This window comes from Melitaea cinxia, chromosome 6, assembly GCF_905220565.1.
Source record: "Melitaea cinxia chromosome 6, ilMelCinx1.1, whole genome shotgun sequence".
Classification (NCBI taxonomy): Eukaryota; Metazoa; Arthropoda; class Insecta; order Lepidoptera; family Nymphalidae; genus Melitaea; species Melitaea cinxia.
In genome coordinates this window covers 13,613,244-13,732,189 of record NC_059399.1, presented here as the reverse complement: position 1 = coordinate 13,732,189, position 118,946 = coordinate 13,613,244, and the positions used below count along the sequence as shown (strand labels likewise).

The window sequence follows — 118,946 nt, the reverse complement described above, 5'->3', positions numbered from 1 at the left end:
CAACTGGTTTATCTCCTTAAATACACTGACTCTATATTATCTTTCATAAATCACCAAATATTCACACCAAAAACTATTGTAATTAAGCTTTCACTCTAAATCAATAAATAAATTTTTAAGATGAAATGTCAAAAATATTTGTCGATTCTTATTTTTTATGAATTTTTTATTATTATTATTTATAACAAGAAGTAACAAGGAGTCTCTATATCAATTTTCAGACTTCTACCATCAAAATTTGCGGAAGTCTCATACAAACTTCCATCCCCTATTTTAAGAGGTTAGGGGGTAAAAGTTCCAAGTTTTAGAATTTTTTTGTTGTTTGTGTACTAATACTAGCTTGCATACCAAATTTTAGCTTTCTGGGACTTCAGGAAGTACTCTATGAATTTTGATGATCATCAGTGAGTGACGAAATCGGGGTTTTTTAGATATCAATAAAATCTAAAGTATAAGAGCTATTCAATTGAAACTTTATATGTTTATTAAGTTTACTATTGACACCATATCCCCAGAATTTTGTTTATCTGGTATAATCCAAACCCAAGTTATGAGGGTTCAAAAAAACGACGAAGCACTTCGAGAAAAGATAGGTAGTGCTTTTCGTTTTTTTTTTTTTTTTTTTTTTTTTGTTTCGTCTTGGCGGGGGCACTACCGTGCCCCCAGATATGTTTGAATTACGACTCATGTCATTCTTTAACTAGCAATAAACGTATTTTACGTTATAATACTTACAAGTCAATTTGACTTTTTAATACAGTCTTCTTGCTAACAAGTGATAAATTTTCTCTAATTTTTGTTTCTTTCTTTCTTAATTCGACTTTGTAAGTGGAGACATTTTAATGTGTGTATCCATCAAATATACATTTATTTACAAATGTGTGACTAATTTTTTTGGCACGATGTATAACTCGAGAATTTTGATGGAATTTAGCTTAATATTAAATGAAATGTGGTATTCGTTTCGGGGAAGTGAGATGAGGATAAAATTGATTGTATTTTGTTAGCATTTTCACATTTTTAGTGCTTATCTATATTTTAACCTGTGTACGTTTGGTCAGAAACTTAATTTCTTATAATATACTCTAGTATTAGCCACAATCAAAAAGCAATTAATAGGTTATGCTTTATGTAATGCTTTTTTAAATAAGTTTATTGGCATTAAAGTACGTTATTACGTAGTTAAAGTTTTTGTTAAAAAATAAACAAAGGTCGAAATCAGAAAGTTTTACCTACTTATATATATTTTATATACCCAGTTACAAAGTTGTCAGGTGACACCTGTACGACCGTGAAATAATTAAGAAATAATGTTACTGTCAAGATTGCAGAGTTTCAAGGTATTGATTTATGTAACACCAATTTTATCCACTTACTATATTTACGAGTAAAAGTACGCATTTTTTTGTTGATATATGGAAATACGATTACTGCTCAATCATAGGTAAATGGATAACGTTAAGAAAAAAAAAATTAAAAAAATGTAATATATAAAGTTCGTTAAATTTTATACATAATGCTTTACATTCAATATCTCCTAGTTGGGTGGTATCGAATGTCGTGGGTCAGGTAAACACACAGAACATAAGCACAAGCGTCAAAACAACATCTGTAGGGTCCATACATGAGCAGTTAAACACGCGCTCGCGTAACAGCCATTGCTATGACCCTCGACAATTCATTGTCATCTATTAGCAATAGTGATGATAGTCGCGGAAGTAAGTGATTGTAAAATCCAACCAGTTTTCTGATTTTTATTCCGTTTAGGTAATTAACAGACAACTTTCTGCATTCTTGCCTTTATCAACGGCATAGTCCATTGTGATTGTGCTTGACATGTTGTGTCTAAATAGCTAATGTAATGTTTGTCATTTAATTATTGCGATGGTTCATAATGAAGAGCATTTAAATGTTAAGTTCATATTGTCTCATATTTCGTTGCAAAAAAAAAGTCATTTCTTTATCAAACAAAATAGTCATCATCACCATCATCATCATCACTTCAGCCTTATACAGTCTACTGTTTATAGGCCTCCACAAGATAGTGCCAAAAATGGCGTGAACTCATGTGTTTGGTCCGTTGTCACCACGCTGGGCAGGCGGGTTGGTGACCGCAGGGGTGGCTTTGTCGCACCGAAGACGCTGCTGCCGGTCTTCAGCCTGTGTATTTCAAAGCCAGTAGTTTGATGGTTATCCCGCCATCGGTCGGCTTATTAAGTTCCAAGGTGGTAATAAAACTATGTTAACCCATAGTCGCCTCTTACGACACTCACGGGAAGAGAGGGTGTGGCTATATTCTAACTACCGTAACCACACAGCAAAATAAGTATTAATATAATATCATTTATTTTTAGCCGTTGATATAATTTAACGCCAATATCTAGAGAATAGATAGAATAGATATAAGCAAAATATCTTTTAAAAGCTATAAACGAAAACGAGGTCTAAAATAAAAAAAATTGAAATGGTAAAATAGATTTATTGAAACAAAATTGTAAGATCTTTTATCTTATATTCTTGTTTAAAATGAACTTTGAAACGCTTAGTTTTTTATAGAGACTGTAATAATGTCACAAAAAGTAATAATAAAAATGCAAACGCTTAACGACTATTATTAGCGTCGACACTTTAAAAATTTATAACTCAATAAAGATTTAAATCAGTTTCGATAAGCCCTATCAAGTGATATCTCTTATTTTGCGATTGAGTAAAGAATATATCATTTACTGCAGATGTGGAAACACTTGCTTTATATATATATTTATTTATTAATTATATTTAAACATGTTTCAATCTAAATCAGTAAAAAAGAAATGCTGAATTTCTTGCAATGCGCCAAACTCGAAAACGACTGGACCAAATCTAGCCGAGTTTTTTTTCTGAAGTTTTCTAATACTTTGTAGAAGGTTCCTATGAATTGCAAAATTGTAAAATTTCAGAAATGCTACAACGCAACTGCAAGCGTTTGACAGTTCTCAAGACCGAACAACGTCTATCGTGTCAGCTAGTAGGTACTTCACTTCTTTTTTTTATAAATAAAAATGTATGTTGCTAAGCGCATAACTCGAGAATGGCTCGACCAATTCGGCTATTTTTTTTTTGGATGTTCCTTAAGGCCCACGAAAGGCTTTAATACAAAAAATTTTTTTTTTTATCAGTAGCTTTTCACAGAACGAAGTCTGTCCGGGCAGCTAGTAATACTTAAATATAACATTGTAACCACTAATGTGCCACGAATTAATATTAGTTTACCTATTAAATTTAATTTTTACCAAGTTTGTCGCTAACAACGCTATCGGGATAATAAAGAGACCATGATGCATACATCTGTTCCAAAATATCGAGAGCTCATAGCAATTATGGATAAACGTATTAAATATCCTATTTTAGCTCTGTTTAAAAACTTTATTAAAATATTAAGAAGTTGGAGAGTTTGTTTTTACTCATGTTAAAAACTATTAAATATTTATAGTAATACATTTTTGTTATCGTTTCGTATGCAACGGGTTCCGGCGTTATATTTTTAACTCTGTATAAACTGGTCATATCATAAAATATTTTTTGTATTTAATATTGTATATTCTTAATTTCATATACCATGCAATTGACGCTTTTTCTACATGACCATAGCGGTATCATCTGTGTTAAAAAAAATAAAGTTGACATAGCTGTCAAAAATTAGTTATCTTTAAAAGTTATAATTATCTCTATGCACAGCGTAATAAGCAGCAAATGTTGCCATTTATCACGTAATAACTTTAAAAAAAAAATTACATCAAGAAATTCTGTTCTTTGTCAACTCCATTAACGAAGCTTGTTTAGCCAGTTTTATGATGCATGTTACTTGTCATGTACAATACCGATTATTTTTCCGTAGTTGAATAAATCGAAATAAATTGAACCTTTTATTAATATTTATGTTATATTAAAAGGTTTATTTGTTTCTTCTCTTTTATACTTACACACAGAAAGTAATTGAAATAGGTCCAGGTTATTAAAACTTGAATTTGAATTGTTTGCTTTCGGTTTTCTATAAACAGAGCTCAAATATCGGATATGTTTGCGTTATTTAATGTAATTTATACTTTTGGATACAATACTTCCATTATTTTTTGTGTTTATAAATAACAAATTATAATAAAAGTAATAGATTAAATTATATTTTGGTAGTTTTATCCTCTTATTATTTTTTAATTCCATTGAAATTGATATAAATTTAGTGAAAAGCGTAAAGTCTTAGAAAAACTTCACTAAGATATACTTTAAGCTCATTCCGTAAATCCAATACAAATAATATATAATTTATATATACAGGCCTATCTATAAGTATAAAATAATAAACACCACGTAGGAACGAAGTTCCTTCGGATAATATAGAAGCAACACAATTTGAAAAAAAATGTTGAATTTTATATATATTTTCTAGTTCCTGATCTTTTTTTAATTTTGTTGATTGGTTTTTAATTAAATACATATAAGTATTTAGGAAATTTTGTATTTTAGAAAATAACAAATACCGTAAAATAAAATAAATCAAACAAAATAATAATAATAATAATCCAAACTATTAAATGAAATAAAAAATATATGTCTTTTATTTTTGTCGACAGTATAAAATTACATAAATAATTTTAAAAAAAAGTTTACTAGTAATATTTTAGTTTTACAAACGTCATATTATACAATCGTGTGACTGATATTACGTCACTTCCGTTATATATTTTTCTTATGGTTTTAGTATTACATTTTATTCAGTTCGGTCGCTCAGCCAAATGTCAATCCTGCCGTAAGGAACTTCGTTCCAATAGTAATATAACAATCTAAAACTCATAACCAATAAACATTTCAAAAACATAAATAAATAACAAAGGAAATAAATTCATACAATGCACTTTAAAAATTGGATAACTTCGTGGTTATTTTTAGAGCGTGAAATGCGTTTGTGAAAGCCTCTGCCCACTGCCGCCTTTGTTAGAGCTTCACAAAGCAGCTTAAAGCCAATCTCACGACATGCGTATTATGTACTCACTAGTACAACTGGAATAGTATATCTATCCCCACCCAAACACAGCATTCATAGTAGATATACATTGTGTTTTCAGTGTTTTTATAATGAAATGACTTTATAGCCCGACTTTATTTGGTTGACATTCAAAGTAAGTATTGCATTAAACGTCATCGAATTTAAAATGGGTTGTCATGTTGTTGATATTGTTCTTTTGAGATGTTTTTTATTAGTATATAGTAATTTGTTTTTATACTTAGCTTTTTTATTTAGTTACCGTTATAATAACGGAAACGCGTCAAAGGGAGATGCCCCGGTAAGATAGTCTGATGTCATCAAGAAGGTGTATATCAATGGGAGGCAGCTTGGACCGTGCTACACATGCTGCTTACGATCGCCTTCAATGGAGACCTATCATTTGTGGTCGCAATCCTCATCATTAAGGGAACGAGGAAGAAGGAAAAGGAAGGACCGTTATATTATAAGATATTATTTATTATTTATTTATTTATACTTTATTGTATACCACAACTACATTTAAACAATAAACACATTTAAAAAAAAAAAACATTTACAGACTGTGAAGTACAATGGGCGGACTTATGGCTATTTAGCCATTTCTTCCAGACAACCCAATGTTAACCCAATATTACATAAGTTTCATTGTCTTTCAATACAGCCTGTAAAAAATACAGGCTAAATTGGAGTGAAAAAGGAAGCGAACCAACTTTACAATACATACATAACTATAATAAAAACCGAAAATCGATTATTACATAGGCCATGTACTAGCCAGATGATCAACCAGGCTATCTAAGAAAGGCATTTGGGACAGTCTGAAAAAAGAGGTTAAAAAAACTGTGACAATGTCAATAAAAGCCTATGAGCAGCAGAAGACTACTAGCACAAGGCTGAATGATATATATGTTATTATGATGAAATAATTCAAAAAAGACCAACCTTATTTTATGTAACAATATATTATAATAAAGTAATGAAAAGAAGGTGTCAGGCTGCTCTGCTATATATGACCTGACAAATATCGTACCGCCATATATTTTTTTAAACTTTGCAATAAAAATATCGCAACCATTAATCGAAATAAAATATAGCTTATCAAGTTGGATCAAACTGCACACGGTGTGCAAATTTAATTAAAATCGGTTTAGTAGTTTAAAAGTCCATCGCGAACAAACAACGTGACGCGTAATCTATATATTTTTTTTTTAAATATATAGACTAGCGCTTGACTGCGATCTCACCTGAAGGCAAGTGAAGATGCAGCCTAAGGTGGTGGGCGCTTGCCCAGAAGATGCCTATTCACTCTTGATTTAAAGATACCCAAATTATAGTTCGTTGGAAAAACGGAAGCCGCAAGGGCATTCCAAATTTTTGCGGTGCGTATTAGGAACGAGGAAGCATGTGTATATATAGATATATGTATATATAGATATATTATTAAATCTATACTAATATTATTTTACACTTGAGTTCACACATTTTCGGCGTGAACTTGTGGAGCCCTGTGTCCAGCAGTGGACTGTCATAGGCTGAAATGATGATGATAATGATACTAATATTATAAAGCTGTAGAGTTGTTTGTTTGTTTAAACACGCTCATCAGGATCTACTGGCTCGAATTAAAAACTTCTTTTTATTTATTTATTTATTAATACTTTATTGCACAATACATTAAAGAATTGTACCAAAGGCGGGCTTAATTCTAAAAGCATTCTCTACCAGCCAACCTTAGGACGTACAAGAGCAAAGGTGTGTAGGTGTCCTAAATCGGGTATTAGTAAAATTCAGATAAAGAAGAAAGAAAAAAAAGGGAGGAAATATAAAGTAAAGTTAGTGGATTAGTATATACAATATGAGCAAATAAATTCATATATATATATATATATATATATATATATATATATATATACCATGTTCATTACATTTTATTTTCGATAATCCATTTGGCGAGAAAGGCTTATAGGCTATATAATATTTTAGTAAGTTTTTTCCTCAAATTAACGCGGGTGCCTACAAACGTGTCAATATTTGTCTTCATGTTGTGTGTGATTCCTATTTATATCTCCTATGATATCTAATTTCTTCTTCCCGTCTACTAAAAAACAAATTTATTAAATTTAAAATGAAATATTAAATATCTGGATGAAACTTATCCAGTGTAGTGCCTCTCTGTTATGTACAAATTTTATTCAATTTTGATATTATATTACATATATATTATTGAATTTAATACGGACATTTAATAGAACGTGATATTATATATTTCATTCAGAAGGTTGCCCTATTACACTTTAAATTCTAATTACACAGACGCGTGTAGGACATATGCAGTTTTTTCTCATAAAAATATTCAGCTAGAATCAAGCTCATAACTGAAAACGTGAATATGCAAGTGAATTTCTTCAAATAGAATTAATTTAAGTTGTTCCTTTCCTTACAGGAAAATGCTTCACAGTAAAAGTTTTGACATCAATAAAATGTAATAGGTATATAATATTTAAATGAAATGTTTTATTTGAATATTATATACCTACCCGTTTTATATAATATAGATGGAATATTATACAATATATATGGATAATATAGATGGAACTTAACTTACAGTACTAAAGTTTAATTTATGTCTAGTGCTGTTTAGTATGACACCCAAATTACGCACCGATTAAACCGCAGTCATTTTTTTTTTTTGTTATCGCAGGGGAACCCTTTTATGGGTGATATCCAGGACGCCCGGGTAGGCAGTCCTAGACCGTATGTCGGCTTCAACACTCGGGGGTGCACTACCGACCAAACCCCTGCGGGAGCCTTCAGCCGCTTTAATTGGAGGGTCCCGGATCTGCAGGCAACAGGATCCTTCCAGCGACCGGCTGGCCTTGGCGAAAAGGCCAGACTTCTTCTCCATGTAGACTGTCCGGCTCACCTCTGAACAATCCCGATGACGCCATGTCTAGCAGGACCGGGTTCCCATCCCGGCCCGACACGAGCACAGGGACGTTACTTGAGGTGCATTAAGTAGCGCCTCTTACGCACCCCCGTTCGTCGCCTGTGGACGGAGGCCTCGTCGGTGGCCTTCTCTCTCATCCGCTCGTCGTTCTCCTTCTGGAACATTACTGTCTCGCAGAAGGAGACCATCGCCGTCCAGGACTCGTCGTCGCCGAGCATCGCGGTAAACCGCAGTCATAGTCTAGCTATGACTAACCGAAGCAAAACGCGAACCTTCGCTTCAGCGTGTAATATCCCACTACTGGGCATAGGCCTCTTTCCCCATGTAGGAGAAGGATTAGAGCTTAATCCATCACGCTGCTCCAATGCGGGTTGGCGAATATACCGGGACCGACAGCTTAACGTGCTCTCCGAGACACGGTGGGGGGCCCCACAAGGACTGCACAAACACCCAGACCACAGAAAATACCTGTATGGCCAATACAAATGTTTGTCATGTACGGGAATCGAAACCGCAACCGCCAGCGCAACAGGCACAATCCATGGCTGTGACCGTGGCGCCAACGCGGTGTCCAAAAACGCGAACCTTCAATATCTAATAATCCAAGTCGACCAAAAATGAGTAAAGATGAAACCATAGGTTACGTTTGAACAAAGTAGTTGAGTGTATTTTCAATAATCAATATTTGACATAAATTACACTTGCAGCACTATAAAATGTAATTTCCATAAATCTCAGATAAAGACATTACTCACTTAGAAAATATCGAGTCGTTCGAGTGACTCACTGAAGCAAGGGCTGTTAAGATGATGTTCAAACTACAGGGAATTACAAAATATATTTAAAGTTTACGCTACGGCAACGATACGATACGCTATTTAATAATATTTCTATATTAACTAAGTACGAAAACCATTATAAATAGAAATGATTTGCACTAATGTATCTACGCGCATAATTTTCTGAAGGATCACACGAAATTGGAAAAACTTTCTTTTTGCGTTCACTATTGTCAGGACTACGTAAATACCTACAAAAGAAAATAAAAAGTAGTCACAAAAAAAAATTGACGGTACGAAGATCGCCGAATGGAAATCGAAGGCGATGATATGATGATGAGTAATAATTATCATCACTTTTCATTTTTATACTTATACGATTTTATTACTTTTTATAAAACCTGGATCCACTTATTTAATAACATAAATAAATCACTAAAGCAGTGATATTTATTTTTATATTTATTGTTTTATACTTACATACCTATTATGCTTGAAGTACATTTACGCGTATTTGAATATTATTGAGTTTTTTGCTATAAAGTAACGATTTACTACGTTAAATAATTAATAAACAGTTAGTTGATGAACCGCATAGCTGAAGTCTTTGTGCGTTGCTTACCTGTGAAATTAGGCTTGAAAAAATACCGTGTCAAGATTATCAGATCGCAAACCTAAAATGGTTTTCTCCGGATATATACGTTGAATCAATTACCATTATTGATATTGAAACAGAACAAGCATTTCATTTATAAACTTTAGATCGAAGATCATAATTTTCCGCTCCAGTGTCGGATTTAAAGCTATCGGGGTTGTTGAACCCTGACATCAATAAAACATAAAATTATATCGTTCGCAATCACATAAAATCGTAACGTATTTTCGACGCTATTATAAGTTAGTCATAAATTAAAGTGTCTGGTTAATAGGCAGTTTACGTCGTAGAACGTAATTCACATATTTTTTCTTAAAAACTTTCAACTAGCGAAAAATCGTACGATTCAAAATTACAATAACGTAAGTGATTTTTAAGTTAGTAATATTTTTTTTTATCTTTTACAACCTAATTATGTAATATATAATTTGCAGAAATTATACCTATTAGTTTACCGTAAAGCCTAATAAAAGCAAAACCTTACATGATCGCCCGTAAGCCGATCTATTGGTATATCGAAATTAATTTCATTATATAATGCCTTCTACATATAGTTCTCAAATAGCATATATTTATTTCATATTCTATCTATGATACAATCAAAAATTAATTTGTGTTTGATATATATTTTTAAAGTGCGTATATAACGTATACTTATTTTTAAAACGGAACATAATACGATATTTTATTATTAATTATTTTCTGTGCGGGGTTCCCACAGATTCTTGTACCTAAATGAGTAAATTGCATAAAAAAATTTACATAAAATATTTTTGCCAAATATTTTCTTTCAATTAATCGCCGCCATTTTTTCCCAACTTATTTAGATTGCAAACATTTGGATATTAATGAATATTATCTTAAAATTAGCATAAAAACCTAAATGAAAAACAACGTGCGACTAAAATATATTTTTAAAACAGATATATTCTATAAATAAATTGTAATGTAATAGCTTCCGCTCTCGCACCTTAAAAGATAAATTTAATGTAAAATAATAATAATACTACTTATCGATATAAATAATACTAGCGGTCTTTATTAAAATGTCACCTTAAATCTATAAGATAACGGTTCGTTGCCCACCCTAAGTCAGGGTGTAATAAATAATTTTATAATTATGTTATTATATCAGTCGGTTGTTACCTACATAGGCATTAAATTTCCTCTCTTAAGAACAGACTACGGTGTGTCTCATAGATATCCATAGATTTATAAAATTAGTTTAAATTTAATTATTGTCATAAAATTAGTGTCAAAAATAAAATATATATATAAATAGATAGATAAAGAATAGGTGTATTTGTATATATATAAATAGATAGATAAATAATAGGTGTATTTGTATATATATAGATTTGTGTGGGATGTGTATGCTCTTGATACGAATGTACGCATTTCTATCGTAAAGTCGTATCAATCACAACTACAGATTTTTTCGAATAGTTTAAAGTCCAAACTAGGCATGATCTTTACCCATCTGCTTAGTGGATAAAAAATATTTTATATCTACTTTAGTATGTTAAAGATAAATCGTAAAAGGGTTAGCTAGAAATTTTTGGGCAAGGCTATATATATACGCCAACCGTCATTGAAATTTGATTTTTAGCAGACAATTCTTTGTTATCGTACTCACAAAGAAACAATGATGTAAGATTTAGTTATTAAGCATATTGGTAAAAGTAACTAGTATTAATATACATATATTTTTACATTTTTATACCTGTCTACCCAATAGTTATGAGAGGAAAATAACATACACCTGAGTCTGTGCATCTTCAAATAAAAATAAATTATTCAATTTTGAATTAACTAGAGCTTGGCCAGTAACTTATATATTATATAGGATATATATATATATATAATATAAGTATATATATATTAAATCATTTTCACACCATAAGCAGACGGGTGAAATTCGTCTCTACTTCAGATCTCCTACTAAAATATCGTAAAAGTTTATTTTACGAAATATAAGGGAGCAAAACTTTTTTTTTCACTCTCCAGACGAAATCATCGGCGCAAAAAGTTGGTGACAAAGTTGCCTATTTATTGATAGGTCTTGCTAGGATCTCAATTTGTCACATTAAAATACATTTAAAACTTTCATTAATTTTTTCATTTTTGTCCTCGTCATAACCGGCATAAGACGGTTTTTGGGCGCTGTTATATTTTGTTAACTGAAATTAACTAAGCGACCGTCTTCTATTCATTAATTGTCACGAACTTTTTGTCATTCTAGTCATAAAGTTAAAAAATCTGCTTTATAATAGTAGAATATCTTGGTCTTCTTATGTACTTACTTGTGTAATATTTCCATAACATATATAACCTTCCACATTAAGACAGCATGTTACCGCAATCTAAATCACGGGGCGATATCGTAACTTGTGAATTATTAGATAACTTACTATATAAACGCTGACTGCACGAAAGGCAACAATCCAAGTAAACTTGATAATAATGGATAATGATCTAAAGACTCGATGAATATGACTCCAGAATGGGCCCCTAGTCACAACTACCAGAATTACTCCCTATCGTACAATGCAAACGTCAAAGCTTCAAGGTAATATAAATCAGCTCTAAGGGAGAGGGAGCGAATGGGTTCTTTAAGTTTTAAGGGAGCGGTGACTAGCTGGCATTAATTTTAACTCAATTTTTCCACTAAGTTATTGGTTTTAACGATATGGGTTTGGTTGTCTTGAAGAAATCCACACGTCGGAAGGGATGGTCTTGTGGGTGCCGAAGGCCGGATGTTCTCCAGAAGGTGGTGGTGCATGCTAGCGCAATTTCATCTCGCCCCACTCAGGCGGTAGTCTACTCACACGCGGTGGTCTTGATGAAATAGCTATGTAGTGAATTGGCTATCTAGAAAAGGTTAAGTACTTAATAATGCGTTTGAGACATACAAGAAAGTAAAAAGAAATGACTCCAACTGACTTCTTGCTGAACTTAGGCCTGTCCAAGTTCACTCAAACCTACGGTTCTCCGTCATCGTCAACATAAAAAAAAAGAAAAAAGAAAATATGGTCTAGAGAAACCGAAAAACGGTTAACGGATAGATTGCGACTTTCTTTATTCCTTTAAACAGAAGGACGTCCCAAAATTAAACAATAAAAGTTATGTTATCAATAAAAGCTTTATTACTGGCTTGTTCTCCCCGCTATGTCTCGTTTTCAAAGCGCACATCATCAATAATCATCCATCATATCATATTCTTCGAGGAAAAATTCACATTCTCATATTGAAAGAATTATAACGCTGGCACAACTGTTTCTTTTATAATGTAATTGATATTCAAGGGATACAATAAAAAAAATCGAACCTTTTTATGAAAGATTATATTAAAAGTAAGTCAGATTTATTGTCATAAAATATGAATACTGGTTAAAAGTTTAATAAAAACTGGGTAAAAGTGTGTTAAAAGGTAGGCATTAAACCACATGTTTTGCAAAATAAACGTATGATATTTGTAAGTGTAACAACTTGAACTAATTTTGGATTTTATTCTTTTATTTCTAGTATGTTTTTTTTACATCAGATATATAAGAGTTTACTTTTAACTTGAATTAGAACTGTTATTAATGTGTATTAAAGTATTCGCTATTGTAAATCTTACATAAATTTTAAGGAAAGACTTTACCTGTATGGATTAGTTGGTTTTAATGATTAAGAAATAATGTATTAGTTACTTCATATAAAAAATAAAGTAACTGAAATTCTCTTGAGATGCGACGAAAAATTTGTAATTTGAAACGCTTTACAAGATTCTACATGGGCAGGTGAGTTTTTCGGATGTCATCCAGCGATTAACATTAACGTCCCTTGATCTATTCCTAAACATCCCTACAAGGAGGCGACGCGGCTGGCTGAGGTCGGACTCAACCTCATGATCAGCCGCATAAAGAGTTTAGGGCTTCGTGTCAGAATTGACAAGACCGAAACCCTCCTCTTCCGCGGGACCGGACGCAAGGGACCCCCACCGAGGGCTACCTTGCAGATCGGAGAGGGGAGGGTCAGGATAAGCCCCTAAATGAAATATTTGGGGCTCATCCTTGACGGAGGGTGGACTTTCGGCCCACACTTTCTGACTAGCCCGTTGGCGCAGTTTGTAGTGACCCTGCTTTCTGCTCCGAGGGTTGTGGGTTCGATTCCCACCCCGAGTCTGGGTGTAATATAAATATTTATTTATATATTTATATATGTATTATTTATAAGTATGTTTATCGAAAAAAATATATATATGTAGCTATATACCAGTCCAGGCTGTTACCTATAACACAAGCATTAAGTTGCTTACTTTAGGAACAGACGACCGTGTGTGTATTGTATAGATATAAAAAAAAAAAAAAAAACTTCGCTATGCTCGGCGACGACGAGTCCTGGACGGCGATGGTCTCCTTCTGCGAGATAGTAATGTCCCAGAAGGAGAACGATGAGCGGATGAGAGAGGAGGCCACCGACGAGACTTCCGTCCGCAGGCGACGAACACTAATGTTGTCACACACACACACAATAATGGCGGCTACTTAATGCGCCTCCAGTAACGCCCCTGTGCTCGTGTCGGGCCGGGATGGGAACCCGGTCCTGCTAGACACGGCGTCGTCGGGATTATTCAGAGGTGAGCCGGATAGTCCCTATGGAGGAGAAGTCTGGCCTTTTCGCCAAGGCCAGCCGGTCGCTGGAGGGATCCTGTTGCCTGCAGATCCGGGACACACCAATTAAAGCGGCTGAAGGCTCCCGCAAGGGTTTCGTCGGTACAACCCCTAAGTGCTGAAGCCGACATACGGTCTAGGACTGCCTACCCGGGCATCCTGGATATCACCCGTAAATGGGTTCCCCTGCGATAACAAAAATAAAATAAAATAAAATTCCTAAACATCCCTATATCAAAATTTTCTTCTCCTGTACCAGGTCTAACGTTGGAAAATGTGCTACTCGAACGGTAATGGAACGAAAATGCATCATGTTTGCATGCATAATGTTGAATTTACAAATTATACAGATAATTGCGCTGCTACCTTTTCAATGCATATTATCCTATATCTAAAGGTTGTCTGGAAGAGATCGCTACTAAGCGATAAGACCGCCTTTGTACATTACTATCTCTATGTGTAAATAACTGTTTTATGTAATGTTTTTTTTCCAAGTGGTGTGCAATAAAGTATATTCTATCTATTCTATCTACTCGCAACAGATTAATGGTAACATACAACGAATTATTGTTAAGGGGCAACATTGATATATTTTTAACCGAAATCCAAAAAAGGAGGAGGTTCTCAATTCGACTGAATTTTTTTTTTAATGTATTTAGAACTTTTGACTGGGTGGACCGATTTCAACAAAAAAAAAATTTTATCGAAAGGTGGTGTGTGTCATTTGATCCCATTTAAATTTATTTGAGATCTAACTACTACTTTTCGAGTTATATTTAATAATGCGTTATTACCTGACTATTTTTTCTTCGACCTACGTTGTGCATAACTTTTTACTGGCTGTAATGATTTTGATGATTTTTATTTTAATCAGAAGCTGGTGTTTATTATGTAGTCACATTTAAATTTCATCGAGATCTGATAGCTACTTTTTGAGTAATCTTTGATACCGCGTATGTACTTGACTATTTTTTCGTCGACCTACGATGTATTACTTGTCGATGTAATTGAAGTCGGTTTTTTTTTTCGTTTGCGAACAAATACAATTATTTCTATTGACTGTAAAGAGTTTGTCAAGGATTGTTTGGTTGCTTACAATTCATTAAATTATCAGTATTCTATTTATCTGTTGGAATTTCGTGATTGTTTATTAGACTTAACCGTGCTTTTGTTTTGTATTGATTCATACCTGTCAACTCTATGTGCTCATTAACTGTTGTATAATAAATGCTCTATACACCTTAAAAGACAAATCATACTGTATTGTATGTTTAACTGTGTAATGCTACTTGCAATATTCATATAATATGTCGATGGTGTGTCTGTTTAATAAATAACTAAAAGCTAAATTCAGGCGCGGATGCACCGTTTTGGGCACGGTGGTCCACTGCAACCTTCAGCCGAAACATATATTCCCTTGATTCGAATATTTTCTGAAATTATGGAATGATGGGTAGCCTAAGAAAACGTTAGCTGAAAACTTTCATCGAAAATAATGGATTATTTATTAAAACTTCCCTAATACATACCTACGCTCCTTTTACCTCTTTCCTTTAATTTATGGGGCGGCAAATTAAAATGGCCCAGGGCGCTGATTTTTAAAATATACTTAATAATAATTTCCATACTTAAGTCCACAATTACTCACGTCGTTACCGTAACCTGTTGACGTTTGCAGCACCAGAAGCTTCAAAGCAGAAGCGCGATGCTGACCCTACCCCGGACTCTACCCAGGAGTTCTGGCCAACTTATTCACCACAGGAACACAACACTACGTAAAAGCAGTAAGTATTATTAGGCTGTGATCTTCTGTAAGGTACTTTTCCCTAGACAGGCTGCGCCAGATTTTGAGCAGGATATATTCTACTGCGTCTTACGACAATTAAGCTACCTACTTACCTGTAGCTACTACAGAGAGATAATATTAATATTATCATATTTTTACACCCAATGGGTTTCTTAGTATAAGCTTTAATTATCTTATAATTCGCTTTTTTTCTGAGAAAAAGTGTAATACTATACTTGATATCCTTATTATTATGTTATTTTTACAAATTCCTAATATACGTTCGTAGACACGTTTTTACACTTAGAATCATGTTACATGATATTTTCCTGCTAAGTTACTAATAACAACGAAAGTATGGGTTTTGTTTTATGTTTACTAATATGTTATTTATCAAGAATATCACTGTTAGTGTTTTGTTTTGTAAATTGATATTTTCTCTTTTATACCATCTTTATGACGATTATGCATGCAAGGGTAAAACTATCATGCAAACCTTTACGTAATTTTTTTGTAGTCTAAATGAAGATCAGCTATAGAATACTATAATTTAAAAAAAATGGTTTTCTAAAATTAGTTACCTACCTAAATTAGTACCTACGTCTTTCCTTCGATTTTGTTACGTCTTGTAATATAGTATTGAAGCTAATTCTAATATAGTCTATAAGTTGTTAAATTTGTAGAATTACTAATTTTCTTAACCCTTATTATTATATTCATGAACTCACATATGTCAATATACTAACTTTAAATGCACCGACGTATAAAATATGTGAGTATTATCAGAACTAACTTGAATAGTTATTTGATATAGCGCCTTCCAAGTTCGTGAAACTCTGTCCAAAACCTGTTAAATTGCCATAATTTAATGTAAGTTTTACAAACTTACTCATTCTTGACTTAATTGACTATTTAATTTTATCACCATTAATACTTTTATTTATATTAATATATATTTGCGCACATTGCGCATATTCCATTGTATATAGTAATTTTATAAACTTATATTTGAAACGTTAAGCCGTCGGTCCCGGTTGTTATCATGTACATCTGATAGCGATCGTTACTCATAGTAGGGAATATATATACCAACCCGCATTGGAGCAGCGTGGTGGATTAAACTCTGATCCTTCTCCTACATGGAGAAAGAGGCCTATATCTAAAAATGAGATAATACAGGCCGAAGCGTATTTGAAAGCTTTTAGTGTTCTAGGTAAGGTATTGTGTGATAGGTAAGGTAGAGTTCCTAGGGATGCGCGTAGACAGTGTATGTATAATATATATTGGTGAGCATTTTTGTAACATACTTATGATGCTTTTAGCATTGCAAATGTCAATACCATAACTGCTTACTATTAGTCACTCTGTACATTTATTTGCCACACTTAGTACACCCAGTATGTGTACAATGAAAACTCATAGTGACTTAACCTTAATCAATTTTGACTAAAGACGAAAATGATAGTAATTTGCTTCAAAAAATTAATTCAGTATTCATCGGTTATTGTTTTTTAATGTGTGAATATCTTACCTGTTTTATTGGTTACTTCCTTTTCGCCCACAGCTTCGCCCGCCTAATGTACACGATTTCGTATGTTCCGTTTTCTCACGTTAAAGTTATTCAGTGGAATTCCCATTTGTTATCCTTGACTGTTAATACAGCGTCACAGCTAAAGCTTATTATTCGGTGCAGGATTACAAATGATGATGATTACAAATTATGCAGAAACTTTGTACCCTTTTTTACGAAATTTCACACACTTATAGTTTTTATTAAGAAAAAGTGCAGAATACTACTATTTTTTTAAAATAATGCCTAAAAAAATTCATTAAACCAATAAAATAACATTACACATACTACCATGTATTTAACAAACACACGGAAGTATAGTACTCTTTTGTTTATTGTTAAAGTTTTAAGCTAAATTACAGTCAAATTTCGACCAATGGGCGACAAATAGCAATAGTTTTTATAAAAGGACAGATTATTTTTTATTTTTTAAAACAGTAATCCCAAACTTTCTTTCCGGTTCAGAATGCAGTTCCTGCAGCTCTCTGTTTGCGATAGCTTCAATTAAAAAAAATTAAAGTTTAAATTTGTAAAATGACGATTTGAATGTGCTTTTGAAGTCTATTTGAATAAAGATAATTTTGATTTTGAAAGTATAGCCTATGTCACTCAGTGACAACGTAGCGATCTATTGGTGAGAATATTTTTAAAATCAATTCCGACAAAAATTAGATTTTTCTTCTCATAAGATTAGCATCGATTTAAAAGTTTATTTATAAATCATATATGAATAAACTTAATATTAACTAATTTCATTTTTCATCATCTGAGATTTGTGGAAATTACATTTTATAGTGCTGCAAGTGTAATTTATGTCAAATATTGATTATTGAAAATATACTCAACTACTTTGTTCAAACGAAACCAATAGTTTCATCTTTATTCATTTTTGATCGACTTTGATTATTAGATATTAAAGGTACGCGTTTTTTAACGCCGCGTTTGCGCAACGGTCACAGCCATGGATTATGCCTGTTGCGCTAGCGGTTACGAGTTCGATCCCCGCACATGACAAACATTTGTATTGGCCATACAGGCGTTTGCCGTGGTCTGGGTGTTTGTGCAGTCCTTGTGGGTCGCCCCACCGTGCCTCGGGGAGTACGTTAAGCCGTCGGTCCCGGTTTTTATCATGTACATCTGATAGCGATCGTTACTCATAGTATATATATATATAATTGGGAATATATAGGTATGCCAACCTGCATTGGAGCAGCGTGGTAGATTAAACTCTGATCCTTTTCCTACATGGCGAAAGAGGCATATGCCCAATAGTGGGATATTACAGGCTGAAGCGTAATTTCAATGCCAATAATATACCTACCTATTTTTACCATATTTTATTAACCGACTTCCAAAAAAGGAGGAGGTTCTCAATTCGACTGTATTTTTTTTTTTTTTTTAATGTATGTTACATCAGAACTTTTGACTGGGTGGAGCGATTTCGACAAATTTTCTTTTAATCGAAAGGTGGTGTGTGCCAATTGGTCCCATTTAAATTTATTTGAGATCTAACAACTACTTTTCGAGCTATATTTAATAATGCGTTTTTACTTGACGCTTTTTTCGTCGACCTACGTTGTATTATACCGCATAACTTTCTACTGGATGTATCGATTTTGATAATTCTTTTTTTGTTGGAAAGAAGATATCCCAAGTTTAGTACCATGATAAGGAAACCAGGATCTGATGATGGGATCCTAGAGAAATCGAGGGAAACTCTTGAAAATCCGCAATAACTTTTTACTAGGTGTACCGATTTTGATAATTCTTTTTTTGTTGGAAAGAAGATATCCCTAGTTTAGTACCATGATAAGGAAACCAGGATCTGATGATGGGATCCCAGAGAAATCGAGGGAACTTCTTGAAAATCAGCAATAACTTTTTACTGGGTGTACCGATTTTAATGATTTTTAATTTAATCGAAAGCCGATGTTTATCAAGTGGTCACATTTAAATTTTATCGAGATCTGATAACTACTTTTTGAGTAATCTTTGATAATGCGTTGTTACTTTACTATTTTTTCGTCGATCTACGTTGTATTACTCGTCGATGTAATTGAAGTCGGTTTTTTTTTCGTTTGCGAGCAAACACAATTATTTTCGTCCTTTTAGTATGTACCTACTCTATCATATTTCCCGTATTATTTTCCAGAAACCTTTGTTTTCATCCGACACCAGTATTGTCGGGTGCTATAAGCAAACATTGGGTTCACCTTTTTCCTTAGTCTGTGGAAATATTGAATTTAGAATAATGTCACTGAGTGAGCATTGTCACCTAAACCAACATTTCGCGGTACATACTCACGTAGATATGCGAAGCAAGTCATTTTGGTATTGATTAACTTTGAAAATCATAACAAAAATTGGAAAAATAAAATATCTGTTAAGAATTATGTATGCAATATTTTTTATTGATTCGAAAATTTCTACATACATTTGTGACACCAGAAACTACCCAGAGAATCGTTACAACAGACAGGACAACTCATTTATACCTATTTGTTTACAAGCTAGTCCCGTGGTTTCATCCACGTTAATTTGAGGTGAAAACGTTCTAATATACTATTATTATAACCTATAGCCCTCCTCGGTGCATGGACTATTCGACACCAAATGATTTTTTCAATTTGAACTAGTCATTCCTGAGATGAGCGCGTTCAAACAAACAAATTTTTCAGCTATATTTTAAGATTAAGTATAGATTTCAATTTGACTTTTTTTCATTTCATCATTACAGCCTATACAGTCCACTGCTGGACATAGGCCTCCACAAGTTTACGCCAAAAATAGCGTGAACTCATGTGTTTTGCCCATAGTCACCACGCTGGGCAGGCGGGTTGGTTTTTCATTTAATAACATATATTTATTTATTTACTTAAATTCTTTATTGCACAATATATACACTAATACAAGTGTGTACAAAAGGCGGACTTAAAGCTAATTCAATGTTTATTCGTTCTTAAAAAATTAAAGACAAGAATTCCATAAGTGAAAATAAAGAAATAAGTAATAATTTGTATTCGTTTTTAACATGTTACAAAGACATACCTATGTATTATGAAATCTACTTATAATCCAACACAGTGGATAGAAAAGACGAAACCACAATATCAGCTATTAGTAGGTATAATTATCTTATTAATTCAACTTTAAAAATGATCTCAAAGACTCAAGACTCAGGTAAGCATTCTGAGGAAACGCATGTTTTGTTTTAAATGAACTTCTATGCGATGTGTATCCGCCAATTTTTTGTAACACTGACTAAACATGCACATTTTTAGAATAAAGCTTTTAGAAACATTTGAAATTGGCTGACTTCAAAAATATTGTTTATATTATTAATTCGAATTAAATCAATTGGGGTAATCCACGTGACCAACGGAAACATTTACTTTAATAATTTTTACCTATCCGCTTCACTAATGCCCCAACTGTTATTGTTGAACAACCGTACAATTATTTGTATTATTTTATATCAAACGACTACTTTATATAAACTCAAAAAGTACAGCCATAAAGTAATAACATTATTCAAGTAATATCTATGCAGTACCTACTAGTACTTAAGATTCTTTATAAAGAGCATTATATCCAAATGAAAAGCACTCCAAGAGAACAAAGCTTGCAGACACAAGAAACATTGTCATAGCGGTATGTTTAAAGTAAAAACAAAGCGTCGGTTGAATAAAAATAAATGGTTTCATTTAAGAAATGATGTACCCACGAGAATTTAGTATGGGACTTATTATGTAAAGAACCAGGAGCTTATGCAAACTTTCTAAGAAAAAAGTATGGCTATTTAATGTGATGAAAACGTCTTTTAATAAAGAGCCTAAGATTTAAAATGTTCTTTTATGTTTGCTCACAAACGAAAAAAAAACGACTTCAATTACATCGACAAGTAATAACAACGTAAGTAGACGAATAAAATTAACAAACGCACTAGTCGTCACTACGATTTTAATAATAATAATAATAACTTTATTTGTTAAACACACTGAATCTAACACACAATATATATACATATACATATAACATCCGAGATAGGCATTAAATTCAGTCTTAAATCTACTACATTATTTGAGAATTAAAAAAAAACAATAAAAGAAGATAGTAGCGCGGCAACAGTGTGTTTCACAAAAAGGTGATTTTCCAGGGTTTCCCACGATTTCTCTGGAATTCCATCATCAGATCCAGGTTTCCTTATCATGATACCATACTTAGGATATCTCCTTTCCATCAAAAAAAGAATTATCAAAATTTCTTTTGAAGTTAGTTAAAAAATTAAACGACACAAGACAGATTTTATTTATTTTTATTAAAAAGCTATATTTTTAAATAAATTTTGAATTCTGAACAAAAATAAATAAATATAGAATAGTTTATTTCGCACAACTTGAACCCCACATAAATTGTAAGTAGCAAAAAAGAAAATTATTAAAAACTTATATCTATGTTAGAAGTCGGATTTTAACGCACTTACTTAAAGTTAACATTGTACTGTAAACACTCTACTAAATTTATATTATTACAGGTCTTAGGCTGAATAAATATTTCCTTACACTGAAACATTTACGAAGATTTATACGAGTTTGTTACTACCGATTGTTGTTATCAAGATTAACTTAACCCTAATAAATTATTGTTATTCTTAGAGGAAACATTTAAATTAAAGGATCATTGGCATTACTTCGATATTAGGATAGAGTTACAGGTAGTGCGCGGTCTTGTTTACAGTTTACGTGTAGTAATTACAATTGTATGTCGTTTTCTGAAAACAATTTAAAAATTAAAATACTACCTATTTAAAATTTTATTTTTATTTAATCTTTATTATGCACTACAAATACATTACAAACAATGCTTAAAAGGCTGACTCATGGGTAATTAGCCATCTTTTCCAGACAACCCAAAAAAATAAAACCATAGTTTCTGTTACGTATATTAAATTCATTATTACACATAAAAAATGGACCTGCTACAAGATAGTTCTATGATAAATTTTATTTATGTTTTTCACTAATTTTTACGATTACGAACTAAATCTCAATAAATGTAAAAAAGAGGCAAAGGGAAAGTTTAAAGAGTTTTTTTTTAAAGTGTCAGAAAGGTTGTAAATGTAAGATAGGTGTGACCTTTTTTTAATACTACTTTTGGTTGCCTGATTCCGTTGCTGTATAAAATTTTTATATAAGATGAAACACGGATTATCTTTATCTTACTTACCTTTAAGAGGAATATCAAAATTTTATTCCTAATGCAAACTTTTTAAAATAAAAATTAAAGCTTTGAAACGATTGAACAATATATCCACCAGTCACTGAATAAATACCTATTACAGAAAATATAATAGTTATATCAAAATATGTATTGTATTGACGAATATAATGTTTCAGTGTTTTCGTATTTCCATCAACAGCTTTCACATTTCAAAATATGGGTGTTCTAACATCCCGCGTTAATAACAACAAAGAAGAACAAATGGTTTTTAGATATAACATAACTACTAACAATAATCTGTTCCTTCTCAACTTCAAGATAATGTACCATTATGTTATTTAAGCGGCCATAAGTTATAATCAAGGAATTATTTGAACGTCAAGACTTTGAATACCAATCTTGTTCGTAATAATGTCGGAATAGTTTCAACTCATATATCTAACTTTCAACGTTTTGAAGATATACCATCCTCTTACTTTACATTAGGAGTATAATACTACGTAAAGGATGATAATTGAATGAGAGAGAAACCCCGGGAACAAAGAACTTCTGGCATTTGAACTTTTAATTTTGCGCACCATTTTATTTTTTATGGTAATTGCAATTGCAATTCTTAGTGAGGTAGGGCACAGCAGGAAATTTCCTGCTCAAATATGGAGCAGGCTGACTGGGTTAGTACCTTGACCTACAGAGGATCATAGCTAAATAACACTGTTTTCAAACAGTGTTTTGTTCCTATTGGTAAGTAAGGTGACCAGAGCTTCTGGGGGAATTGGGGATACGGTTGGCAACGCGCTTGCGTTGCTTTTGGTGTTGTAATCGTCTTTAAGCTACGGTTAATCGCTTACCATCAGGTGAGCTTTACGCTTGTTTGCCAATCTAGTTATATAAAAAAAGTGTCAATAATGGTTGTAAAGAAACTAAAAATATTCTAAAAATGAAACGCGTTGGCGCAGTGGTCACAGCACTGACTGCCGCGCTTGCGGTCGCGGGTTTGATCCCCATAACAAACATTTTTGTGGATCATATTAATAATGTTTGTCGTGGTCTTGTGTATTTCCGGATCCGACACAGGAGAATATCATACTTGGTAGCCGTTGAGTGTGTAGCGTTTATTCATAATTAATTAATTATTTATATTCGTACATATTTTTTTTCCTTACTTCTGATAAAACCACCGCCTTTATTATTACCGACACCATTAACTGACGTACTGACACTGTGGCGTTTTTGAATAACACCTGCAACACCGTCTGCATGACTAGTGATGTAAAATAAATAACATTAATAATATATAGTAACATTATTTATTGCTTATCTTATGCATATTTATTCAATTTAATTTATATGTTGTTATTTTTTTATAGGAATTATATTTCAATATATTCAATAAATATTCACAACGTAAATAAATTTTTAATGAATAATTTAATTGAATTGAATCGTAATTTCTGAATGTAAACGAAGGGAAAAAATAGAAATGCTTTATTTATTGGAAAATGTATATTATGAAATACATAGCTTTAAGCGTCAAACAATGAAGACTATGTCAAACAATTTAATCTTTCAATTTGCTTGAGGAGTCGCTGTCATCTTCACTAACGTGTTTAATCAAATCATTGTCAATCATAGTATCTATACGGATATCGCGGTCAAAGTCATCAAATATAAACTTTTTAGTTTTTTCAAGCACCTTCATCCAGTCAGTCATCTCTTGTGACTTTTTCGCATGCTTCTTTTAAAAGCATCTTCATCTTTTTAAAATTAAAGTGACAACTTTATTTTCAATGTTTTTTTTTTATTAAACCAACTTCAAAAAAGGAGGAGGTTACTCAATTCGACCGTATATATCGACTGTCCCTACGTATAATATCTCAATTTAAAAAAGGCACTTTACTTACTTTGGAGAACACTATGAAATTAATTTTGTGTACAAAATTGTCATTTATTATGCTATCTGCAAGTAATTTCAGATATATGCTAAACTTTTAGCGACAATTAAATGTATATGTCATTTTATCCAAAATTATTTATAGTTTTTGAGAAATGTTAGTTTCAATACTTTACCACGTTCATCAATTAGTGTGAACAATCGTACAAGCAGTTTCGATTATTTAGTTGGGAATAATTTTATCAAAGTTTATCGAATGTGACTCTTTCGACATTTTACGTTGTACATATATATATTACTTAGTAAATTATCGAAGTGTCACTTTCGATACAGTACGTCAAAGTATTTTACACGTTTCGATACTTGGGCTGTAAATTCTGAACTGTTGGGTAAGAAAAATAATGATATTCTTAAACGATTTTAAATAAAACAAAGACGACGGTACAAACGCGACGGAAGAAGACGCAAGAAAGCGGTAGTTTCGTCCTGCTCGCACGCTCCTTGTATATAACGTATAGTACCGAAGCTTAAGTATAGTACCGAAATTAAACATTCGATTTTTTAAGTATCGATATTAAGTATAAAGTCGTGAAAAATGTGGTTTTGTATGTATTTTATAGCTTTTTCTCTTTTTTCTATGAAAATATACATAAAAGTAGTTTTTCATGCAATAAAAAAACGGAAATTTTCAGTTTCGATACTGTAGGTACGTAGAAACAGTCGATATATATATATTATGTATGTTTGGGGATAACTTCGTCGTTTATGAACCGATTTTGATAATTCTTTTTTTTTTTTTGGAAAGGAGATATCCCTGGGGTGGTACCATGATAAGGAAACCAGGATCTGATGATGATGATGAAATCCCAGAGAAATCGAGGGAAACTCGAAAATCCGCATAACTTTTTACTGGGTGTACCGATTTTGATTATTTTTAATTTAATCGTTAATATAAAGTATAATAGTTTTAAAGATTTAAAATTTCATCGAGGTCTGATAACAACTTTTCGAGTAATATTTGATAATGCGTATTTACTTGACTATTTTTTCGTCTACCTACATTGTATTACTTGTCGATATAATTGAAGTCGTTTTTTTTCGTTTGCCTGTAAACACAATTATTACTCATCTGACTGATATTATGATACTAAGTTTCTTAAGTTTTGTTAGGACGTACCAGCTTTATAATATTCACTCACACACTCACTTCAGCCTATCGCAGTCCACTGCTGGACATAGGCCTCCCCAAGTTCGCGCCACATATCCCGGTCTTCCGCAATCCTCATCCAGCCTACACCGGCAATCTTACGTAGATCGTCGGTCCAACGGGCCGGAGGACGTCCCACACTGCGTTTGCCAAGACGCGGTCTCCACTCTAGGACCCGTCTACTCCAACGGCCATCGGTCCTGCGACACAGATGACCAGCCCACTGCCACTTTAACTTGCTAATTCTGTGGGCTATGTCGGTTACTTTCGTTCTCTCGCGGATAGTCTCATTTCTAATCCTGTCTTTGAGAGAGACCCCAAGCATAGCCCGTTCCATTGCACGTTGAGCGACTTTAAACTTGTGGACCAGTCCCTTGGTCAGTGTCCACGTCTCGGCTCCGTATGTTAACACAGGCAGGACGCATTGCTCGAAAACTTTTGTCTTCAAGCATTGCGGAATCTTCGAAGTGAAGACTCGACGGAGTCTGCCAAACGCCGCCCAGCCCAACCGAATCCTCCTATCGGCCTCCTTCTCGAAGTTGTTGCGGCCTAGTTGGATAGTATGGCCTAGGTAAATATAATCCTGAACAACCTCGAGAAGGGTACCATCGACCGATACCGGTATCGGTATGACTTGGTTGTTAAACATAACTTTCGTCTTATCCAAGTTCATACAGAGACCGACACGTCGGGAGGACTCGTTTAGGCCGGCCAGCATTTGGCCTAACTCATCCAGCGTCTCCGCAAAGATGACAATATCGTCGGCGAAACGAAGGTGAGAGATGAATTCACCGTTGACGTTGATGCCCCGTTCCCCCCAATCCAAGGTCTTAAAAACATCCTCTAGCGCAGTGGTAAACAGTTTCGGTGATATTACATCCCCCTGTCTTACCCCGCGCCGGAGGGAAATAGGTTTTGTTCTTTGGTCATTGACATGAACGGTCATCGTCGCCGCGTCGTACATAGATTTTAGTACCTCGATATATCGCCAGTCGATATGACATCTCTGCAGAGAGTCCAGGACAGCCCAGGTCTCGACGGAGTCGAAGGCTTTCTCGTAGTCCACAAATGCCATACACAGCGGTTGATTATATTCTTCCGTCTTTTGGATAATCTGCCGAACAGTATGGATGTGGTCCACGGTGCTGTAGCCATTTCGAAACCCAGCCTGCTCTGGTGGTTGGAATTCGTCGAGTCTTCTGGCGAGACGATTCGTAACAACCCTCGAAAACAGCTTATAGACGTGGCTCAGAAGTGAGATCGGTCTGTAATTCTTTAACAGAGACTTATCGCCTCTCTTAAAGAACAGCACCACCACACTCCTGGACCACGCCTCCGGCGTGGTACCTCGGTGGATGACGGCGTTAAATAGTCTTGCCAAGGCTTTCAGGACAGGTCGCCCTGCGGCTTTAAGGAGTTCAGTGGTAACTCCGTCATCCCCCGGGGCCCTCCCGTTTTTAAGCTGCCCGAGCGCTGCACCAATCTCATCCTCTTCGAAGTCCGGGATACACTCCGAATAATGGCGCAACAATGGTGCCCGTGGATCTTCGGTGTCCCAAGTCGCAGGCTTGCGTGCGCTCGACGAGTACAGCTGTCCATAAAAATTCTCAACCTCTTCTCGGACCTGAGGGCGAGAGCAGACGGTTCTGCCATCTGCTGTTTTAAGCTTCGCAAGAAGGCTTCTCCCCAATGGTCTTTGGAAAACTTTGGACCCCCTATTCTGCTCAATCAGAGTAGCAACCTCTCTCGTATTTGAGCAGCGGAGGTCTCGGCGAATAATTTTCCGTACCCTCTTGGAAAGAGCCCTCTGTTCTGGCGAAGCAGCCGGCAACTCGCGCCTCTGCCGCATCAGATCCAAGGCTTCGGGAGAAAGTTTGGACTGCTTCGTTGGCTTTGTTGGTGGAAAGTGCCTGCGACCCAGTGTACACACCGTCTTCACCACGTTGTCGGTTATCTCGTCCACGTCGCTAGTAGTTTCCAGCGAATCGAATCGGTTTTGGAGTTCCAACTGAAACTGCTCGGAGCCACATAGTATTTGGGGCAGCGTAGGTCGGAGAGTAGATTTCATCAAGCGGGTCCGCTCATTTCGGAGACATATATTCAGAGTGCCCCGTACTAGCCGGTGGTCGCTGCCGGTATTAAACCTGTTAACCACTGAGACATCTCTGAATATATGCCTTTTATCCGCTATGATGAAATCTATCTCGTTCCTCGTCACAGTATCGGGGCTTTGCCATGTCCACCTCCTTTGGGGCTTCTTCTCAAAAAATGAGTTCATCAAGAAGAGCCCCTCCGATTCGAGGAAGTTGACAAGCGTCTGCCCCCTGTGATTCCTGTGCCCCAATCCGTGTGGTCCGATGCTCGATCCGTCGCGGCCTTGTACTCCCACTTTAGCGTTGAAGTCTCCCATAACAACGCTGTAGAAGGTCGAAGTAGTGCCATGTATGGCCCTTGTAATATCTTCATACAAGGCTTCGACTTCATCATCAGAGTGTGCCGAGGTCGGCGCATATACCTGTATCACTTTCAGGGAGTACCTGTCGGTGAGCTTAAGTACAAGGTACGCTACCCGGGTCGACACACTACTGACTTCCACAACGTTGTTAGTGAGAGTCTTGTGAACCAGAAAACCGACGCCACCTTGGGAAAGCCCATCACCTTCACGGAAGTAGAACAAGTGCCCGGAGTCCAGGATCATCGTGTCCTCTCCCTCTCTTCGGACTTCAGACAACCCCAGTATGCTCCACTTAATGTGACTAAGTTCTACCTCAAGTTCGGTGAGGTGATGGTCCAACCGTAGCGTGCGTCCATTATACGTAGCCAGGAATATTTTTCTATGGCAGCCTCCCGTACCCCGGTGATTCTTGGCACCCTCTACCCCACCGTTACCACGGCCGCTGCCGTAGCCGGGAATAGTGGGGCTGCCGGGAACTGAGGGCCTTATTTTTAAGTTCGAACTCATGGGGGTTTTTGCCCATAGTCACCACGCTGGGCAGGCGGGTTGGTGACCGCAGGGCTGACTTTGTCGCACCGAAGACGCTGCTGCCCGTCCTCGGTCTGTGCATTTAAAAAGCCAGCAGTTGGATGGCTATCCCGCCATCGGTCGGCCTTTTAAGTTCCAAGGTGGTAGTGGAACTGTGCTATCCCTTAGTCGCCTCTTACGACACCCACGGGAAGAGATGGGGTGGCTAAATTCTTTAGTGCCGTAACCACACAGCATTAACAATTATTAACTAACTATTATATATTATAAAATTATAACGTTTTATTTTATATTATACCGAAGGATTAAGATTACAAAAATATTCGATTACAATTGCATCGTTATTTTGTCACATCACTACAAAAACAAACAGTTGACATAACTTTGAAACAGCGCCATTTGACTTGGATTGACTTTTAAAAGCTATTGTTTTTATATTTGTTAATTAAGTAATTGTAATTACTTAATTAACAAATATAAATAAATTAAGTAATTGTAAAGTAATTTTAGCCCAAAATTAATACATTTACTGTAAGTTGGCATATTTATTCGATTTTTAATTTTATCACTCGTTAATAAGGTAAATAAAAGATATTTAAAATTTTGCGGTAAATTGTACGCCAGTTCAAAGTTACATCGCTTGGTCGATCACGATCTGTTAGAAACGCATTCTTAGAGCCGCTGGACTGTAGTCGCAGCAACGCAGCCCAAATTTTTATCGAATTAATAGGTATCTTTCTTATGATTCACAAACGCTAATTATATTGTACGGCACGGTTTTATGTACTTATAGTTTGACGCAACTCGTATATATATATATAATATATATATATATATATGTATATATACGAGGTCAATGGTTTACTAAAACACTTTTTAAGACCCTTACCTACATTAACCAAGGATATTCCTAAGCATTAATACTAGGGCTTAAACAGTTAAAGAACCATAATCTTGATAATGATGAAATCATAGCAGAACTTCAGAAGCATTTTCAAGTAAACGTCTTACAATAAATATACCCTAAAATATACCAAATTTTACGTCAAATTCGTAGCTTCGACAACTTTTAGATAAGCGAAATTTCGACAGAAAAAAATGAATAAAAATTTTAGTCTCACGCTTTTTTTAGCATTGTGGTAGTAAGTCTAATTAGGTTCAAAGGAATTAATATTAGATGGAGTACAAAGCGATGCAAAACTAGTGTGTTAAGTTAAAGTGCTTAAACAATAACGTTGTTATGACACACTTGAACTGGACGTCATTGTGGCCTCTAATGTCAGTCAAAGGAAAAAAGTTCAACGTGAAGTACGTGCAAACTGCCAAAGATTCATGGCCAAAGCACCGAAATCTAGAAGATGCTAATAAATCATTTTATATCGTAACATTTTAGCGACATTACTTTCCGACAAATGTAACGGGCTTATTTATTTAATACCAAAAGGAGAATGATACGATTCCATACATTCTTGGGCCAAAATGTAATGAAATGAAAATTGTATCAATTAATGCATTTAGGCTTATTGCTTCCTCGCTTGCAAATTATCTATATTTTGGCTATCTGAGAGTGGAGTTATTAGACTTTTTGTAAAAGTGAGGTTATGTTACAGTGTCTATAAAAAAACGCGATCACTAAGTTCTTGTAGCATTAATATTTGTTATATTTAGTGAAGACTGTTTGAAAACTCACTACGAATATTGATATACACTTGAAACCATAAATAAATATCAGGAATGGACTCAGAATGCATCGGAAAACAGTAAACAAGAAACGAGTGACGGACACAGTATTATTGTTAGTCACGTTAGTCAGCTTTCAAAGCTGTCATTAAAAATATGATTTATTTTAAATCGATATGAAATCGATAATCATTTTGGTTTATCAGATATTAATTGATATTGTCCATATTAATGTAACTTTATTTAAATTCACTTTATTGTTTACAGCTTTAATTGTGCATCTAAATATCTTGAATTAATTAACTAGTGCAAACCTTTTTTTTTTTGAATTCTGTAATCGATTATAGTTGAATCGATACCCAAATAATTTGATGAAAACTATCTTTCTCAATTTTCTCCGCTTCTAGATTCAGAATTGAGCTGATATTTTATATTTTAAAATAAAAAAATATGACCAATTTTTTAAACAATATCTCTACTCATTACATTTTGGCCCAAAAGTCCCATTCTCCTTTGTATTGTTCCTAATTTATTACCATTAATTATTAACCATTCATTATTTATTTTACAGACTTTCTAGGAACTGGATATTATTTATGTCTCGTCTTCTTATCACTATTCTGTGTTTCTTTTCACTAAGATGGTAATACTGCACTTTTGGCAACACTAGCAACTATCAAATTCGTTTGCCATTTGTTTATATTTTGAATATTCATTAATTCATTTGTTAATTGTTATATGAAAAACGAAAGAATGAGCTCTGATTGTGTTTTTTTTATTTGAATACAGAAAAAAAACATGTGAATATAACAATGAAAATTATTTTTCTATAATAGTGTATATGTATTAAAAATGAAACAAAATAATCATTATCCGTACAAATACTCGCCACTCGCCTTTGAAAATGGGTAAGTTGTTTTGTTTCTCTACACCTGCGAACTAATTATTTATCTGCATATACTAAATAATATATCTCTTTATTAGTAATTCAACTTTTTTAAATCCACCTTTGTTATTCTTGAAATAGAGATGCAATAAGACAAACTTTTGTGGTTCTTATCCAGGAATAAAATCTTCATTCAGACATTTTAATACTATTATTAAAATGTTTAAGGAATATTAACATTACTAATTATTCCATCATAATATGATTTTATGTTAGCCTTATTGTTATTATGCTTAAAATATTCCTGTAATCTATAAAAATATTAAACAAATGTACTACATACAATAAACAAAATAAGAAATAAAAAAAAAACAAAAATTGCCTCTTTAAATGAATAGAAATTAATATACGTTTTTGTCTACTATATTATTGTAAAAGTTAGTAAATATATTATTTGATAAGTTAATCTAGGTGAATCTATAAAAATTACAAAAATGTTAATTATATAAAATTACAAAAAAGTATATACCAAAATGACACAATCATGTTAATGAATGGAATTGGTCCTTTTTATGGTTCTAATATATATAAATTTTTCATCACCAGAAACTATTAAAATACCCTGTATTCTTTAATTAGGAAATCATAAAATACATATTATTTACTAAAAGATCATATTAATGATAATAGTAAGAAATAAATATCTTTAACAAACATGCACATTCATTTGTTCCTAAACTAAGTAAATTAATACTTGTGCAATAGGTAACAGCCGACTGACTTTTTTTTATATTCATACATAGAAATGATACATTTATTATATAAATATGAATAATAGACTCCGGTGGGAATCGAACCCACAATGTTTAAGCAGAAAGCATGGTCACTACAAACTGCGTCAATGGGCTAGTCAACGGGATAAAGATGTGTGAGTTTGTTAGCTGTGTTTCATGCGAGACAATAATTATGTAATTTATAGTTATTGAGCACTTCTTAAAACTGTAACTGTTGAGTATTCTTCTCAGTAAAATTGTTTTACCAAATTGATGGTAGCTTGACATTTAGTGTAATTAATAATAGATGATGATTCAAAACTAATTTTAAGAAAATATATATTTTATACATAAATATTTGATACATAAATATCTAGAATCTACATTATTATACATATTTCTATATAACATGAGCTATCAATATTTATTCTAAACATTCTGCTAAAAATCTAAGCAGCCCTTCTGGGGAAGTGCCTCAACCTTACAATAGGTCACTGCTAAATTATACTGCTTTCCAGCAGTGTTGTATTTCCGTGGTTTGTTAGGTGGCCAAACGTGTTGGGGAGTGTGAAGGGTAGGGTTGGCAACGCAGTTTCGATGCTTTTGGTGTTTCAAACATTTGGTAACTAGTTACCAGCAGGTAGGTTATATGCTTGTTTGCGCCCATTTTCATATGAAAAAAAAACACTATCACTCACAAGAATGTATACAAATACATATATAAAGTGCTATAACTTAAATGTGAATATTATATACAATTGTTGTTGACAATGAATAGATTATAGATATGTACCAAAAAATTTTGAAGTTGGTAAAAACCAACTCTTCATAACTTTTTTGTAATGTTTACTGATGATAATAGTTAAATATTACATTTTAAATAGCCTTACCAACTTGACCAAATAAAAATGTAATACCTAACTTCTTTTTCTTTCGTTTCTTCCTAAGCAGCCACTAAGTTTCTGAGTATAATTATATATTCTGCGACTTGATATATTAACACTCAATTCATCATAATCAATTCAGCCTATCGCAGTCTACTGCAGGATAAAGGCATCCATAAGTTCGCGCCAAAAATGGCTTGAACTCATGTGTCTTGCCCGTAGTCACCACACTGGGCAGGCGGGTTGGTAACCGCAGGGCAGGGCAGGCCCCGTATTCGGCCTGTGTATTTCAAAGCCAGTAGTTGATGGTTATTCCGCCATCGGTCGGCGTTATAAGTTTCAAGGTAATAGTGGAACTGTAGCCACACAACTTACAAATACTCAATTACAAAAAATGTATTCTGGCTAGTTAACACAGTTTGGAAGTGACTCTGCTTACTACTCTAGCGAATATTATTTCCGTCCTCAAATAGAGCACGACAAACAGAAACATTGTATATCTATAAAATGTTATAAATTACTTATTTTCAAAAATATCTTATATAATTATATTAATTTCTTAAATAATGCCATGCCGACCCTATCCCCCCCTCCCCAAGAGCTGTGACTATCTTACGCAGCCCAGGAACGCAACACTACTTAAGAACAGTGTTATTTAGCTGTGATTTTCTGTAAGTTTAAGGTACTTCCCCCTTTGGCTACTCCATAAAATTATTTTTGCCTCTTATTTATAAAATGTTGATTTTTCTACAAGTGACATACTCAAAACATCGGAAACATTAGCTATAAATTTGTTCTGCTCTCATATGCATTTCCCAGAAAGTAAATATAAGATTATGGGATCCCAGAGAAATCGAGGGAAACCCTCGAAAATCCGCATAACATTTTACTGAATACACCGATTTTGATGATTTTTAATTTAATCGAAAGCCGGTGTTTATCATGTGGCCACATTTAAATTTCATCTAGATCTGATTACAACTTTTGGAGTAATCTTTGATACTGCGTATTTACTTGACTATTTTTTCGTCTACCAACGTTGTATTACTTGTCGATGTAATTGAAGTCTGTTTTTTTTTTTTCGTTTGCCAACTAACACAATTATTTTAATATTACAAACAGACAGTCCAATTTATATAGATTTTGTGTAGGTCTAGTGGAGATGTATTTCACGCAAGACAAGTTTTGAAAAAAATTGGAGATCTTCTATAATTAATCGGTATAAAAGCCTAAATTGTGTTTGTAATTTTTTTTTTTATAGTATCTGTCTGTTGAAACTACTGAATGGATTAAAATGAAGCTTAGCACAATTAAAGCCCATATTACGAGCTAGGACGCTACACACTTTTTAACTTAAAATCATTACGGGATAAAGTCAAGATAAATATGTGTATAATGCTCGCTTACATATAGGTATGCTTACTTTGTTCGATAGTGTCAACATAAAAACCCAATAATATTAATGTTTATTTTCTCATAAAGTATAAAGGTCGGTCGAGAGAAAATTAAGATCACTCTATTTTATCGCTAGGAAATTTTTATATTGTACGAAACGATATCGCAACCGGATTCGACATCAATTTGTTTCGATTGGGCCTTGTACCCCTTTGACGACGCGTTGGCACAGCGGTTACAGTACTGACTGTTGGCGCTGGCGGTCGCGGGTTCGAGCGGGAGCTCACGACAGATATTTGTATTGGCCATATAGATGTTTGTCGTGGTCTGGGTGGTTGTGCCGTTGAGTGTAAAGCGTTTGAGTCTGAAGCGATTAAATTTATTTTTATTAATATTTCAATAAAATGAAATGATTTTTATACCACTATATAGGATAGGAAAATATCGTACGGTTTGGTAAGGTTGCGGTAATTTCCCAGTTGGGCTGCTCCAATATAAAGAACTATATCAAATATATCTCGTCTAGTGTAATAAACTCAATCTTATTTTATTTATTTGTTTGCTTATTTCAGGAAACTTATCATCATCATTACAGCCTATACCGTCCACTGCTGGACATAGGCCTCCACAAGTTAACGCCAAAAATAACGTGAACTCATGTGTTTTGCCCATAGTCACCACGCTGGGCAGGCGGGTTGGTGACCGCAGTACTGGCTTGTCGCACCGAAGATGCTGCTGCCCGTCTTCGGCCTGTGTATTTCAAAGCCAGCAATTGGATGGTTATCCCGCCATCGGTCGGCTTTTTAAGTTCCAAGGTGGTAGCGGAACTGTGTTATCCCTTAGTCGCCTCTTACGACACCCACGGGAAGAGAGGGGGTGGCTAAATTCTTTAGTGCCGTAGCCACACAGCACTTAATTATTAACACCAAACTTATCATAAAAAATCCAAATATAAAAAACAAAACGTGTAGGAAAATAAAATGATTACGTTGTGTATAGTGTTTCCGCTTCCTTCACGATCCTTTTGCGATAACAAGTGCTAATGTTTATTTCTGCAAGCTACTTGATAAAATGATAATAAAATAATCGGTATCACAGTTTTATAATTTTGTATAATAACACCATTATCTTTTAAAATGTTTGTAATTTTAATAACAATTTTCAATACTGGCAAAAAAGTTATCTTCCTAAAATTAATATTAGATCTAGACTATATCAGATCTAGATCTAGACTAAGACATTATATGTAGATCTAGTATATTCATTAGTCTGTTTTTTTTTCATTTTCATTTCACGGCTGAGCCAAGGCCTCTTCCTCAGGAGAAAGGATAAGCATCAACCTCTCTCCTGAGGAATCTGTCTTGCCGCACAACTGCAATATGTTTATATCAGATATTTTCCCTACCAAGAGTAATGATCCAAGGTTTTATTGAGATAGAGCATAGCACAAAATATCAACTCAAACTCTACTCTCAAGAAGAACTCAAGGCGCAGGTGCTTGCGGATGTGTACCAGTGCCGGTCGAGCCTCCAAGCTCGAGGACAAATTTCGAGTGTGAACCAGATACGTAGGAACAGTACTCAGGATAAGAGAGCCCTGCTCGATTGGTGGATGGAGGATATCCAGTGGTGGGCTTAGCGACGGTGAACGTCATACGTCCTCACCTACGTAGATGGGTCAAAAGATGGTACGAGATTCTATCCTTCAGACTGACGCATGCACTTACCGGACACGGCTGCTTCGGTAACTACTTGCATCAGATTGCCGGTAGGGGGGGCCAACCTTGCCTGTTACACGTGTGGCGAGCCGGATACGGCGCGTTACACTCGAGGATTGTGTTGCTTAGAGGCGCTGCGCCCGTAATAAGCGAAAGATCTGTCGTTTCCGAGCATGGTGTGCTGTATGCTCGGCAGCGAGCGGTGCTGGTTGGCCGTGACCTCCTTCTGCGAGGAGGTCATGGCACTAAAGAAGGCTGCGAACGCGACAGCGCGAGACTGATGCTCACACTAATCCGCTCTACAGAAAACGTCCAGGGGGAAGGAGACGCCGATATGCGATCTTTCACCCTTCACAATAGAGTGGGAGAAGGGCACCATTCTTCCAACTCGCCACCGGGGCAACAGAGCGCTCACAGTGCCCGTGGGCGTTCTATAGACGAAGGCGGCTTGCGAGCCAACCTTCGAGGTGTCACGGTAGCGTGCAAAAGCGATTCCGTAGCGCCCCGCTATGACGATGAGGGCATCGCTTGGTTTTAGTGGGTATTCTAGGTCGTTTGCATCGGACCCGGTGCCCCACACTTCCGCCGGCCTCGTCGGCAAAGTGCGTAAAAGCCTTTTCCAGCGAAAAAAAGGGACGTACTTCAGCCTTAGAAAAAAACACAGCTAAATAATACTGCTCTCAAGTGTTTTGTTTCCAAGGTACGATTTGGTTCAGAGAGGATCGGAGATAAGATCGGCAACGCACTTACAATGCTTTTGGTATTGCAGGCGTCCATTAGTTAGGTACGGTTTCCGTCAGGCGGTAGCATACGGTTGTATGCTTTTTATCACTTTTGATGTATAACAAAAAACGACCCTTTTAAAATGAGACCTATTCGAGACACGGTACTTTCGAAGCAATTTTTTTGCTTCACAAGGCAGAAGACCTAAAATAACCAGGTAAAAAACAAGTAAAATTATAATTATAAACAAACATTCCCAATGTGGTGAAATAAAATGGGTGGGAATTGAACCGTTAGCGTTGAAGCGTTAGCGTCCGTGATACTTCATGGCCCTGTACCACAACGCTCTTTAAGCAGCTCTGAAGCACAGTTCCGTTAATGTGTCTGCTCAGTTCAGTAACGGTGCTACAGTGTCACGTCAGCTATTCAATTCACACATGTCAGTACTCAGTTCACGCAGCTTCAGTTTATTTTTATTTATTTATATATTTATCCAGCATTATTAAATGAAAATCCTGAAATGGTCAGTCAGGTCAGATCCGACATCGTATCGAAGTATTTAAAAACACCGCATAAGTTAGAAAGCCGTAGTATATAATTCGCGTATCAACAATGCTTCATATACAAGTGGGGGTAAAACGCATGAGTGGTGATTCTAGTTAGTTTAGTGAGAGGCGCGGGCGTCGAGCGGCTTGCAGTCTCCGAACATATTAACACAACGAATAACTGTTAGTAAACTCAGAAAACAGTGAACATATATGTTCTGATTTATCGATATAATGGCAGTGTTGAGTGTAACAATGAGTGAAGAGAACTCTGTAAGCGATGATTTAAAACGACAGGCGGCTACGTTTTATAATTCAACGGAAAGGTTCGTTCACTTTAATATTATTACATAGAACGGATATCACGGTTTGTATACCATTCGTTATTCACAAAAATTTCTGCTCTCTTTAACTCGTAATTTAATGTACCTACTACCTAGTTGTTTTAATACTGGTTTTTGTTAAACGCGTTTTTTAAAGTTCTTTGACATTTATCGATCTTTTAATCGACTGTGAAGTTATTCTTTACAATAAATGTTAGTTTTTTTTTTTTATTTCATCAATAAGCAACATTTATTAATAAATAAATATTATTATTATAGTCGTATTAAATTACGGATCATTCTAGGAGTCTTTTTTTTAAACATATTTTGATCCTAGTACCGTATGCAGATAAACTTTTTATCTATATTTATTCAGAATGAACAGGTAACTAAATGAATTTGACTGACCTTTGTAGTTAAATAAAAAAACCGGACAAGTTCGAGTCGGAATCGCGCACCGAACGTTCCGTACAAACAAAATTATTATTATTATTTTTTTATGATGCAACTAAAAAATTTTCCTTTGCGCAATTTTTCCTTTATCTGTGCTATAAAACGTTGATATATACCATAGTTCAAGATTCTGGGTACGAAGTAACCTGTAGGTTTTGATTCTCTTGCTAGTGTCGAAAATTTGTAGCATAAACGGCTGTATCTTTTGATTGCGATGGCTTAGAAGTTTGATTTTTTCACAACTCTAAGGGACAATAAACTTAAGTATTTGATATGAATTTCAACTTAATACCTCCTCGCGTTCCTAAAAAGGGTCTTGACAGACAGACTGACAACAAAGTGTATCTATAAGGGCTCCGTTTTTTCCTTTTGAGGTACGGAACCCTAAAAATACATAAATAAAAACAGATTGTACAAAATCGTTTGCCATCTTATATTACTAATAATTTTACTATATTATTTTATACTGTAGTATCCTAAGACTTCACTATAAAATAAATTATAGTATAAAACTTTTAAAAAAATTAGCTTTTATTTTGAATGCAATAAAATGAAAACAATCTGTTTTTAAAACCATTATCATCAACACACATATAACGTCATCACACAGTTTACGTGATATAAAATCTTGTCGCGAGATTCAAGTACTCGTATTAACTTAGCTTAAAAATTATAAAAGTTAAAATCAATTCGATCAAGTTATTTCACTTATTTGATTATCTGCGTAGGTAAATATTAGGCGATGATCCTGCCCCAGGCTACGAGCAAGCTCTATATTAAATTACACCACAATCACTCAGCAGTTAAGCCATGGAAATGTAATATTGAGACATTGACATAATTACTTTTGTTCTTGTAATATGTATAAGATTGAATTGTAGTTCACGTACTCATTGTGGCTGACAAAGAAAAGTTTTCGTTTGTAAACAAGGAACTCTATACAAGGCCGACATCTTTTCATTCTACTGTCAGAGTTTATTAATAAAAAAAAATATTTACGTGATTAAGTTAGTAAATTGCTGTTTACAATTGTATTTATTTGTCGTTTTTCATGTTTAACCATTAAAGTATATAATTGGCGTCTCGACTGGTCTTTCGGTCTATTAATATTAATAAATGAATAATTACTAACGAAAAGATTATAAAGTTTCGCAATTTATCTAAATCATTATGAACTTTATTGAAATAATAACTTTTAAATCCTCAAATTGAATCTTTAAATAAATCGAATTGATTATCAATATAAAGCCAACAACCGGTTCGATATGCAGATGAGTTTGTAACGTTTTATTTATTTTGTTTCTTTTAGATCAATTTTATTCAAAATTAAATAATTCACTTTAAAAGTTTTGATTTAAATTGGGCCGGTTCTAGATCCTCTGATTAGACCTTAAACATTAAATATTAATAATTTAATTTATTTCATAATAACACTAATCCAAATTGAGTATATCGTATTTTTCAACTAAATCGCTTCTAAAATGAGAATTTTTTTTTTTTTATCAAATCATATACATAATTTCTTATTTTATATAATTTTAAAATTAATTAATTTCTTATTATTTACGAGATCACCAAAACTAAATTCACATAGGTACAATTAAAAAACCAGTTCGCTTTAAAGTGCCGTCGTTATATTATATTTGTTTATAATGAAAATAAACAACGATTTTTATCGTATTTTTTTTAATCAGATGTATTAATCGTTTCGTGTCTCTTTGTATAGCTTGCTCTATCATACATATAATAAAAATGTAACGGGTCGCTGTCTGTCCATTGAAGATATATGAGAAAAAATATTATTGGAACCTTCAACGCTAATAGCACCCAAAACAATGATTGTTAGAATTTTTGTCTTTGCGTTTGTGCACGCTAATCTCAGAAACGGCTTATCCGATTTAGATGTGGTTTTTACTAATATATTTTGGCAAGCTTAGCTTAATACTTAGTGTTTTTTTCAAGTTAATCGGTTCATAAATAAAAAAGCTATGCCAACTTAAAGAATCACGTTGAACATGTAAAGTCACTATTCCACGTGGACGAAGTCGCGAGCACAGCTAGCTTATAATAATTCTGGTTTGTTTCTTTTAACGTTGGTACAATAAATACTATAAATATTACTATAAATAATTCATATACGTTAAGTCTAATATCACTTCCTTATTCCTTATAACGTGAATAATGCAATGTTTATGTCCCAAAATAAAACCTAACCTAAAATCTATCACCGTACCGTATATATATATCCCTACTAATCAATTTTCCAGTATCCTACGGAAGCCCCTATCGTTTGGTCCTCAATTATTGCGGACAATTACTTTTCCATCAGGCTGTTAATGGCTTTACCAATACAAGGACGATCCCGAAATATTTTTTTTAACTATTCATGAAATCCTGGCAACGATTACAATTTTATAACGCTAGTTAGCGCGAAGATGTTTTTAATTTTTTATTCAGATTTTTTAATTTAATTTGGTAAATAATATTTATTAAGGATATTTTATCTGCTTAAAAAAAAAGAAAAAAAGAAATCGACTTCTCAATTAGACTCACTTTTTATGTGTACCACAAAACTTTTACTGGATGTACGGAGTTTGATGGTTATTTTTTTATTTGAAAGATGGTGCGTGTCACGGTTTAAATTTCAACGAGATCTGACACAGTAGTTTTTGAGTTACCTATCCCATAATAATAATATACATAATGCGCAATTAATTCATATCGACGTTGATAATGTTCTTTTTATTACTGGTAAACTAAAGTCGTTTTTTTTTTTTTTTTACGAATAAACACAAGAACATTTATAGCTATTCCTAATAAAACGACGAATTACATCCTGTGTTTTTTTTTGGTATTTTCATAAATCTACAGCCTAATGTAAGTTTTAATTTCTACATATATTTATTTTTCTATTGGTTTTATCGTACATTGAAAATGTAAAAATATTTTTATACTACTTACAGATTTCGTTCTAAAACAAATCAATAACTACTTTTGTTATGAACTTCTTACTCAATATTTATTTGAAATAAAGACTTTCAAAGTTTGCGTGATATAAAAACAACGTCTGTACATATTATAAAAACCCGAAGAACTTTATATTGTAGATACATAAAATGTAATTTTGATTGACGTAAATACATATCTGTATATAACAAGTGCAGTAGAAATACGAACAGTTCTCACTTTCAAAAACGAATTGCAACAATTTGTTTGTTTGAGGTTGAATGCCATTGTGCTTATGTAACAATTCCTAACTGTTAAACAATTTTATAATAACAAATGAAGGAATTCAATCTATTTTTTATATACATATATATTCAATGGTTTATAGTATTTAAAAGCGTAAAATCTATATAAATAACATTGTGATATATAATAATAGTAAGTGCATCGTGGTAAAGCTACTGAATAGATTTTGATTACGTCTTCTAAGTTTTATTTCTTGTACGTTTAATATACCTATAATTATTATTAAAAATACAGAAATAACATTTTTTACAAGCAACAACGTATTCACCAATAGCTTTTTTTTTTGTAAGGAAAATATCTTTGCTTGCCATATTTTTCTGTTTTTCTATTCTGCACATAAAATATACTTTTGATGTACCTAATACGTATTACAGACGTGTCGCGTCACCTAGTTAGGAATCAGTTTATATGTAAACTAGCGACCCGCCCCGGCTTCGCACGGGTGCAATGCTGATACTAAATATACTACAGAATGTCTTTATTTATAGTGTGAAGCTAGCTTATAGCATGGAGGCTGGAAGCAGTTATTAACATAATAACAACAACATTCAAATATGCGTCGTTAGATTACACATTGTTTCAGAATGCGTTGAAGAAATAAAGGTTCACTGCTCTTTCCCCGTAGGTGATAGCGTGATAATATGTAGCCTATATGTTGACCCGACTTCTTAATTATATTCGTGCCAAATTTGAAGTAAAGCCATGCAGTACTTTTTGAGTTTATCCCGGACATACATACAGACAAACAGACAAAAATTCTAAAAACTATATTTTTGGCTTTGGTACCGATTGTAGATCACACCCCAAGTATTCTTTTAAAAAAATATTAAATGTACAGTTTTGACTTTCCTACTATTTTATTATATGTATAGATAATAGACGAATTTAACGATAATAAGGGGGTACTGTGCTACTAAAGTTTATATTATCATATGTCTATATATGCATCATTAAAAAAAGTAAAAAATAGAAGTTGAAATCTGTAATTTCCTATTTAATACCAGCACGAAGGTCATCGCGGCCACCACTCATTTGATAATAATATTTATACTACAAACAAACAATATTATCTCTGAATGTTGACAATGGCAGTGAACAAAGTATAGCTCAGGCATATATTTAATTTATGATTAAATTATTTTTCGATATAATTTTATGGTTTTATTTCATACGAAAGAAAGTAGAAGATTTTTTCCACTAGATGGCTAGATTTTTTTTCTTTAAATGGAGCCTCAATATAATAGTCAGTCAGTCAGCGCTGCGCATTGGGCCTATTAGCACGTGTACGTAATCTTGTGAGTAAATTTCCAGTGCTTCTCAATATTTCTTGAAATTGGTCAAAATAATTATTATCAAAAATGAAGTGCAGCGTTTGTAGTTCTATTTACACTGATGGGGTGTTCTGCAACGGTTGCCAACGTAATATGGACTTCTCCTGTGCATCGATTTCTGAAGCCGGTTACCGTAAACTCGGTCCCGATCGTAGAGCGGGTTGGAGGTGTCCGCAATGCAAACTGGCGTCCGCAAGCCCTAAGCCAGCCAAAGGCTCCGAATGTGCTCCCCCCGGTGCCGTTAGTATTGAGATGGTTCTATCAGAGGTACAAGATCTAAAAGGTCAGTTCAGTAAACTTTCAGAGATTCTCGAAGATGTAAAGTCAATCAAGAATGAAATACTGAGTCTTAAGGAATCCTTCGAGTTTAACAGTGCCAAGCTTGAAAGCTTGGAATCTAGAGTATCAGATGTCGAAAATCAAGTTGCTAAAATACAACAATCCGAATTAAAACTCTCAGAGGATGTTGCTTTACTTAAGAGGGATAATACTAACCGTGAGCAGTGGTCGCGTTTGAATAATTTAGAAATCAAGGGTGTACCGCTTAAGACAAACGAGAACCTGTTCAATATAATTGAGAACATTTCAAAAATAGTGGGATACGCATTTCCGAGGACTCAGATTAATTACGTCGCTCGTGTTCCGACACATGGATCGAAAGACAAGTCGATTATAGTTAGTTTTATTAACCGATATATTAAGGAAGAATTTATCGCTGCATCGCGAGCTCATAAGCGCATAACAGCAAAAGAAATTGGGTTTGCAGAAGATCGTATTATATATATTAATGACCATCTTGTCCCGGAATTGAAGAAATTATTGACTAAAACTAAAGATCTCGCTAAGAATAAAGAATACCGTTATGTATGGGTTAAGTATGGTAAAATACATGTGAGAAAGAATGACAAGTCTCCTGTTCAAATTATCTCAAAAGAATTAGATTTAAACAAACTTCTTTAATTTGTATTTTATTGTATGTATTTAGTATTATTTTTCTTTTATTTATTGTTTACAAAATTGCCAGACATAATTTGAGAATCTATGTTTTATTACCTGCTTGCCGGCTGGGCGTCTATTGTTTAACCCGTCCCTCAACGACGAATCTATTTAACATATATCTATCGTCTTCGCACTTATTACATTTTATTGTCAACACCTCTTTGCTTCTAACTTACTACCCGCACTATTTAATTTCAAAGTACCTCATAGTGTTTTTGTTTGGTGTGCTGTTATTTTGCACCGGACATAATCATATACTAAATATTCTACGGGTTATAGCTGTTATAATTTATACAATATTATGTTTAATCATTATAATTATTATGTGTCAATGCAACTACTGGTCACCTTTTAGTAGATTATGGTAAATACTTCATTAATTAACATTTATTATCAAAACGTTCGGGGATTGCGCACAAAAACTACGGTATTCTATCGTAATGTATGTTTATGTTCGTACGATATTATTATGTTAACTGAGACTTGGCTTCTTGACAGTATTTTTAACACAGAAATTTTCGATGGACGTTATATGGTATTTCGTAGGGATCGCGATTACAGCTTAACGGGGCAGACTAGGGGAGGTGGTGTGTTAATCGCAGTCCGCCGCGACTTGCTAGTCACCCCCCGGCCTGAGTTCCACTCGAGTGCGGAGGATTTATGGATAACGGTAACATATAGGACTGGTACTTTTGAACGCAAGTTGCACGTCTGTGTTCTTTACTTATGTAACCAAAATCAGGGCTTATCATTCTCACAACAATTGTGTAATTATTTCTCATGTGTTACTCGAATTCATATGGAATACCCAAATGATCAGTATTTGATTGTTGGGGACTTCAACCTCAGCGGAATTTTATGAATACCGTCTAACGATGACGACAGTAACTCGTTTAACCCCACCAACTACTATACCGAGGCCGAGACGTTCCTTATAGATGAAATAAACTCCTTAAATTTAAAACAATATAACGGTATCACGAACGACTATAAGAGAACGCTAGACCTCGTTTTATGTAATGTTTCTTTCACCGTATGTGACGCCAGTGCTTGCGCGTTGGTACCTGTCGATCAGCACCACGGCGCATTAACCATCGAAATGAGCACCGTTTGTTGTCCCATTCTGAACCGTCCTCGGTATAAGAAGTATCTATACCATCGCGCTAATTATAACGAAATTAACTCAGAACTGTTAAACATAAACTGGGATTACATTGTTTTGGCTGAATCTATAAATGACTCTCTTGCGCACTTCTATAGTGTGCTGGACTCAATAAAAGATAAACATGTTCCCGTCAAATTATCTTCTAACGAAAGACATCCTAAGTGGTTCTCCCGAGCGTTAATCAAAGTCCTAAAAGAAAAATCTAAATACTATAAAAAGTTTAAGACGTATGGTAATAGGTCTGACGAAGAATCTTTTCGGATTCTACGTACTAGAGCCAAAAACTTGGAACAGGAATGTTACAGCCGATACATGCAATCTATTGAAAGTTCAATTACAGAAAATCCGAAATACTTTTGGTCGTATTATAAATCAAGGTCGAAGTCTGCAGCCATGCCAAGTGTTTTGGAATACAATAACGATTTACTCAATACAGGTGAGGCTATTTGCAATGCCTTTTCCTCGTTTTTTCACTCAACGTTCCTCGCTTCTAGTACTTTCTCTCCTGACTTAAGTGAAGTCACGGCAGTAACCACTCCAAGTGTCTCAGATATTTCAAGCATAACGGTGTGCCCGAAGATAGTCGAACTTAGTGACTTAATCTATCTTTTCAAAATTACAAATAACTTAATTGATTGCCCTGATCTTTTAGCCAAAGTCTCTTTAGGAGTTCCTACTAAACTTTTTCGTAATAATCCGTTAGTGCACACACCACTAGTTTCCACAAACTATATGCAAAATTCATTTGTCTGGCGGGCGGGTAGTAAGTTTAATGCATATTCTAAAAAATTTGACTTAGACTTATTTAACACTAGCTGTGCGGCTGCAAGGAACCTAATTAGTAATTCTTTCTTTAATAAGTAATTGTGTAGTTTTAGAATTTTTCATATGCATATTTTTAATGTGATTGTTTCTACTAGTTTGACTGCACCTAACTCTGTTTACTGACATCATTTTACTAACCACATTTTGTAATCTACACGTGTTATTGTTACTACGGCTTATATGTAGCGTAAGTTTTTCTTTTTAATATTCTGTGACTACCAGGGGGGAACTATTGGTAGCTTTTTATTTCTATAATTGTGTACATTGTATTTCTCAGCTGTTGTTCCTCCCAAAAAATAAATAAATAAATAAAAAAATAAAAAATAATCAATTGGACGAACCTTCGTACTTTACTATTTTTACATAACTGCCATTGTTGCGTTTACGACTTAAAAAAAAGGGGAGGTTCTCAATTCGACTGTACTCTGAACTTTATCTGCTGGGTTTACCTATTTTTATATTTTTTAATTGAAAGTAGAGGCTTGTCATGTGATCCCATTTAATTTTAATTAAGATCTGACAATTACTTTTTGAGCTATCTGTAATTATGGGTATTTAATTGATTATTTTTTCGCCTAGCTATTTGTATTACTCGTCGATGTCAATTAAAGTTGTTTTTTTTTTTCGTTCGCGAGCAATCACAATTATTTAAATGACCTGATTCTGGACATATTTGTATTTTTTTGAGCATATTAAATTTTCATTTCATCCCGTAGGACCTAGTTTTATATAATGTATCAATAATAGAATTAGACTTACGATTAAATCTCACACGTACTTAGTAGGAAACATTTATAAATAATCATCCAAATCTAATTTAAGTTTAAAGAATATTTATTTTCTCATTGAAAACACACAGTCACTTACATGAGAAACTATCAACATTATTATGTGGGAAAAAATACAAAAATTGTCCAGCAGTTCACAGATACATTACGATTTGTTTCACACTGTACTTACAACGAATTTCTATTTATTTACTATACTTATCCATGTTGTTAAATAATTAAGTTAAACTACCGCATTAAATTTGCAGAATAAAATAATGCACTGGAACTTTGTATTTTACGCTATAAAAACTGTTTGATAATTTATAATAAATACGAGTTTTTTAATTACGACGAAACTTTAAAATTATACATCAGTCCTAAAATATTTATGAATATGTATGCAAGTTTATGCAGGTGCCGAGTGTTTCTTGTGACACATACGGGCAAGTCAATTCCTACTAGATTTTATCTCTCATATAAAATTCAAATGACTAATTAAATTTAAGTAATGAATAAATGTAAAAAAATAAAAAACCTTATAAACTTCTAGTGTCAAATAATACCCGCCAACCCGCGGTGTAGCAGCGAAACAGATTAAACTTCTCCTACATGGAGAAAGAGGGCTATGGCTAGTGGAATGATAAAGGCTGAAACGTGATCGTAATCGTCAAATAATTCACGTTTAAAAAAATTGAACTTGATGAGCAAATGAACAAAAAGTATTTTATAAATGCTTGAAAATTTGAGCAAGATGTATAAATAAAGAGTTATAGAAAGGGTGATACTGATATATAATATAAAGGTGAACTAATATTGTCTACTTTTCGGGAAGAGATTGCTTTTAAGCAATAAGGCCGCCTTTTGTACATTTTCGACTATATATTGTTAATGTTGCTTGGTTATTTTATTTCTTGTTTGGTGTACAATAAAGTGTAAATAAATAAATAATTCAAGGAATTCAATAAACGCTATTTGTATTGATATTTACAGTTTCCTCAATCAAAATTATCCATGTAATGATTATTTATAAACATGATTTTTGACCCAATTTCTCTCGTACTGTAGATAAGTTACGCCAACTAGAGTTATAGCAGGATTAAACGGGATAAAAAGGGACTGGGCCGAAATGGTCGCCCATTTGGTCTGCCAATCGTGAGAGGATGAGAAAAAAATCTACTATTTAAACAGCAATGTTTGTCTATGGATTATGTGCGTATTTGGTGTATTTTTAGAGAAATTTAGTATACAACACAATATATAATATACTTAGAAAAGGTTTTTCCGGCTCTTACTGAAAGATTGCGTCAAATTATATCCAACACGACTGAATGAACGATATGACGTTATCCAATATGAATAACGTCATTATCTTAATATATTTTAACCGATTTCAGAAAAAAGAGGAGATTCTCAATTAGACTGTATTTTTATAAATGTGTATAGTGTATAATGTTACCTTAGAACTTTTTACTGGGTGGACCGCCCAACAAACATTTTTGTCATATAATCAAACAATTATATGACTTTGAGTCTTATTAAAGTTATATTACAGTATTTTATTTAACTCTACGTCATGTTATGGTGCATTATGTGTCCAAATAGTCGTATACATTTTTTGTCGTATAATATTGTCGTATAGACGTTATTTCAACATTTCTTTACAATCGTCATATAATAGCGTCTATGACGACATCTATAAAACTTTCATATACAACTTTTCGTCGTGTAAACGTTTTCGTAGTGTAAAAGTCATAATACGATTAATTTTGTCATATAATTACCTTTTAAACATCTGCTAAACGAATAGTTGTTGTTTACACGTAGTACTTGTAACCATTATATATACTTAAGTCGAATAAGTGTAATAGTGTAACTTGTATACATCCTAAAGTATCATAAAAATGATAATACGACCGCTATTTAATTAATACTCATATTAAAAGGTTATAATAACCTTGTAAACAACTTCCACCATTTTGAAATCAAATTTATCATATTAAAATTTATTTACTGTTTGGTACAACATGGATCGAAAAAAGTGGAAAGGTATTAAAAGAAGTGGTGCATTCAAAAGAAAAGTTAAAAACAATTATAATTCGCTTCAAGCACATACTTTCATACAAAGTGTTACTAGAGCTCAAGCTCAATCTGTGAGTGAGGAAAATGAAAAGGGTTCCGTATCACAGGTAAATGCAAATTTAACCAATAAATTTAACCAAAATACTACGAGTATACCCTGCAGTTTATTTGCCGAAGTTCGGGACTCTTGTTCATATTCTGAAGTTGAAGACAGTTATTCAGCGTCCGAAAATGAAGATAATCTTGATAAAGAAGACAATTTAACCAAAAATGATGAATTTACAGACCATTATAAAAAGTGGGCCATTGATTTTAATATTCCACAAGTAGCATTAAAGCAATTAAATGTAATTCTTAACAAAAGAATACCCTGCATAGTCGCCTTAGACCCAAGAACTCTTTTAAAAAGTAAAAAAGATATCCAAATAACTCTTATCGATGATGGTCGTTACTGGCATAATGGTCTCATTGAATCCTTAAAGACGATTTTACAAAACCTGAATGATAAACCGAAATGCGTTTCGCTTAATGTGAATATTGACGGACTACCATTGTTCAACAGCTCTAAGCTACAAGTGTGGCCTATATTATGTAACATCCACGAAAGACCAAATGTGCCCCCCTTTGTTGTGGGTATTTATCATGGTACAAGTAAGCCATCAAACGTATCCGCATATTTTCAACCTTTTGTAAGTGAATTACATGAATTAATGTCTAATAATTTGAGAATTACGTCGCAAGACGGGGTCGTTACATTGATCGAGGTTAAGGTTAGAGCCTTCATATGCGACTCACCAGCGAGAGCCTTGGTTAAAGGTGGGTATCCTAGCCCCAATTATATTATTAAAAATTTTCTGTTAGGTGATATTCTTATTAACTTTTTAAGTAATGTTTTATTCGAAACTGGAACAGTCATCCCGGTCAAAAGCACGCAGGTGCAATATTGTACCGGCTCAGATATATACATATAAGAACGATTCCGAGTTGGATAACCAACTGGAACGTAGTGAGAGCTTTTCTTTTAGTAGTATTAATAATTGTGTTTGCTCGCAAACAAAAAAAAAACCGACTTCAACTACATCGACGAGTAATACAACGTAGATCGACGAAAAAATAGTCAAGTAACTGCGCGTTATCAAAGATTACTCAAAAAGTAGTTATCAAATCTCAATAAAATTTATATGTGACCACATGACAAACATCAGCTTTCGATCAAATTAATTTTTTTTTAAATCGGTACACCCAGTAAAAAGTTATTGCGGATTGTCAAGAAGTTCCCTCGATTTCTCTGGGATCCCATCATCAGATCCTGGTTTCCTTATCATGGTACTAAACTAAGGATATCTTCTTTCCAACAAAAAAAAAAAGAATTATCAGAATCGGTACACCCAGTAAAAAGTCATTGCGGATTTTCAAGAATTTCCATCAATTTCTCTGGGATTCCATCATCAGATTCTGGTTTCCTTATCATGGTACTAAACTTGGGATATCTCCTTTCCAACAAAAAAAGAATTATCAAAATCGGTACATCCAGTAGAAAGTTATGCGGTATAAATACGACGTAGGTCGACGAAAAAAGCGTCAAGTAAAAACGCATTATTAGATATAGCTCGAAAAGTAGTTGTTAGATCTCAAATAAATTTAAATGGGACCAATTGGCACACACCATCTTTCGATTAAAAGAAAATTTGTCGAAATCGCTCCACCCAGTCAAAAGTTCTGATGTAACATACATAAAAAAAAAAATACAGTCGAATTGAGAACCTCCTCCTTTTTTGGACAAAACATATTGGTGACTGACTATAATTATATTTTATATTTTACAGGAGTATGCAACTTTAATGGTAAACATGGTTGCTTGAAATGTACAGTGGTCGGCGAGTATAGTAATAAATCGCACACAGTCACCTTTGCAAAGACTGATTGCCCACGAAGAAATGACGCAGACTTTCGTTTAAAGAAGTATGGAGATCACCATAAGTACGATTCTCCTTTGCTAGCATTGCCAATAGATATGATTGAACAATTTCCCGTCGGAGATTCTCTACATATCATTGATTTAGGTATTATGAAACGGTTATTAATTGGTTGGAGAGATGGAAATTTAGGAAATTTAATTACAAAATGGCCTGCTAGGGAAACAGAAACATTTTCTCAATTTTTACTATGCTGTCAGATGCCAAAGGAAATACACAGGAGTGTTAGAAGCCTTAAAGACTTGTCACATTGGAAAGGTTCTGAGTTCCGTACTTTTCTACTCTATTTAAGTTTTGTATTATTAAAGGATGTCTTAGATAATGCAGCATATCATCATTTTCTGCTCTTTTTCTCAGCTGTAACTATTTGTTCAAGCGAGACACATTTTCAATTTCTACCAGTCGCAGAAACAATGTTAAAGCACTTCGTTGACAATTATGGCAGGTTTTATGGCCAAGAGTACATGACAAGCAATGTTCACAATTTAATACACGTAGTAGACGAAGTTAAGAGATTTGGAAACTTGCACAGCTTTAATGCTTATCCTTTTGAAAATAAATTAAGTTCAATAAAGAGAATGATCAGGAATGGAAATCGGCCACTTCAGCAAATTGCTAATAGATTAATAGAGAAATATGATATTGAAGTAGAAAACTTAAAAAACGATACTACTCATAACTATCCTTCGATAAAAAGTTACAAATATGGAAGTAAATTTAAGACAGTGATTCAACTTAAAACCTTTATCCTCTCAACTGATAATAGAAATAAGTGGTTTTTGACTAACAACAACCACCTTGTTGAATTGCGTTCTGCTACTTGCAACGAGGGATGTATTCAAATAATTGGAAATCGAATTTTAAACTTAAGGAATGATGTTTATGAAACGCCTATTAAATCTTCATATCTTAATATATTTATGATATCTGAGAATGAAATTTCGAAAACTGAAGCCATATATTATATTACTGATATAAAGTGTAAATTGGTTAGTGTTTCATACAAATCAAATATTTATTTTGCTCCGCTTATTCATACATTTAAGAAATAGGTAATAAAAAAGATAGTAAAAATTGTTTAATTTTTTATTTATCCTCAAGAACGTTATTAACATTTCAAGTTAGTCAAAATGTAACACTTATTGGAAATTAAAATTAAGCAAAGCTTTGAAATATTGCATGATTTGGAAAAACTTAAATCGCTTTTTGATCCATAAATGCAAATTAACAAATAAAACTTTCATTGGTTTGCCATATTGAAACATCTTATGTAGCTAATAATCTCACAATAGAATATACAAAATTACTATACAACAGGCAACTTATACATATATTTCTCGAAAACTAAAAATAAGACTGGTAAATGTTTTAATCACGTTTAAACCCGTTAATATGCGTTAATCAATACAGACCTTTTATATATTTTTTTTATATATTCTCTTTATTACTTTTCTTTTATATTATCTTAATTATCTAATGACATCACCAAAAATTACAAAAAATAAAATGTCACAAATAGAACATAGGTACAAAATCGCAACATAACAAATAATAAAATTTAAATTTGTAATTATTATTGCTTGCTAAATAATTATATAATTTACAATTGGAAGGTTTGTTTTGACTAGAAGTTATTATCTCATTATTTCGCAATTGAAAATATTACAAATTTGACTTTAAAAATTACAGAAAACAGGAAAAAACTTTAAATTATCGAACAACAGAACAAAAATTACAAAAAATAAAATGTCACAAATAGAACATAGGTACAAAATCGCAACATAACAAATAATAAAATTTAAATTTGTAATATTATTGCTTGCTAAATAATTATATAATTTACAATTGGAAGGTTTGTTTTGACTAGAAGTTATTATCTCATTATTTCGCAATTGAAAATATTACAAATTTGACTTTAAAAATTACAGAAAACAGGAAAAAACTTTAAATTATCGAACAACAGAACAAAAATTACAAAAAATAAAATGTCACAAATAGAACATAGGTACAAAATCGCAACATAACAAATAATAAAATTTAAATTTGTAATATTATTGCTTGCTAAATAATTATATAATTTACAATTGGAAGGTTTGTTTTGACTAGAAGTTATTATCTCATTATTTCGCAATTGAAAATATTACAAATTTGACTTTAAAAATTACAGAAAACAGGAAAAAACTTTAAATTATCGAACAACAGAACGATGATAATCACGTTATAATCAAATGGTCCCCCCAAATAATCAAATAGTCACTGTGCCATTTACATATTCCAAAAAATGAGAGGGTGCTTTATCTATCGTGATGGTCCGTATACGCGACCATCATAGGAACTGCATCCCAATCTAGCTTGTCAAATCAAGTGGTGAGGCATTTTCTTTCTGATGTGGTGTATTTGCTAGCTCAACATTCTGGACATCACATTGCTCTTCAACTGACTGGCGATTACTTTCTTGTAATACTTTTGACTTTTTTTGTCTGTTCTTTTGAGCAGAAGCCCTCAAAAGTTTGGATTCATTTCTTTTATTAGAATGCCTCATAACGTTTTTCAAAAATAATTCGCACTCTGGTATTGTGAAGCTATTGTCAGACTGGTGTATTATTTTAAAAAATAATGATATAGTTTTAGTAAAAGACTTAAAACATATTTTTGGTTCTCCTCTCGTACCTCCAGCCCAAGAACATTGCGTCATAAATTTCCGAGTGAACATGGCATCGACCAATGCGTAAGCGTTATTATATGCGCGACCTTTGCCTTTCGTACAAGTTAAAGAAAGTAACTTTATAATATTTTCTTCAGCTTGCAGATTATTTAAACGTTCCTCGAAACTAGTGAGTTCCTGTAGGTTGCTTATAATTTTGAAATTATTATCATTATTACTCTGTCGATTAATATCAGTTACTGGTATCGAAATACGTGTCACCAATTCTTCTAATTTGGTGTCCAATAACGCAAGTTTTTGTAAAATATTTTGCTGATGATCAAATAGCACTTGTATATTTACTTTATGCGCTGATGCTATGCTTATTAAGAGGTCGAGCTTTTGCGCTATACTGTCCAGTTTTTCTGCACCCATTCCTGGGATTCCTGTGGTCTCAGTGGCTTGATTATATGGTAATTCAAAAACCCCAAAGACTTGAGATGAATGTGGTGAAATATCAAAACTGGCATTTTTATCAACTAACTCGACGTTACTGGTATTTTCCTAAAAGAAACAAAATATAAACCACAATTTCATACAAACTTTACTGTAGTTCTATACTGTAGTATGATTATTGAAATAAAAACATATGTCCTTCCCAGGGTGTCAAAAACTTTTCATACCAAACATCATTTAAATTGGTTCAGCAGTTTCAACGTGAAGTAACAAAAAAACTCACTTTTTTAACTTAGATTAATTGGATTAACAAAAAAACAAACAAACAAACTCCCTTTCACATTTACTTTAAGTTAGGATATTAAAATATGTACTAAGAGCTGATTTCTTCTAAGTCAAGCTCCTGATGATAGAAATATAAATATGTAAAGTTAATGAGCTTACCGATAGACAGTTAGTTACCAGGTCGTTCAAATTTATTTGTGTGCTCGATTTTTTAGGTCGTTGGGTTTTGGTAATGATCTCCTGGTCCGTATCCGTGTCGGACATATCTGACATTAAAGCGATTTGTTGTTCGGAACTTTCATAATTGTGAATATTATTTCGCTTAAGGATACAAGGCATCGATTTCCAATTTATTTCTGGTGTAGAATCCTCAGCCTTTATCAAAATAGCCTCATTTTTTCTTGGCCAATATAATATTCCACGTTGTTCCCATTGTGCTGGCACAGTTGTTAATAAAGATTTACCATTTTCCGTAGTCTCCACTATTTTGAAAGGCATTTTGCTACAAAATAAGTTAACAAGTTATTATGGACACAAAAACTTACTAAGTAACAATACGTTCTTAAATTAATTATCTTATTAAAATAAAACATTAAGTAACACTTTGATAATTGTACCTATTATTATTTTTTGCTACTTGATAATTATTTGGGTTTCTTAAATTCTAAGAGCCACACGCGCGCACTTGTTATTACCGCTTATTATAACTAAATTCAACTGATGAGCAGTGTTGCCGTTAGGACAATCTAGTTTGTGGCTACATCAAAGAAAAAAGTTGCCAGTTTTGTAAATAAATCTAACATAACTCTAACTAAGTTATATGTGTCGTAAATTCTTCTGTTCTGAAAATATAAATTATTTGAACTAAGTTAGCTCGGCGTTTTATTATTTTATTATTGATCCCAAAATCAACTGTCATGGCGTACACATTTACAATATGTACGCAGTATATACGTCGGGAAGTTATATAGTTGTCATATAACGCAGTCACTTAATAAATTATTAATAAAAATATACGAAAACATTAACATTTTAAAAGCGCATGAAAAATTTGTTACAAAGTTACCTCACATTAATCAGTAAATTTGATTGCACAATGGTTTGTAACTGATGAAATGGTTTTATCACCTCAACAAAGTAAAAAATACAATATTTTAACTCAGCTGTCAAAAAAACTGCCAAATTCAATTAGTGTGTGTTATGTTTATAATCTGTTACAATTTTTCATTCGTTCAATATAAAAGTATCATCTTTAAATGACAATAATACAACGAATACGTTAGATAAACGTCATATTGTGTGCTATTACTCGACACGAAGTCGAATACACGCCGCGACAGCTATCATTACATGACATGTAGTCAAGTCGCCAACGTGTATATGACTCCTATGCGACTATATAGGTATTTATATGACTGTTACACGAAACTCTTAGCGCCTTAAGTTGAATAAAATGGGCCCTAATGCCGTCGAGTAAACGTTCTAATGTCGTTTATACGATTATACTAAATAACATTAAGTTGTCACCAAAACGTCTACTCAACGTCGTAAATGTTTGTTGGGCGTTTTCGATGGACTCTTTTTTAATCTAGAGGTGATGCTTATCATGTGGTCCCATTTAAATTTAATCGAGATTTAAAAGGTTTATTATGATGATTTAAAAGGTTTATTTAAGGGTATTTTAAAGGTTTTAACTGAGGTAGGGCACAGCAGGAATTTCCTGCTCAAAATATGGAGCAGCCCGACTGGGGTAGTACCTCGACCTTACAGAAAATCAAAGCAAAATAATACTGTTTTCAAGCAGTATTGTGTTCCTGTTGGTGAGTAAGGTGACCAGAGCTCCTGGGGGATTGGGGATTGGGTCGGCAACGCGCTTGCGATGCTTCTGGTGTTGCAGGCGTCTATAAGCTACGGTAATCGCTTACCATCAGGTGAGCCGTACGCTTGTTTGCCGACCTAGTGACATAAAAAAAAATAAAAAATTTAAAAGGTACTTTTTTTAAAGGTACTTTTCGAGTTATATCTGATAATGCGTATTTACTTTAATATTTTATCGTCGACCTTCTTTGTATTACCTCATATGTTTTTACTGGATGTACTAATTTTTATTATTCCTGTTTTAATCGAAATTTCCTTTAAATTTATCGAGATCTGAGGACTACTTTTTGATTAATCTTTGTTAACGCATATTTACTTGACTGTTTTTTCGGTGTATTACTTAACGATGTATATTGGATATCTTTTGGAGGTATCACCATTTCATTATTTCAGCCTATCGCAATTCATTGCTGAACATAGGCCTCCGCAAGCTCGCGCCAAAAATCGGTGGCTTAAATTTAACTTGTGGAGGCCTATGTTCAGCAGTGGACTGCGATAGGCTGAGGTGATGATGATGAGGTAATGAAATAAATATACTTCACACATTCACACTTGATAGCAGTGATGACACCCAGGAGAATGATAAAACAATAAATGAAAAACACATACAGTACACAAAAGCCCAAACCGCGATAAACATCTATAGGTATGGTCTTTACTCTATACAAACATTTTTGTCATGTGCGAAAATTTAAAACGCGACTGATAGTGCATCAGCCGGTTGTTGAGATATATTGAAGAAAAAGCGATTTTTGGAGTTTATTTCTTAAAAAACGATATGAGGCGAGCAATATAAAAAAACGACTATGCTTTAGACCACACGACTAAAGAAAAACTTACGAAACGTAACTCTCTCTCTTTCTATCTTCACTAACTTATATCTCCCTTTCAAATTCTCTTCACCTCGCCCGATCACACTTCTCGTAACGCTCTTGTCACGCATTCACCAGCTTACTTCCCAAGTCAAGCGTGCGTAAAAGAAGTTGGACTTCATAAAATATGAGGCATGAAATCGTGTTAAACAACGAAAGAGCAGTGACGCTGAGAGTGACGCGCAATTAGCTGTAGAAAGATACACGTATAAATAGTATACTAGCATTTACTGTACCGATCCAGTCGCGTGTCGGAGCTGCCTCACACACATTTTTTTTAAAGCACCATATCATTACATTACTTACACGTACCTCTAAAGTATCGATTTCTCTTATCTTTGATAACATCATGGAATTGGCTGCACACACTTATTAAAAACCTCCCAAAATGTTATCAAGGTGTGAACCTATAAATAAATACATTAAAATATTTTTATATTTTATATATACCTATATATATTTTTTTTTCGAGATATATGTGTTCCCATGATTATAAGATTTGTTTACCCTGTTACATAATTATGTGGAAAGAATTTTACCAATGTGAGTGACCTTTTCACATTTTTGCCATTTTTATCGTAAACTAACGTTATCAAAACCTTTTCCAATGTTTGCAGTACGCCAGCGGCGTGACCGAACGGAACAAACAATTATGTCAATAAAACGTAATAAAATAAAAAATAATAATAATTTCAAACTATAATAACTTTATTTTCTCACCATATTTTCTTAAAAATAAGAATAATAATATATAACAACAGGGAGGAAGAACAGCTTCAGTGTTTTAATAACTGTTGTTATTGCGCTCACGTGTATGATAATAACTGTCTTTATTTAAATAACTAGTGACCCGTACTAGCTTCGCAGGTTTATAATATAATGCTGTTAGCGAAAGCGACTGACGAGGTTTGGGAGTGGTCACAATCCTGTCATCGGTGTAAGATGATTGAATCTTATTTGGCACGCTTTTTTGTTCGCGAAAACTTCTAAGATATTTAAAATATGCGATTTAGAAGATTATTACAGTGTGCATTAAAAAAAAAACTAAAAGTAACTTAATTTAATAAAGATTAAAATTGTATCCTTCTTAATAGTATTTGTTCAATTACCACATTTCAAGTAAGACTCTCTTCAGTTTTTGAATACATCGCGAAAAGACAGACGCGACGAGGGACTTCATTTTATACAATAACTAGTTGTGCCCCGCGGTTTCACACGCATTAATTTGAGGAAAAAAATAGCCTGTAGCCTTCCTCGGTAAATGAGCTACCCAACACAAAAAGATTTTTTCAATTCGAACGAGTAGTTCCTGAGATTAATGCATTTAAGAAAATAAACAAACAAACATTTAGCTTTATAATATAAACATAAGTATGTTAAGATATAACGGTGTATAAATATCAAATTAATCATAGATTTTAATAATAATAAATAATAATAAATCTATACACTCGGAGCAGAAAGCAGGGTCACTAGAAACTGCGCCAACGGGCTAGTCAATATTTAAAGTTCAAATGTGAGTCAAAGTTAAACGAATATTTTATCGTTGTGTCAATCAGTTAAATTGAATGATTTTCGGTGGTTAAAAACGTAATTGGGTCACAGGGTAATTAGGTCGGCTGACACCATCTACATCTTATGGTTGTCATCTAAATAATGATACCAGCGGGAGTTCAGATAACTGCGCGTAAGATACGCAATGATTCCAGAAACACGAGTATCAACCTCTCTCGATTATTTGTTAATGATCACTTTTGTCGTTTGATCTCTCACGATAAGTATTTCCTTAATTATTTTAATGAAAATATCTGTCCATTGTCATCCTGTGTTGTTTAGTATTTGCAAAGAATCGTATGCTATTGTTTGTTTTTTTTGTATTGTCAGTGTTTCTTAAATTCTGAGTTATAATGGATGCAATGCAATACCTACTGTTTTTTGTTAAAAAAAAAAAACAGAATTATGAATGCATAAAGCATGTTTTAATTTTTTGTTGTACTTAAACAAATATATTGTTGTTATATTGTTTTACTTAAACACCGATTCGGAAGGTAGATTCTGCTGAGAAGTATCTGCAAGAAATGAAAAAAAAAATGTGCATTATTATAATAAACTAAAAAAAAAACATTTTAAAACACAAACTTTTATTTTAAATGCGTTAAAAAGAATATAATAAATTTTTCCTTTAAAACATCACATCTTTAAAACGTCAAATTATTATCAAATTTAAATATTTCCACGCGACAAGCACCAACCAGCTTGCGATTAAAATAAGAATCACCAAAATCGGTATACCTACCCAGAATAAGTTATGAAGTAACATGCATTAAAATGCAGTCGAAATGAGAAACTCCTCCATTTTTGAAATCGGTTAAATAATTTCATTAATAGCCTAGAATAAAATTACCCCTTTCGAGCAGTTAAAAATAGATAGTAGCAGCGGGTAAAATAGATAGTAGCGTTTGTTACATAATTATTGAAGAATTAAATCAGTTGTAACTAATCTCGTCCAATTATAATATTATATTTACACAATTAAATTAATATCTCTTGTAATTATTTAAGGTACAATTATATTAATTCGTATCGTAACAAGTCGTCCATTAGAAAGTCGATACTGAAGTTAAATGTAACGAATATGCGAAGAGCATGCGACATTGAATGTGAAATGTTCTCGTGAAAATAAATTTTCTAAATTATTATTGTAACGGAGCGTAATTTTTTTTAAATGCCGTTTAGGAGATGGATTTTTTTCACATTTTCTTTTGAAACGGTATGGGAAATGGAATTGGTATTATTAACTAAAAATGTAAGGTTTATTAATTTTTATGTGGAAGAGCCTGTAAGTTTTTCTTTATAGGCAATGCCTACCTTTCCAATTTAGAGAAACAGCTTAATCTTACGCAGATCGCTGTAAGCTATATAGAGACTTGTCTTTTCCTAAGCAAAACCTACCTGACAATGACCGTTATTTATATGACTGTAATAGAATTCGACGGCGTCATCGGCAGACACGGTAGGGAGATTATTCGATATATCTTATCGGTGATCGGTGACTACATTATAGTCATATATTTAACTGAGACAGGGTGCAACAGGAAATTTCCTGCTCAAAATATGGAGCAGCCCGACTGGGGTAGTACTTTGACCTTACAGAAGATCAGATTAATATGACACTACTCTATAGCAGTGTCGTATTCCTGTTGGTGAGTAAGGTGACCAGAGCTCCCGAGGAGGAATTGGGGATAGGCTCGGCAACGCGCTTGCGATGCTTCTGATGGTGTAGCCGACGTCTTAAGCTACCATCAGGCGATCCGTACAATTGTTTGCCGACATAGTTATATAAAAAAAATTAAAGAAAAATTTGAAATTAAATACTTTTCTATTTCAAAATTATCTGTATCTAAGAAAATAACTTTTTACAACTGCTCGCCTATAATTAATTTAATCATATATTTTGGTTTCTTTTAGGTTTAATGTCTAAATTGACGGGCATTTTAGAGCCATTGGATATTAATTTTAAATAAAAAATATAACTCAATGGTATTTATTAAACCAATGTAAGTAAAAACGAAAATCAAGAAAATTATACAAGTTCATTCCGACAATAATAACGCGTAAAATGTCACAAGCTCCTAAACATTTAAATGCCATGAAAAGAAATAAAAAAATGACAACTCTAATGAAGATCAATCGTGACAGAAGCAAATGACGTAGGTAAAATCAATTTTTTTTTAAGACAATACCTAGATATGATTTGCTTTGCATGCTTTGAACTCATCTATATCCTAATACAAATGTAGGAAGGTTAAGGTTATTTTATTTATTGGATTTTGTGGGGCATTGAAATATTAATAGATAAATGGGTAATAATTAAATAATTGATCGTATTACTAACATTGTCAGTTCGTCAGTGCGCTGCACACATCCGATATTACATAAGTATACGTCTTGTCGCATACATTTACTTCAATTAGCAGTTAGCGCTGTCAGTTGTGACAATACAATTATTATAATATTGAGTATAATATTGAATATGGCATTCGAAGTCGTAACGTTGATCCTGCAAGCCGTAAAAGCCGTAAACTAAATTATAAGATGAATTGAGAAATACTTGTTGAAAATGTATAATTATACAAAATGATTAACAATAAAAAAATAGAGTGTGTGCTTAAGACCGCATGACAGAAGTGAAAACTTCATTGGCATGAGTATGATTTGCGTGGATTACTAACTTGTAAAAATATTATTTATAAAATAAATGGGTTAAAGAAAATTCTGTAGTTAATTGAATATAGCTGAAGAGTATGTAAAGTAGACCCTAATCTACGTTAGGGTAGATATAATAGATATTATTAAACGTAAGGAAAACTTCCTGTTATACAAAGTATTGTAGCCAAAAAGGTCCGCCGCTTCGTAGCTGCCTCTAGTTGTTAATATTTTAAAAATAATTGTTTTAAAAGTAATATTTTTGTTTGTGTACTTTAAAACTAAAGCTGCACGGCGCATTTTATTTGTAGCATTTTAAAATCATACGTTCCGCTCGCTAATTACCTTGAAAGGTAAAAAATTGTTAATAAAAATTAGCACAATTTTTACGCTTAGTCGGTTGCATTTAAATTATGAGATACAAAATTATTTTTTAACAACATGTTTATTTATTTATATTGTATATAAGGTTTAAAGTTTTTTTTTTTTTCTTTATTTAAAAATTAAAACAATACAAGATATTTTTATTTCTAAAATCCAAATATTACATGATACGTACCTTAAATAACCATCAAATACTCTTAAGTATACATTTTAACGACCCATTTCGAAATGGTTCCAAAGTGAAGGCAAATTTCACAATGGCAACTCCTATTTTGCTTGCCTCGTTAAACATTATTCAAAATGGCAGTAAATGCTTGAAATAAAGTTATTAAGCTGTAATCCAACGATCTATTTTGATATTCTAAATTTGAAATGTGACTATTTTAATACATGACCTCTAACCTATTTAACTCTACTCTAACATAACCTCTATTCTATTTAAGTATATTTTACTTTTGGCACCATTGAAAACCACAAAAAGTAATAATAATAAAGCCATAGAATTTAAAGAAATGTAGAAAAGTATAATCGATTATGTTTTTTAAATGTTATGTGTGGTTGTTTTATTAATAAAGCGCTATTTGTCAGAAACCTCACTGATAAAAAATTAAAACCAGTTTATATTTAGTACCTACAATATGTTATATCAACACATTTAAAAAATATATTAAAATTTTCGAACAACGTTTCTTAAGACTACTAATATTTTACTCACATTCTAAAAGTAATAAAAACATAGAAAAATAGAAAATATTCACAATTATGAAGTATATATCTTACTTTAGAACTCATATCTTGAATGATTTGTAAATGATGGTATCAAACTGCAGTAACATCATCAAAATGTTGAATAACAATAACATGATTCGATGCAATTCACTTATTCGTAAAATCTTAAATAAAAGAAATGTCAATAGATCGTGATTGGAATAAAAGAAACAAAGGGTATTTTTTGACCTATTTAGGTACACAATATGAGCGTGACTACTACAAGAGGGAATTATGCTAGAATCGTCTTTGCCTTCCCTAGGGTAATCAATGACGATGTTATTTTAAGGAACAATACACAAACAACGGAAAATCATTTGATTAGGTATTGAAACTAGAAATCTTTCTCCAGTATTCCCAAGAAAATATAACCAATTGTACACAAATGCAAAAACAAACTTCATGAATTGAATGCCTCTCTGTAACCAGATAAGAACCGCTCTGGTGTAGTAACGATTCTAGACGGTTCGCGGGTTCGATTTCCGCTCGGGATGGATATTTGTATTTATAAAAATATTTCTTCCCGGTTGGGATGTCTATCCTTGTGGGTCTCCCCACCGTGCCACAGAAAGCACGTTAATCCGTCGGTCCCGATTGTTGGAACATATCCGCTAACCCGCAGTGAAGCAGCGTGGTGGATTAAGCTCCGATCCTTCCTCTACATGAAGAAAGAGGCCTATTCCCGGCAGTGGGGTGTTACAGGCTGAATCGTGAATCATGTAATCAGATAAACCCGTAAGATTTTCACGGTACTTAAATTTTAAAAATATTATATGTTATGTATTGGCTAATAAATTGATAAAAGTGTATAACGCAATTTCGCATGTGAATAGTCAAAAATATTTTATTCATATTTAATATAATACAATCGGATTATTATATAATATATATTTTATCCGTTTATTGTGCAATTCGAAATTTTGTCAAACTTATTTAATTTGAAAGCTTGTTTGAGAATAGCCTTAGTTAATATTATTCTACGTATGCGTTCCCTCTCATATACAAACAGATACATAGAAGTTTATTTTAGCCGATATCAAATGACATGACTGTGTTCGCTGAAAGTATATTGACTGAAGGTACATATTTGTTGAAACCGAAAATTGTCTGAAATACAAATTTAAATAACCCAAGAATGTAGCAATTACCGAACGCAGGAATTTTAATGTAGCTCATTGCTCTACTTCAGATTTGGAATGTATACACTCTCAGAGTCTCTCCAAGTTTCGTCACGAATTTTTCTTTATTGCTCTATTTACTCTAAATACTTGACACTGCAGTTACACAAAATTAGTGACGCGGTTTGTATTTTAGTGAGCGATTAAGATCAGATTTATCTATCGTTTAACATAATACCAACAGAATTAAATAGCCATCAACTTTAGCCTTTAACCCTGTTAAAAAGTACACGATATAATTTTCATTTTTTCGTTTTTTAGTCATTGGTCATTTTATTGTACAGTACAAAAGGCCCTCACTTAATTAAGAGTTAAATAAGTCCGTGACATGTTTATTACAAGCCGACTTATTTTATAGTTCCAATCCCTCGTTTACTGAAGACCTTCGTCTACTATTACGTTCCTATTTACATAATAGAGTGGATGAACATATGAGCCTATTATGTAAATAATGGACGTTTAATATATTTGGTAAAGATGTAAGTAAAGCCTATTTGGAAATTTTACTTTTCCCAGGCTTATTCTCCGACAACCTAATTCTATTCTATTGAATCTCATTTAATGATGAGATTGATGAGAGGCATTATTTCAAAGAAGTCTACTTAATAATTTCGACCGTCATTTAACTAGTTAATTCGACTTATGCTTAAAATTATTTACGATGTTCCTAAAATTATTTTTCTTAGTGCCTCGAAGTTATGTAATCAAAATTCTTATTGGATCTTCAAAATGGAATTTTTAACCAATCTTTCACCAAGCGCGAGTCGAATCGTAAAGATAAATAAAACCCGTAATCTTTTCACGTATTCTATCCATTTCGTCATCTCTTTTCCCATAATATAAGTTACATGCGAACTATCAAAGAATTTTTTATTTTAGTTTTCAATAAAGAATAGCAAATAATACCTGACACAGTAAATTTATATAATAACTGTACGTGAATATAATCACAGTTGGAATAGAATTGGAGGATGCACGTTGCTTAAGATGAGAACACGCAGCCTTTGAAGCCGCCAGTGTTGATTAGAATTGCTATTGAAATTCTGATATATCTTGAGGGTACATGGAAATAAGCAAACCTACCTCTGTTTACTGCTTTGAGTCTATGACAAAATATTGATTATAAGATCAGACTTGGTAAATTGAATATTGGTATCGCGTAAACAATTTGTTATTGAGCGATTTATTTTTACGTCATTACATTTAATAGAGTTTACTATCATTTTAGTGTATTTTTTATCACATACGTACAATACATAATTTATTACAATTACCCCGAATATATAAAACGAGAGAAAGTTTCGTGAAATTTATAGAAGTGATAGTAAAAATGTTATGATATTAGCAATATTTATAGACACTCGTTTGAAATAGATACCTACGTCATGAATTCAATTACAGTTTTATTAGTTAGACGTTCTTTGTGGTTTAATTAATTTTTTGATATTAATCAGATAATTGGATGTTGATAATGGAGCTTATAAACATAGCTTGATGATTGATGTTCTTCTTGAATAAACAAATTTTTAAAACTATAAACTTTTTTCAATGTAGATAGGTATTTCTTTTTTTAATTGTGTCTGGAGACAAAATGTAACGTAATGGTATATGTACAGTTAAACATTTTATCTGAAATTAATTTGTTTTTATTATATTATATTGCTACATAAAATTATGAGAGCGTAGCGTATATAATAGCCATGAGAATGATTGTAATTAGTTAAAACTGGCGTTATTTAATCAAATGTGTACTCTATGCCAAATATACAAGTGCTTAGATTTATAGACTATTATTATCAGATTTCAAGTCCGTTAAACAAACTGGTTCCATTTTCTCTGCATTTCTCGGTCAGTAAATTGAGTGGATATTATATTTGTCGAAGACGGCGTAATTTTAACTTCTTACAGGCGTTTAATATATTAATCCAGCAAAGAAACTACATCTTAAATCGGGTGACGCATATTGAGGTCGTCTTGTCGTCTTGAATTCCCAACGGCGCTACCATCCTTCGGATGCCACGCCAAACCTCGTTTTTTGCCCGTATTAATAAAAATCTAATTTCGATTAAAAATTTATTAAAATGTTACTTTATAAAAAAAATAACTGGTATAAACTATGTTAAAACTATAGTAAAAATATTGTAGAATATTCAGGTAATTAAACATACAAAATACCCATACATATAAATAATAATTGTATTAGATACTAAATGTTTTAAAGCGCAATTTCATTAACAAATATTTTTATGATTACTTTTTATTTGAGTGACGTTTTATAGCTTTTATTTCTTCCTGATTTCCAAATTTAAAAAATGCATTTTAAGTGTCAGGTGGAAATTAATCCCGGTGCGAGTTAAATTTGACTAAATAACTTCTACTCTTTTAGCGCAAAAGGCTTAACTAGGTGGAGTAAATTCGACAGAACTATTAAGTACAAATGTAACTTTGATAAAGTCCTCAACTGGCTCAAGGGAAACGCTATCATGTACTACGGTATACGAATTAGTTACGACTAATTCGTGACCAATTTCAAAAAAGAAAAACAATTAGTAGAGTAGTGTGGAAAATGTTACTCATGGACCAAAAAACTCGTGTGCCACTAAAACATCAAAAAACACAACGATTAAAATACCACCTCGGAACAAAGTGCAATAATTCACTAATAATGAGTTTTGATACGAAGGAATTTGAGTCAACTTTTTTTTTAATCGAAGGCTTTAAATTGAGTCGAATGAAACTGAATAAAAGATAACTGATAGAAACTATGGCTAAAACTAAATATGTTACTTACAAATCTTTTATCGTTTCAGTGCTATTTTCTGTGCATACTATATTCGAAACCTAGACTAAATTAAACACGTAGTCAACTACCAAAAGGTTATTTTATGTAGTCCCAAGCTTATTATTCTCAAGGTTAGTCTTTTGAATACAATAGGTATAGAATGTTCTAGCTAGTTTCTAGTTCTCTAGCTCCTCTAAAAGCTAACAATTTCTTGTACATACCATGCTAAATTATTTTCTATGTTGTTATATTTCAAAAGTGTACCATAAACTACAGCTTTTTATCGTGAACACAAAATATAATAGTATTTTTTAGTAAGTTTTATAAAGCAGTTTACTATAAAACCTATCAAAAAGAGAATAATCTACGTAATACATTTACACAATATTAATATCACTTGAGGAATGATTAAAAAAGTCAAATAATTCTCTGTACGATAGCAGAGGGCATAAGAAGTAAAGAACGAAAAAAAAAAACAGTCTACGAGGAAAAATAAAGTTATATTATCAAGAAGCTTCACTGCTGCTATAAATTACATTACACCTAAGGGATAGCTAAAAATGTTGACACAAAAGAAAATACCCTGCATACAATGTACAGGAATAAGTTAATTTTAATGTGATTTCTTACATCGTAACTAAGTCACATGACCTTTTTAACGGGTCAGAGCAAATCTAACGTATACTTATAAGATATCTATATATATCATTTTCTTATCTATAATTGGTAAAAGCAAATATAATGCTCTGGTTTTATATATTAATACGTGAAGCAAAAACATTGTACCCCCTTTTACGAAAATTGCGTGGATTGAGGAGTATGAAATTTCGCACACTTATAGTTTATCTATAATCTATATCTATAATATATATAAACGCGAAAGGTCATTCATCACGAAATCTCCGAAACTATAACACCTACAAACTTGAAATTTGGCAAGTAGACTCCTTATAGGACGTAGACATCCGCTAAGAACGGATTTTACGAAACTCAACCCCTAAGGGGGTAAAATGGGGGTTGGAAGTTTGTATGAGAGTCCCACGTTTTTGACGTAAGAGACTTGAAATTTAAAATGTAAGCTCTATAGATAGATGGTGAAAAGGTGTCCAAATAATGTATCTTTAGAAATCAACCCCTTTTTGGGTTAAAACGGGGGATAGTAGGTCGGCTCACTGATCACGAAATCTCTGAAACTATAACAGTTACAAACTTGAAATTTGGCACATAGGCTTCTTATAGGGCGTAGACATTCGCTAAGAACGGGTTTTACAAAACTCGACCCCTAAGGGGGTAAAACGGGGTTTGGAAGTTTGTATGAAAGTCCTATGTTTTTGAAGTAAGAGACTTGAAATTTAAAATGTATGCTCTATATGGTGAGAAGGTGTCCAAATAATGTATATTTATAAATCAACTCCCTTTTGGGGTTAAAACGGGGGATGGTAGGTTGATTCACTCATCACGAAATCTCCGAAACTATAATACCTAAAAACTTGAAATTTGGCAGGTACGTTTCTTATAGGGCGTATACATTTGCTAAGAACGAATTTTATGAAACTCTACCCCTAAGGGGATAAAACGGAGGTTGGAAGTTTGTATGAAAGTCCTATGTTTTTGGAGGAAGAGACTTGAAATTTAAAATGTATGCTCTATAGATAATGAGAAGGTGTTCAAATAATGTATCTTTAGAAATCAACTCCCTTTTGGGGTTAAAACGGGGGATGGTAGGTTGACTTACTCATCACGAAATCTCCGAAACTATAACAGCTACAAATTTGAAAATTGGCAAGTAGGTTTCTTATAGGGCATATACATTTGCTAAGAACGAATTTTACGAAACTCGACCCCTAAGGTGATAAAACGGGCGTTGGAAGTTTGAATGATAGTCCTATGTTTTTGAAGTAAGAGACTTGAAATTTAAAATGTATGCTCTATAGATGTTGAGAAGGTGTTCAAATAATGTATCTTTAGAAATCAACTCCCTTTTGGGGTTAAAATGGGGTATGGTAGGTTGACTCACTCATCACGAAATCTCTGAAACTATAACAGCTACAAACTTGAAATTTTGCAGATAGGTTCCTTATAGGGCATCATCATCCGCTGAGAACGGATTTTACGAAACTCGATCCATAAGGGGATAAAACGGGGGTTGGAAGTTTATATGAAAGTCATATGTTATTAAGGTAAGAGACTTGAAATTTAAAATGTATGCTCTATAGATGGCGAGGAAGTGTCCAAATAATACATCGTAATCTATATATATAAAAGAAAGGTCACTGATTGACATCACGAGAACTCGAAAACCGCTGGATGGTCCATCCATCCAAGATGGACAAAGATGAAATTTGGCAGGGAGGTAGATTATAGTTAGTAGACGTCCGCTAAGAATGGATTTTGCGATATTCCATCGCTAAGGGGGTTTAATTGGGGTTGATAGTTTGTATGAAACATATACAGCCTGAAAATAAAACAAAAAATGTGGTGTATAGAGAGGTTTTATAAAAATAACTATTAAATTATACTAAATTGTGCGTTTTAAAATGTTACTCAGTGTGATAAGCATTTCAAGTGACTGAAATAAAAAAAATAGTTTGCGTTAAACATCTTAATAGTAATGCATATCTTCATAACCACGCGAACGTAGTCGCGGGCAACAGTTAGTGTATTATAAAACAAAGTCCTCAAAAGTGTATGTGATCGAATCGCTCAAAATCTAATGAACGAATTTTCATGCGGTTTCACCATTGGAGAGAGGGCTCCACCATTGGCAAGAGGAAGGTTTACGGAACGGCTAAGCCGATTTTGATGAGAGTTTCACTGGAAGTTTGCCGGGAAAACATTGCGACACTAATTTCAACGCGGGCGAAGCCGCGGGCACAGCTAGTAATTTATATAGAGAAAAAGAGTACAGAATGTTATTTTTTTTTTTAATTGTGCATAAAAAAATACATTAAATCAATAAAAATTACACACACTACCATGTATTTGACACACACGCATATATACTTTATTGTTTATTATTATAGAATAAATTTGAAATTATTATAGAATAAGGTCTTCGACAACAGAACCTTAATAATTTTCAAACTTATGATTGAAATTAATTATGTTCGAATTTCGACACAAAAATACTTAGTTTCGTTAGATGTTGTGGAGCTTTTGTTTGTTCATATGCGTCAATGCAAAATTGGCTTCACTCAATACAAATAGGTCATGTTTAGTATCAAAGACCGAAATTACTAAATACATATAACCCATGTGCCAATACTACCAATGTATGTTATTACAATCGTAAATATGTGATTGATGCACGTCAAATAAAGAACTTAAAAACGTCTAGCTTCCTACTATGACAAGAATTTTCAGAATCTGATAAACAGATTCAAATACCTATTACTTAGAAAATTCAAGCATACCAACTGTCTTACCGCTTTATATACCGTTCATGTTATAAGTTAAGATTTTTAAATAGACATCTTCAGACGGAAATATTTACCGTCTACCACGTTGATGAATAAGCGCATAATTTTTTGTCGCATACTTTTTGCTTGATATCCAAAAAACATACAAAACAAACTTAGAACTGCAATATTCATTTTCCTTAAATATTACGTACTCTTATTATTCAATTTTTTTAATACCCGTCTCTAAGTAATTATACTAAACATATTACATACACCTTTCTGCTTTGTAAAATAGATACAAACGGACTCTTACGGTCAGAAAAATATTTCAATTATTTAAATGGGCATAAAATCTGAATTTAATTGTGTTTGCTCTCAAACGAAAAATTCGACTTGTATATATATTCTTTATTGCACTTTAAAAAAATCATAATTACAAGTCATTTTTACAAAGAATGTTGGCAAGGGTGAACTTATCTCTGTAAGAGATCTCTACCAGTCTACCCATGGTGATGAGAAATGATGTTACTGCGGGACTCATAAGCGCATTTGTGATAAAGTGAAAATAAAAACTAATTGTATTTACATCGACAAGTTGTCTAACCTCGATAATAAAAGTTTTTTTTTGTTTTTGTTGATTTTTTCAAAAAGCACTGAACCAATTGCTATAAAGTTAATATAGGACCGCCTCTGTAATAAGATCAACCTTGCAGATAAAGAATTATCAAAATTCATTCATAATTGACGGAGTAATCGAATTAAAAATGTCCCCCTATTTGAAGTCGAATAAAAACAGTTTTCGAAATTTTAATTAAAGTTACTTATTTTACTTTTTACTTCAATGAACTATTTTTGTGCGTAAAATGTAATAAAATGAAGATAATACAATTTCCAATCTAAAATACAATTAATTATGCTACAAATTTCAGAGAAAGAATAAGGGAACGCACAAATCACACACCATGTTGGCGGTTCTGGGAGAAACGGAGACTAATAGTCGCTCTGCTGGCTTTCTTCGGCTTTTTCAACGTTTACGCGCTGAGGGTCAACCTGTCTGTTGCCGTGGTTGCAATGACGGAGCCTCTGCAGGTGGAACTGGCAAACGGAACTATAGTCTACGTATGTATACAATTCTAGTCACACTATTTCTACTCACTAGTTTAGTTTCATAATATATTTTTCACTTACGTTGTTTAACAGAGATTTTTTTTTCATCACATCATCATCATCACATCAGCCTTTCGCATTCCACTACTGAACAAAGGCCTCCAAAAGCTCACGCCAAAACTGGCGTGAAGTCATATGTTTTGCCCATAGCCACCGCGCTGGGCAGGCGGGTTGGTGACCGCAGGGCTGGCTTTGTCGCACCGAAGACGCTGCTGCCTTTCTTCGGCCTGTGTATTTCAAAGCCAAAGTTCCAAGGTAGTAGTGGAACTGTGTTATCCCTTAGTCGCCTCTTACGACACCTACGGAAAGAGAGGGGGTGGCTATATTCTTTAATGCCGTAACCACACAGCATTTATATTTTTTTATTTACGACATACTAAATATGAATCCCAAACTTTGCTCGTTGTAGCAACAAACAAAAAATCGCATTAATATTATAAAAATGAAGTAAAAACTAATAATAAATAAAAACTACATTCCTCTATTAAGAAACTCCTTGAAGTTTGTGGGTTTTGTGAATTCTAGTATTTTGTCAGATAACTTTACTCAAATGATATAAAATATTAGAAGATAAGATTAATTTTTATCGATCCTAACAAAAATGGTTCAGTTTCAAAAAAGCGTATAAATTATAAATGATCAAACCTATTTTGTTATACCCAATTTTATAAAAAAATATTTCATGACGCTTTCATGTTGCATATAAGAAATATTTATATTTGCCATCGTTGAGTATGAGGCGTTTATCTATTAAATGTCTACCCCAATAAAAAAAAAAACGGCCAACTGCGAATCTGACTCGCGCAAGGGTTCCATACAAACAATTTTTTTTTAAATAATTCTATTATATGATGTAACTAAAAATTTATGCTTTTCGCAATTTTTCCTTTATCTGTTATATAAGACGTTGGTTCGTACCAAATTTCAAGATTCTGATTTCACGGGAAGTACCCTATAGGTTTTGATTCCCTTGCGAGTGCCGAAAATTTGCAGTATAAACGGCTGTATCTTTCGTTTGTGTTGACCTAGAAGTTTGATTTTTTTCAAATCTCCAAGGGACAGTATACTTGAGAATTTGATATGAATTTCAGCGTGATACCTCCACGCGTTCCTGAGAAAAAGGGTCTCGACAGACAGACGGAAAACAAATTGATTCTATAAGGGAACCCAAAAAAATTAGATCATACTCATGCAATTTAAGTAAAATTATCAAAAAGATAAAATAATATTTGCAATCCTTTTGAGAAAAATCTTTGCAAAGAAAATTTTTCATGACGATATAAAATTTTACGATAGAAGATTTGCGTGCGGACAGCCGTAAATACATATCAAATGTATAAAAATCTCGCATTCCCCTACGAAATTAAACTCTAAAGTACTAAAGATTGGGACACACATTACCGACTTAAACCGAGTATAGTCGGCGTTTTTGTAACTGAAAACCTTTAAGTCGAAGGAATAAAGTTCAAAAATGATATAATGTACAGTTGACTTTTATAAGTAACTATTAGGAAGGTCATAATTCGTAAATTGATCCCTCGTAATCTTACGCGTGTCTTCTAAGGGCACGTTTTATCAGTTGAGTGTGTTACTTATATGGCTTGTAACGATAATGTTACGTTTTCTTGAAGTTTTCATGTATCGATTTATATCTGGTCCGATTTCACATTTGATTTTTATCAGCAGGATAATATTTTTTTACGATTCATTTGCATGAACCAAACTTGTCCAAATCATGGGTTATGTACACTTAAAGTGCCCAAGTTTGTAGATAAACGCCGCGATGAAAAGCAGACAGACAGTTTTAGCTGTAGTTATACCTACCTTCTTATGCAAATATTGGATGTCTGTGAAACATTTGGTAGGTAGAGTTCTTGTAAAAGGTTATCTGGAAAATCAGTTTTAAAAAAATCCGTATAATGGAATTCGGCGGATATTCATAATGATTTTTTTAAAGACAAAAATAAAAGGTATAACTTTGAACAGCTAGCAGCGTAACAATTTTACTGAAAACTCATTAATTTACAGTCACTTAGCATGCTTTGATCATTCGAGGCAAATATTTAAACACGAATGCCTATGTAATTATCAGTGATAAACTAAATGAATTTATAAAATGTTGTTTTTAAAACGAAACTAAAGTTTTAATTAATTAATCCATTCCGCCATGAGACAAAGGCCTTTGTACAGCATTGGGATATTTGGAGGCTAATTCAATTCAGAGTTTATTTTTTCTTAGTTAAGCTGTTGGCTGAGTGGTCGCGGTTATTATAGATGAGGTAGTCGAAGGATCTTCAAGGGGTTTCAAGTTTACTTATCCATTATAATTGTGTTTGCTCGCAATGATACAAAAACAGTCTTCAATTTACATCGACAAGTAATACAACGTAGGTAGTGAAATAAATAGTCAATCAAATATGAATTATGAGGAACTACTCAAAAAATACTCCTCAAATTTAAGTGGGACTACGCGACAAAGATCAGCGCTCGATTTAAAAACGAATCATCAAAATCGGTAAACCCAATAACAGTTCGCTTAAAATACACTAAAACTGTACAAAAGCTGTTGCATATGTTGTGCGCGTAATATCTTCAAAAAAACATTCCTGAAATTATTAATTTCATTTGACAGGTACCAGAATTCGACTGGTCGTATCAAACAAAGGGGCTGGTGTTGAGTTCATTCTTTTATGGCTATATCATCACTCAGCTACCCGGCGGCTGGCTGGCTGCTAAAATAGGAGGTAACAGGTTTGTTCATTTTTTTACAACACCACACGCAATTGTCTACAATTGTTAATAGTATAGTCGTCTATAATTGTTAATAGTATAGTCAAACTTAATATTTCAGTCTGTTTATGTTACTTTACAATATGAGGGCAATTTATCAAGACTTAGCAGAAAAATAGTACTAAAACACTGTTAAAATTATTTGTAGTAATATTTAAAAGTATGACTTTAATGAAAACTCCATTTATTTGCAATGATAATTCAAGGGAGATGGTGTTGTAAAAATAATTAATTTCATGAAATAATGATTATGTAACAGTAAAATTAAACTTTTATATTTAACTACTGATTAATAAAATTATTAATAAAAGTTTAATTCTTATCAGCAAACTTTTAACAAGTACGAATATTCACCACTCCCTCCGCAACCCTAATAATCTATCTACCACCCATAAAAGGTAGGCTCATGAACATAAACGCCATAGAATAATTCCTAACAATAATGTAAATTATAAACAGAGCATGCAACATTATGGGATCCATTTGAAGGAACTTTGCTTATTAGCTTAACGGCTACGACCTTCAAGTTGTAGGAAAACGACATAACCATTTCCCATAATGATAATGAAAACTCGCATTAACTTATAGATACCGGAAACACTAATAGGGCTTGGAAAATTATAATCTTATAAAATTATATCTATAATCTTAAGTCTTGGTTGGAGTCGGTTTAATTAGTATATTTTTATTACTTACTTTTATTACAGACCAAAACCCATATACGGTTGGTACAAATGTTCTTAAAATACAAATTTTCTATCCGAGTACCTGTGTAGCGTCTTTACTACTATACTTTTTGAACAGGATGTTCGCGATAGGAGTCGGCGCCACATCTCTTTTGACGCTCTTCACTCCACCTCTGGCACACACCAGTACGGCATTATTGATCACTGTACGAATTCTGGAAGGATTATTTGAGGTACGTTGTGCTAATATAATATAAATGTATCGTCTCTAATGGATATAGTATAATTGTGTTTGCTCGCAAACGAAAAAAAAAACCGACTTCAATTACAACGACAAGTAATACAACCTAAGTTGACGAAAAAAATTAACAAACGCACTAGTCGTCACGACAATTTTCGAGGGTTTCCCTCGATTTTTCTGGGATTTCATCATCAGATCCTGATTTCCTTATCATGGTACCACCCTTGAGACATCTCCTTTCCAGCAGAATAAGAATTTTTGAATATCATATCGAAAATTGACGTGACAATTTTTGATATGATATTCAAAAATGTTTAGAATTCCTAATGTGTGGGTAACACAAAAATAAAATCGTACATATTAAAATGAGAATTATCAAAATCGGTTCATAAACGACGAAGTTATCCCCGAACATACATAAATATATACACACACACACATACATATATATACGGTCGAATTTAGTAAGCTCTTCCTTTTTTGAAATCGGTTAAAAATGGGGACCTTTTGCGTGACATTGGCGAAATCGTTTGTGCTATCTTGGCGCTAGTGAAAGCCATTAGTTCTAAATAATAATAAGAATGAGTATGGAATAAAATTAGCATATGATGTAGTTTTTTGGTAATACCTTGGAACTTTACAAAAGCAATTTATCCAAAAACGAAGACATTATCTTATGCAAATGTTTGTAAGGTAATGTATTCATTGGTTTAACAAAAGTATTACTTTGGTAATTTTGACTCCAAAGACAGTATAACAAAGTACTTAAATTTCTTCAGATATCTAACCCTAAGGTTAGGTACTATGAAAGAAAATCGTCACGTTTTAATATTTGTTTTACTTTTATTTTATTATTCACTCAAAAAATGTTACAAATTTTGTGCTGACTATTATTTAATAAATATTATAACAGATTTGGAGGAAATTTTATACTTTTAATTCGACCAAAACTGATACTTATTTTGTCTTAATTTCACACTATATTTTCAAGCTCCGATGTTTCTCCTACACGGAGAAAGGCACCTTATTCCCAGCAGTGGGAATTTACAATTTTTTGTGTGATCGTGATTTATCAAACAATAATATAAAGCGAAATTTCATCTATTTTTATCCTCAGGGTGTAACATACCCATGTATTCACGCAGTATGGTCTCGTTGGGCACCGAGTGAGGAACGAGCCAGATTGGCGACGTTTGCCTTCAGTGGTAGTTACATTGGCACTGTTGTGTCTATGCCCATAAGCTCTATGCTAGCACATTATACAGGCTGGCCGGGAATCTTTTACGTTTTTGGTGAGTACCTACATACATATTGAATGTATATAAATCTCGTGTCACAGTGTTTGTTACAGAATTCCTTCGAAACGGTTTGACCGATTTTTGTGATTCTTTTTTTTTGTATTTATGGTAGGTCTGAGAATAGATCGTAGGCTTTTATTTATACTTTTTATTACATAGGTGATAAATTAATTTATTTCATAGGTTTTTTTTTTTTCAGTTGTGAAACTTATCAGATCCACACCGACATTAAGTAAATATATGCAATAACCTAGCGATAGCTAAAACGCGCAATTATTGCTGGCACTCAAACAAGCAATTAACAGATGTATTAATATCAGATTTAGCTACCAAATTATTTTTAGTGTTTAATTGCGAAGATTATTCATATTACAGTACATAATACTTTATAATTGACGTAATGATGACTAAATCTTAGATAAAAATTGTTATATGTGGGTAAAATATGTTAATTGCTTTTACTAGTGTTCATAAAAATCATTCTTTATACCTCATATACGAGTAATTACTCTTTGTTGCATATAATCACTGTTTATATCACATTTAACAGTTACATTGCATATTTAACATCAAATTTTATTGAGGAAGGGTACAACAGGAAATATCTTGCTAAACATTTTAAGCAGACCGACGAGGAATGTAGCTCGAACTTATAGAAGATCACAGCTAAATAATACTGCTGTCAAGCAGTGTTGTGTTCCTGTTGGTGAGTAAGGGGACCAGAGCTCCTGGGGGGATGGGGGTAGGGTCGGCAGCGCGCTTGCTTAGAATACTTCAGGTGTTAAAGACATCCATACGCTACGGCAAGCGCTTACCTTTAGGTGGATTGTACGCTTGTTTGCTACCCTAGTCGTTTAAAAAATGTACCATTAAACTAAAATACTAGTACTAGATAAAAATATAATACTAATATTGAATACTTACAGGTATTGTGGGTTTGGTTTGGACGACGATATGGTGGCTTGTCGTCAAAGAATCTCCTGAAAATGATCCTCATATAACTGCCGCTGAGCTAAAATATATACAGGTATAGTTTTTTTTTTTTTTTTTTTTATTTATAACGACGATGCTATTCCTGAACATTCATAAAATATATATACGATCGAATTGAGTAACCTCTTCCTTTTTTGAAGTCGGTGAAAAAATAATTATTATATACAACCAGAAAATGGGTCAAAAAACTTATCAAAAATAGCCTACTGGCGGCAAATTTGTAAATCTGAAACTGATATCCGCTAACTATGCATACCATAGCTTGTTTACCCTATTTATATACAAAAAAAATCTTTTTCAGGAGTCCCGTGGTGCCACATCAATAAATGGTTCACGCATTAGACACCCATGGAAAGCCATGCTAACATCTGGACCAGTTTGGGCGATAGTGGTGGCGCATTTCAGTGAAAACTGGGGTTTTTATACCTTGCTCACTTTCCTGCCTACGTTTATGCACGGTTTGTGAATTTTTTGTACATATGGTATATGTGTATAAGTTGTATTGATAAAGTATCTGTATGTGTGACAAAGGTCACAGCATTGTTTTTTCTATCCTAATATTATAAAGGAAAATTTTATATTTTTTAATGTTTGTAACGGATAAATTCAAAAAAATATTGGACCAATTTTAAACCCTCTTTTACCAGAAGAACGCTACGCTACAATTAAGTGACAGAGGCTATAATGTTTTTTTTTTTTTTTTTAAATCAAAACTGCTAAAAAACAATGTCGCTCTATAAAATTTACCCTCCTTTTTCACAATATTTGATCACAATAATTTAAATCTTGAACTAAATAAAAAATAATAATATAAATTTTACAATTGATATTATTTTATTCCTTGAATAAAAAACAATGTGTATATTATTTCTGCAGATGTATTCAAATTCCAAACATCGCAGACTGGTTTTCTGTCAGCGGTGCCATATTTGGCCATGGCTATAGTTTTACAAGTCGCCGGTCATATGGCGGACTGGCTGTTGAAAATGCAGATTTTATCTCGAACCAATATCAGGAAACTATTTAATTGCGGCGCTTTTCTTTCGCAGGTAATATTTCATAATTATTCATTGAACGTAACTACATAATTATATTGTTGGTATAATTATATAGTTATATTATATATGTTATTTTTTAGCAAAAAATACACATACATAATTTTACGGACAAAAAGATCATTTTAATATAACTACTAATATAATACTTCTAAAATAACACATAAGTACTACTGAAGATAGCGACATATTAAATGCCAGTAACGGCTTCATCCACGTTGAGTAGTATTACGTTCCTACATGACTTATAAATGATACTGTGTTCAACTGTTGATTATTTAAACACTCTTTAATAAATTATTCATTTTACCACGCTTTTATTAGCTTGGATTGTATATACATACAACCCAAGCTAATAAAATCGTATGTATGTATGTAATGGAATCTTTGAGCATAATTTTCATCAACTTCCACAACTTTCCAATAAAAAGCGTGGGGTGCTTGATATATCAAATGTAACAATTATTCTACTTGCAACTATCTATGTGCGGAGAGTTATAAAAACATAATAAAAAGTTATGAAAATATTGTAAAATGCACCCCACGTTTTTTACTCTGAATTGAATTATTCACCTAAATTTTATTATAATTTTATTTTGAAGTAATTAATTATGATTGATTATTCGATCTTCTAGTACTGTAATATAAACTCTTTGTAATTAAAAATTATTTTCTACTTTTTAGTTCGATTAGCTATAAAATCGTGGTTTTTTAGTGTTTTTTAAACTATAATTTATTTAATCTGATGATGATTTGGTTTATTTGTCTGAGTGTAATACATATATTTATTTTATATATGTATATATGTATTATTTGTATGTATGTTTATCGAAAAACAAAAATATACATACCAGTTGGCTGTTACCTACAACACAAAAATTAAGTTGCTTACCGTAGAAACAGGCAACCGTATGTGTATGCTGTAAATATTAATTTATTTATGATTATATTTATTATCATACCACTGCGGGTTGGCGGATATATTCCCTACTATCAGTACCGAATCGCTATCAGGTACTTATGATAACAACCGGGTCTTAACGTGCTCTCTGAGGCACGGTGGGGAGACCAACAAAGACAGACAACCAGATCAGAAAAAAATATTTGAACAAATACAAATATCCGTTCTGGTCGGGAATCGAACCTGGAATCGCCATTTTTTGAGCGAATGTTTTGGAGATAATATAATTATGGTATGGTATGTATTTTCAGACGGTGTTTATGGTCGCCGCTGCGTACGCACCTTCAGTGTCCGGATGTGTCGTGTGTCTCACTATAGCGGTCGGACTGGGCGGATTCGCTTGGTCTGGCTTTAGGTTCGTATTTTATCAGACACTATATCTAGGTCGGTAAAAAGAAACGAATGTGCTTTAGACCACACGACTGAAATATAACTTCTTTAGCTCTTACAGTAATATAGGAAACGTAACTCTCTCTCTCTCTCTCTCTCTCTCTCTCTCTCTCTCTCTCTACTAACTTATATCTCCCTCTCAACTTCCGTTCGTTACTGTAGTTATTAACGCCTGCAACACCAGAAGCATCACAATGCGTTACCGAACCTACCCCCGGCCCTCTCCATGACCTCTGGTCATCTTACTCCCCACAGAAACACAACACTGCTTGAAAAAAAGTATTACTTTGCTGTGATCTTCTGTAAGGTCGAGGTACTTACCACAGTTGGGCTGCTCCAGATTCTGAACAGGATATTTCCTACCGTGCCCCACCCTGCCCTTCATAATTATGAACGATTGAGTAAGGATAGCCATCTCTTCGTATGTTAGAATCCGTTGAAACGCGTCCATAAAGGTGACGCTACAGTTACCTAGGATGTGTTTAAAGTAATTACGTTCGATACTAGTAGTGAGTTGAAATTTAGGCTTTATTATGTTAACTAGACATAACAGACATTTTCATGATCTATTGTGAAATCCGCATGTTTTTGCAAGTAAATCTGAGACATGAAAAATCAGTATTGAAAATAAAAAAATAATTTATTTAAGTAGGTTTCAAAAGCACCTTTGAACCGTAATTTTACAATTTCAAATTATATTTGTTATAATTAATTAATTATCGTTAAAAGTGAAGCTACCACCGATTCGGAATGTAGATTCTGCAGAGAAGAATTAGCAAGAAACTCCGCAGCTACTCTTTTAACCTGTACGTGTATTAACCGTATACAAGAGCAACGTGATTTATTCTTAATACCTACAATTACCACTCTCACACTTTTCTCTCTCCATATATTAAATCTTTACCGTGGTTATCAGAAAGAAGTTGCTTTTGATAATGACACGTTGGCGCAGTGTTCACTGGACCTGGATGTTGATGCGGCGGTCGCGGATTCGGTCCCCGCTCATTTAAAACATTTGTATTGGCCATACATTGGTTTGCCGTGGTCTGTGCGATTGTCTTTGTGCGTCTATTGTCCCTTGTCGTGTAACGTTCATTTATTTATTTTTTGCCGATGGTTTTTCTATATTATATATAGAGAGATAGAGAAGCGTTTGTTTGTTTGTTTGAGCGCGATAATCTCAGCAACTACTGGTTCGAATTGAAAGTTTAATTTTTGCTTTGGGTAGTTCATTTACTGAGGAGTGCTATATAGGCTATATAATATTATTATAAAGTGCATAAAAAAATTAATATTGTTTATTATATCAATTTCAGTGTAAATCACTTGGACATCGCCCCACCACACGCGAGCGTGTTAATGGGTCTATCGAACACAATCGCAACTCTGCCTGGTATTATCAGTCCCCCATTAGCCGGCTCGATAGTAACTGACAGGGTATGTATTATTTACGCATATAATATAATAAATAAGTGGCAATCAATTTCATAAGAGGCTTATAAGTTATAAATAGTTATTTGAAATATAACCATATATTATTTGAAATATATACCTTTTTAGCGCTCTCCTTATTCGAAAACCATACAGTTTGTCTAGCAATTTTTAGATTTGTGGATCATTTGGCGCCCTTTTGTGAGTAACGCCCGGTGCATGATGCCTTCCCTAGCTTTAAAACTTTTTTTTCTGTTAAAAAGGTCGATACTCTCTCGCGATACATGTTTATATGGATATTTCTCGTAATCTATATTTTTTGTAGTGTATAATGGAAGTTTTGAAACCTCTGAGATGATTGAACATTTATAATTATATTAACATGTGTTATTAATAAATATGTTACTGCTCACTAACACTTATATGAATGAAATAAAATTTTCAGACGGCGGAACAGTGGCGGATAGTATTCTTCATATCAAGCGCCATCTATCTTCTCGGTGCGATAGTCTACGGTGTGTTTTGTTCAGCGGAGAAACAACCCTGGGTCGTTGAAGTTGAAAGCGATGCCAGTTTTGACACAGATGGCGCCTCTGTTACAACCACACGCGGTTACGATAATAAAGCTATGGACTCGAGTTCTGAAATGTAGATTTTATACTTATTTGTAAAGTTTGTAATATAAAATATTGTAGCAAACGTTTCTATAGTTTATTTATATTAAGAAAATAGTCATCTTCATTGACAGTTAAATTTAAAATATCAATTGTAAAGCAAAATATTGATTTGTAAAATTGACAAGACGTATGTGGCGTCTAAAGGTTCAATTATTCAATTAACGCGACTGATTTACTTTGATCTAATCGGTCACTATTTTTTTTCCTCTATATATTATAGACAACTTGTTTGTACAACGGGTAGCCGTTTAACCGTAAATAAGTTAACGATTCCGTTAACTAAAGTTGCATTAATTATTTGTATATGACAAAAGATTGTGACTATCATAATTTCCGTGTATTAAGGGTCAAAAGACCCTGATAGATATATTTCATTGTTTATACAGTTTGAAATTCAACATTCATTGCTTACGTGGACATGCATGATTTCCGTCAATATGGCAGACTGACATGTAATTAAAGACATACAATTGCATCTATCACTTTTAATGTAGTTATATATTTGCGCAAAACCGCGATAACTGCCTTTCTTTGGCGTAGATAGCAATATTTATCTGAAGAATACTATTGAAGCAAATATTCTTACATCAATTCATTATGTGTAAAACGCAAGAGTTTGTTATAGACTAAAAATGTGATTTAAGCGTCATCACATTGAAGAAAGTTACAAAAAAAAAAACATAAAAAACAAATAAAAATGCCAACTTCATTGCATGGGGTTAAAAATTAAAAAAATGATAGACACAAACTAGAGAACGAACATTCTGTGGCACATTTTTTTTTTTTTTTTTTACCGAAGATGAAATTGTTACAGAAACAGTTATTACTCTTTGGTCCTATTTCTATTATGAAAAACAAAACCGCTCTTTCGCCCTTTTTTCATAAAATTTAAAAAAAAAACTAATAACTTTTCATAATAAGATAAAAAGAGCGCTGAAATCAAGTCAAACTTTTCTAATGAATGTTCATAGTTATATGTTAAGAAACACTGTCACAAAATCACAAATATATTTTAGTTGTAATGTGCACACATAGACAAATAAAGTCTTTATTGAATATCATATTAAAATTGTATATGTATTTAGTATTTAATTTGATCTCAACTAAATGATTGACAAAAATTTGTAATTACTAGCTGTACCCTGCGCGCGTTGCTAGGCTTTTTTCTCAGGTCGTACCAACTCGCACTTTATTGAAGATCGTGACATGATCAAATACATAGTTTACGATTCTATAAAGAACATATAGACAAACATTCATTTTTATATCTTATATAGATAATTGAAGTATAAACTTTTATTGTGTATGGTAACAATCCTGTGTATAGATTAATAGTATTTTTAATAAGATTTTTGAAGTAAAACTTCTTTAGGCACGCTTGACTTAGGGAGTACGCTGTTGAATGTATGACGAGAGCGTTACGAAAATTGTGATCGGGCGAAGCGAACGGAGCAGGAGAGAGGAAGCACACATTTTCTTTCTCTTTTTGTCTCATAGCCAGTTACGTATCGTATATCTAAGACACAGCGCAAGCCTATTGCTAAAAAAGTTTTACTTTAGTCTAGTCTAAAGGACACTTTTTTTTACCTTAAACATTTTAATGGTTATAGTACACTATGATATATAAGAAAATAAAATTACTTTCTTGGTTTTCCTGTGATTCTAAATGTCTTGAAGACGTGATACTTAATCTAATTTTCCGTCCTTTATATTTTTTATGTTAGATAAATTTTTATCAGCCCAATTGAAAAAAAATTACATCTTACAAGGGCTGGTATGCACAAAAAAAATTACTGCCATTCTCGGGTAAAAGGTAAAGTAAAGTACTGCTCCTGAAAAATTTTTACGCCATTTGATTTTTTTTTTTTAATTTTTTTTTTTATTTATATGAATACAGTTATAATATGTGTCAGTTTTATTGAACCTATATTAATTTTATATAACAATTTTAGTTCAAACCAATCCAATACTTAGAACTAAATTTTCGCAGATTTCGATTTTCATACTTTACTACCTTTTCACCTAAGCACGTCAGAACTATCAAATAGAATTAATTTAGTGTTATTATACAAAAGACCATGTCATTCGCTTTACTCGTTTAAAAATTGTTCCTTATGTAATTACATGCTTGAGTGTGTAACAAATGTGCATTAATGTAGTTTTATGTTAAATATATTAACTGTGATTATAAAATAAATGTGTTTCAAATCAAATTTTACTTTACTTTACCTATTAAACTAATACCCCTATTAAATATTTTTTTCAATCTTTGGTTTATCACTTAATAGAAGTGTTTAAATAAATGTTAATATGTGTGATAAGTTATCAATAAAATACTAAGACGATTTTTATTTCTTTTTTAGTTTAATTATTTCAATGACCGTCTGAAATTTCAATATTTTCCAAAATTGAAATACGAAAATATGTCTATACAGCTGTGTGATTTATTTACTATCCTTCTATTTCTAATCATTTTAACTGACATCTAAAGATGTTCAATGTTAATTTTGAAACATCTAAAATCTTATATCTTAATAAATACGACAAAAATCAGAAGTATTTTAAAGAATCAATAATAAAATCGAAGTTACCTTTAGTGTAACAGTGCCATCTATGTTTTTACCATGTAATTTTTTCTTGTAACCTTGTCGCAGAAACTATGCTCATACTCCAATCAAGTTTATTTACCAATTTTAAAATATTCCAAATGTAAGTATATAAAAAGAACACAAAAAATGGCGCAATAATTAAAAAACATTTTTAAATAACCTAAGAACCCAATATTATTATGAATTTTAATGTTAATCTTAAAAGTCCCTGATATTTAATAAAATATAATAAAACTGTACCATATAAATAAGGTTACTGCAGGTATATAATTATTAGGAAAAAACTATTACTATCACTTAATTAAAAACGGAAATGATTAATAAATATTAATAACATTGCTATAACTAATTTGACTAAATTCTACCTTGTATTCAAATAACTTTCTCATTTTTATGATAATACTTTATATATATTATATAAATTAAATTATTGGTTCTATTAAACCCACTTAAACCCAAACATAGTTATTATATTCTTATAAATAAATATATCGAGGATGAGTATTTTATTTATTCGAAGTGTTATATTGTGTATTGTTTTTAAAACAATTACGTCATAACCGCCGGTACATTTGTCGGCAAGTATAAAGAGGTAGGCCGCTTTGATTCAGAGCTCTAGTTCGAATTTTTCAATTAAGCCGAACATTCGTGTTGATTTTGCTAGAGCTTATCTAATATAAATCATGGTTGACCAGAGCAACCAATTGACTTACAAGTTATTGGAGCTGATACAGAAGACGGGGTATCCAATTGTTCAACAAAATGGACAAAGAAGGTTCGGACCGCCGCCAGACTGGATAGGTCCACCACCTCCAAAGGGATGCGAAGTTTTCATCGGGAAACTACCACGCGACATCTTCGAAGACGAGCTCGTACCCTTATTTTCCCATGTCGGAAAATTATACGAATTGCGTCTCATGATGGATTTCTCGGGCTCTAATCGTGGTTACGCTTTCGTCACCTATGCCACAAGGGCTGACGCTGCAGCTGCGGTCAGGCAACTCAATGGCTACGAAATCAGACCACGCAGGCAAATTGGAGTGGTGAAATCTGTTGACAATTGCCGACTCTTCGTCGGCAATATACCGAAGACCAAGACTAAGGAGGAAGTAATGGAGGAACTCTCAAAACGCGTTACTGGAATCGTGGATGTGATCTTGTACAAAAATAGTTTTGACCGCAAGCTCAATCGAGGGTTTGCGTTTATTGAGTTCACTTCGCACAGAGCGGCGGCGATGGCTCGAAGAGCTTTGGTACCGGGCTGCGTTAAGCTGTGGGATCAAGAGGTAATGGTGGACTGGGCGGAACCAGAACCCGACATTGACGATGAACAAATGAAAAAGGTATTTTTTTTTATTAATTTGTATTTTGTTTTTTTGCTTGCGAACGTTAATTTAGTTTATTTTACACTGTCCAGCTTGCGTATAAATATTACAATATGGAAATATTTAACTCGAACCTTACGGCTTAATTACGTGTTCTAATCGATGAGTGAACAAAGATACTTTCTCTGTATTACAGGTGAAAGTGCTTTACGTACGTAATTTTGAAATTCGGACAACACCTGACACTATACAGAAAGTATTTGAAAATGCGGTAAATCACAAAGTTGAACGTGTAAAAAAAATTTATGACTATGCGTTTATACATTTTTATGAAAGAGAACATGCTGAGCTTGCTATGGCTAAGTTGCAAAATGCTGACATTGATGGTAGTAACATTGAAATTCGCTGGGCTAAACCTGTTGACCGTGATCTTTATCGGATACAAAAATTAAGTAGAGGCAATGCGAAGTTTAATAACAGTTTGGACTTGACTCAAACATTGTTGCTTTATAAACAGCATCTAGAAAAAAAAGAGTATGCAAACAGTCCGAAGGACGAAGGCATCGGATCGGCTTGTGCTGGAGAGAGTCCTTGCTACTCCCCTTCTGACCTTAAGTCTCCTGCTTATTCTTATGCTATGCCACAAGTTAACTACACATTGGCTCCAGCTAAGCTTGAAGCTATGTGTAAGAGGTACGTTTTAAATAAAAATTGTATTATTAATTTAGATTAATTAAAATTTATTAACTCGTAATTTGTAATTATTCAGATACATGTGGCCAACACCGATTTACCAGTACATGAAGTACGATGACCCTACTGGTGCAGAATTATGGGTATGTAGCGTGGAGCTACCACAAGTCGGACTTCCACTGTTGAGTGTACCTCGAAGGATTGGCCCTTTTTCTACTAGAGCTTGCTTCTCTAACCAACAAGCTCATGTAGAAGCTGCTGAAATAGCTCTTCAGACACTCAAGGTATGTAGCTTAATTAAATGAAATGAAAATTGTTTTTAAATAAAATTGCACTGCTATTCTTCAAAGCCCAATACTACAAATTAGGCTCCAATGTTTATATCGTTCCTGCTCATATTTCTTTAATAAAAATACTAATTACTATTGTAAGATATATAAAAATATATGTATTATCTTACAGATGATGAGGGTTGACCTTATTGAACAATCAGCTCCTCCACAGCCAGTGTACCCCAGCATGCAACCCATGCAAACCTGTGTGAGACTGCCTTATGATTATACACAAATTTACCCTCAAACTCAACCTGTTATACCAGTACCAACTCTTTGGCGTACACTTTAAATCTTTACTTGTTATATTTTGTTATTGTTAAGATAAATAAATGTATATCAATTTGTTGAACCAAAATGATGTAGATTTATATAAGGCTTCAAGACTTGGGCTTGCAATGGAAACATTTGAACAATATTGTTATTGTAATAGTGTTTTTGTTAAAGCCATCTGTTGTATTTAGTTGAAAAGTATTTTTTTTTTAATTTGTTACTTAAATTTTATGTTATTTTTTGTCGACTGATGGATATGTTTATATTATAGACTTTATTCTCTATATTATTAGTGACTAAAATTCTATGACTGTTAAGACGAAGTTTTGAGAATCGTAATTTCGTTTGTAGAAAGTACAAATTGAGTTGTATTTACTTTGATGTTGTTCTTTAAAAATTTGATTTCTTTACTTACAAACATTGAGCGGTATTTTTACGAACATTTGAAAAGCCGTGTTTTCAGTGCTTCCTTGTGCCTATATTTTAATATATTCAGAGAGAATGCACTGTAAGTTTGTTATTGGACGAATTAAAAAACTAAATTAGATTTTTTTAGTATTTTATTTAATTCCCTTTAAAATTCGTTTACACTTTCATTATGTTCTATAAATCATAGAAAATTCAAATGTCAATTGAATTCTGGAGAATTAGATGACTGTTTTTAACCGACTTCCAAAAAAGGAGGAGGTTCTCAATTCGACTGCCAAAACCTGCCCAAGGGCACTTGTGTATCACTTGTACTAAAGTTATCAGGTAAGTGCGACAGCAACCCGCCATGCATATCTGGTTGTATTGTAAGACTGGCTACTTAAGAATAATTGTGTTTGCTCGCAAACGAAAAAAAACAGACTTCAATTACATCGACGAGTAATACAACGTAGATCGACGAAAAAATAGTCAAGTAACTACGCGTTATCAAAGATTACTCAAAAAGTAGTTATCAGATCTCGATAAAATTTCAATGCGACCACATGATAAACATCAGCTTTCGATAAAATTAAAATTTATCAAAATCGGTACACCTAGTAAAAAGTTATGGCGGATTTTCGTAAGTTTCCCTCGATTTCTCTGGGATCCTATCATCAGATCCTGGTTTTCTTATCATGGTTCCAAACTAGGGATATCTCCTTTCCATCAAAAAAAGAATTATCAAAATCGGTACATCCAGTAGAAAGTTATGCGGTATAATACAACGTAGGTCGACGAAAAAAGCGTCAAGTAAAAACGCATTATTAACAGATATAACTCGAAAAGTAATTGTTAGATCTCAAATAAATTTAAATGGGACCAATTGACACACACCAGTTTCGATTAAAAAAAAATTGTCGAAATCGGTCCACCCGGTCAAAAGTTCTGATACAGTTGAATTGAGAATCTCCTCCTTTTTTGGAAGTCGGTTAAAAACAGCGCGCTCACTGCTTTCGGCTGTCAACGAGTTAACATCTCGGCAACGTCATTCTGTCCGTTAGGTTTTTTCTTACCTTGTAGTAATTGTTCTATAGGTCTTAAATTCTTAGTTTTCGTTTTATTTTGGTTTGTTAAATTTAATTATTTTCAAAGTAGATTCGTTTTTGTAAATTGTATTCTTTAGGGTAGAAATAATTTTGTTTAAAAATAATAACTTCTGGTCTTATTTCTAAGAATATATAAAATCAAGATAAAAAACATTTAATGTTGTATGTCATCATCATCACTTCAGCCTATCGCAGTTCACTGCTGGACATAGGCCTCCACAAGTTCGCGCCAAAAATGGCGTGAACTCGTATGTTTTGTCCATCGTCACCACGCTGGGCAAGCGGATTGGTGACCGCAGAGCTGGTTTTGTCGCACCGAAGACGCTGCTGAACGTCTTCGGCCTGTGTATTTCAAAGCCAGCAGTTGGGTGGCTATCCCGCCATCGGTCGGCTTTATAAGTTCTATGGTGGTAGTGGAACTATGTTATCCCTTAGTCGCCTTTTACGACACCCACGGGAAGAGAGGGGGGCTATATTCTTTATTGCCGTAGTCACACAGCTGTGCAATCGCATCGAAGCAATCGAAGTTTGGGAATCAAATCTAATTAAAATTAAGAAAATAATTTTAGACATTTATACTTAAGTTCAAATTAGTCTGAAAGAACACAGTACATAAGTTTTACCATTGACACATCTAGAATCTTATAAGGGCAAATAAATAAATGTAAAATTCGATAAAAAATAGAAAATTTAAAATGCTTTTTTTACTGCCCATTGTGGTAAAATTTCTTTGAAAAAACTGTAAAAAATCTCTACAAAGTATGAATAATAATTCTGAAACTTTTAATTTCTCTTAGAAACTGAAAAAGTATTATTGCGTCAAAGAAAAGTTTAATAAGTCAGAGTATTTGTAAGATTTAGGACTGCCAGAAGAGTTATTTAGAATTTATTAAACTTTTTCTAGAATCGTTGTGCTGCTACGAGCAGAGTTATGTAGAGATTTATTGAGTTATTAAGACTGCTTGAGAAATCTATGCGGCTTTTAAGAGTATTAAGAGATTTTTAGTTAATAGGTAAATATTTAAGTAGAAAATTTGTGCGGCATTTGAGTGATCCCCTCCACGGATACCTTTAGTAGAGGGCGAAAGGGGAGAAAGAGGCTGTACGGAGCGCTGAGACTGGCGGAGGCGGCTCCGGGCTACTACGGGCCGTCCGTAGCCCGTCACCACCTTTTCATTTGCCTTTACTATCTAAACTACTGTTCAACAATAGCTTTCGGAGGTTTTGGCTAAATTTACCTAAAATTTCCATATTAAAATATAATATATCTATTATTAGCTGTGAGTCTGTGTGGGGTAAATGCCCCGCTGTGGGTACGCCCATGGGTTCTACAGACGTCGTTTTAAAATATCATTTAGTTACAGTTATCTCAACGTGTTACTTTCGAAGTTATTCTAATTTTATTGTATTTTTAATCGGGAAATAAACAATTACTACAACACAGAACACTCATTCAAAAATCTATATATATAAAAGAGATTTCCACCTATATATTGACTCATCACGATATCTCTGGAACCAGAAGGCGTAGAGACTTGAAATTTGGTAGGAATATTCCTTTCGACGAGTAGAGGTCAGCTAAGAACGGGTTTTAAGAAATTCTACCCACAAGAGGTGGTTGTGGGGCGTTAACAATGGAAAATTCCCGTTTTTAAACTATAGCTCCTATCTACTCGATATCGCGTGGATTTTATGATAACTCATCTCCAATAACGATTGCAGGGGTGGGTGTTAACAATGAAAATTTTAGAGTGATCGAGAGCAAGCTCTGTGAGTAGTCTGGTAGTTCTATAATCTATTCAAATTATATAAATTTTATCTCGGGCTCAAATGAATATAAAAAATATTATATTGATTGAAAGAACTTAATGTTTCTCAAACTTTTATTTCACTATTTTTTATTACTATTTAATCCATTATAGGGTTTCCTGGTTGTGTATCTAGCAGCTAGCAGTGATGTTCTTATGTTGTATGGTCTGAAAGCCTGACTCCAGAATAAAAACAAACTATGCGATTAGTTTCTGTACTCTGTTTATCTTACATTCACATGTACAAATAATTGTACAAGTTTTGTTGGAAGGTACTTATCTATGAGGATAATAAAATCAAATATAAAATAAATACATATTGTTACATAAGTAATAAATACAATGTCTGGTTGTCTGGCGTAACCTTGGAGAGGACTATGTCCAGCGGTGTACTGTGATAGGCTGAAGTGAATAAATAAAAAATAAACATGTTTTATAATTTAGTACCTATTAAAATACGTTCGAAGTTTAGGAATAAATTACATATTTTGGGTGTTTTACACAGTGGCGTAGCGTGGTTGTCGGCCGCCCGGGTACCACGCCGGAGGTGTGGTCCAGTAGTGTGGTGGTGCTGTTCTTTAAGAGAGGCAATAAGTCTCTGTCAAAAAATTACACATCGATCTCACTTCTGAGCCACGTCTATAAGCTGTTTTCGAGGGTTGTTACGAATCGTCTCGCCAGAAGACTCGACGAATTCCAACTACCGGAGCAGGCTGGGTTTCGAAATAGCTACAGCACTGTAGACCACATCCATACTGTTCGGTAGATTATACCAAAGACAGAAGAATATAATCAGCCGCTGTGTATGGTATTTGTCCACTACGACAAAACCTTCAAATTTGTCGGCGACCTGGACTGTTCTGGACTCTCTGCAGAGGTGTCATATCGACGATATGGCGATATATCGAGGTACTGAGATGTATGTACGACGCGGCGACGATGACCGTTTATATCCAGGACCAGAGAACAAGACCCATTTTCCTCCGGCGTGGGATAAGAGAGGAAGATGTCATATTTATTTATTTATAGAACACCAACAAAGTATACACCATATTTCAAGTACATATACAATAACAGTAAAGTTTGAGTGTAACTTTAACAACCAAGTCATGCCCGAGACTGGTATCGGTCTATAATACCCTCCTCGAAGCTGTTCAGTATTATATTTACCACCTAGGCCATACCATCCAACTAGGCCGCAACAACTTCGAGAAGGAGGCCGATAGAAGGATTCGGTTAGTCTGGGCGGCGTTTGGCAGGCTTCGTCGAGTCTTCACTTCGAATATTCCGCAATGCTTGAAGACAAAACTCTCCGATTAATGCGTCCTGCCTGTGTTAACATACAGAGCCGAGACGTGGACACTGACGAAGAGACTGGTCCACAAGTTTAAAGTCGCTCAACGTGCAATGGAATGGGCTATGCTTGGGATTTCTCTCAAAGATAGAATTAGAAATGAGATTATCCGCGAGAGAACGAAAGTAACCGACATAGCCCACAGAATTAGCAAGTTGAAGTGACAGTAAAGCTGGTCATCTGTGTCACAGTACCGATTGCTGTTGGAGCAGGCGGATTCTGAAGTAAAGACCGTGTCTTGGCGAACGCAGTGTGTCCTCCGGCCCGTTGGACCGAGGATCTAAGTAAGATTACCAGTTTGGGCTGGATGAGGATTGCGGAAAACCAGGACAACTTTTTAATTGTACGTCGATCGGAAGTGAATTTCGATTATGATGCGATCGGAATACAATTAATTAGTTGGCGAAGATGTGCGGGCTACTATATGTCACTATACCTATTAGTATACTCTGCGATTTAGTCGGCCAACTTACAATTGTATGTCTGCGGGAGCACTTACTCGTGTGCCATACGGCTGCTCCGCCAGGTCCTCTCCCCACCTCCGCATTAGTGCTTCTTGCCCCATCCGGCGCACCCATAGGATCCCGTCCAACGTGGGGTTCCTCCTACCTGAGACCTATGAGTAGGTCTCGGAAAGGACCTCTGCCACGAGCTTCCATGGGGGTCGCCGGCTAGAGTAGTAGCTGAAGCCCACGATGCCGTACGGTACCCCCGGATCACCCTCACCGCGATGATCCTCTGCGCAGATCGCAGTGAGACCTTATTTCTTGCAGTGAGACGATCCGCCCAAACCGGCGCACCGTACGTCGCCATACTCGGGCAGAGTCCGGAATATAGCTGCCTTTAGGCGGCGCTGGGTCCTCCGAGGTTCGGGAGGAGTCTGCCCAGTACACTCGCCACCTTCACGACCTTCGGTCCCACCATAGCGAAGTGTAGGCCGAAGGTCCACCCTCCGTCAAGGATGAACTTCAGATATTTGATTTGGGGACTCATCCTGACCCTCCCCTCTCCAATCTGCTGGATAGCCCCCGGTCCCGTGAAAGAGGAGGGTTTCGGTCTTGTCGAGCCCCAAACTCTTTATGCGACTGATCACGAGGTCGAGTCCGACCTCGGCCAGACTCGCCGCCTCCTTGTAGTCTCGTTCCCGGGAGTAAACGAGGGTGTCATTTCCGTAGCAGATGACACCCATCCCGGCGAGGGACGGCCTCGCAGGACCTAGTCGTACCCGATGTCTCACAGTATCGGGCCCAGCACCGATTCCTGTGGGACACCGCAGCCGACCTGCCGCCATTCCATGGACCCCAACCGATTTTCGAGGCCTACTTTGCGATCGGAGAGTTACGCCTCCAACAGGACTTCTAGGGCCACCAGGTCACGGATCGGGGAGAAGTAGACTCCAACGAAAGCTACCTCTCCCCGAACCGCCAATACGTACCCGCGGCCCCTCGCCTTGACGACGAGGGGAGGAGGTAACAGATACAATAATATAAATAATTGAGAGCCTCCTAAAGTAAAAATTTAGTGAAATAATTTCGAACGTTAAGCGGTGCCAAGTATACTGACAGCTATTCCCCATTAAATGGCGTTTCCGAGCTCTGAACTAAAAATTTACTATCTCTGTTATTTGATGAAGATTTAGAGTCATTAAATTAAATCTTTTACAACTTTATGCGCTATTAATTTTTATATTAATGCTAATTTTTATTTTTATGGGTAATAAAAATAAAATCTTATATTTGAGTACCTACTTACCTATACTTTTCTTTAAAAATTCCAAACTAATTTGCGTAATGGCTAGATACTCCCCGAAACTTAAACTAATCATCGAAATCGATTTCCATATTATTTTATTTTCATTATATTATCGTTATCGCGTTCTATTTTATTTTTAATAAAATATCGATAGTGAAAGGCACGCACCGCACACCTAACGTTAAAACGGTAAAAGAGTGTCATAATAGAAAAATATAATTTTGTAAAGTATTTGTTAACTTCATTAAATAAATAATTAAAAAAGCAGATAATTGTATCATCTACATACTAATACGTGAAGCAAAAACTTATCCCGCAATTGGTCGGCTTTTTAAGTTCCAAGGTGGTAGTGGAACTGCTATCCCTTACTCGCCTCTTACGACACCCACGGGAAGAGAGGGGGTGGATATTCATTGCTGCCGTAACCATATAGCAACGTAACCATGCGAAATATTTACTCACAACCCCCACAGCTTCATGTTTTCACCATGCTGCCATATTTCGAGCACACAGCTGACACCTAACAGTGCTCAAATATGCGTTCCACTTATAAAATTCACCTACAACGCCCGCGGCGTTTTTACGTCAATGGAACGGTAATTTCATTTCAGCGGTCGTGGTCAATGGTGTTTCGAGCCTTTAGTCACTAGTCAGTGAGTCACACAATATCATTGGGTGCGTTCTACTAAAGTTTAGTGGAACGCGCTCAATGATATTGTCACTGTTCACTAATGACAACGTCAAATGTCAATGCTGAAAAGTATTTTTACTGGTGCTCTGATTGCACTTGTGAAGAAAAATAATATTTAATTTCCAAATACTGAATCGAATATTGTAGCTGTTGAATAAAAAACAAAGCATTGTGGAGAACGATTTTAAATAATTTATATTTCAGCTTAAAAACTATATTTTGTAACAATATAATGTATTTTTATATATGAGTTTTTCATATCAAAAATTGAAAAAAAGTTATTTTTGAAATGTGGAAAAGAAATTTTGTGCATATACTTCAATTATTAGAATCAAAACACTATAGATATCTATCATGTGCACGTTTACAAACGAAAAATTGTTATTCAGCAAAAACAAACTTAAAATCAAGTCACCAACATGTGTTAACTGCAAGAAAACATGAAACAAAAAATAAAATAATTGAAAATCTTAATATATCTGACATAAATACGTTTAGTTATAGAACCCACACTTGTGGAGAACTAAGATCGGATCAAGTGGGACAGAAAGTAACTCTATGTGGATGGGTAGAGTCTGTGCGTTTATCAAAATTTTTGTTAATAAGAGATTCATATGGACTCACACAATGTCTTATAAATAATTCTGATATTAGTTTCAGTGACATACCTTTAGAAACTATAGTTATGATAAATGGTACAGTAGCAATAAGACCGAAGGATATGTATAACTCTGAAATGGCTACTGGTGAGATAGAGGTTATTGTTGACAAAATAGAAATTTTAAATAATGTTGAAAAGTTACCATTTAATCTAAGAAATTATCAAAAACCAAAGGAGCAATTGAGACTTCAGTATCGCTATATAGATTTAAGATTTCCAGAGATGCAAAATAATTTAAGGCAACGATCAATACTATTGCATAATATGAGAAAATTTCTCATTGAAAAACATAACTTTGTTGAGGTAGAGACACCGACTTTGTTTTGCCGAACACCGGGAGGAGCTAGAGAATTTATTGTTCCCACACATCATCCTGGCTTGTTTTATTCATTAGTGCAGAGTCCGCAACAATTTAAACAAATGCTAATGGTTGGTGGCATTGATAGATATTTTCAAGTCGCTCGATGTTATAGAGATGAAGCTACAAGACCAGACAGGCAGCCAGAGTTTACCCAACTAGATATTGAACTTTCATTCACCAATTTAGATGGCATTGTTGATATGATTGAACAACTTCTTAAAGAATCTTTCCCAAGAGACTTACCACAATTGCCATTTAAAAGAATGACATACAGAGATGCTTTAGAAAACTATGGAACAGATAAACCTAATCTAACATATGAAGTGAAGTTAAAAAATGTAACCAGTTTATTTGCGGCACAACATAATGAACCAAACTTTAGTGCATTCATATTACCATATTCTAGGAAATTAGGAAAACTTTCTTCAAAATATAAGGAAAAAATAAATGATTTAAGAAAGAAGTATAATGTAAATATAATCCTTAATGAGAATATTTCTAAAGTTATCGGTGATGATATTCATAGTCAAATAAAATGTATAAATGGGGATGAAAATGATAGTATATTGGCTATGGGTGACCGTTTAAATGTTTGTTTATGTTTAGGTGATATTCGAGAACTACTTGCACCTTTATTGAAGTCTAAAAACATATTGAAGTGTAGAAACAGTGTTGAACCATTATGGGTAGTAGATTTTCCTTTATTTGTGAAAGGAGAAAATGGCTTAGAGACATGCCATCATCCATTCACAGCCCCACATCCTGAAGATTTACATTTATTAGATAGTGACCCACTGAGAGTGAGATCACTTGCTTATGACATAGTTCTTAACGGCAATGAAGTAGGCGGAGGGTCTGTTAGAATACATAATGCTGAGTTACAAGAGAAAATACTTCAAATGTTAAATATAGAAACAAGTAATTTACACCATTTCATAAATGCTTTAAAAAGTGGGTGCCCTCCTCATGCTGGAATAGCTTTAGGCATAGACAGATTAATCGCCATTGCCTGTAATGCAGAGTCTATTCGTGATGTCATAGCATTTCCAAAAACTCATGAAGGTAAAGATCCCTTATCAGGGGCACCAAATGAAGTGAATGATGAAGATAAAAAGTATTATCATATAAAAAGTATTTAGTACTATTTTTATATTGAGTTGGAAGTATATAATTAAAAAATTTATTACAGTTGTGTTATAATTTTTTTATTAAAAATGTTTTTTATCTACTAAATAATTTTATTCAATTACATAATATTTTCGCAGTTTAATGAGAATGGTAATAATTACCTACCCTAATGTATTAAAACTGACTATAAAAATCTTTTAATTAACATTCAACATATCTAGTTACGGGATGTTAATAATAAATTTAATTGATAAGATATGTACTTGAATTGTTAAATAATGTTAAATCTTATATATAAAATTGTGTCAGAGAGAGAGAGACAAACTTCTTAGCATTCCATGGATTCACCGTGCGGGTGCCGCGTCCATCGTGTGGTAGAAGGAGAAACTCGGAACAGTTCCCAGGACTTGCGACCTAGGTGTAGGAGGCCCCCTTTGAGATGCACATCAACGCTCACCTTCACTACTCGAGTTACCCGCCCTGCCTAGCCAAATTTGATAGGAAGCTGTTAGCACAGCCTTAGACACTCGTTCTAAAATAGACTGCAGTTCTCGAAAGGCCAAGGTCTTTCAGAAAATTATAGAGATTTTGCTGGTATACCTCTCGCTCCTACTTCTATCGCGTATAAATTAACCACATAACCATTTTTGTTAAGCTCGTTTCGTCGTAATATTTATTTAATTTTATTGTGTAGTCTTTAGGGATGTTGGTTTCCTACAGTACAGTGAGCTCTACAAGTAATAAATGATTAATGCGTCTAGAAAAGAGGAATATGTCAGGTGTGGGTGGCTTCTTCTACTGAAACTATCAAACTACTGAACTTCGAAACTACTAAACCAATTTTTATCAAATTTTGTAAGCATCTGTAATTCGGTCCACCTTGGGAGATAGGGTAGTTTTTACCTCAATTATGGATCTCAATATTTGTTATTGTATTGAATATTTGTAAGAATGTGGCAACATTAATATTTTAGTTATAATAGTTTTTGTGGTTGGTAATTTAATTTTATGTATGGCAACTCACTCTGTGTACGCCGGTCAAGGCGATTATCCATTTTTTGTATAGCGCAAAAAATAAAAATTAAAAAAAACAACGCAATTAATCCAACATTATAACCTTTTATTTCACTCCATCCGCTGCTAATATACCTGAAAATATTGCAAAATTAAATGTTTATTAAACGACTTTAGTGTATATTTATCAGTTAGTTTTATAAAATCCTAATAAATGGCGGTTTGGCATCTAAGTTGCACAGATATCCAGTAGATGGCGCCGTATTTCTATTTCTAGGTTATAGATGGCGCGTTTGAATATAGAATTTACTTAATTATGTTTTAATAAATTATAATTAGGTAACTGAGCAACAGCCACGCCTTGCTGTGTCGCTGGCGCAATAGCCAGTCCTATGGAATAAATCGCATAGATCTCATAACTGGGTATGAGAATTTGATCTGCATTTGTCCAGGTTTTTATGAAGTTTATGAGATTTTTTCCATAGGGAGGGAGTTAGGTACCTCTGCACTAATCTGACATCATATGTTCTTAACTTCTTAATGGTATTGTCATGCCTATTTTATCACATTGCTTTTAATATTTATCAAATACAACGAAGAAATTTAATTGTAAATATTTATTAAAATGACGTTTTTGTGCATCGGTATTTTTATTAAATGTACCTGTAGGTAGTGCATTACATTTTACTAACCGACTTCAAAAAAAAAGGAAGAGGTTCTCAATTCGATTGCATTTTTTTAATGTATGTTACCTAAGAACTTTTGACTGGGTACACTGATTTAGATGTTTTTTTTTTAAATCGAAAATTGGGACGTGTCATCTGGTCCCATTTAAATTTAATTGAGATCTGACTAGTACTTTTCGAGTTATATCCAATAATGCGTATACGTGACTATTTTGTCGTCGTCCTACGTTGAAATACTTGTCGATTTAATTGAAGTCGGGTTTTTTCACGTTTGCTAGCAAATACAGTAATTACCTATTTTATGTCGTAAACACGATTTTGTCATTAAATATATGTTTATACCGTAGGTATGTAAATACAATCCAACATCAAACTTCGTGTCAGGGCGTTTATCTAGGTCCAGGCTAATCTTCGAAAGTAATGGACTGAATATAATAAAATTTTACACAGACATGTAATTCTCCAACCTAAAAAATAGGCTATATTGTATTTCGATGTTATATGATTATTAGGTATATTCATGAAAGAAATAATGCGGTACAAAGTTCGCCAGGTATTAGAAAAATACTTATTTGTATTTAATTTTTGATTTCTTGGCTGGCTTTATATCCCGCATAGGCATCAAATTATCTCTTCCATATTAAATACTTAGGTGTTTTACAAAATAAATAAGACACTATGATTACAATATTCAAAATTTATTTATGTATTAGACACAAACTTTGGCTATATATAAATATATTATGACAGTGAATAAGTATTTCATTTCAATGCCAATTACGATCCAAATACATAATTATACATATTTTAGCATCTTGACTGGGATCCAGCTGAAAAGAAACAAAATATTAATATAGATTTAAGCTAATATTTTAGAGATATTACGTGATTGTTTTTTTATTATTGTATTATATTGTCCTTGAAAGGCTTATTGTTATGAGAAATATAAGTGTTTATATAAATATTAATATGGTTAAGTACCTGTGTCTAATATGTAACAAGATTCTCAATTTACTTTCTCTGTTAAAAATAGTGTTAGTAGGCTGTTTTTTTTCTTTCGATAGGATAGGGGAGGGTAGGTAGTAGACGAAGTGACATCGTGGGACAAGAGGGGGGGGGGGGTTGCAAATTTTTGTAACATCAAATTTCAAAATATAATAAGTAGGGTGCACCCCTACTGACTGTAAATATTACAGTATGATATGTATTTGAGCTACATACCTATTAACAATTAAATTAAAATACTTATTAAAGTTTGAATTGTTTTGTTGGAAAATAACCCCGCTGTACTGTTAAGAGGCGACCTTTTATTTTGATTAAATAAATACATATAAGCATAAATGTAACGCTGTCTGTACTTGGAAGATATATGAGAAAAAATATTATTATATTAACGCAAATAGCAACCAAAACAATCATTGTTAGAATTTTTGTCTGTTTGTTTAAATTTTGTATGCACTCTAATTTCAGAATAATACTTACATTATATTAATTTACAATACTTAGATATCGTAACTTAACTTATATTAAGTTAATATATGTAAGTATTAAGATACTTACATATATTAACTTAACATTTTGTGTTTATTTCATTTCAATCGGTTCATACTTAAGTAAAAAAGTTGTGCCAATTTAAAGAATCACGTTTAACATCTAAACTCGGACGAAGTCACAGGCACAACTAGAGTTTCATAAGCTTTTATACGTATGATTCATTGATGTTGATTTTATTAAAAAATTATTTTAATGGAAATAAAAATAACGTCGAATCTGATGTGTTTTTAAAATGTATGACGTCACACTAGGTCTTTGTGACCAGCTGTGACAAGGACGGGGGAGGGGTAAAAAACTCGGGAAATTCGTATGACGGAATTTATGGATAATGGATGGCTTCTAAGATAGCTAAGCAATTAATTGACTGATTTATCATTTATCAATCTAAAATCACCTACGAAAGTAGGAAGATACGCCATACTTTTATAAAAATAAATAATTAAATAACGTTTAAAGTACCTTCCTTATTATAGGTGATTGGCTTATTGTTATTACAGATTACTTAATTGATATCTACTTACGGCATTCGTCGTAGGGAACGCACACATCACCGTTTCTCCAATAAAAGTCGATACAACGGCATGCTGGTTCACATATTACTGTTACCCCTATTCTACCCACGAATCTGCATCGTTTACCAGTTGGCGAGGCGTTTTCACAACTCTCTGAACACACTGGACAGGAATCGTAGATTTCGTTGTCGCCGCAAGGAATAGGTGCTGATGGTTTGCAAAAAAAAATATTTACAACAAATAAATAATAATTTATAAAAAGTATACACTTCGAACTATTGTCTTATTTACGATCTATGTTTTAGAATAATTTAGAATAACAATTGATTAACAATCAGTATGTTACCTATAAAACAGGCATTAAGGTGCCTTTCTTGGGAGCAGGCGACCTTATGTATGTAGGGGAAAGGTGGGTAGCCCCGGCCGGTGGGTACCCCTCGGTCATGTCTAATTGTAAGATAAAAGCACCTATGTATTTACAATCAGTGTTTTCGCGTGTTTATCTTCTTTTGTATCATACCAGAAATGTGCAACTAGTAGAACTTGGTTGGTCTTTTTGTGCAGTCGTAAAAGCGTACATACTGAATTGTGTGAATAACGATCGCACCACGCTCAATGTAAAAAAGAGTAAGTATGATTTCAAAATACGTAAGTAAATATCCACATTACCGGACCAACTTTAAGCTCTATCATTATACCTTATGTATTTATTCCGTTTAAAAAATTAAGATTTATTTTAGTATTAAAGTTATAATTTTGCTCAAAGTCGAATTGGGTAGCTCCGGCAACACCTTAGCGGGTAGCTCCGGCAACACCTTGGCGGGTAGCTCCGGCATACATTCTAATTTGTATTGCATATGTGACGTTTGTGTTGCAAAATGATTTTAGAGAAACCGAAATCAAACCTATCTTTGAAATTATTTTTATTCAAGTTTCTGACAATTTATCATGCTATTTGTACCATATAATATTAAAGTATATTATCTTAGAGATAACTTTTGTGTAGTTTACATTTTTCTTCTCCCTTTATTCGGGACATAATTTTACAAATAGAAAACTGGCCGGCGGTACCCCCCTTTTCCTTATGAATATTTATTTATTCGTTAACGTTTTGCGAAATGTCTTTTAAAATATTTATACTTACGACAACTTCTAGTAGGTATACATGTATTATTAGCAGCTCTTCGGTACATGAGGCCGCATTTGCAGACAGAAGTACTGGTGTCATAGTTGGCGTCGCTTTTTACCCCTAAGCAGTAGTCTGACTTGCAATCTGTACTATTCCTTTCGACTTCATTGGGACCGCATATAGTATTAGCTGATGACATTTAGTACAGAGATAGAGTAACAAACAAATAAATTACTTTAATTAAAACATTAAAGGTGCTATGATTTTAAATAGGATTTTTTTGCAGCGATTATTATTATAAATAAAACCAAAATTATTCGCTATACCTTGTACTCTATTTACTTGTCAGGGAAATTTTAAAGGAAGTTAGGAAGTTTAGGGTATTTTTAAAGAACTTTCCACCACTGAACGGGTCACGTAATACCTATGGGTACGTTCCATAATACTATTTAGGAGCGATGTACCTATATTGTACGGAGCCGGCACTTCTGCTAAGTGAGATGATGTGGCATCGATGTATGTTTGATGTTTGGCCTGAGGCTCATATTTCAAGCTGTCACAGACATATACCGAGATTTATTTATTTAACATTAACAGAAAAGAATGAATTTTCACAAAAATATTAAGTATAAGTGTACCCTTAATTACACACAATTCGCAAAAAGAAAACAGACGCACAATATACAAATAAAGTTATCTATATACCTATAACAAGTTCATATTAAAATAAATAACCGAAAAAATTTTTTACTAGGTATATAAATCATAAAATTATAACACAATTAAATTTAACATTAAAATTTATCACAAAATATTGAAAAATTTATAAGGAATTCCAAGGACACTAATTAATAATCACAATATCACTTTACAAAGCAACATTCTATCATACACATAATAGAAAATAACAATAAAAATCATCATCATACTTAAACATATATCACTCATATATAAATGAACAACAATACAAACATCATAATCAAGAAACATTATAATTATAAAAATTTAACAAATTGTACTTAAATTTAAAAAGATTGTCTGAAAAAATATCGATATCTGCTTTTATGTTTTTATGTTGATCATTAGGAGTTGTAATTCAACATTAACCTATTAATCGGAGAATAGCGGCCCTGATGTGATCGTGTAGGTTTTTCCACGAAAGGTGTAAAAGCTGACGGTTTTATAGTTCTCGTTTGGGCGCGAATATTTAATTAAGCCAGTAAGTTGGGACAATCAATGCCGTCATTCATTAATTTGTGCAAGAATGTAAGATCAAAAAGTCGTCTCCGACTCGAAAGTGACTGGAGTTGAAAGTACTCAAGCCTATCTTCACATATTTACCGTAATAAAACTATTATTAAAGTACCTAATTCATAAATAAATACCTTTAAACTTATTCTATTTTATCAAAAACGTGTAAAGCGTATTGTTTTCTAATGTTTACGCGAATTTTACTCATTTAATAAAACACTTTTTTCATGGATTTTATCGCAACCATGGTCACGGGAGGACTCCTCCTCAGTCCTCCCGTGACCATGGTTGCTGTAAAGTATCCGAAACGTCGGGAATCAAAAGTTAACAATAAATCGCGATAAAATCCGAAAAAAGTGTTTTATTAAATGTGTAAAGCGTAGTAATTTATATAAAAAAAAAAAAAAATTACAAAAATCTTAATTTAAGCATTACGTACCTCAAAATATATCACATATATTTGTGTTTTAAACGTAATAATTTGCATGCATCATATTAATACCATTATATATGCCATATAATATTAATAAAATATTTTAATTGTTTCAGATTATTTATTCTAAAATTTAGAAATATATAAAAAAGTCATAATTAGTGCCTTTTTTATTATATACATATACGAAAGAAACTAGAAATATATACATAGCTTGTTACAATATATTGAAAGCATTTAATAAATATTTACTATAAATAAATGTACCTGTAGCGTTACTTATGAGGAAAACAGATGCCAAAATAAAGATTAAACACGACATCTTGACTCACCACAATGCTTGGTAATGATATTTAGTTTTATTTTAATATTGTTACAAGCATTATTCTTTATTCGTCAAGAAGCCGTTCTAGTGTATCAGTGTAAAAAAATTATTGATGACGGCGGTTGTAAGTTTGATTTCCAATCGAAGTGAATTTTTGCATGAATATAGGTGTTTTTGCTCTGTTTATCCTTGTGGATTTTCTTACTGTGCCTTACGAATGTTTCTAAAAACGATGGTTATTCTTGGAGCATTGTAACAGTTTCAAAATCTTTCTCATCAATAAGTTTGTTTTATGGTATGCACAAGTTATTAAGCTTAAATATGTATTACTGCATCTCACTTTTAAAATACCAGATCGGCTTGGATTTACAGGAACGAAGCAAACAAAATATCCACTAAATAAAAGTGGTAATAAACACGAAACCTCTTTCCAACTTCGAATAAAACCTCTGACGCTGCTCTACTGTAGTTTAGTAGATAATTTAATTACAAGGAACAACGTCGTCAGTCAGTCGTCTTCTTTTGATAACGATATCAGTGCAGGAAATAAGGGGAGGGACATAGAAGTAATATATATATATATATATATATATATATATATATATATATATATATATATATATATATCTGCTCCTAGCAGAAATCGAACCTCCGAGCGTCGACATTAAGACACTTCACTAGCGTAGTTGATTACGTACACATACATATATTGAAATAACATCGCAGTGTTTACGCAGATTGGAATTGTAATATTTAATAAATAAAGTTTAATTAGGTACTATTTAAAAAGGCACCTGTGTAACCAAACACGGAATACAATATTTCCTTTGGTAGTTGTGCTAAGCTATTGGATACAATTTCTTAATTCATTATTTGTTTTTTTCCACACGAACTGTTTTAGCAATAGAAAGCAATTGGTTGATATAACACTACGTTTTTTCCCTTCAGGGGAAGTATTTTTCCACGAACACACAAAGTTATGAAAGAACTCAGAACACACCTTCATCACAGATTTTAACTGTCTTGTCCTTTCCCTAGGCTACTTAATGAATTTGTAAGATAAAACCAGTGTCTTAGCTTGTAGGAAGGACTTAAATCTCGTCTTGTTACAATCAAATTTATTATTTCATTCGACAGTTTTAGCGGAACGAAATGAGTACAAAGAGACATAAAAATGATAAAAAATTACATTTCGTCTACAATATCGTTTATATTACACCCTCAGAACATTAAAAACATCCAAAATATTATCTTTAAATTTTAAAATAAGCAATGTTCACTTTTATTATTAGTATAAACATCGATCAAACGTAGACAAAATTTAAATTCACGCAATTTACGCAATTCTCAAGACTATTTAAAACCTTTTCCCTTTTAAGAGCATAAATAAAAATGCCTTATATAGATACTAAAAAGTATAATCACACATAATTACATACACAAATTATAACAAAACTATTGATAACATTGTTTTTAATCTAGATAATATTTATGAGTAAAGTGGATGAGTACATGTCTATAATGTATACTTGTAGTAATTGTATATTTTGATTTATTTAATTAATATTTGGAATCCTATTTTTTAGTTTGCAGCGACAGCAATTCAAGTTGGAACCTTTCCTAAGAGTCGGCTGTAAAGAAATACAACATGGAATTAATGAATTAAATACAAATAAATCACTGAATGTGTTGTTGTGTCACAAATCTCGAGACATTAGAACAGTTCCTGATCCTTTCGACTATTTATTTGTAAGTTTTCTGATACTTTGTAGAAGGTTGCGACAGAATGAATGTATAAGAAAACTAGCTGACCCCGCAAACGTTGTTTTGCCATATATATGTTAAAACCCCCTTAATTCCCTCTGCCCTAATAACTTATGGGTATGACATTTAGATGTTAGCCGATTCTCAGACCTACCCGATATGCACACAAAATTTCATAAAAATTGGTCCACCCTTTTCGGAGGAGTAATTAATGTAACTAACATTGTAACACGAGAATTTTAGAAGCAAATAATGTAACGTAACGATGACATATGAGTGAAACACTTTTTTACACGAATATAACATATTGTGGTATATAATAAAATATATTGTGGTCAAATGCCTGCCTATTTGACATTAAAAAAAAAAGAAAAAAAATAACAAAATCACTTACGGCATTCTTTATATGGCACGCAAATTCCATCATTCCTCCAGTGATGTTTAATGCAACGGCATGTAGGGCTGCACGCCACAACTATTAGCAAAAAGTAGGGGCATTCGCCACTGAGAGATGCGTCACGACAGTTATCAGAAGGACAGTAAGACGGACACGGGTTGAATTCTTCGTTTATGCCGGAACATTCGAATGGGGCTGGAATAATTTACGTCATATTGTTAAAACCACATTTGATGAACTAGAACACACATTAATTAATAAAACCCATGGGTTTAAATAGTTTTTACCTACTCATTGATTAAGGAAAAACTTTGAATACGGCTACATTAGACAATTTATACTCAATAGTCACTAAGTCGATGAAAAAAAAAAACGATTTTATTTAACATCGACAGATAATAAACATGAGAACATTATCAATAAAATTATAAAATAGCTATAACTTAAATAATTTGTTTTTTTTTTTTTTTTTTTTTTCTTAATATAAACAATAAGTAAATATAAAAATCTTAGCTTTTTGGATTGGAGAAATTTAAAGACAACAAATAAATTATGAAATTTAATATATATGACAATACATATCTACATACTTAATACGTCATTTTTAAAAGGTGTATTGTAGTTAGTGTATTGTTGCGGTTGTTATCATTATAGTAGAAGATCCGAACCTAAGTCGATCTTCACCGAACTGATAAAATAGAATTTATTTATTTATTTATTTAGTAAGAACCACCAACAGAATTACATGTTAAAAAAAATTACAATCAGTTATGTGCCAAGGTATTAAATATATACATATAATTCCTCTTTAAGGTAGTTACAGCATGCGCTTTAGACAATTAAGCCGTGTGAATAATGAAAATAATGAAATAATAATGAAAAATACTTTGTAATAAATTTAGTATATTAGATAATATGTATTAAACATGGGTTGTCTAAAAAAACTAATATGCTAAAGCTAATATACTAAATTTATTAAAAAGTATGTTTCGTTCTATTATCAGCCCATTAACTGTCGTTGTTCGTGGTAAGGATATTTCATGCCAATTTGCATGGTAGCGGCGAATACAATAATATAATATAATATACTACATGGAGAAAGTCGCCTAGTACCAGTAGTTCTCACTACTATTACAGGCTGCGTCAATCAATAAATTAACAGTTCTGCGATATACATAAAAAGGAAGTTAAATTGATATAAAGGTTATGTTTCATATCAAATTAACTTCTATTTATTTCCTTAACACTGTAAATTAAATCTTTATTTTATACGTGATTGTACTTCTTTTTATTTGTTCGTATTCGACGTATTCTTAAACGTGTCAAATTGTATAATTATATTTCTAGTTTTATTATAGGGATAATACATAATAATCAATACATATAATAAAAATGTAACGGGTCGCTGTCTGTATATTTATGATATACGAGAAAAAATATTATTGGGACCTTTTTCAACGCAGATAGCACCCAAAACAATGATTGTCAGAATTTTTGTCTGTTTGTTTGTGCGTTTGTGCACGCTAATCTCAGAAACGGCTTATCCGATTAGATGTGGTTTTCACTTATATATTGTGGCAAGCTTAGCTTAATATTTAGTGTTTGTTTTATGTCAATCGGTTCATAAATAAAACGTTATGCCAATTTAAAGACACGTTGAACATAATTATAAAGTCACTATTTCACGCGGACGAAGTCGCGTGCACAGCCAGTATTGAATATGTTTAAGTCATGCTAATAAGTATATTCAGTATTTTTGAACACATACCTCCTTATTTATATAATTATACATAGGTAATATATAAATGTACTAGCTGCCCCGACAGACTTATTTCTGACAAAAGTTAATAGTAAAAAAAAATATTTTTTTTAAAAACCTTCCGTGGGCCAAAAATAAATTACCCGAATTGGTCGAGCCATTCTCGAGTTATGCGCTTAGCAACATTCATTTTTATTTATATAGATTAAATAACTAAGAATCTAAGCTGTTTGCTCCCTTTCCCTAGTTGTGTCATGTTAAAAATTTTTCCTCTATAGATAGCGGTTGTCTGTAAGAGATCACCGTTAGTGATGATACCGCTTTTTTAATATTCTAATATTATTATTTTCTTTAATGGTATTCGTGTGAAATAAAATATTAAATACTCACGACATTCTCTTGTTGGTATACACGTGCCGTTATCAGCTCTGCGATAGTTGAAGCCACACTTGCAAGCTGGTGGTGGGCAGATTTTGGATTTGGGGCATGGTGTTCTGTCATGGTACTGGTCCTTGGGACAATAGTTATAGGCGCAGTCTGAAGGGCAATCGTCAACTACCTCGTTGGGACCACATGACAGTTCCCCTTAAAACAAAATAATAAAGTGTGATGAAGTAATATTATTAAAAAAAATGTTTTCTTGAAATAATTATTTTTTGAGTTTATTCCCTAAGAAACCCTTGATTTGTATTCCTGTACTTAATACTGAGAACAACTTTGACTTTTAGATTGTAGCACACACAAATATTTTAATATAATTCTTTTCTTATTGTAAGTTTTAAAATATAGAACTTCGAATGTAAATATGCCAAGACAAACCCAATAAGGGTTTAATGGCATTGTTACTGTTGAAATAAAAATATGTATGTATATATAAATAAATAAATAAAATAAAAACGATATGAAGCCTGAGGGTATGAAAAAAAGTATGTATGTGTGCAAGTCACACTCGGCAGAAGTGAAACTTATAATAATTGTGTTTGTTCGCAAACGAAATAAATAAGAACTTTAATTATGGACCAGTAATACTTATGACGTAGGTACAGACAAAAAAAAGTCAAGTAAATACGCATTATTAGAGACAACTCAAAATTACGTGTCAGATTTCGATAAAATTTAAATGGGACCACACGACAAGCACCACCTTTCAATAAAAAAAAGCATCATCGAAATCGGTCCACCCAGTGAGAAGCTATAAGGTCCTTTTGAAGTCAGTTAAAAGTAGCCTACAAGATTTTTTTCACCAAGAATAGAAAATAATGTATTATGTATGTGTTTGTTTCTTCTTCGTGACGCATTTTCGTTTAATCGAGTTTCATATCACAACAATTCTAAAGAAGTTTCAACAACTGATGCTGAGCCTCAGTCACTGACGCTTAGTGATGTGAGAGTGTCGGCACATCACTAGTCACTTTCATACCTCGGGCCTTATGTCCTTTTTTTGCCGTGGAGCATCGGCAGAATAGAATAGTGCCCCTTTAAGTACCAGGTGTCGTAAGAGGCGACTAAGCTACTCGGAGCGGATCCTCGTAAGATACGAGTCAGGTTCTGCAACCGAACCAGCTCCACACGTGGCAACTTGTCGTTCCTGTGGGTTCCACTGGCAAGGTCGAGAGGCAAGGTGTAGGCCGTGGAAAAACCTGCACTTCCTAAATTAAAAACCAGGCAAACCAGTTTACATATGTGGAGAGGACACTCCGCCATCGCAATCTCAAGAGCGGTGAAACTAACACGGATTTAAACTAACACTGCTTAAAACATCTGCAATAGATGTAAAGGCCATCGATAGATATACATGTCCTTTTACAATGAGTAAAATCCAAATAAAAAACATACAAAATGATTTTGATTTTAAAACTTTTACAATTCGAGTCCATCAAAATGTCGCCTCTACTTTTAGGACTGCAATTTTGCAAATAAAACAAAGAAATTTACCTATTGGTCTTTAAGGAGAAACAATAAAAATAAAAGCGGATTAAGTACCTATCTCCCTCCATTTTCCCACTTTCCTCCTTTTTCCTTTTCCCAAATTTATCGGTCTGACTCGGTGTAACTAACAAAAACACGTTACACAAATGACTAGTATATTTTCAATCATTTCCGGAACAAATATGTTTAATAAAATGAGTTTTGTAAAAACCCGCATATCAAAATCGGGGAAATACCCGACCGAGCTAATATAATAATCTGATTACCTAACTTATCTTTCGAGCAAATAAGACATAATTTAAATGTAATATTATCGAAATTGTTACTTGACCTTTACGAAAATCGATAGGTTAAAAAACAAGTAATAAAAGCTCATAAAAGTATTCCGATGACATGTCTTCTCACCCGGCAGCGTCGACCGTGCCCACGAAACCACCTGTGCCGCTATATGCTGCCATATATTTTCCTGACATATTACGCTACACGTTTCTGTCTGTAATATCCCACTGCTGTGCATAGGCCTCTTTCCTCATGTAGGAGAAGGATCAGAGCTTAATCCACCACACTGCTACGATGCGGGTTCGCGGATATATTCCCTACTATGAGTAACGATCTCTATCAGGTGTACATGATAACAACTAGGATTGACGGCTAAATGTGCTCTCCAAGGCACGATGGGGAGACCCGGACTGCAAGACAACCAGACCACGGCAAACATCTGTATGGCTAATACAAATGTTTGTCATGTGCGGGGATCGAATCCGCAACCGTCAGCGCAACAGTCAAAACCAACCAGTGCTGTGACCGTTGCGCCAACGCGTCGTCCATTTTAACAAATGGGTTAAAAGAGGGCACGAAATGTAACCGTCTAACGATGAACGAACCCCTCATTAACCATTTTGGAGTCATAGTGATAGCGGCACGGCTTTCGGGAGCAAACAAAGTTGTCCCCCAGTGCAACCCATATTCCATATCAACCAGTTATTTACATAGACAGGAAAAATCTTTTCGAAATGAGGTTATGAAGACCTTATCTGAAAACCAACCTCTCACATGAGTTAACCTGCACATACCGGAGGCCCATGAATGTTATTACTCCTCCAGTCCTACCATCCACTCCCTCAGAATGAATGAATACCCTGGTGCAGCAATACCAAAAGTTCAGCAGGATACCCTATACTTGGTCTATACGCAGGAAGAGAAAAAAATCCTGATATACCAGGAATACGGCACCGGCGAAGGATCGCGCGTCATGGCCATTCATAAAGCAAAAGGTAAAACCACAGGTGTGTCTACTACACTGACGAAGGTGACGACGCAATCGGCAGGTTCATTAGCTGAGCGGTGGGTGTCTCGACGAAGACCATCTTGGAGCACAACCTAAAAAGAACCATCTACAAGCGCGATGGGTCGCTAGCAAAGGCTTTGCTCAAGATGTTAAGGGCAGGCGTGGGATCCAGGACTATAAAATAGTGACACCAGTGAAGTGTGTGATGACAAAGAAAGTACAAAAACCTGTAGGTAAGGGACAAGTATATATGTAAAAATTGATAAATAATTATATAAATGCATATGTGTAATGTAATGTATGTGTGAATGTATGAATGTGAGTGTATGTAAGTATACATAAAAAAAAACTCCGTCAGCGTCAGACCATCTCCTAGCTTTAGGTTCTATGCAGTCATAGGACTGTCAATTTGGACAGCATGTTCAACAAAAATCATGGGCATTTAAAGATTTTAAATAAATAATTCAAAATCAAAAACATGTAGGTTATCAATAGTTTTTGTTAATTTTCGTGTAGTATATTTTAACATTACAATTCCGTGCATGTAATTCAATTAGCGTCTATAAAGTTTTATTACGAAATAAAATTACGCGTAGTCACGAACGCTCTGCGGGTATTTTTATTTGTACCGAATCAATGCAAAAATAAAATAATAGTCTAGCAATTTTATGTAGTGTAATAGTGTTAGATAAAAAAAATACTTCCTAAGTTCAAATAGGAAATCTTAACATCATTAATTTAAAACTTCCATTTAATGTAATAGCTGTAGATATAATTATTATTAGATGTGATTTCATATAGATATTTAGACTTTTATTGTAATAATATAACATTTTAAATATATATTTTTTGCGTCTTTAGTCATTATTATTAATCATAGAATTAACTATTAATAAAACAAAAATTAAAGAAAAAAGCACGCACATCCTGATATACAAGTTTAAAAAAATACTACTAAAGTTATGGCGTATTTTGTAACAAATATTACCTATCACTTACCTGAGGACAAACTGCCACTAACTATAACTGATAATACTACGCTAACGATCTTCAAACACGACATCTCGACAACAAATAAATCAAAGTTGTTGTTTGAGGCTGTGTAAATCAAATTAATATATTATTTGAGATCAAATCTATATGTACTTGTTTCTACAAAAACATAATAGATTTAAAGCGCCATCTATACATTGCATTAAGAAATATATTCTTAAATCAGCTTATCTACGTACACCTTGTCGTAGTTCTAAATATTAACGGTAGACGTCGGAAGCATGAGAAAAGAAAACATACAGAATCTAAAGTAGAAGAAATTACCCATTTGTTAAATGGATAAAAATTATTTTATATTTACTTGAGTTTAGTAAAAATAAATTTCGAACGGTTCGGCTGAAAAATTTCTGGCCAGGCTATGATTTATTTAAAATTGGAAAAATTCTTTTTGTTTAACATTGCACCGATGAGTTAGCGTTTTAGTTCTTCGTTTATCTGTACTCGTAAAAGCAAAACCTTTGTACCCCTTTTCATGAAAACTGCGCGGACAGAGGGGTATGAACTTTCGCATACATATCTTCATATGTATAAATTACGCTTCACGTTGTTTGTGGACTTCACGATGGACTCCTAAACTACTTAACCGATTTTAATCTAACTGGCACACCGCGTGCTGTTTCATCCAACTTGAAAGGTAGGCTATATTTTATTGTGATATATATAAGTACTTACAATGGGAAGTGAAGTGGGCGGACTTATGGCTATTTAGCCATTTCTTCCAGACAACCCAATTAAAGGAAGAATAAATTGAATAAAATCTCGAGACAGGGTATATATAGGTGGTGCAGTTATATGATAAACTTACATGCTAATACATACACACTAATACTTAGGTATACAGAATACACATATAAATGCATACATACATACACACATAAATACATATATACATACATAATACATAACCTTATTATAAACTAATAAATAAATAAAATACATATTAAACTCTGAGTGAAAAACATATTAGAACAAAACTTGTTTTATATCCGTCTCCAGTTTAAGATAGTGACTTTTTACAAACTTCTTAAATGAATGATGACTCACCCTCTTTTATATATAGCGGCAGACTATTCCATAGACTTATAGCTTCAACAGTAAAGAAATGACTGAAAATTTTACTTTTGTGCATCGGCATCTTCAGTACATGACTTCGCAATGTCCTTGATACTGAAGCATCCCTAAGAAAATCAAATTTTTCTTTTAAGTAAGACGGAGCCTTAGGATCAAATAACACACAGTACAGTAGAGAAATTTAGGTTTAATCTTAAAGATATCCTCACCTTAAAGTCTATCATGAAGAGCTTTACACCAAGCGAAGGTAAAATATGCCTATAAAGGTTTCAAAGGCTCATTTCCTATTTCAGTTGATGTAGAGAGGAAAATGAGATATACGGTATAATCAGTTTTGCCTATAAATTGCTTCATAACCTATCGAACGTAAATTTCTTCTAGGTTTTTACTTCGAATAAATAGAAATTTTTACGTGATAGGTAATTTTAAAATGAAGGTATAGAATATTTAAGTGTAAAATCTATGAAAGTTATAACAGTATATAAGTATACCTTTTTTAGCCTACCAAGTAAACATACCTTTTTATTTTTTTAATCATATTTTTAATAAAGACTTTAATGTAAATAGATGTTAGTTTTTTTCCTTTTAATTATACGATAAAGTTTATGTTATTTAACTTAGTTTTTGATCAAAAATATTTAGAACACAAATTATCAGAACAGAATGGTTTTCAAATAACATAAAATTACTGTTTATTATAATATAAGGACCTGGGTGACCGAGCTTAGCTCGGTATTTTTAGTAAATCGTGTTTTTAAAATCATATTTAAATACGAATTACATATTGATAAAATATGAATAATATTTTTCGATTTTATTTTTTTTTTGAAAAAAAAGAAAAAAAAAAAACGATAATCGATCTGGAAAACTTGAGGATTCGAACCATGATCTTTTCGGCCGAGCGCGATCGGGCGATTTCCCCTGAGCTATTACAACTTTATTGACAGATGCGAAATTTACCTTCTTATTCTAACGATATTGTAGCCATTTTTTTATTGCCTTAAAACCAGTGGCGTAGCGTAGTGGGGGCGGGGGGGGCGGCCCGCCCCGGGCGGCACTTTTTAGGGGGCGGCAAAATTGAACAACACTTAAATAATAAAAAAAAATTAGTAAATACTAGCGGCCCGGTACGTGCTTCGCTACGTATAAAGTGAATAATAAAAAAAAAATTACATCAAATTCATTTATTTATTCAAAAAAAAAAAAAAAAAGTGCTAGGCTATTTTAAAACTTAATCCAAAACATTTGGATAAACAGTATTTTTTGTTTTTTCATTTTGAGAAGCAATAGTCGAAGACTTTTTCGTAGTCCACAAATGCCATACACAGCGGCTGATTATATTCTTGTCTTTTGTATAATCTATCGAACAGTATGGATGTGGTCTACAGTGCGGTAGTCATTTCGAAACCTCGCTGCTCCGGTAGTTGGAATTCGTCGAGTCTTCTGGCGAGACGATTCGTAACAACACTCGAAAACAGCTTATAGATATGGCTCAGAAGTGAGATCGATGTGTAATTCTTTGACAGAGACTTATCGACTCTCTTAAAGAACAACACCAAACACACTACTGGACCACACCTCCGGCGTGGTACCTCGGTGGGTGATGGCGTGAAAGACTCTCGCCAAGACTTTTAGGGCAGGTCGCCCTGCGGCTTTAAGTAGCTCAGTCGTAACTACGAGTAAGTCATCCCTATTCTGCTCAATCAGAGTAGCAATCTCTCTCGTATTTGAGCAGTGGAGGTCTCGGCGTACAAGTTTTCGTATCTTCTTGGAAAAAGCCCTCTGTTCTGGCGAAGCTGCTTGAGCAGTGAGCAACTCGCGCCTCCGCCACATTAGATCCAAGGCTTCGGAAGGTTGGAAAAATTCTTTTTGTTTAACATTGCACCGATGAGTTAGCGTTTTAGTTCTTCGTTTATCTGTACGATGTATCGATCGAGAGTTGGACTGCTTTGTTGACTTCGTCGGCGGAAAGTGCCTACGACCTAGTGTACACACCGTCTTCACCATGTTGTCGGTCATCTCTTCCACGTTGCCAGTAGTTTCCGAATCGAAACGGTTTTGGAGTTCCCATTGAAACTGCTCGGAGCCACATAGTAATTGGGGCAGCGTACGTCGGAGTGTAGATTTCACTAAGCGGGCCTGCTCTTTTCGGAGGTGCTCCGCAATAGCCGGTGGTTACTGCCAGTGTTAAACCAATTAACCAAGGAGACATCTCTGAATATATGCCTTTTATCCGCTATGATGAATCTAGCTCGTTCCTCGTCATAGTGTTGGGGCTTTGCCATGTACACCGCCTTTGGGGCTTCTTCTCAAAAAAATGAATTCATCAAGAAGAGCCCCTCTGACTCATAGTAGTTGATGAGCATCTGCCCCTTGCGATTCCTGCGCCCTTACCCGCGTGGTCCGATCCTCGATTCGTCGCGGTCTTGTATTCCCACTTTAGCGTTGAAGGCTCCCATAACAACGTTGTAGAAGGCCGAAGTAGTCCCATGCATGGCCCTAGTAATATCGTCATACAAGGCTTCGACTTCATTGTCAGATTGTGCTGAGGTCGGCGCATAGAGATGTATCACTTCTAGGGAGTACCTGTCAGTAAGTTTAAGTACAAGGTACGCTTACCCGGGTCGACACATTGCTGACTTCCACAACGTTGTTAGTGAGAGTCTTGTGGACCAGAAAATCGACGCCACCTTGGGAAAGCCCATCACATTCACGGAAGCAGAACAAGTCCCCTGAGTCCAGGATCATCGTGTCTTCGCCCTCTCTTCAAACTTCAGACAACCCCAGTATGCTTCACTTAAGTTTAAGTTTAAGACGCGGTTTTACTTCCAGTTCGGAAAGGTTGTGGTCCAGCCGTAACATGCCTCCATTATACGTAACCGGTACGTAGTACCTGTAGTTTTGAGTGGCAGCCTCCCGTATCCCGGTGATCCTCAGCATCCTCCACCCCACCGTTACCGCGGCCGCTGCTGTAGCCGGGAATAGTGGGGCTACCGAGAACTGAGGGCCTAAAATTCTACCGCGAACTCATGAGGGTTTTTGCCCATAGTCACTACGCTGGGCAGGCGGGTTGGTGACCGCAGGGCTAGCTTTGTCGCACCGGAGACGCTGCTGCTCGTCTTCGGTTGTGTATTTAAAAAGCTAGCTGTAGGATGGCTATACCGCCATCGGTCGGCTTTGCTAGTTCCACAGTGGTATTGGAACTTTGCTATTTCATATTATTAACTAGCTGACCCGGCAAACGTTGTTTTACCAATAAACTATCTACTATAATATAAGTGTGCGGGGATTTACTTATTTATTTATTTATTTAAGCATACTAACAATATACATATTTTTACATTGTTATAATAAGCACATTAGGTATACAGTAAGGTCCTTAATACATATATCAATAACTAGCATGCATAACATTCAATTTTTTTTTCAGCTTGCATAACACAAAATAAAACTAGTAATTACTTAAAAAAAAGGATTACAAGTAGAATATAAAAAAGGTTTACAAAAGAGAATATTAAAAAAGAAAAAAAAAAAAAACTATACTACTTATAAACGAAAACGTTGTAGACAATGAAAGTATGCTTTATTTAGTGCACAGAAAAATCAAAATAATACGTATAACAGTCACTATTACGATCGGTACACAAATAAAACCAAAAAAAAAACAATGGCCGAAAACAGTATAGTGAGTAAGACAGGAGACCGGCTTTATTCTCATCCCTACTCCGTGATGTTTGCTGGATAAGAGGTGACAACGTAATGTAGACATCTAGCGGGGATAACTGATCGATTGATAGCTATCGACCGGCGAAGGCAGGAGATCAAATTGAATTGAGAAAAAAAATCACAATTAAAGGAAATTATTAAAAATAATAAAAAATAAAAATTGCGATGGAAAAATAGGGCTTGATCGTAGAAAGGTTGAAAATTAAGAGTAATATAATTTTTTTTTATTCTAAGTCATGACAAAATAAATATAAAAATCCTGCCAAAAAAATTAAAGTTTATAATTAACAAATAAAATATAGGGGTTGATCGTAGAAGGTTGAAAATTTAGGGTTGTATGTATTTTTTAATGTTGTATCATAAAAAATAAAAATATAAATAATTTATCTAAAAATAAAATAAAATAAAAAATTAGGGGTGGACTACCCCTAACATTTAGGGGGATGAAAAATAGATGTTGTTCGATTCTCAGACCTACCCAATATGCACACAAAATTTCATGAGAATCGGTCTAGCCGTTTCGGAGGAGTTTAACTACAAACACCGCGACACGAGAATTTTATATATTAGATTAATTTATTTATTTTACATTAACACTTACGACACTTTTTATTTACATTAACTCTTACGACACCCACGGGATGAAATGGGGTGGCTAAATTATATATGTCGTAGCCACTCAGCTAAGTAAGTTTTAGTATACTTTAAATTGAAATACCTAAACCTACCTACGGGGGCGGCAAAATTTTCTTCCGCCCCGGGCGGCCGACAACCACGCTACGCCACTGCTTAAAACAGGGATAAAACGACATTTTCTAAAAATGAATCCTAGCTAGGTTTATTTATCTCCCCCGTAATCCCCTGCATACTAAATTTCATGAAAATCGTTGGAGCCGTTTCCGAGATTCAGATTATATAGATATATATATACAAGAATTGCTCGTTTAATAGTATAAGATACATAGTATAAAACAAAATCACTCTTCGCCTCTGTCTGTCTGTTTCCATGCGTTCTTTTAAACAACGCAACGCATTTTGATGCAGTTTTCACTTTTTAACCGACTTCCAAAAAAGGAGGTTCTCAATTCGACTGTATTTTTTTTTTTTTATGTATGTTACATCAGAACTTTTGACCGGGTGGACCGATTTCGACAAATTTTGTTTTAATCGAAAGGTGGTGTGTGCCAATTGGTCCCATTTAAATTTATTTGAGATCTAACAACTACTTTTCGAGTTGTATCTAATAATGCGTTTTTACTTGACGCTTTTTTCGTCGACCTACGTTGTATTATACCGCATAACTTTCTACTAGATGTACCGATTTTGATAATTCTTTTTTTGTTGGAAAGAGGATATCCTTAGTTTGGTACCATGATAAGGAAACCAGGATCTGATGATGGGATCCCAGAGAAATCGAGGGAAACTTTCGAAAATCCGCAATAACTTTTTACTGGGTATACCGATTTTGATAATTTTTAATTTAATCGAAAGCTGATATTTATCATGTGGTCACATATAAATTTTATCGAGATCTAATAACTACTTTTTGAGTAATCTTTGATAACGCGTAGTTACTTGACTATTTTTTCGTCGATCTACGTTGTATTACTCGTCGATGTAATTGAAGTCGGTTTTTTTTTCGTTTGCGAGCAAACACAATTATATTTAGGAATTTTATTCCCGAAGGTTTCAACGTACAAAACATTTTAATTAAGTAATTGTATAACAAAAAAAATCATCAAAAAAAAAAAAAGATTTCTCGAGCGTATAGACGTCAAATAATGTGCTATGAAATTGACTATCATAAAAACGTTTATAAAAAGTCTGCGATAGCATATATCTATCTATTAAGGTTAACTTACAGTAAACAATTTTATCTTTAAGTAATTAATTTAAAAATATTGCGTGCGACTCGTTCGAAGCCGAGCTGGGTCGCTAGTTATAATATGAAATCATCAATTCAAATAATGATTAAGTACTCATTGAAATAATGAAACGATAATTATTATAATTTAAAGTAAAGTTCCTTCATCTAGAACCTTGCAGCAGAATATGTGCAACAATAAATAGCGCCTACTTCTCGAATTTAAAGTAAGCCAAGGTAAATAATACATTTTATTAAAAATATTTTTTGAATGTTCTTTCTCCTTTTCTTGAACATTTGCACAATTTTTGAAGCTTACATCTTAAAAAACGATATAGGGCCCTTAGTATTTAAAAAAAAAATGGGAAGTGAAATTGTAAGATACATAATAGTAAATCAAAAAATTAAAATTAAAATTAAATAACATATAATCTCCATAACAATAAATGGAGTGCCGGTTTTTTGTTCAGTTATACTTCGAAAATTAGTGAACCGATCGGAATAATACTTATACTATAAGAAGCAGCGTGTCTCGGAGAAGGTTTTAGTGAATGATATATTGGTGATTACTTATCATGTAAAAAAATTTGGAGGGACAGAGATCGTTAGTCTATACTGATAAATTACAAAGTGATTGAAATAACAACAACTATGACAAGGTTTTAATATAAAATTTTCAAAATCTTATTAGTCCAATCAATATTTAGAAATGTTTCCTCGTAGGTATTTCCTTTCCTACGCTCATAGAGGTAATTTCCTTTTACACAAACTTTGGATATACGGGAGTTCAGACCATATGCAAACATTTTAAGGATGCTGTTAGAGGCTACCCTTAGCTCTACGTATCAATGATTCGCAAGATTGCTTTCGAAAATAGGCTCTATTCGCATTAGCAAACATACAAGCACTAATACATACAACATACAAACCTGACCTGACGCTCTTCGTTGCAGCCTTAAAAACTTCCTGAAAGCATAGACATACACGACTTGAAGTGTATGTTTTTCTACTTAGTACCTTTGTACATACGTCTTAATTTTGAAGCTTTCATATCTATATTAAAAATACAATATTTATAGCATGTAAACAAATAACCCGAATCAAAACTTTTAGCCTCTCAATCGGTCGAATTCATATCGTAACTGTTAAATAGAAAGACGTTATATTTGACTGAAAAGGTTCCTGGAGCGAAAACATTTTTAATCGCGATGTTTTAGACATTAGTATTTAATTATTTATACATATATAAATAATAGTAGATTAGTAGCCAAGGGCTGTAAGGCACCAATTCTGCTTTACATCTCGATTGTGAGGTAAGTAGAAAAAAAACGGCATTACAAGAATAAATCATTTATTTGTTGAAATTTATAGTGAAAGGAGAACAATTTTCGAATTTTAAGGACAGGTGTTTTTTGGGTATTGAGCTTGAGCGTTCGATATTTAAAATTGATAACTATTATACTCACACGAACGAAGACAAGGCTGAATAGCAAAGCGACCTCTTTGGTCATTGGGCTGAATGCATGATGTCTATTGCCAGTATGATGGTTAGATGTACGCGAATTTTTTGAAAGAAAGAAGTGTTTTTTTTTAAGTACTTACCGCCCTAGGGCTTTTCTAGCTACATTATTATATTTGGAGGTAGTAAGAAC

At 33.6% G+C, this 118,946-nt stretch overlaps 5 protein-coding genes and 1 long non-coding RNA gene across 6 annotated transcripts; 3 read left to right on the top strand and 3 right to left on the bottom strand.

Moving 5' to 3' along the window:
• The first annotated feature begins 37,434 nt into the window (after nt 1–37,434).
• Nucleotides 37,435–81,060, top strand: LOC123654405 (vesicular glutamate transporter 1). The gene is made up of 11 exons (XM_045590315.1): nt 37,435–37,648; nt 70,291–70,468; nt 73,149–73,267; nt 74,111–74,225; nt 75,351–75,525; nt 76,458–76,558; nt 76,826–76,982; nt 77,401–77,573; nt 78,792–78,895; nt 80,247–80,367; nt 80,807–81,060. The coding sequence occupies exons 1-11, from the start codon at nt 37,557–37,559 to the stop codon at nt 81,011–81,013; spliced, it is 1,542 nt and encodes a 513-aa protein (XP_045446271.1). The 5' UTR covers nt 37,435–37,556; the 3' UTR covers nt 81,014–81,060.
• On the bottom strand, nt 58,588–79,002 carry LOC123654406. Its single transcript, XR_006743236.1, has 3 exons — nt 78,990–79,002; nt 74,862–74,868; nt 58,588–58,699 (listed from the first exon to the last, which is right to left on the bottom strand). It is a non-coding gene; the product is annotated as an uncharacterized LOC123654406 (long non-coding RNA).
• Nucleotides 81,061–84,330: 3,270 nt separating the features above from the next.
• On the top strand, nt 84,331–86,289 carry LOC123654754 (probable RNA-binding protein 46). The gene is made up of 4 exons (XM_045590639.1): nt 84,331–84,990; nt 85,169–85,665; nt 85,742–85,949; nt 86,128–86,289. The coding sequence occupies exons 1-4, from the start codon at nt 84,331–84,333 to the stop codon at nt 86,287–86,289; spliced, it is 1,527 nt and encodes a 508-aa protein (XP_045446595.1).
• Nucleotides 86,290–93,607: 7,318 nt separating this feature from the next.
• Nucleotides 93,608–95,611, top strand: LOC123654666 (aspartate--tRNA ligase, mitochondrial). The gene has a single exon (XM_045590557.1). It carries the CDS (start codon nt 93,679–93,681, stop codon nt 95,548–95,550), a length of 1,872 nt encoding a protein of 623 aa, XP_045446513.1. The 5' UTR covers nt 93,608–93,678; the 3' UTR covers nt 95,551–95,611.
• Nucleotides 95,612–97,921: 2,310 nt separating this feature from the next.
• On the bottom strand, nt 97,922–102,488 carry LOC123654404 (nidogen-like). The gene is made up of 4 exons (XM_045590313.1): nt 102,386–102,488; nt 100,450–100,623; nt 99,315–99,512; nt 97,922–98,069 (listed from the first exon to the last, which is right to left on the bottom strand). The coding sequence occupies exons 1-4, from the start codon at nt 102,438–102,440 to the stop codon at nt 98,047–98,049; spliced, it is 450 nt and encodes a 149-aa protein (XP_045446269.1). The 5' UTR covers nt 102,441–102,488; the 3' UTR covers nt 97,922–98,046.
• Nucleotides 102,489–103,843: 1,355 nt separating this feature from the next.
• On the bottom strand, nt 103,844–110,711 carry LOC123654403 (inducible metalloproteinase inhibitor protein-like). Its single transcript, XM_045590312.1, has 4 exons — nt 110,580–110,711; nt 106,754–106,948; nt 104,602–104,799; nt 103,844–104,074 (listed from the first exon to the last, which is right to left on the bottom strand). The coding sequence occupies exons 1-4, from the start codon at nt 110,641–110,643 to the stop codon at nt 104,064–104,066; spliced, it is 468 nt and encodes a 155-aa protein (XP_045446268.1). The 5' UTR covers nt 110,644–110,711; the 3' UTR covers nt 103,844–104,063.
• Nucleotides 110,712–118,946: the final 8,235 nt, after the last annotated feature.

What these genes read in the sequence shown, in the direction of transcription:
- LOC123654405 (XM_045590315.1), top strand. Translation starts at nt 37,557, where the DNA reads ATGGCAGTGTTGAGTGTAACAATGAGTGAAGAGAACTCTGTAAGCGAT. An exon ending in GCTAAAATAGGAGGTAACAG is followed by an intron (nt 73,268 to 74,110) that starts GTTTGTTCATTT and finishes CTTTTTGAACAG; the next exon opens with GATGTTCGCGATAGGAGTCG. An exon ending in GCGGCGCTTTTCTTTCGCAG is followed by an intron (nt 77,574 to 78,791) that starts GTAATATTTCAT and finishes ATGTATTTTCAG; the next exon opens with ACGGTGTTTATGGTCGCCGC.
- LOC123654403 (XM_045590312.1), bottom strand. Translation starts at nt 110,643, where the DNA reads ATGTCGTGTTTGAAGATCGTTAGCGTAGTATTATCAGTTATAGTTAGT. An exon ending in TAGTGGCAGTTTGTCCTCAG is followed by an intron (nt 106,949 to 110,579) that starts GTAAGTGATAGG and finishes TTTTGTTTTAAG; the next exon opens with GGGAACTGTCATGTGGTCCC. An exon ending in TATACCAACAAGAGAATGTC is followed by an intron (nt 104,800 to 106,753) that starts GTGAGTATTTAA and finishes AAATTATTCCAG; the next exon opens with CCCCATTCGAATGTTCCGGC.
- LOC123654404 (XM_045590313.1), bottom strand. Translation starts at nt 102,440, where the DNA reads ATGTCGTGTTTAATCTTTATTTTGGCATCTGTTTTCCTCATAAGTAAC. An exon ending in TATACCTACTAGAAGTTGTC is followed by an intron (nt 99,513 to 100,449) that starts GTAAGTATAAAT and finishes GCAAACCATCAG; the next exon opens with CACCTATTCCTTGCGGCGAC. An exon ending in CGTTCCCTACGACGAATGCC is followed by an intron (nt 98,070 to 99,314) that starts GTAAGTAGATAT and finishes GTTTCTTTTCAG; the next exon opens with CTGGATCCCAGTCAAGATGC.
- LOC123654666 (XM_045590557.1), top strand. Translation starts at nt 93,679, where the DNA reads ATGTGGAAAAGAAATTTTGTGCATATACTTCAATTATTAGAATCAAAA.
- LOC123654754 (XM_045590639.1), top strand. Translation starts at nt 84,331, where the DNA reads ATGGTTGACCAGAGCAACCAATTGACTTACAAGTTATTGGAGCTGATA. An exon ending in ACGATGAACAAATGAAAAAG is followed by an intron (nt 84,991 to 85,168) that starts GTATTTTTTTTT and finishes TCTGTATTACAG; the next exon opens with GTGAAAGTGCTTTACGTACG. An exon ending in TAGCTCTTCAGACACTCAAG is followed by an intron (nt 85,950 to 86,127) that starts GTATGTAGCTTA and finishes ATTATCTTACAG; the next exon opens with ATGATGAGGGTTGACCTTAT.